Consider the following 144,179-nt stretch of genomic DNA (forward strand, 5'->3'; position numbering starts at 1 on the left):
GAACTACCTGTCTTTCAAGCTGAGAATGATTAAGATATGGGTACATATAAAGTGTTGGTTGGATAATTAAAGTCTAGAAATGAATTTATATTGTTAGTCTACTCATACCAGCAAATTCCATTTTGCTGACCCATGTTTGCTTTGTTTTGGCAACGTGGGTGTGTTCGTGGGAACATAGGTGGAAGGCAGTGGAACCGCGGCGGGTGATTTGGATTCTTGCCTAGAGCAGTCAGTTAGTTCTTTTATTAGGTCCGATTTTTCTTGGAAGGATGTAATAACGTAGTTTATATTTTCAGCATGACATGAGAATAAGATATTGAAGACTTTTATTCTTAGAGTTTGTTTGATGTTTTGTTTGGACGGAAGATAGCTTAATAAAGTGATGGTGGAAATTCTTGGGTTTATTCTTTTATGATTTGGGTTTTAGGTTTTGGCATGTGTTGTACCCCCGTTATAGCCTGGGTTTTAGACAATTGAATATAGTAATGTTTGAGATATTTATGTTTTAAATATTGACTTTGTAATTGTTTAGAAATTAGGCCGTGACAATCGGCCGTAGTGGACCGAGTATACCAAGCATTGTCGTATGCCGCATCTAAAGGCCAGGTGTATATGACCGAGTGTGTGGAGAATATGCAGTACTGGAGGAGACGTACTTGCAGCTGAAAAAGGAGTGTGATTGTGGGGCTCTGGGTAGACGTGTTCTTGTCGTACCAGAAGATGCGAGTAACGCTCCTTCAACCAGTGCCGCTCCTACTGATGATAAACACGTTATTGCTGATGCTTGACTATGGTTGTCGGATATCTTCGTCTTTGTTGTAAGTTATGAAGTATTTTGAGTACTATGTTTGTTTTCTGTTTCAATAGAACTGGTGTCCTAGGCTTGCATGGGCAGTTCGCCTTTCATTATTGTTACCAAGATACAGAACGAACTGGTTTCCACGTGAGTGGCAGTTCGATAGCTCCAAAAAACTTGTAATCAGACCGATCTGGATTTCTGGGTAGACCCAGCAGATCGGTGGATTTATGAACTGGTTTCCTAATTTTGTTCAGGCAGTCCGAATTGTGGATGTTATGGAATGCACTTACTTTGTTTATGTCCAAGTGTTTGTACATATTGTTTTGTCATTTCGTTGCTGCAGCCTAAGGTTATAGTTTTACAACAAATGGCTAAGAAGCCTTGGAGCTCGAGTGAGCGTGTTGCTCACGGAGAGCATTCTCTCTAAGTTGAGCCTAGAGTTGTAGATCATCAACTAGTAAGAACTATAGAGGCTAAGGAGCATATGAGCTCGAGTGAGCGTGTTAGCTTAAGAAAGCATGTTGCTCACAGAGAGTGTTCTCGCTGAATTGATCCTAGACTTGTAGGTTATCAACTAGTAAGAATTGTGGAGGCTAAGAAGCCTATGAGCTCGAGTGAGCGTGTTAGCTTAAGGAAACATGTTGCTCGCAGAGAGCATTCTAGCTGAATTGATTCTAGAGTTTTAGGTTATAAACTAGTAAGAACTGTGGAGGCTAAGAAGCCTATGAGCTCGAGTGAGTGTGTTAGCTTAAAAAAGCATGTTGCTCGCGGAGAGCGTTCTCGCTGAGTTGAGCTTAAAGTTGTAGGTTATAAACTAGTAAGAACTGTGGAGGCTAAGAAGCATATGAGCTCAAGTGAGCGTGTTAGCTTAAGAAAGTGTGTTGCGGAACGTTTGAACTCATGAGAGTCTTTGTGGTTCGCATATGCTGGTGGCTCTTTTAGAGCGAGTTCCGCGTCCGTTGGTGAACTTGAACGGAGTAGGTTGTAATAATAATCCTAAGTAAAGTATACATAGATTTGTAGGAAACAAAAATATGGGTTCTAATACATTACACTTTTATTGATAAAATCTCTTTAACAAATAAGTGTTCCAAGGACGTGGTAATGCTTTCCCATCTTGGGTCTTGATCTAGTACGCTCCATTGCCGACGACTCATTCCACTATATACGGACCCTCCCATATTGGTGCTAGTTTAGAGTCATCTTGAGTCTTTTTCAAAACTAGGTCGCCAGGTTGAAAAAATCGAGGATTGACTCGCTTATTGTATGACTTCTTTAGAGTCTGATGATAAGCTGTCACTCTGATGGCTGCTATATCGCGGCGTTCTTCTAGTAAGTCGACCTCTCGAGCTAGAATGGAGTCATTCTGCCTAGATTCGACGAGCTCTGACTGGGTCGTGGTAACTGTCAGCTCTGTAGGAATGACGACCTCTGTGCTATAGTGAGAACGGTGACTCGCCTGTGCTAGAACAAGTTGTAGTTCTGTGAGCCCACAGAATGTTCTCTAACTGATTTGGCCATTGGCTCTTGTTCTTTTCAATCTTTTTCTTCAAATTTTCCAAGATTGCTTTGTTGCTGGCCTCTGCTTGGCCATTGCTTTGGGCGTACTGGGGAGTGGAGAATGCATGAACGATCTTCCATTTAGCTAGAAACTCCTTGACTGTTTTTCCCTTGAACTGGTGTTTCGACCAAATATGATCAAAACAGTAAGTGTTGATGAAAGAGACGAAGAACGTAGAAAAGTAATTAGAAAAATGATGGTGATCGGGAGTACGTAGGCAACCGCAAGGTACAGTCTCATCATTCTCCCGATCACCATCATTTTTCTAATTACTTTTCTACGTTCTTCGCCTCTTTCATCAACACTTAGTGTTTTGATCATATTTGGAAAACATAATTGGCGCCGTCGTGGTTCTTATACTACACCCTCGGTCCGTTCTCGCGAAAAGTTATGGACGATACCGAAGAGCTCAAGGTCCCGATGTGATTACCGGCGATCATCACGAACATGATGGTCAAGGACAACTTTAGGACGAAGATAATACCTTCTAATCTTGTCGTTCCACCAAAGCCAAATTATTCGGCGTGAGGTTATTGCCTCGACGATTCTCCAAGATCGATCGCGGATAATGTAAGTCATATGTCTCGAGAAGCACTTCTTCAAAAGTTAAAGACGTCCGCAAAACGAGAATAATTACTACAGCGTCATCTTAAACGACGCTCCACTCGTAGATGATGTTGTATCTGTCACACCACAACGTCCACACACGCCAACGACATAATAGTGTGTGGGATCGTTTAAGTGGTGATGATAAGATTCGCGATATTCGCAACAGCCATCAACGAAGTTAAGAGTAATGGGCGACGAATTCCACGACCTCGCGAGAAATCTCCACCCACTTGGTCACGTTCTCGGTAGGCAAGGTAATCGCTAATAATCGTCCGATCGCACCCCACGATCCTACAAATTTTCGGCAAGTCCCGAGGAATTCGAATGGCTTAACGTAATAATGATCGCGACTCATGATCGAAACCAACAATATGGTGAAACACTTCAACAGAACGCGTTCTTATCATTCGAACATTATCGCATCTTGAAAGCCCAACGTACCATCCACAATCATCTCGACACGGAAACGATGAATCTTCGCCGTTTTCTTGTCGCTCGCTTCGCTCCCCATAGGCGTCATCGTGACTATGATCACGATCCAACAGATAATGGATCGATGACTCCTCAACGTGTCGAGAAATGATTAAAAGCTCTTCTTACGGGCCGTGATCCTTTTGAATCGACACTAGAAAATTTGGCGGTTGAATATGGTATTTTGGACAAATTTTTCTCGCCCGTCAAAGGGCTACTCATAACAAAGACTTCAAACAAACCGAGTTTGATCAATATGATGATGTCGAGGGTTGCCCTATGCTTCATGTGATTAATTTCACAAACAAACTGGTTTTATCGGGAGGTGATGATGCTTTAAAATGCAAACTTTTCCCTTCTACATTAAAAGGGGAAGCGTTGGTATGGTTTAGCGAATTACCTCCAGCTTCTATTCGTCGATTCAAGGACTTAACCGAAAAAGTTTTCAAGGCGTTTTCATCATAATCTCAAACGCCCAAATGGAGTCCGAAGTTCTTTTCAACATCAAGCAACAACGTGAGGAAACTCTCCGTAAGTTTTAGCGCTTCCGCTAAAGTTGCGCTGAGATTTCTGAGCAATCCGATCTAATGGTGGTTTACGCTTTTAAAGAAGCTATCTTGTTTGATAAAGATGGGTTATACAACTCTCTTGTTCGAGATATTCCATCTTCCCGACGCGCGTTATACCGGCGAAGTTCAACAATTTATCAATGTTGAAAGGCGACGGTACGGCTGCTTTCGAACTTCGTGACAAAGATAATAAAGGAAAGGATTTCAATGATCAGCGAAATAAACAGAAGAATCCGACTTTTGATCAACAGCAACCCAGTCAGAAGCCTCCGTATAAGAAAGAAGACTCCACGAGCAGGACTGGAAAGCCTTTTACTGATTTTGAATTAACTCCGCTTAATACCAAATATGCGGTAGTTTACGACAAAATCAAGGATAAGAGTCTGCTCACTCCGTCATTTCCCTTGCGCGACGACACTAAAACAACTCGCGATAAATCGTTATGGTGCAAATTTCATAATGATTATGGTCATGAGACGGAGAATTGTCGGTCTTTGCGGGGAAGAATTGAAAAGCTTGTGCAGAATGGGAAACTTGATCAATATGTGCAGAAGAAAGTAACAACTCAAGCTTTAACTATCACTGATCACAATGTCATTAAGGTTGGACATGCCATCATTGATTCATTGTCCAATACTACCGAAAACTGCTTTCGTCGTTCTAAAGTCAAATATCCGTCTAATTTGTAATGGTTAACGGGATCAATTTTCGTGGAAGGTTTTCGCGCGGAGACTATTGAAGATGAACCATTATGTTTCATCGACCAAGATCTAATGGGCGTGCATGTTCCTCATTTATGATCTTTGTCGTGATAAGCTGCAGATATCACCGTATCGCGTGTACAACGTATAATGATCGACACTGGTAGTTCAGCTAGCGTCATGTTTTCTGGGTGTTATCGCAGTATTCCTTTTATTGATAACTTGGTCACCCCTGAAAATGCGCCTATCGTTGGTTTTGATGGTACCGCTACTCATTGCGTTGGAAAGGTGTCTCTCCCGGTCACTCTTATGCAGAAGGAAGTCAATATTGATTTCTTATTGATGGATTGTAAATCCCCTTACAATGTCATCCTTGGTCGAGATTGGATTCATTATATGGAAGCTGTCGTCTCAACATATCATCAAGCCATCAAGTTCCTATTCAATAAAAAAGTCTGTAAGGTGCGCAGCGATCAACTAGCATCTCTAATTTGCCACGACAATGTTCTCGATGATTACAAGAAGTCCGAAGTTGTTGGACGAACTATTCTGAGTTCTAACGCCGTCAAATAGCAATTACAGCATCCGGGACCTTCATTTTACTCTGCCAATAGAAATGTTGAAGGACCCCCGACAGTCGATCCACTTTTAGAAGTTCAAATTGGCCAACTCCCTAAAGAGACTACTTTTATTTCAGCCGAACTTCCAGAAGAGGAGAGACAAGAGCTTATTTTGTTATTGCGGAAGAATAATCATGTGTTTGCTTGGCGAATAGAGCAAATGCCTGGTATAGATCCTTCGGTGGCTTGTCATAAACTCGACATTGATCCTAATGCAAAACCAGTTCGACAAAAGCCCCTGAAGGATGGCCCCGATAGAAAGATGAAAGTGAAAGAGCGAAATCAACCGTCTCTTTGTCCGTTAACTTTATAAGGCGTGACTTATCCAACATGGATGTCAAATGTTGTCGCGAGTGCCTAAAAAGAACGACAAATTACGTGTTTGTATCGATTTCACAAATCTCAATAAGGCTTGTCCGGTTCATCCGTATCCATTACCTCGTATATCCTGAAATGGTCGATGCAACATCCGGGTTTCGGCGTTTGTCTTTTTGGATGCTTATTCGGTTATCATCGATTCCGTTATTCATTGAGGACCAAGAGTTCACTGCATTCATTACGCACCAAGGCATTTATCGTTACCGGTAATGCCTTTCGATCCGAAAAAATGCCGGAGCCACATATCAAAAGCTAGTCAACACTATTTTTTGACCTACTTGGAAAACAATTCGGAAGCATACATCGGCGACATGGTTGTCAAATCTACGAAGCACGATCATCTTACTTGATTTGCAAGCTATTTTCGGACGAGACTATCCAATGTCAACATCGCGTTTGAATCCGGCTAAGTGTTCTTTCGGTTTATCATCCGGTAAATTCTTAGGATACATGATGACTAGACGCTGAATGAAGCAAATCGGATCGATTCGAGTCTGTCCTTGAAATGCCTTCTCCGACGCGTCAAAGAAAGAAATTCAACGACTTACGGGACTTTGGCTGCCCTAAATCGCTTTATCTCTCGGTATTACGATCGATGCCGCCCTTTTTCCAAACATTGAAAGACGCACAATTTGGACGGAGGATTTGTGAACTTGCATTTCGTCATTTGAAAGCATACTTAGTCCAACCTCCAGTTCTTGCTAGTCCAAAGAACGGGCAGCCTATAGGTTCAGTATTTAGCCGCCAATCGATCATGCCGTAAGTGCCGTCTTATTTGTCAACGGTGGCGATGGGCGCCTATATTCTTTGTTAGCAAGACTTTACAACTGCTGAAACAAGATATTCTCGAGTGGAGAAAATTGCATTGGCTTTGGTTCATGCTGCCCGACGTCTTAAACCTTATTTCCAGGGACGAGTCGTCAAAGTTTATACGGAATATCCACTGCGAAAGCTTTTTCGCAATGCTCAGGAATCAAGTCGCCTCGCAGAATGGGAAAGTTACCTTAGCGCTTATAGCATTGTGTTTGAAACTCGCACAGCTGAGAAAGGACAAGCTTTGGCTTCGCTAATGGCTGATTTTCCAATTGAGGATATTCTTATGTCTGACGCATTACTAGACGAAGAGAATGTCGTCGACAACACGCCATTACCTCTCAGGGACGATGATTTGCCAAACTTATCAGATGTATCTGCTGATTGTTGGATTGTTTACACTGATGGTTCACATAATAATAAGGCTCCGGTATTGGGTGTGTAATCTTGCAACCGAATGGAGAAAAATTGAGAAGTCGGTCGTTTGGGTTTTGACGCTTCAAATAATGAGGCCGAGTCGAGAGTCATCATTCGGGCTTGCAGATCGCTCTTCTTTGGGGCGACTAAGCTACAATTATTCACAGATTCTAAGTTAGTCGCTAGCCGGTTCGGTGGATCGTATATGCGCTTCGTGACGATAGAATGGCGGCTTATGTGGACTTAATTCATCGGATTGCTTTCGAAATTTTGGTTCTATCAAGATTAATGCGGCCAGCGTCATGGCGTCGCGACATCGCGGATTCTCTCGCGATATTTATCCGCGGCAGTTAAGTCGGATAAGCCTCGCCAGATTACCATTGAATTTCAAAAGGAACCGAGCATCTATCTATCCATCAAGGATGTGCGCGATATGTACATCACTCAAAGTTGTTTTTCATCAAGACATTTTCGAGGAATCACGTCATGCCAATTTGATATCTCCGGGACTTCGGGCGCAAAGCGTGATCTTGATAAGCAAGCTATCATTGCAGAAAACGCTTGATCCATAACTTATGCTATCGGATGACCACAATGATCCTCATTAATGATATTGTCTCGGTCCATACCGGCGGCGATCATGAAGCGACAATGCTCGAGGTTCCCGATATAGAGCTAAGTTTTTCCACTTACATCTTGTGACGAAGATGATTGGCGTTTTCCTTATATCACATATTTACATGATCACATCTTGCCTCCCCATCATAAAGTGGGTGATCGTAAAACGCGATGCTTGGAAATATTGTCTCATATCGACTTCAAAACGGTGCATTTGCAACTTTATCGCAAAGGCACAAGTCTTAACCCTATGCTTTGTTGTTGTCTCAGAGTGAAGGTTTGCTCGATCTGGCGGAAATTCATTCAGCCTATGTGGGAACCACTCCGGCTTAAGTCTCGCTCATAGAACAATGACACAAGGATACTGGTGGCCGTACATGCAAAAGGATGCTAAGCGTTTGTCTGAGAAGTGTGTTCCTTGTCAGAAATATGCTAATATGGGAAATCTTCCAGCAACGGAACTTCATCCAATCTTGAGCCCTTGGCCGTTTGCAAAGTGGGGTCTTGACATCGTCGGTCCTCTTTCAAAAGCTCCTGGCAGTGTTCGTTTCTTACTCGTCGCAACTGATTATTTTACCAAGTGGGCTGAAGCTATGCCCTTAGCCCAGATCCATGCTTCAGATGTTAAAAAATTCTTATGGCGAGACATTGTTTGTCGTTTCGGTATTCCAACATCATTGACTTCCGACAATGGCAAACAATTTGATGCTGAAGAAATTCGACAATTTTGTTCTGACTTGAAGATTAATCACAATTTCTCGGCACCATACCATCCTCAAGCTAATGGACAATTTGAAGCTACTAACAAATCCATTCTTGCAATGCCTGCGGCGACTTCCAACAGGCCAAAGGAAATTGGGTTAAGGAACTTCCCGCAGCGGTTATGTGGGCTTATCGAACCACACCTAAGCATTCAATTTGGATTTTCTCCGTTTAATCTTGCTTACGATGCGAAGCGGTCTTGCCTACAGAGTTGATGACACCAACCACAATTTAACTTCTAATGTGGAATTTGAGTCGAATGATCACACTTGCTCAAGCCAAAGCCTTGATAGATGAGACAAGAGATGTTGGTCTTCAACGGTTAATTCGATTATCAAAGGCGATATGAAACGAAAATATGATAAGAAAGTTCGACTTAAAGTATTTGAGAAAGATGATCGGGTACTCTGTCGAAGAAGCGAGATTGATAGATTCCGTAAATTTGAGAAAAATCGACAGTCCATACATCATAGAGCCTCGCCACCAAAAGGATCTTATTTTCTCCGAGATTTAGATGGGAATGTTCTCGATAAGCCGTGGAATGCGTTTCATCTGCGCAAGTTCTATAAGTAGATTTTAGTTGTGTTTTTTTGTTATCCTGGAGAAATAAAATAATACAATATTTAGTTTGTTTCCAGTTCAGGCATGTATTTTCTGTTGTTATCTTTGCATTTTTTAAAACTCGGTAATCAATAAAGAAGCAGTTATTTCACTTTAGTTCCAATGGTATGATTTTGGTTTTAGCGAACCTTATAATCGCTACAACAAAATCTGGTGAAATTACCGCGTTTAATTTCGTCAGTCTAAGTTGAACGCTTTTACGCTCACTTAGTCGTTACTATCGCTACGACAAAATCTGACGAAGTTACCGCGTTTAGCTTCGTCAATCTAAGTTTGAACGCTTTTACGCTTGCTTAGTTCGTTACTATCGCTACAACAAAATCTGGCGAAATTACCACGTTTAATTTCGTCAGTCTAAGTTGAACGCTTTTACGCTCGCTTAGTCGTTACTATCGCTACAACAAAATCTGACGAAGTTACCGCGTTTAGCTTCGTCAGTCTAAGTTTGAACGCTTTTACGCTCGCTTAGTCGTTACTATCGCTACAACAAAATCTGACGAAGTTACCGCGTTTAGCCGTCGATCTAAGTTTGAACGCTTTTATTTCGCTTAGTCGTTACTATGTTCACGATAAAATCGGACGAAATTACCCGCGTTTAATTTCGTCGGTCTAAGATGAACGCTTTTACGCCGCTTAGTCGTTACTATCGCTACAACAAAATCGGCGACGGTTACCGCGTTTAACCGTCGATCCTAAGTTTGAACGTTTTTACGCTCGCTTAGTCGTATTATCGCTACAACAAAATCTGACGAAGTTACCGCGTTTAGCTTCGTCAATCTAAGTTTGAACGCTTTTACGCTCGCTTAGTTCGTTACTATCGCTACAACAAAATCTGACGAAGTTACCGCGTTTAATTAAGTTTGAACGCTTTTACGCTCGCTTAGTCGTTACTATCGCTACAACAAAATCTGACGAATTTACCGCGTTTAGCTTCGTCAGTCTAAGTTTGAACGCTTTTACGCTCGCTTAGTCGTTACTATCGCTACGATAAAATCTGACGAAGTTACCACGTTTAGCTTCGTCAGTCTAAGTTGAACGCTTTTACGCTCGCTTAGTCGTTACTATCGCTACCACAAAATCGGCGAAATTACCACGTTTAATTTTCGTCGGTCCTAAGATGAACGCTTTTTTTATTAGTTATTATCGCTACGACAAAATCGACAAAATTACCACGTTTAATTTCGTCGGTCCTAAGTTGAACGCTTTACGCCGGCTTTAGTCGTTATTATCGCTATACGACAAAATCCGGATTTGAAATTACCACGTTTAATTTTTCGGTCTAAGATGAACGCTTTTACGCATTTCGCTTAGTCAGTATTATCGCTCGACAAAATCGACGAACTTACCACATTTAATTTCGTCCGCCTAAATTGAACGATTTTACGCCGCTTTAGTCGGTTACTTTCGCTTATGTCAACATCGATGAAGTGCCCGTTTCGTTTAAATCGATTAAGACGGAGACATTTTTAAGCTCAATCTAATTTTGCAAGCTTAAAGTTAGCATTGGGGCGTTTCATTCTATTTCGTGGTCATCTATATAATTCAACAACATTGTCGGTTTTCCATGGGTATGTTATCTAACATCATAATGATATTCAATAGCCAACACATACTTTGTTTTATTAAAAGAATTTTTAGCTCTATGGTATTACATTCACGCAATCACATAATCATTGGTTTGGGAAAATCTAATGGTTCCTTATCGATTTTCACTTATACAACTCGTACAATTTTCTTACGGTCGCTTGATTCAATCTTCGTTTTCTTCTTGAAATCTGCATTCGGCTTAGCTTTTCGGTTAAATTTTTCCGAACTTCATTATTTTTCTAAGGCATTGAGCTGATCTTTCTCGACGAAACTTCTGTCAGCTTCTTTAATTCTTCAACGGCATTAACTGACACCTTTCTGCACGAAACTTTTCTACGTTGACTATTTGTAAATATATTTGACTTGTAAAACCACCGTTTTTACGTGTGGCGAAAACCGCAGATTCGTCAAATGTCAAATTTTCTGAGCGAAAATTTTCTCCAGCTTCTTTCTTTTTTATAAGGCATTGAGATCTTTCCGCTCGAAATCTTTTCTTTGTCGACTTTTTCCTCGATATTTTTTGCCCGTAATGCCGTCGTTTCTACCTGCGACGACAAGAATAAACTTTTCGTCAGTTTTTTAGACTTAACCAAAATTTTACGATAACTGATAAAAAATACTAACATATCTGTTTCTCACACTGCTTTGTCATATTCTCCGGACTTTTCTCCGTTTCTTCGTCTTCTTCGACAGGCCAAATTTAAGTTTTATCGAAACTCAATAATTTAAGTTTAATATCCTAGCCGATCCAATTTGAAGCTGCTCGATCCTGAGCTAGATTATGTCGTGGCCTCGTGTATTCGTTATATCTGTCACCTTCTTTCCACCTTACCAAGTCTACGATTGTCAACGCATTTTCTTCTTCTCGATTATATTTCGCCCGTATAGTACGATCGTTTCTACCTGGAAAAAAAAAAAATAATAAATTAAAAAATTAAAAAATAAATAAAAAATCGGGTCAGAAAGCTAAAAAACCGGGTTCACTGGGCCATATCGGTGCAACACAGGTACGGTGCCCTTACTTTATAGGCGTTACATCATATCATGTTTGATATTTGCATTCCGGTTGCACAGGGCCAAACTAAATAAGTGTGGGTACGGTGCCTTTCTTTTCCTTGCACTTCACCATATCATGTTCTTTAATTTCACTTTCGAATTTGAGCGCCATCATCAGTATCGCCTTCACAGAACAATCATGGGATCCGAAACAAGCTATTCAGCAGCGACATGAGATTTTTGATCTTTTACAAATCTGATATCATTATCACGTGAGTACCTCATACACACAACGTTTCATGGAGACAGCACATACATCGCATGCACACAGCTTCATGCAACAGCACGTACAGCGCATGAACACGACGCTTCATGGCGAGAGCACGTACCGATGGCCTGTCACAAGTTTATATATAAACAAAGGTTAATGAAGAGAGACGTACCTGTTGGTCGACGCGACGAAGAATCAAAGCGTTATACAGCAGCAGTGTTGGTGATACTGCAGCAGACGAATCACTTGTTTTTAAAACCACGACTCCTTTCTCTGTCTCACTTAAACTTGGCGAGGGGGATTTTGGGTCGGTGTACACGGCTAAGGGTTGGAGTAAGGTCGTGTTGGTTGCTGAGCTTCCACGCAGAACTCTCGTCAGGTTGTGACCACGTTTTGTTTGATGAGAATGACTGTTATTTCCTGGATTGGGATATGCGGGCACACCGCTTATATAAGGTCGAGCTGTTTTTCAGTTCCGATAGGATTCTTTTCTAAATCCAACTCCATCTCTAATCTCAATTCTTATCTCCTCCACATTCTTATCTCATCCGCACACTTTGAGTCCAATTAGTATTTAACTTCTTTTTATTACTATTATTATTAAACTGCCCCTACATTTAATTTTTAACGATATAATCCAAGTATCGCTATTCCGCTGGCACGCGTCGTCGAATTCAAATTTCGTATTTTTACGTGATGCGTTCGGTACAGTTTTCGGCAATCAATTTCTTTTGCAATTTTATTTCTGTGGATATTTTATTTTTTTCTATGCATTTTCGACCATCTTTTATTTAATTACATTGCGTTTCGTATACGTTAGTTTGACATTTTTTCGTTCCCGATAATTCACGATTTTTTTTTCTTCTCGACAGTTAATTTTCCTATCATTTCCTTTCGCACGACACTTTATTATACATTCCGTTCATTTTTCTTTTTTCTTTGCCATATGAACTTTGTTCGCATGCCAAAAAGGGCGTGTTCAACCCCACCTACATTAAAACGTCCATTGGTAGGAGTCTCCACTTTATTCGTTTAACCGGCGGGGCTAAAGCCCAATTCGCAATACCATGGATCAATATCTGCCCATTAACTCATGTGTCTAAGGTCAACCTTAGCCATATGGCTTGCCACTAATGTACATTGATTTATGTCAGATTTATTTCTTATCAAAGAGATAATTATCAGTTGAAAGTTATAGTCTATCACAATTACTTAAGCTACAAGGACTCTCTACTCTACCTATATAAATATCAAACTATTTTTCATTCAGAACTACGTTCTTGAGACTTGATCCCATTGATAATTTGGGTACGTAGGCAACCGCAAAGTCTGATCTCATCATTCTCCCGATCACCATCATTTTTCTAATTACTTTTCTACGTTCTTCGTCTCTTTCATCAACACTTAGTGTTTTGATCATATTTGGTCGAAACAACTGGGAACTATTGTCCATCACCAGTGTGTGTGGCAAGCCAAATCTGGTGATGATGTGTGTCCAGATGAAGTTTCTGACATGTGACTCTTTGACTTGAGCTAGGGGGACCGCTTCTACCCACTTAGTGAAGTAATCAGTGTCAGCAAAGACGAATCAAAATCCGGTGCTTTTATGTGGGATGAATGGTCTCACGATATCCATGCCCCACATGTGAAATGGCCAAGGGCTGGTGATGTTGATTAACTCGCAAGCTAGCTGCTGGATGATATTGTGGCCGAATATTTGGCATTTGATGCATTTTAGTACGTACTTCTTGGCATTGATCTGCATTCGTGGCCAAAAGTAACCTTGGGAGATCGCTTTGTGAGCCAAAGAGCGACCTCCAGCATGGTTCCCGCATTCTCCCTCATGGATTTCTGCAAAACTCAACTGACCTTGTTCTGGGATAATGCACCTCAAGTGAGGTCCACCCGCAGACTTTCTGAATAGTTTGTTGTTTACTAGGCAGTAGCGACGTGCCTGGTATTGAACTTGTCTGGCTTTGGTATGGTCTTCTGGGGTTGTGCCGTGTTGGATGTATTATATGATGGGTTGCATCCAGGTTTGACTCATCTGACTATCAAAGAGTGGGCATAAGTTGTTGATTGCCAAGACATGCTCATCTTGATAAGCAGGCATAAGTCGTTGATTGCCAGGACATGCTCATCTTGATAAGCAGGTCGGTCTGTTACTTCTATGAGTAATTGTCTAATTCAGTGTTTAAGTAGCCAGATAGGCTAAACTGTCCACGTGGCGATTCTCGTCACGCAAGAAGTGGTGTATGGTGGCTTTCTTAAAAGAATGAAGTAACTGATTAACAACTTGAAGGTATTTAGAAAGGTTACCTTCATGGGTAGTGTACTCTTTAACAATCTGGCGAACAACCAGTTGCGAGTCACTAAAGACTTGTAGCTCCTGGACACCGAGCTGTGGTGCCATTCTAAGTTCTATAATTAGAGCTTCGTACTTCGCCTTATTGTTAGAGGTCGCGAAATTGATGCGAACTGATTTCTCAACCATAGTGTCATCTGGTGACACTAGGACGACTCTGATCCCGCTCCCTCCAGGATTGCTAGAACCATCTACAAAGAGTGACCAGGCTGACTTGTCTGGCTGTTTGGTGGATGTGATCTCTATTTCTGGCTCCCAGTTCATGTCGTCGATAGGAAAGTCTACTAGGAAGTCGGCAACGACCTGTCCTTTCTGAGAAGTTCGTGTGACGAACTCGTTGTAATGTTCCCCGAGTTCCTCTGCCCAGACCGCCATGCAAGTTGTCTTGTTGTCTTTAAAAAGGATCTTCTTCAGTGGGAGGTCAGTAAGTACTTTGAGTGGATGTGCTTAAAAATAAGGCCTGAACTTCCTGGCAGAGTATAGTAATGCGAGTATTGCTTTTTCAATATAAGAGTAGTTCTTTTCAGCTGGTGTTAGCGTCTTGCTTCTGAAGTAGATCGGCTTTTCTGATCCTTGGTCCTCTTTGAAGAGGACCGAACTGATAGCAAAGTCAGAGACCGCGAGGTAGAGTCCCAATGTTTCACCATTTGTTGGTTTTGCCAAGACAGGTGGTGTTTTCAGGTACTCTTTTAGCGTAGAGAATGCTTGTTGGAATTGCTCGCTCCATGAGAATTGTTCCCTTTTTTTAGAAGCTGTAGGAAAGGTCAGCATTTGTCTGACGCCCTTGATATGAATCGGTTGAGAGCTGCCACCATTCCTGACAGTTTCTGTATTTGTTTTTTTGTCTTTGGATCGGGCATTTCCAAGAACGCTCGGATATGGTATGGATTGGCTTCAATTCCTCGTTGTGATACTTGATACCCAAGAAATTTCTCGGAGGATGCTCCAAAAAGGCATTTTTCGGGATTCAGCTTCATCTGAGTTCGGCGTAACCTAGAGAACGCTTGCTTGAGGTGAGTGAGGTGATCAACCGCTTTCTTGCTCTTAACCACCATGTTGTCTATATAGACTTCCATGGTGTCCCCTAACATATCCTGAAACATGTCAGTAACGAGCCGTTGGTAGGTCGTTCCAGCGTTCTTGAGGCCGAACGGGAGGACGTTGTAGCAGTAGATCCCTTGCTCTGTGATGAATGAGGTTTTCTCTTGGTCTTCTTATACGAGTGGGATCTGGTTGTAGCCGCTATATGCATCCATAAATGACAGGAGTTCTTGGCCACAGGTCTGGTCCACGAGTCAGTCGATTCTTGGCAAGGGGAAACTATCCTTAGGAGTTTCTTGGTTGAGATTGGTGAAGTCTACGCAAAGGCGAACTGTACCATTTTTTTTGGGGCTGCTACTATGTTAGCTATCCATTCTGGGTAGTTTACCTTTCTGATGAAGCCTACTTTTTTGAGTTTATCGACCTCATCATTAATTGCTTTTTGAAATCTTAGGGATAGTTTCCTAGTTCGCTGACGGACTGGCCTTGCATTGGGGTTGACATTTAAATTATGACGTGCAATACTAGGATCTGTACTAGGTACATCGATGTACGACCAAGCGAAGACATCTTTATTCAATGACAAAAAGTTTACAAGTTGTGCCTTGAGAGTAGGGTCAAGGTTAGCCCCCACATAGACAAACTTGGGATCGTCTTTGGTTCCTAGGTTCACTTGCTCCTTTTCTTCAGTCTGAACTACTGCTTTTGAAGCTGAGGCGACCTCTATGGAGTTGGTCGCGGGTGATGCTTTGTCGATCTGAGGAATGGAGGTCTTGGCCACAGGAGCTGGGGCGACCTCTGTGGTTACGACAATAGGGGCTGATGCGACCTCTGTGGTCATGACAACAGGGGCTGGTGCGACCTATAAGATCCTGACCGGTGGATTAACAGGGACTGGGGAGACCTCTGGGGTCTTGACTGGTGGATTAACAGGGGCTGGGGCGACCTCTGGGGTCCTGACAGGTGGATTGACTTTTTTGATAAAGCCCCCAACGTTCTCCTTTGGCGTTTTGGATTTGACCTCAGCAATTAAATCTTTGGCCATCGTGTAGCTGGTGGGCTCGCTCTTGGTTCGGATAGAAGGCCCAGCGGATTTGTTCGCTGAGAGGATCTGATTGCAGTGGTAAGCCTCTAGCTGGTTGCTACGAAGCTCCATCATACCTCTGGGACCGGGAAAGCGAAGTACCTGATGGAGTTTTTATGGTATAGCTTGCATTTGATGGATCCAGCGACGTCCTATGATGGCATTGTAAGACGAGTGGATGTCTCATGTTGATGCTGACTTTGTCCTCCCTAGATCCAACATAGATAGGGAGTATGATGTCACCAATTGGGTCGGCTCCAGAGCCATTGAATCCATAGAGAGGGGCTATTGTATCTATGAAGACCGATCTGGGCAGGTTTATCTCTTTGATGGTATGATAAAACAAGATGTCACATAAACTACCTGGGTCTACCAGGATACGTTTGACTGTCCAGTCGCTGATTTTGACGTGGACAACTAGGGCATCATTATGGGGGAGGCAAACCTTGTTGAGGTCGACCTCCGTAAAAGTTATGTTGCCTGAACTGCGACCTGAACTGCGTGGAGTAGGTGCTGCCTGAGAAGAGAAGTGATATACTTCCTAAAGAGCGCCTATGCGTCTCCTCTTTCCTCTAGTGGATGTAACAGAATCATCCTGGAACATGATCATGTTGATCATCCTGTCATTATCTCTGTCAGATGAGTGTTGACGACGGTCATGACGGGAACGGTCGCTGGGACGTCCTCTGCTACGGGAGTGAGCTTGACTATTGTGGCAAGCTGAAGATCTGATGCGCTCTTTGCGAGCCATGAGCTTATGGCGCAGGTCGCCATCAGCGATATTGGTATAATGCTTGATATGACCCGACTCGACGAGACGTCTTGGAAGTAGTGCTTGAGCCCCCAGTACTCATTAGTATCATGACATTTTGCTTGATGGAAGGCACAATAGGGCTTGCCTAGTCGATCCTCTGGCTGCCGCACCTCAAGTCGGTAGTATGCAGCTTTCTTGATCTTCTCAAGTATGTAACTGGGAGATCGGGTGAGTACAGCGAACTCGCAGCTGTTGGGTTTTCTATTTCCAGACTTCTGTCCTTGTTGTCTGGGTCGTTTTTTTGTAGGTGGGGCATCATCAGAGATCGCTGGCACTTCTTGATCTTATATTAAGCCTTGACGTTTCAGGCTTTCTTGCAATTTGATGTACTTGTCTACTCGAGCATACAACTCAGATAAAGTTTCTAGATGTTCTTTCAAGAGCGATCTGGAGAGCACTATGTTATGTACACACGGCGTTGGTGAATGCTAATGTGGCAAATGACTCCTTGAGGCCGCTCTCCATGCAAAGTAGTTCGGTTTTGAACCGACCTAAGAAGGCGCGGATGGTTTCATCTTTGTCTAGTGAGAGCTGGAAAAGTGAATCTAGATCTGCTTTTTTACGCCTGTTGTGGATGTACTGGCTAGCGAATAGATCGGTGAGATTCTCGAAGTTCTTTATCGAGTCTGGCTCGAGTGAAAAGAACTAATCGAGAGCGCCATCTTTCAGGCTGGCAGGAAACAGATGGCAATGGAGATTATCAAACTCCTGGGCACTATAGAGTGCGAGGCTCTGAATGTAACGAGCCACGTGTTGACCGGGACATGTGCTTCCATCTTACATTGCAAAGTTTGGTTGGACGAAATCCAGAGGGGAAGGTTTACTGAGCACCTCAGCAGTGAAAGGGGACGCCCGATACGTCTTTAGCATCTTCTGAATGATTTGAGTGGCATCCTTCTTGACTGCATTTTGATCAATTCTTTGTGACAACTCGTTGATCTGCTGATTAACTTCGTTGATACCATCCTCTGCTATGGCACCAGGTGGATTTTGCGCGTCCACTTGTGCTCGTAGTGTAACATTCTCCTGCCTGAGCAAGGTGATGTGCTCGTTCATTGTACCTAGTTGACTTGCTAAACCCTGGATTTAAGCTTCGAGGCTTGCCATGCTTCATGGGCTTGAGGATTTTTGTTTATTGTAAAATGGTTTCTCAAGAAATAGAGACCACATGCGGTGCCAATGTAAAGGTGTGGTTTAGTTCTACCTTACAAATGTGACAGAGAGGAGAATAGGTTTGGAGATGGGAAAGACCGAGTTCATTTATGAGCGAACTGCCTACGTATCAAGCTCTCACTTATGGGGGGGGGGGGAGAGTTGAATCAGGTCTGACGTAGTTCATGTAGGGGGTATTTATAGTTGTTGAACATGAGGATCCACATAACACGTGTACTGACAAGCTAGATGTATGGTTGAGATTAAGAAGGAGTGTATCAATGGTGTTGGTAGGACTTCTGTAATGATGAGGAGCGGTTACAGTGGTTCATATTTTGCGGTAATGGAATGTGTAAGTATGGCTTTAGCAATGATTGCTTCTAGAAGATAGGTGATGTCATGAGATAGAACATTCTGCGTGAGTTCGTCCGTGCGATCTGCATCCTTCTGGAGTGAGTTAGTAGGACGAACATCTTAGATCGGATGATGATGTCGTTGCTTGTAGCATGAGCTGAAGTGGACTACCTACATAAGGCGAGTTGCTTATGAAGCGAACTCGGAGGACGAGGACATGAGGTCGGTAGGATATTTCTGCTTATGCTGGACGCGCGCCTGATCTTAATTAGATATGAATATTACTCCCTCACACTTGTGTTTGTGTTTTTTTTTTTCTTTTACCTTGTTGGGTTTCTACTGTTTTTTAGCTATATAGGGGTGTTGGAAGATTTCACTAGGAAGTCACACCTCAACCTAGTTACTTTCAATCCCAAATGACTTCAACTTGGAGATCACACCAAGGAAGTCACTCACCCAAGACTTTGGTAGTTATCACAACCAACTCAACAAAACAAAATCACTAATTGATCATCACAATTCATAGCAAACAATAAATATAAAAGTAAATGCAAAGAGACACAAAGATTTAAGGTGGTTCGGTAAATGTTACCTATATCCACACAAGAGTCGAATTTCTTTTATAGTAAAGATTGGAGAGTTTACAAGAGGTAACTAGAATCAAGAACAAGAGGCCTCACTCAAACCCTAGATCAATAGAGCTCCCACAATTCCCATTAAATGAATCTTTCAAAAGTTGTCTCAAAGCCCTAATCTATTTCCTTTATATAGGTACACATAGAAAAAGGTGAGAAAATGGGCTTTGTGCCGAAATATCAACAAACTGTCAAAATTCCAGAAAGGTGGAGCGCAAGCGCGCCTTTGACAAGGCAAAGGAAAGCGCGTGCGTGCCTTCTTCGTGTCCAACTTCTAGTAACATGAGCGCGTGCGCCCCTTGGGTCTGGCTGTAGTAAAGCGCGGGCGCGCCCTCTTCTCAGAATGAAAACATGCTGAAGATCGACAACATGGTTGGACACCGGAGCAAAGCTCGATGGTTCCATAACCTAACAATCTCCCACTTGGAACCTTCGAGATTCTACATGCCCATCACATCTCAATTGTAACAACTCAATCCAAATCCAATTTACTAATGAAACACTCGGCTCATCCAACATGGTCTTTAAGCAAGAAGACCCGACGAAGTTGAACACTTCAACTTCATCTTCACAACACCCCTACCATGACATAGACATGTCTCTGTGGTACTCCATGAATAACACAATTAATATCCATTTCACCGCTTCCCAATGATGTTTGCCAAGGTTAGCTATAAACCTCCAAGCAACTCCCACTGCATGGGATATATCCGGGTGCGTGCAAACCATATACCATTGCCTAGGGGCTTGTTGGAAACCATGCAAGCTTTTTCTCAGCTTGTGCACCATATTCTCTCTATCCTTCCGTAGGGAACCTAACAGTTGTCATGTGTAAATCTTCTCAATATGGTCACAATGGAGGTGAGCAGTTTTCACATCTAACTGCTTAAGATTTAAACCTTCCGCTACAACAATACTAAACACTAATTGAAAAGTATTTGGGGAGAATATCATTGCCATATGTCTTTTGGAACCATCATGTTCCTTTTTGACTCGATACACCCATTTGCTATGTAGAGTCATGTCCTTGGGTACTTTGGCCAACTCCCAAGTGACACTAAAGACAAGGGACTTCATCTCATCATACATAACAAGCTCCCACTTGCTAGCATCACCAACCTCCAATGCCGCATCATAGCAATGAGGTTCACCATCATCAGTAAATAAATAGGTGGAAGGAGGATACTTCATGTTCGGTACAATTTTCCGGATAACTTCCTTAGTGCATGAGGTAGAGATGGACTTGGTGGCATAGTCTCTTCACCCGAGTCACTACTATCATCATTTGACTGTGGAACTTCTACAACACCATGACTCATATCAGAGCTTTCCAACTCAACATACTCAGTGCCACTATCTGTAATCGGCTCCACAGGCTGTGCTTCTTTTCTGTCCCTGTACAAAACTGTCTCACTGAACAAGGCATCTCTGCTTCGAATAATTTTTCGGTTTTGGTCATCCCAAAAACGATAACTAAGATCATCATCGCCATATCCAATGAAGGTACACTTGACATCAAGCTTACTCCTAGCTTGGTCACTAGTGTGCACATAGGACTCACACCCAAACACTCTCAAATGGGAAAGGTTCACATCCTTCCTGCTCCACACTTTCTCTGGAATCCTAAAATCCAAAGGTACTGACGGTCCTCGGTCAAAGGTACCTCTTGTAATTCTAGAATCAAGAACAAGAGGCCTCACTCAAACCCTAGCTCAATAGAGCTCCCACAATTCACATGAAATGAATCTTTCAAAAGTTGTCTCAAAACCCTAATCTATTTCCTTTATATAGATACACATAGAAAAAGGTCAGAAAATGGGCTTTGGGCCGAAATATCGACAAACTGTCAAAATTCCAGAAAGGTGGAGTGCGTGCGCGCCTTTGACAAGGCAAAGGAAAGCGTGTGCGCACCTTCTTCGTGTCCAACTTCCAAGAACATGATTTTATGCCTTGGAATGGTCCGGGTTGTAGTAAAAGCTGGCGGGCCCTCTTCTCAAAATGAAAACATGCTGAAGATCGACAATATGGTCGGACACCAGAGCAAAGCTTGACGGTTCCATAACCTAACAAGGGGTTTTCCTTATTGAGGAATTACTGGGTGATTTCTTAATGGGTTCTTTACCTTGTTGGATTTTTTTCAAGAGACAATCACACTTTTTGTGCAAAACTTGGAAATCGAGCTAAAGAGCGAGTTTCCTATATGGTTTAGACTTAAGAAAATATATAGCTTTATTGTTACCCGTACACTGACGCCATTGTGGGTAGTAGGAACATATGAGGGGTTGGAACATACTTTTTTTGTAGATGATGCCAATGTCCTTGAAGCCACTGTGGGTAGTAGGATCGGAGGTGAGGTATTGAGTTTCGATTTTTTTCATAATTGAAGTGATCCATAGTTGGGTACGTGTTCATAGTATCAAATAGAAAATGCTACATGCAAAAGAACAAGACAGAAATTCTATCTTGCTCTGGCGTGCTAGGAGGTTATGACGTTTTGTTGGTACTTGGTAGTAACTAGTAAAACATATGGAATCTCAAAATGGGTCCAAACTGTAAAGATGGGGTCAAAGAAGCCCAAGGACTAGTCTGGAATCTCAAATAACTCTACTGATCTACTCATTCTACATATTATAGTTCAGTTGAGTTCAAGTGTGAAAAAACACACAGAAAATGGACCCAAAGACGCAAAAGCTGGTCAGAATAACAACAATTGTGTCAACTCTAACTGTTTCATATTTTCTGCTTACTGCTGATTATGGCCCCGAACCCAATATCCTTGACCCTGTAAGTCTTCTTTTTTGTTTTTGTTTCCGATGATGAAAGTTAATTAGTTGTAAAATTGGGAAGTGTGTTCTTCACAACCCTGAACTGACGTTTACTTTGAAAATTGAAAGAGACTAGAGAAACAGTAACACTTTCTATTGTGCAAAACTTGTAAATCGAGGTTAAGAGTTTCCTATGTGCCGTGTGGTTTAATGTCCCCCCGTACACTCAAGGCATTGTGGGTAGTAGGAACATACGAGGGTTGCCAATGTCCTTGAAGCCATTGTGGGTAGTAGGAGGTAAGGTGTTTAGTTTCAATTTTTTTCTTAATTGAGGTGATTCATAGTTGGGTGTTCATAGTGTGGGAGATATCAAATAGAAAATGCTACTAGCAAAAGAACAGGAAGGAAGTTTTGTCTTGTCTAGGCGTGCTAGGAGGTATTGTTGTTAATAGCAGATACGTTGGAATTTCAACAAGGGGAAAACTCGAACTAGATTTTGTATTTCCACAAGCGAAACTTTAATTACTTCAAGACTAGTATTGGAAATTGTGTTTGAGTTTGTAGAAACTCTTCTGTTGTTTTATATTAGAGTTGCCTTGTGCAATCCAATTGCTGGGATGGATAATATTGTCTTGTCTAGTGTTAGTTCTTGTAGTCTTTTGGAGAATTAATAAGACAACTATGATGTTACTCAACATCATTTTTCCATACATCTGAAGAATGTAGTCACTTTAGTGGCACTCCAATATGTAATAGCTGAAGTGTGATTTGAAGTTAGCTGTTGTTGAATCACCGCTTATTCCACATGAACTTATAGAGAGAAGCACCAGCAAAGGATTTTAAGGGGATCTGGGCCACAAGCCCAAAACCCTCCCTCTCAGCGTGATTGCAGGTCATAGACCCGAGTAGTGACACACCTATAGCCAGTAGCAGTATACATAGGGGCAGGCACACAACCAATGATACTCCCTCAACAGTACTGTTATTAGATGAACCTTTTCTTGTATGTTGGTCAGCAAACTTGATCTTGGACCTCCTAGGAGCTGAACACTCAAATACCATGTTACGACACAACTGCTCTAAAAGCTCGAATTTCTGGAGAGGTGCACCAATGTTGTAAATTGAAGGGACCACGAGTCGCCACTTGTTGAATCGTCGGACAGTCTAAAAGCTCGAACTTGTAGAAAGCCAGTGCACCAACATTGTATATGAAAGGGATTATGGGTCACAGCAACCTCTTTAGGTGCTTCACAAATTATACACAAGTAGTCACACACCTGATCACGTAGGGGGCGCACAAACCTAACAACATACCCTCTCCTTTTTTTGATAACCCTAACAACATACCTTCTTTCTCTATTGATTTTGTTATATTTCTCTCTCTTCCCTGTGTCTGTTTATTTTGTTTTTTGGAACTCTATTTTTGTTGTGATCTATTACTTGTCCGACCTTGTATGCTGTTTGAAGTTCTGACACTGAAGTTGCAATTGCAGATCAAGAAGAAAATAGAATCTGCTGAAAGCTCAGTGAAGAAGTTTGTCTTTGGTTATGACAAAGAATCTCAAGAAAGTGAAAGTGGGAAAACCAAGTAAAATACTACAAACATCTTAGCTAATCCTGTTTGCATTTCTCATAACAGATGCAAGAAAGTGTATTGGTAACTGGTAAGGACCTTGTTTTGGCTGGCTTTGTTTGCTTTGTGAGTCATAACTCAAAACCATGTTTGTTTCTAAATAAGAGATCCATACGAAATTTACAGTTTACTCGTGTTTTCTGTAGAGAGGAATTGAACTTTGTGAAATTAGAATAACACGTAAATTGTGCATCTCGGTCTGGTATGAGTTCGTTAGTCAGCGAACTTTATCTTCTCTATATTACATGGGTTGTGGTTTTGTTTTTTTTTGGTAATTAACATATATAAATATATATATATAGATTGGAAATATGTACATGTCCAGGTTACAGACTTCTTTGATCCAATCCTTTTCAAGGATATCCATTAGCCAAGGTGGAGGAATTTCTAACCATTCCACATCCCTAGCTATAGATTTTCCAAAACTTGCGATCTGGTGTGCTACTACATTACCACTTCTATGCACCCAATTGCATGACACTATCCCAACAGTAGACAATAAAGTTATTACATCATCTAATATTAACATTGAGTTCCAAGATAAACTGGTTTTATGCTGCTTTAGATAGTCAACAACAGCTTTACAATCCACTTCTACTTCTAGTTCTCGGCATTCGAACTTCCTGCTCCATTCCAAGGTCTTGAGCAGTCCTTTGCATTTCGCTTCTTCTGTACTTTTGGAATTCCCTCCAACTATTCCTGCACCCAGAAAAAACCCCTTTGAGTCTCTTAAAATATATTCAAAAAATGCTTTCGAGTCGGTTGTGTTATAGCTTGCATCCACATTTAGTTTAAGGCAGTTTTGTTTAGATGGTTTCCATGCAATCTTTGTGGCAGATTTAATGCTTTGAACCTGCAAGTCAGTGTTGCTCAGGCCTGCAAAGTAATCACTAACCACTTTTGTTAGTCTGAAAATATTTTTTTTTTTGTATGGTATACTTCACATCTTTCTAACCAAATTTCCCAATTAATCAATAGGCAGAAGTGTTTCCAAGCATTTTTTTCAATCAACCAATCTTTTGGTGGTTGAAACCACCTATCATTCTAATGTTCTACCTTCATATTAGCAAAATGGGTTAGTCTGAAGTGTCAAGGTGTGGCATACCGTAAAACCTGTGTAAAAGGACATACTAGCATAAGATGGTGTATGGATTCAGTGTTCATGTTATATAGAAGACACTTTTTATCAGGAACAAATAGAATATTAGCAAGTTGATCTCTAGTGGGTATCATATTATTATAACACTTCCAAACAAAAAGTCCAGCTCTTGGATTGTTATCATTGTGCCAGAAAGCAAGATTAGTTCTTTTAGGATTCACTTGAAAACGAGTACTTAAAGCATTATACATAGATTTCACAGAGTGTGTGCCATTATCAGTGTGCATCCACATGATTTTATCATCCAAGTGCTTCCTAGACAAAAAGATATTTTCTATGTGTATACAAGTGTCAGGATCAAAGAGTTGTGATATAAGATTTGTTTTTCAAGTTCTAGTATTATGATCAATGAGGTTAGAGACAGTAGTGAAGGCAGTATTTACAATGTTATTGTCCGGAACTTTCCCATTATTGAGGCCTGGTATCCATTGATCCTTCGATATGCTAATATGAAGCCCTAGACCTACTTTTCAAATAGAGTTGTCAATAATAGATTTCAAGCAATTTTGAAAGTTATACTAGAACCAAGAGGAACCATGTTTATATATGAAATGCATGACAGAGGTTTTGTGGAAGTACTTACCTTTGAGTTGTTCAGCCAACAAGGAAGAAGGATTAGTTATAACTTGCCAGATAATCCTACTCAAGTGAGCCTGATTGTTAATAGACATATCTCTTATACCTATCCCACCTGATTTTTTTGACTGACAGATGAACTTCCAACTTTTAAGATAAAGAGGGTGGGCTTTCCCTTTGGAGGTTCCCCACCAGAAATCTCTTTGCAAACCATTGATGATGGAGGTGGTATGAGTTGGTAACATGAAAGTGCTCATGTGAAAAGTAGGGATAGCTGATGAAATGGATTTAATGAGGACAATTCTTGTTGTTGTGAAAGTAATTTACTCTTCCAGTTAGCTAATTTGTTGTTAACCTTAGTGATGATACCACTAAAAATCTCAGATTTTGGTTGTCCGAGAAACAGGGGGAAACCAAGATATTTTTCACCAATTTTTATAGATATCATGTTAAGGGTTTTCATGATGCATGATGCAATCTCAGGATGAATGTTATTACTAAAATGGATGCCAGACTTCTCAAAGTTTATCTCTTGACCAGTTATGTCACAGAAGGACCTAAGAACTTCTAAAAGCTCCTCAGCCTCAGTCATATTAGCTCTACAAAAAATAAAAGCATCATCTGCAAACAATAAGTGGGAAATGGGTTTGCTATATCTGGATATACTGATACCATGAATACTCTTATCATCAGTTTTCTTTTTGAGAATTCTAGAAAGAACTTCCATGATAAGGATGAAAAGAATAGGAGACAAGGGGTCTCCTTGTCTCAATCCTCTAGTGGATTTGAAATGACCAAAAGGAAAACCATTAACCAAAACAGAGAAGTTGGGGGAGGATATGCATTGATGTACAAGATTAACAGAATGAGAATCTAACCCTATAGAACTAAGAATGGACAGAAGGGATTGCCAATTCACTTTATCAAAAGTTTTGGACATATCAAGCTTGATGGCCATGACCCCAGATTTACCTTGTTTATGCTTCATGTTATGCATAATCTCATGTGCCAAAATAATATTGTCAGTTATCTGCCTATTGGGGACAAGAGCACTTTGAAAAGGTGAAATACAAGGTGCAATGTATTCCTTTAGTATGTTAGCTAAGAGTTTTGAAATTATTTTAATTATAAGATATATTACATAGACTGAAAGGTCTATAATCAGAACAAGAAGTGGGATATATACATTTTGGAATAAGAACAATATTAGTGTGACCTATATTATCCAGAGAATGTGCATCAGTGAAGAACTTATTGACCATATTTACAATATCATGACCAACAATGTCCCAAGAGGAGTGGTAAAAGATGGCTGGGAAGCCATCAGGCCCAGGGGATTTCAGACCCCCAATGCTGAAGGTAGTATTTTTAACATCTTCAGTGGACACAATTCTTGAAATATCTAGATTATTTTCAAAAGAGATGGATTTATGGAAGAGATTATGAATATGTGTCAAAGTAGCAGAGAAGGGATTGCAATTATCCTTATTTAACAGAGAGTCAAAATGAGAAACAAAGGATTGGCCAATGGCTTTATAAGAAGATATCCACTTATCATTGTCAGTTTTTAGCCATTCAATTTTGTTGAACTTCCTATGCCTCAAAGTTTTGATGTGAAAATATTTTGTGCTCCTGTCTCCTACAATAAGATCCTTATCTCTAGATTTTTGCTGCCATAGTTTTTCTTCTTGAAGAAGAACACTGTCAAGCTCAATAAGAATATTTTTTTCTAAGGCAACATTATTGCTAGTGGGTTGTAGATTATGAATATATAACAAATCCTTTTCCAAAAGATTAATCTTTTGAAAAACATTTCCAAACACATTTTTGTTCCAAAATTTTAGAGCTTTTTTTGTGGAAATGAGATGCTTTGGAATAAGGGTAGGCATCTTATGGGAATTATATATGTAAATTTTGATTGGTGTTTGATCTGTTCCAAGCCTTATGAATGATGTTGTGATAGTCTTGGTGTTTGATCTGTTCCAAGCCTTATGAATGATGTTGTGATAGTCTTGGTGTTCTATCCACATATGTTGGAACTTGAAAGGTTTAGGAAAATCATGGGATTATGGCTGGGTATTTAAGGGAATGGGTGAGTGATCAGATACAGTGGCTGGTAAGTGATAGATCATAGTTTATGGGAAAAGAAGGCTCCATTCAGAATTATTGAGTGCTCTGTCTAGTCTTTTTTGGATATTGTCAGGGGTAGTTCTCTTGTTGGACCAAGTAAAGGGGTATCCTTTAAAACCCGAGTCTAGCAGAGCCAAGTCTCTAATGATATCTATAGTAGGTTGGCAGTCACTATGTACAAAAGGTCTCCCACCACTTTTTTCATCAGAAGAGAGGATGATATTTAGATCTCCAATAATAAGAATAGGTGTATTATTGGTTTGATTTGCAAGATCTCTGATAGGATTCCAACTCAAGTTTCTACAATTTTTGTATGGACTGCCATAAAAGAAATAGGCAATCCATGTAAGAAAAAGAGGTCCTAAGATGATATTAGTTGTGATGTGATTTATGGAAGAATTTTGGATTGAGAGATTGACACCATCTTTCCAAAAGATGCATAGTCCCCCTGCAGTGTTTTTGGGTTCTACTGTAAAGAAATGAGAATATGACAGATGATGTGAGATATATGACATGTGATTAGAATTCGATTTTGTTTCAGAGAGAAACAAAATATCAGGATTATGGGAGAGAAGGAGATTTTTCAGATGCCTAATGGTTGCAGGATTCCCACAACCTCTACAATTCCAGCTTAGGATCTTCATCTATTCACTACTGGTGTCTGTTCTGGTACAGACACAAACCAAACTAACACCCTGTGTGCCTTCATAATAGGTTAAGAACTTTTGACTGTCTGATTATACCTTTGTATGAAATTTTGGGGTTCCTCCCACCCAGATAGAGCTTCTCCGGTGGTATACTCTGAATTTTTTTGATAGATCCATTGTACCATATGAGTGAACCACAAACTATTTTTATTTGGTAAAATAATAATGATGTCATTATTTATATATGAAAAGGTTATATATTTATATAGTAATATATAAGACTTAACCAAAATAAAATCAGCATGATGTACATACATATGTTCAGGAGAATTGCAAAGATATGGAATAATCAAACTAGCTTTGTATCTTGCAGAACAAGCCAGAGAAAATGTATATATGAATTCAAGCAACGAATTATAGATATGTATGAAGAAAAGGTAAGAGCTTTAAATTAAAAAGGGGTTGATATGGTACCTTTGTTGCTTGAATAGAAAGAACATCCCTATGCGAGGCATAAGATGCAATTAAAGCTTGATCCATATCAGCATTAAGTTCAGCATCTAGTTCGTCATTCAACTGAAAAGGGACATTGGTTTGTGATGATTCAACAATGATATCTCCAAATGTATCACTTAGGATCTGGGATTGCTCTGTTATCTCCATCTGTAAGTCCTGGTTTTCATCTTCAAAGTTTGGGAGTTTAACCACCGAAGGAAGTGTTCTTAAGTTCAAGTTGATATCTCCCCAAAGGGAGTGCAAGACTACACCTTGGGAAAGTAAAATCTGATTTACAACCGGATTGGTGATCATATCCCAAGACAAACTCCACATTAATATCAGCCACACGTATTTTTGAGGTAAAAGGTGCATTTTGTCCCAGATCTAATTTTCCTGGTAGATTGATTGATGGATTTTGAAGTGGAGGAGTTGGGATGTATGGATCTTCATTAGTATTGTATGAAAGAGCTGGTTCATTGATTGAAAGTTGTATCTTTCTTTTCTTGGGTGGTTTTTGATCTTGCTCAGTACACTTTCCTTTCCCCTTACTCTTGCGACGTATAGCTTTTTTATTGACATTTCCAGTTTGGGTTTTATTTTCTTCCATCACATTCCGGTGATGAGATTTGGATGTAGGATGGTGTTTCTTCAGTGATTTGTTTGGTTTGGATGGAGATGTCGGTGATCTGGTTTGGTGGTGAGTGATTCTTGGTAGGTGAGCTTATGGTTGGAATTATGATGTTGGGGTTTGGATTTGGGCCTGAAGGGAAAAAGGCTAGTGGTTGGATAAGATGACCCATAACAATAGCAGTTTCCATTGGTGTGGGTTCTTCAAAATGGATCAACCCTTGTTCTATTTTTGATAAACCCCCTTTTTTTTTAGATACTTTTAGATGATGAGGCCCCCACATTGAGAGTTGGGTTATGTGGTTCATCGTTTGGAGTATAAATGACACATGCCTCAGCTCCTCCGAAAAAGAGTTTGTGATGATTTATAGCTTCCACGGTCATGTTAGTAGGTGTTGGGTTTTCAACCACTACAATTTGGGCATTTTGTGGTTGAGTATAATGTTCTAAGAGGAAAGGAGTGGGTTCATTATGAGTTTCATGACCTGGTTCAGGAAAGCTACAATAGTAGGTATCATGGCCGATTTTGAAGCATCTTCTACAAGAGTGATATGGCATACCTATGAACACAAAGGAGATCCAAACTGGTCCTTGGCTGATTGTTTTAACCATAACTCCTTGGGTGATCGGGGCTTCGATATTAACTTCGACCCTAGCATAGTATCCATCAGCATCTCTAGGTGCGTTGCCAGCGGGAGCGATTCGTTCGATTACTATGGGGAGCTGATGTTCCAGTTTTAGACTCGTGAAGCTGATCCATATTGGGTTGTGCAAACCGTATTGTGGATGGTACAGTGTATGGTGAAAATGCTTTCAAGACCATAAGATAACCTAATATTTGCCAAGGTTGATCCTTTATAATCTTTGCCTTATCAGCTTCCTTTTCAAATAGAAAAACGAAGAGATTTCCTTCAAGAACAACGATGTCCAGTTTCTTTTTCAAGTTCTATTTCGATCTCACAACATGTAAAATCTCATTTGGGTGATGTTCAACATCAGATATGAGTTTCCCAATGAGTGAGGTTGTCCAACGTGCTTGGGATTGCATTAACAAGTCTCTTGGAATGTCCATTATTTCATAAGGAAGTTTTTCTTCTTCAGTGTAACAAAGAATCAGTGAGTGGGATAAAGAGTGTGTTATGTGATCCATAATATATATACCCAGATCTGGATGTCAGAGATTTTGTTTAAATAACCAATCAAAGGTTAAAATGATAGGTTGTAGATTGTACCCAAATATTTTTAGGTTGGTTTGTTCAGCGGGTTGATGGCTTGAATTAACAACTTAGTTTTTGGTGTGCTGAAAGACAAAAAAAGTGGGTCCAAGATTTGATGTTTCAAGGGGTTTAGAAAGTTTGGTATTGGCTGTATCTTTGTTGAAACCGATTGGAAGAACGCTGAAATTTGAGAAAATGCTGTACTTAATGCTGATAGTGGGCTTGTGGATCTTATGCCTCGTAAAGGAATGTTCTTGCAAGAGTGAAACAAAAAGAACAAGGAAGATATGTACATAACTAGTTAGGAAGTAAAGACTTTTAGTAATTAGCTTTAAATAGAAAAAGATGATAAGATCATGATAATGATTGGACTTAAAAGGATGAAGATGGAAACATTTAAAGAATAAAAAACAAGTTTTTGATAGGGGGGAGTATTTTTCATAGATAATATGATGCTTATGAGAGAGATTTAAGACTTGGAACAGGTTTTGAAATGATTGTGCATCACTATTTGGTACAATGGATGTGGCTGAACTCAGATGATGCATTTTCTTTTCCCATACAACCTGATTCAGTTAAACCTTCTTCATAACATGAATTGCAATGAAAAACTCTGCTACCTTGACAAGGTTATCTTCTAAACAAATTTCATACTTCGACCAGATTCAGACACTCTAGACCAGATTCAGACCCTCTTTCACCTCTTTAACATCATATCCTTCTGGAAATAGTTAATATCCTCTTTCTCTTTTATTTAAGTTACTAAGTTACATGGGTTGTGCTAGTTTGCTTCATAGGAGTTTCATAGAAACTTAAAAAGAGTAATTTTAAACTAGGAAAGAACGTGTTCTAGGTGTTGCCAACATTACCATACTAACAAAAAGGTAGCTAATTAAGCGAGAGCTTTATTGTCATTTTTAAATTCTAAAGCATTTACCTAAATATATTTGCATATTTTGGGAAGGGAACCTATGGAAACGAAGAAACTTCCCTACGCAGCAGTCAACATCAAAACAATTTCCATTCTAGCTCAAATTCACACTGAAACTTTTTACACAAACACAGCCGTAACTGAAGCTCATTCAATCATTTGCTTCCAAGCATATCAGAAAATTCTATATATTCCTGTAAATGTAACTATTTGGTTGAACTCTCCATTCATTCATCGACTTTCGAGATGGAGTTGGGAATTATGGACTACATACAGGGGCGGCTTTGACCCATAGTCAACATAGGCGGTGGGTAAGGGCCCCACTTGTTGCCAAAAAATAAGGGCCCCGAATTGGACCATGCCCACTACCAATTATATCACTAGCCCAAGTTTTATTTTTATTTTTGGCTTAAAACACTAAAAGTTTGGCCCAGTTAGTGAATGGCCACTGTCCACTAAGTCTCTAGCCCACGTTTTTATGTTTTTTTTGCTTAAAACATTAAATATTCGGCCCAGTCAGTAAAGCCCAACTAACTAAGCCCGAAACGGAAACAAAAACCACTTGTCTTCTTCAATTCTTTTTCTTAGTATTTTTGGTGTTTCTCCAAAAAAAACAAAACAAAACGTACACTAGTTTGAGCCAAGCCCTATTTTTGGAGCTTGCCTAGGACCACCCAAAACCCTGACCCAGCCCTGACCCAGCCCTGACTACATATGACCAAGCCCAACACCTCAAAGCCCCAATAGATCGTAGTCAACTTACATAGTTGCTGTGGAATCTTTTGATTTCCACAGGACACGGCCATGCATTTGACTCAAGATTCAAACTCTCCTCTTTAATTTTTATTTATTTTTATTATTTTTTTTATATTTGAAAAAGTTACAGGGTTAAATGGATAATACAAGACCCTACCCAAACTTCAAAAAGCTACCTACCTCTCACTAATTGTATGATCATTAGAAGGAGAATCCTAATAAAACAACACTAGACTATAAACCTTACAATCATGAACACTTGGTGAACATAACCCACCGGGTAGGCGGGTGCACACAAACATACCAACATATAAACATCGATCGTATGCCACCAAACAAGAGTTTATCTCTTAATACCGGATGGCCATCACGTTTCTGTGCATTCTCAAAACTATCCTCTTTAAAAGTTAATATAGCTCAGGTCCTCAGGTTTTGGCATAGAATTAAATAAGTAATTAAACAAACAACTTAAAAAAGGCCTCAATATCCAGGTATGTTAAATTAAGATGCCAACCAAGTAATCTCAATGGCATAAAAACAGGAAGTAGAGAAAAACTTATTACCTTGTCCTTTTTCTCATGGCCTCGACTCATTGCTATTCAAGCGAAAGATTCCTCTCCTGTGAACTCCATGGACGGCATTTCAATCGTGGAAATTACCGCATTAGAATGGTACAATGTACACAAAAAATGGGCATATTATCTTTTATTGTATCGTTTTCCTTGAGTTGAGGCGTTGAGTACAATATAAATTTTATATCAACTCTAAATTCACTAAACACGCTTCCTTGCTTGGCCAACATTCACCGTCGATTTACTCAGCTCGATTCTCTAAAAACAGTGAAAAAGTAAATGACCATGGCATAGCCCTTGAAGGCTTGAAGCATTAGTATTTTCATTGGCATAATGGTTAGAAATTTGTTTTGTGCCTAGCCAAACCAATTAATCAGATTACTACAACTATTATTATTATTGAACTTGGCATCAAGATTTACAAGGCTGCTGAATCTCAATAGTTATGAACTCCACGTCTCCACCACCTGGGTACAATTTTTATTATGCTCTGAACATTGTTGAGCATAATTTATGTGTTATTAACTTGGATAAGAACGTGGTCAAGCATAAATAGTGATCTCCCCTACTTTATTATTTACGAAATATATTTTAATTTGTATCCGACTATCTGCACAGTATATTTTTCTAGTCACGAATGACTTTGTCGTTAGTTGTGACTCTTATGTTCTTCTTCAAACATGAGAGAACATGTTTTTGGCTATTTTAATGTAAGTAAGCAACAAGGCATTTTTATGTCTTCTTCCAGTGGACTAAGTTTATAAGGGGGTGTTTATTAGTTTGTAAGTAAGAAAAATAGTCCCTCCGTATACTTGAGCATCAATAATGGGAAGCAGTGCCGTTTTTTCTGCAGTATCCAGAAGGTAAGCATGTTTATTCATTTTAACTACCATGTTATGGTTCATAGTACAAAATATCAGAATATGGATATTTATCGATATTCAATTTCTGGATATGTATTGTGGATATATTTCTCTTTTTAAGGATATTTGACGTTGTATCACATGCAAATATCGTGGACATATCCAAAATATCTCCAAATATCATAGATATTATGGATATTTTTTGATATATTATTTATATTTATTTGAAATATAATGATAAATAATATTAAATAAAATTGTTATATACACAAAATATTGCCAAATATCTCTAAATATCTATAAATATCACAAATATCGTTAATATCACCGATATTTACAGTCGTATATATTTATGAACATATCGTAATATTTATATATCTTTCTCTGAAATCCAGATAGATATCCCCAAATATCATGATTATTGGGTAATACTAGTTAACTCAAGAAAATAGAAAGAAAAGAAAAACACATAAGGGCATCTCCAATGGGGGGTGTAAAATTACACCTCCACTTAGGCTCCACGTAGGTGCCATTAGGATTTTACACCTTTAATTGTATAGTATTGTATAGCTCATAAATATCCACACTCTATACTTTCCAATGGAAGAGTGTAAAAAAAATAGATTTTAAACTCGGACGTCACTCCAAGTGACGCCCTCTTTAATTTAAACCTGGGGCGTCGGAGGTGACGAGAAGATGTCCGTCGCTTGGAGTTCCGAAGTTAAAAAATAAAGCTTCAAAACGTGTGTTGAAGTGGCGTGTCCGAAGTTTTAAGTTAAAGCGAGATATTATTTTAAGTGACGTCCGGGTTTTTTATTAACTAATAGCGAGAGGGGGAATTCCCCACCCTCTCTATTAGCTAATACACTATTACCTACGGTTTAGCACCCCCATTGGAGAGAATTTTTTTATATTTGGGGTGTAAAATTTTCACTCTATACGGTTTATACTCCCCATTGGAGATGCCCTAACAATGACATATGGGTGCTAGGTGATTTGGTTAATTTTATGGATCAAAGCAAATACATGTGAAAATAAAATGTAACGGATTGACCAATTACAATGCTCAATCCTTTTCTGGCTAACAATGAAATATGGAATCACACATTGTAAGGTACCTTTCCTCAATAAGACAATAACAGATATTCTTAGGACTAAATAATTAGGCACACAAGTATTTTAGCAAGGGCGCCCTTTTAGCAATGCATATTGGTTCCATGTGATTTGGTGATTCTTTATTTTAATGAGATCGGATCAAATTAAAGCAAATACATGTGAAAATAAAATGTAACGGATTGAACAATTATCACGCTCGATACTTTTCTGGTTAACAATGAAATCTGGAATCACACATTGTAAGGTACATTTCCTCAACAAGACAATAACAGATATCCTTAGCACACAATGGTTAAGCCCACAAGCATTTATACCCAGTAAGATTTTCATTTTTTTTTGGATGGTTAATAAGATTTTCATTGTGTTCGCCAATAGTTTGTGGTTTTCTTTTGAAGATTAGGACATGTATTTTAAACTGTCACATAGAAACACACGAGATACTAGCTTAAGCTGTAAGCCTGTAACTATGGTCCTCAGCATCAACAATGGCAAATAGTGCAGTTTTTTCTGCAATTACACAAGAAAGTATATCTAATACATTCTAACTGACATATTCGTAATAATATCCCATTCAATTGCCTCTCTTGTTATATTTTGAATGAATTCCAAATTTACTTGCATTGTTGAATTCTTGAAGGGTCTCCAAAAAAATATATATTACAAGTTTGACATCAAATTCCAGACCCAACAACCAATCCCACCGGTCTTGTCATAACGAAATTCTCGGGTCGTATGAGTGTACATTCAAATGGTCCCGGGTTGTTTGAGTGTACACTCAAACGGTCTTGCCATGTTGTTTGAGTATATACTCAAACGGTTTATCCATGTCGTTTGAGTGTACGCGATTTATCCATGTCATTTGAGTGTACACTCAAACGATCTCGCAATGTAGTTTGAATGTACACTCAAACGACCTCACTATGTAGTTTTAGCTATACGATATGGCGTGGTCGTTTGGGTAGTCTCCAGGACAACATGGCGGGGTCGTTTGGGAACTATCTTGGGCGACATGGCTGGATCGTTTGGACTTAAAAAATTCGATTTGTTTGTCACAATGTTCATTTTAAAAATCAACTTCCACTTAATCAACCCAAACTCGAAATGACTTCATCAAGCTTGGGCAAACTCGAACTCAAGTTTAATCAACTCAATCTTCCACCCAAACTCCAAAAAAAAACATCAAGTTTGAAATCATCAAGTTTAATCAACCCAATCTTCCACCCCAATCAAGTTTAATCAATCCAATCAAATTTAATCAACCTAATCAAATTTAATCAACCCAACCAAATTTAATTAACCTAATCAAGTTTAATCAACCCAACAAAGTTTGAGTATATACTCAAACGGGACACGACTCGAATTGGGTGAAGTCGCCAACCTTCAATTCCCATTGTTGATTCACAACTCAACACTCGAAGTATGAACACGACAGAAAACTCAAAGTTTTTTTTTGTTGTTTTTTTTTTGTTTGGGGTTCAGTCTCGCGAGAGAGATGATATCGACTAAAAAGTTTTGAAAAAAATAGTAGCCCGTATGCGTTGAGGTGGAGGGTGTATTGGGCTATTGTTGTTGGACTTAGTTGTCGGGCTTGGGCCGGAGTCTGCCGAATGCAATTTGATGAGTGTCCGATTAAATCACCTTCTTGAATTGTATCCGGTCCAACTTTATGCATAACGTGCCATGCCCTTGTAGTTTTTATCGAATCAACATGAATCCTCACAAAATTAATATTTCACTAATATTAAACATTTATTAAGCTTTATCACTTGCTGGTTTCTTCAGACTTCACGGTATCAAAATTTCCTCAACAACCATATGATCCATAGCACATAACTAAGTCGTATATTGTACAGGTTAGAGGGAAAGGTAGCATTGATCACTGGTGGTGCGAGTGGTATCGGTGAGTGTACAGCGAAGTTATTCAGCCAGCATGGTGCAAAAGTTGTCATTGCTGATATCCAAGATGATTTAGGACATTCAGTCTGTAAGGACATTGGTCCTGCTTCGGCCTCTTATGTCCACTGCGATGTCACTGATGAAACTCAAGTTGAATATGCAGTCAATAAAGCTGTTACTAACTATGGGAAACTCGACATAATATTCAATAATGCGGGTATTTGTGATCAATTCAAACCACGAATTGTTGACAATGAGAAAACCGACTTTGAAAGGGTCTTAAGTATAAATGTGACTGGGGTGTTCCTCTGCACTAAGCACGCTGCACGAGTCATGGTTCCTGCTCGAAGTGGTAGCATAATTTCTACTGCAAGTGTCAGCTCAGTTGTAGGAGCTGCTGCATCCCATGCTTATTGTTGTTCAAAGCATGCTGTGGTTGGACTAACAAAGAATGCAGCACTTGAGCTTGGGCAGTTCGGTATTAGAGTTAATTGCTTGTCTCCCTATGCACTTGCAACACCTTTAGCTAAGAGGTTTATGAAGTTGGATGATGAAGGAGTTGAGGCAGTAAGCGAGTCTTTTGCCAATCTAAAAGGGCTGGCACTTAGAGCAGAAGATGTTGCACATGCTGCTCTTTATTTTGGCAGTGAGGAGTCTAAATATGTGAGTGGGCATAATCTCATTGTTGATGGGGGTTTCACAGCTGGTAATCCATCGTTCGGTATATTTAAGTACGGAGATTCATGAAATTGTTTTGAGTCCTGCCTCAAGATGTGTAGTAAGGAGTAACAGGTGTGGCTCTGTTTTCCATTAATCCAAGATATGAAATCCTCTAGAATACATGATTTACGAATTACGACAATAGATTCCTTTTAATAAGAGTATGTTATATATGTGGTGAGAAGAAGCCTTGCATGCTAATGCAATAGTTAAGCGCACAAGTCGTTCCAAGGTTTTAAAACACAATTTGTGGAGTAGCAATCCACCTTTAAGAGAATCCATGAATTTTTTGAGGGGCGCGCGTCTTCAATCAAAATTCTGATTGATTCTGTACGGTAAGTGCACCGATGATCTCATCCACCTGGGCTATCACTCTTTTTTCTATGCGAGTTTCATTATATAGAAATTGTATGTCTGATTCACTTGTATAACCTTATCGTCCACGTACTATTCAAGAAAGACGCAAATTTCTAATGAAATTCAATTTCATAGCATAATAATTCATGCCAAAGAATATATAGTCTGTCTGTAATAATATATCTTTTCTAGTTTTCTTTAAACTTGTTGTCGTTGTTTTTCTGCATATATAAGAACATTTAGCTGCTAGCTGGCTAGCTAGCTAAGTGATAAGTGATAACTATGTCAACGAGGTCTCTTCCTTCTCACTGATAGAGTTAGTGTAAAAAGTTGAGTTGTTCAGTTTGTAACATGATTTGTTAATTAAATGCAATTAATCGCCAAAGTTCAATTCCTATACCGCATAAACTGTAGACATGAAATATGTTGAGGATTAATTATATGGCCAATCCAACATCCAGGAAAATAAACTAAATGATAACAAACAATTTCAGTACATCTGTACATACCACTGTTGGGGGATTTTGCACTACGTTGCAGATCTAGTATTTGTGCAGTAAAAAGGGACGCGATGATTTCGAAACATAATCTGCAGAGTCAAAAAAGTTCTCTGTTAACATGCAACCAGCTAGGTGTAGATGACTAGATGAGAACAATGTATTCACCAAGTTAAAATCATTTCCTATTTCGCTTCTTGAGCTCACAATGAGATTACACTATCCGCGGAAAAAGAGGCAAGGCTATTAGTATGAGTGACGAGGGAGCTTACAATAGTAAATTTGCTTTTAACTTTCCTGAAGGTATTCCACTTGAGATGGTAAACGAACAAATTCCATATTCCAAACTTCAGTAACAACTCGTCATTACTGAGCGACAAAGCTTGTACCCATGGCTGTGGATGAGAACATAAACCAAAGAGAGAGAAACGCTTTGCTACCATTGGCTCAATGCTGATTATGTGTATTTTATCCCAAACCTGCTTTGTGCAGTCCTCTAAACCCATAGATATACTTCCCAGCTGGAGAATTAGGTATCACATAAACACAAACGCTCACCCATCTCTAGGAGTTGCATTGTTTTATATGTCTATTTTCTGAGCCACATTGGCCTCCAGGATGTGGCATCGTATAGAATTTCTCGCTCTCCATTTTGAACACAAAGATGGACTTTGAACAACTAGGAGAAATACGCGATGAGCAATAACAGGAAACACCGATAGAAGCCACCCAAGGCAGAGCGTTATTTATAATAACAGGGGCTTCTGTACAAGGAGCCTCAATGTTACTGGTTATCTCTCTGAAGAATTTGGACCTCATGTTGGGTGTTATCCCTCACATAAGGAAGATTGGCAAAATAAGAAGCTAGGTTGGCACCTTAAAATAAGAGAGAAAGAAGAAGAAAATGGGCAGTGTTTTTTTGGGCAGATTGAGACAAAGTACTTCACAGATTATGCAAAGATGCAGGAAAAATGTGAAAATGGATTCAAATGTACCATCAGGATGGGAGGTTCCAGAACATGTTTATTATAGGTTTTGTTAAGTTTTTATAGTGCTACTGTGTGCGTAGACTGTAAGTAACTCTTCATGTACTCCCCCCCAACCACCTTTCATCAATACAAATTTTTGGTTATTGAGAAAAAAAAAATGTACCACCAGGATGATTTTGTCCTGTGCAGATGCAGGATAAGTTGTCTAAAAGTTTTGGATCCTATGGGCCAAAACTATTAAAGACACCGCGCATGGTATGAATTAGTTTGAACTTTGAAGGTTTGCCAATCACCGATCAAATACTGTTCTTATGACTAGTAACAGAAAACAACAGTACTAGTGTCCACAATAAGCACTGAAGCACATAGTTTTTTTTTTAACTTTGAAGTTCACCGATGAAAAACTATTCTTATCACTAATCACAAATCAGAAAACATGACCTAAACTTTTGTCTACTAGCCAAATGACCAAATCCCATGTCCCTACTTACTTATCTTAAATCTAAAACAATTTTTTCCCCACAAGTCCATAAAGACAAAAACAAAACGTTTTGCATTTCCAGTTCTATCTAGGATGAAGGGTGCTTCTTTAGTAACCCCCGTCTTCAAAAGGTAATTAATGCATAAATTTGATCACCCAACTTTCTCATTATTGGAAAACAATTTTCAAGTATATGACTATGTTTCTTTGTTTTTCAGGTTAGAAGGTAAGGTGGCACTCATAACTGGTGGTGCAAGTGAAATTGGTGAGAGCACAGCAAGATTGTACACTCAGTATGGTGCTAAGGTAGTCATTGCCGACAATCAAGATGTTCTTGGCCAATTACTTTGCAAAGAACTAGGTCGAGATGAAACCATTTCCTACATCCATTGCGACGTAACTAAAGAAAATGAAGTTAAGGATGCCGTTAATTTTACCAAGTCCAAGTATGGTACAGTTGATATCATGTTTAGTAATGCCGGTATCATTGCCAAAAGTGATTCACATCGACTAAGTTCTGATAATACAGATTTCAAAAATATTTTTGATGTGAATGTGTATGGTGCCTTCTTGGGTGCCAAGTATGCGACGAATGTGATGATTCCTGCAAAGAAAGGGAGTATCATGTTTACGTCGAGTGTCTCTCCAGTAATTGCTACCGAGGCTTCTTGTGCTTACGCTGCTTCAAAGCACGCTGTGGTAGGATTGATGAAGAATTTGTGTGCTGAACTGGGACAGTATGGGATTAGAGTTAATTGTATCTCTCCTTTTGGAATTGCAAGTCCCTTGCTTACTAGTGTGGCAGGGATGGATGCGTGGAAGGCAGAGGAGGTGGTGTATAGGTCAGCAAACTTGAAAGGGACTTTAGTAAAGCCTGAAGATGTGGCCGAGGCAGCTGTGTATTTGGGTAGTGACGAGTCCAGGTATGTGAGTGGACTTGACCTTGTGGTCGATGGGGGTTATAGCACGACAAATCCTTCATTAGGCGAGGCTATAAAAGAATGTAATTCTTAGTGTATCACATGGACAATCCATGGAAGGTCTTAGACATCACTGAAGCTGGAGTTTATTTGGTTCGGTGGTTCCATGCCGTAAATGTTTACAGTTTGTATTGTAAATCGTACTATACTTTTCAAAAAATTTACATCCCCAGTTGAGTTTATTTTTTAAAAACAATACGACTATGTTGTGAGTGTCTCAATATGTTTTTGTAAGTACATACATTAATCCACCGATACCTTGGGGTGTTCATTTGGACCCAAAACCGATTCAAAACCCGACATGAAAAACCGACAAAAAACTAACTAACCCACACCCGATAAACCCGAACCCAAAACCTACCCTATATATATAATACTAGGTCTGGGAATAGAAAGGGTGTCTCAAATGAAAGTGGAGTGCAAACAGTCTTAACTTAGACGAAAAAATTAGGATGTTTACTCTGGGAATACTTCCAACTTATCGAAAAAAAACTTCCTAGCTTTTGTGTTACTGGGACCCGTGGGAAGTACTTTTACAGTTTACTTTAGTAGCACATTTAGGAGAAAATGGCGCGCAAAGTGCAAACAGTCTTAACTTCCACTTAAAGGTCAGTAATGGTGGAGGGAGAGTTTGAAATGATGGAGTAAAGAAAAGTTTGAGGGAAACTAAACAAGTTTGGAGTGAATATTTAATCCTAAAAAGAATCAAAGAAGACTCGGACAAGGCTAAAAAAAACGACTCTGGTAAACTCCATCCATCTCTTCTTATTGCCTAGTGCAAAGTGCACACAATGTTGTTTGATTTTGTTTTATAGTTTTAATTTTTTATTGAAACCATCGTTCTAACTTCTAACGCTACCTTTGAAAATGTTTAAATTAGCATATATTAAAAAACGGGCTGGTTACGTCGACATACAGAAATGACATATGTAATTGACATACGCAATCCAAAAGAGGATTTGTATATTGCTCTAATGGCTTATTTTTGGTAGATATTATCTCCCTATCATGGATAGTATTTCCACAAAAAATCAGCTCAATCAGATGTGTCTAGTCTTGTCAAAAGAGTGTCAAAATTCTGGACCGTCAGATAAATTTATAATTTGAACTCAATTTTTGGTAGGATTAGACATGTTAAAAGGAGCTGATTTTTTGTGGAGATAATCTCCATGTTGTAGAGATAACATCCCCATAAAATCAATTTTTAGTTCATTATATAAGCAGATAGGATTTCCGTATGTCATTTCTGTATGTCTACGTAGCCAGCCCGGTTAAAAAATCCATACAAATCTCGCATTATGCTCAAACTTTAAGAAAAAGAAGAGCGAGGGGAAACAAAGAGACAACTTGTGACTAGATGGGCCGCATAATGGCAAAATCCACTATTGACCATCTCCTTGACTCCCTAGTCCCTACAAAGAGTCTACGAGTATGTGAACCGTGCTACGCATCGGCGTTTTTTCAAATTTTTAAACCTGTCAGTTATAATTTAAAAAATAATATAAAACATTAAGAGGGGTTGAATATAATTTGAGTGACGTGAATGAGGTATTCTAAATTATTTTAAATAATATGAAGTTAATTCTAATTTCAATAAAATAAGAGAGTTTTTGGTAAATTGTTTAAAAAGGAGGGAGCTGATTAGAATAATTAAGGGAGGTGGTTCTAAAATCATAAAATAGAGAGATTACAAATACACAGTTCGGTTGAAAAATTTTTGAATATAATTTGAGTGACGTGAATGAGGTTTTCTAAATTATTTTAAATAATATAAAGTTAATTCTAATTTTAATAAAATAAGAGAGTTTTTGGTAAATTGTTTAAAAAAAAGGGAGCTGATTAGAATAATTAAGGGAGGTGGTTCTAAAATCATAAAATAGAGAGATTACAAATACACAGTTCGGTTGAAAATTTTTCCTCCTAAAGATCCGGCTATCATATAGTGTAGAGAGGTTAAGGTTCGGAAGGGTTTTTGGTGCCCGAACCCGACTCTTACTTTTAACCCGAAATTAAACTGATAACCCGACCCCAAAAGCGAACCGACAACCTGACCTTTAAATAGTTACTAGTCTTACCTATACATTACCTGGCTCAACTGCTCAAGCATCATGTTGGGTTTACAGACCTATTTGGGCTCTGACATTTTGGTTGCTAACAAATAGCCTAACCTGTCCACCCAGCTAAAAGATAAAAGGAACACATTTTTAATAAAATAAAAACAAAAAACAGGACACCTCAAAAGTCAAAAGTTTAAACATATATCACTCCAAATCTCAATCTCAATTTCAATCTCAATCCCTAATTCTCAATCTCAATCCAATTTTAAATCCCTAATTCAAATCAATTTTAATCTCTAATCCAGTTTTTAATCCAATTAAAATCTCAATACTATCCCTAATCCAATCTCTAATCCAATTTCAACCTAATTTAACTTTAATCCAATTTTAAGCTTAATATCTAATTCACGATCAGTTTCAATTCAATCCATTCTACTCCTAATTTTAAACCAACTTTTTTAATTATTCATCACAGGCCCATTTTCAATAATAGCCCAATATTGCATCAAGCCTTTATTTTATGGTAAAATCCTACAATATAAACATTGTTAGTTCAAAAAATAAAGCATCTAGGTGGCTGTTCGAACATCTTCTTTATATTTGCTTGCTGGGGCTATGGATTAAGTCTCGTGGTCTCTTCATCAAAATATCAGTTTTTGCATGTGGGATCAGAACTCTAATTGGGGGTTTACTTCTTTTTAGATACTGTGCTTCTTTTCTAACTTCAGCTGATACTTGACGTGTAATACACGGTTATTATGTGGAGATAGTTTTCCTGGGTATCGTGCTTTCTGCTGAGATTGGTATCAAATCTTGATAATGTCTAAACAAGATTTAGCAAAAATTACATGTTATGATGGGTGCCTTAATCTAGACACTTTTCAGTCTTAGTGTGGGTTGAGAGATCAATGGGCAATGATGGTCTAAGTGAAGAGGTAGCCATTTGGCGGATTAGTTCTATAACAAAGAGATTATGGATAGATTATTGGGTTTTCTTCACACAGATGGACTTGTATGAATGGGTAAGAAATGAGGTTGAATTGAGACTACTTGAATGTGGTTGGAATGCTAGAGAGTTTGGGCTATATAAGGGGTTACTGGCAGCTCAGTGGTTCTTCACAGTTCTTCAAACCAAGTTATTTCAATTCCTTATTTACATGAGCCCTAACACAGACAAGTTTCTGTCTCCCTCCAAAAAACCCAATTCTATTGAACTTCTAGCTATGGATTTTGAGGCCAAGATGAAGATGCCTTATACAGATCCTCTTATGATCACCAGCTCTGAGAAAATGAAGAGTAAAATATGTGGGCTACAATAAGATGACTTTGTTTGGTCGTGTTCTGGATGGAAGGCTGAATCAGAGCACAATCAAATCAGCTCTTGAAAAAGCATGGTACCCTTTTAAGATTGAAGACATGGTTTTGTACAAATATGAAATATTTCAAATTAGGATGGAGTCTTAGGAACAGGTGGCTGCATTTCTGCTGGGGCAGCCTTGGATTGTAGCTCAACACATTTTTCAGATTATTCCATGGATGAAATTTTATGAAACCAAGGAGTTAAATTTCTCAAAGTTTTATGTTTGGATGCATTTAAATAACTATCCTGATGTTTATTTGGATAAGGAGATTATTGAGGGCAACCTGGTTGAATCTGGTTATTTTGATATGTCTAATCTAAAATTTTTAGAGATTTATCCTAAGACTGAAACACAACCTAGTTGTGTTCGAGTTAAAGTGTTGCTTGATGTTCACGACCCAATTCCTCCAGGCTTTCTTCTACCGGAATCCATTGATGGGGTCGACTGGATATCTTTTGTTTTTGAGTATCTTCCAGTTTTCTACTTTAAGTGTGGCTTTATAGGGCATCATTTCACAGCTTGTAATGTAACAGAAGAAGGTCATGGGAATGAAGTTAGAGTTTCACCAGGAGGACAAAGGTTTCAGTTTTACTTGTCTAAAACTCGTGCTGTTCCAAAACCCATTGGGGACTGATTTGTATTTGGGTTCTCGCTGTTGTTTGGTACTGATCTTAACCAACCACTTCTTCCGCTGCTAACAAATGTAGGTGATTCTTCAGTGAGTTTGAAGCGAATGAATACAACTGCTGAACCATTAAAAGGACCCATGATCATTGATATCTCATCACCTCAACTGAATGCGACTGTTGGTCTAAGCAATGACCATGAATGGCAAACTGCACAAGATTAGTTACCTCTAACTGTGGAGGCGCACAACCCTGGACAGATGGGGTTTTCAACTCAAATGGATTTCCAGAATTTTCATCCCTTGCATGAACTGGAATGCCCTCCAGGATTTGCCCATATTTCTAATGATCCTAAGAAGCTCCATTTTATAGATTTGTCGCAGTTACAAGATCATGATGTCCAGCAAGAGGGTTACTCTTATAAAAGGTAGGAAATATTGCAAGGGGTAGCAGCCAAAGAATCGATGAAACAAGACAAGGAGAATTTCAATGAAATGGTTGAAAGTTTTTTGAGGAAGATCGAGAAGTAAGAAGAAAAACTCCTGTTCATAATGACCGTGAGGTGGCTGCTGTGCATCCTAACATACTATAGAAGAATTCAGCTGGAAAAGGAAAAAAAATCAGTCGGTTAAGGGTTCTGGCCGTAAGCAGACCCCAAGGATTCCATGAGTCTACTATCCTAGAACAGTCGAGGGAGTGGCTGACCTTCGATGATGGAGGAGCTGAAAAAAAAAATCAAGGATGTCAGGCCTATATTTATGTTTGTTATGGAAACTAAGTGTTCTGTAAATAAAGGAGTCAGTTTAATTAAAAGATTAGGGGATTTTGAGTCTTTTGTAGTACCAAGCCAAGGTTTGTCTGGTGGCTTGTGGATCTTTTGGGAAAGAAGTGTGGTTGTCGAAGTGATTATGTCCGACTCATGGTTCATTCACTGTAAAATCTCTATAAAAGTGAATGGAGTAAACGAATGTTTCATTTTGTCGTGTGTGTATGACAACTCTAAGTCTTGCATTCGGTGATTACAGTGATCTGTTCTTAATATGTTTAAACCCACAAATGATGAATCATGGTTGCTCATGGGAGATTTTAATGAAATAACATGTCCAGAAGAAAAGTGTGAGGGAAAACTATTTAATTATTCCAAAGTCAGGACTTTCTTGGATATGATTGATGATTGTAAGTTGTTTGATTTGGGGTTTGTGGGTAGTGTTTACACCTGGACGAATAGACAGAATGATCGTCACAGAATATGGGAACATATTGATAGAATGATGGCAAATGAAGTTTGGCGTTCAAGATTCTCTAACTGTAGAGTTCAGCATGGGTTGGCCACCAGTTCTGATCATAAGTTTCTGTTTTTAAAGTTGATTCAAGACAGGGTAACGGTCCGACGACCTTTTAGGTTTGAAATAATGTGGGCGCAACATGGAGGATGTCAGGACCAGATAAAAGATGCTTTTTAGAATGAGTTGCGGGGTTCTCCTTCTTTTGTTTTATGTAAGAAGCTTCAAACCTTCCATAAAAATTTAAGATGGTGGAACAAGCATGTGTTTGGCGAGGTTGAACATAAGTTGGAGGTTGTTATACAGAGACTAAGTGAGATTCAAAGTTTAATAGAGAATGACAATGAGACGGAGGAGTTATTTATAGTAGAGAATGATTTGATACTGGAACATAATGATATCCTTGTGTAGCAAGCAAATCATTGGGGGCAGAAAGTTTGTCTAGATTGGTTCCAATTTGGAGAGCAGAATACAAGGTTCTACCATAACATGGTAAACTATCGAAGACAGAGAAATTACATACACTCAATCAGAGATAGAAATGGTGGAATTTTAACTGAAAGGAGACAAATAGGTGATAGGCTCAATGAATTTTTTGAGGAGACAATGACTACTTTGGAACCTGATCTTATGTCGCAGATTTTCAATGTTCAAGCTCCATGTCTTGATAAAGGTGAAAAATTAAAATTGTTAAGTGGAGTTGATAATGACGAGATTGTGGCTGCTCTGAAGCATATGAAACCCTTTAAATCTCCAGGACCGGATGGTTATTAGGCCTTTTTTTTTCAGTAGTTCTGGAATTTGGTGGGTGATCAAGTAAGTGCGACAGTCAAGTCTTTTTTCCTTTCTGGCTCTTTCTCCCTACAGCTAAATCATTCCTTCATTAATTTGACAAATCATGAATCCATCACTCCCGGAATATTTTCGCCCAATTAGTTTGACAAATGTTGTTTACAAAATTATCTCCAAGATTATTGTAAATAGATTGAGGCCTATCATTCAGAGACTTATTGGTTTGTTTCAGACTGCCTTTTTACCCAATAGAAGTATTCATGACAATGTTTTGCTTGCAAATGAGTTTTATCACAAGATAAGATGACATGGGAATAGGAAAGCTAAATATTTTGCTTTAAAGATTGATATGCAAAAAGCCTATGATAAAATTGAATGGAGTTTTCTAAGAGTGATGTTGACCAAGTTTGAGTTTCCGGTGGACTTGATTAACAAGATAATGTTTTGTGTTCAGAATGTTTCTTACTTTGTGCTTCTAAATGGTGTTGCACATGGTTTTTTTAAACCTTCGAGAGGGTTAAGACAGGGCGATCCCCTTTCTCCCCATCTTTCTATATTGTGTTCAGAGCTTCTATCGTTGAATTTCTTGAAACTGAACAAAGAGGGGCTCATTCATGGTTGCAAATTGGGGAGATATTGTCAGCCAGTGTCTAATTTAATGTATGCTGATGATCTTTTAGTGCCGGGTAAGTGTGGATTCGATGAGCAGCATCAATTGAACAATCTGCTAAAGGAGTATTGCAGAGTGTCAGGCCAGACTATCAACAAAACCAAGTCTCAAATTATTCATCACCCCAAACTGCATCGGAGGTTAGTTTACTTTTTGTGAAGATGTTTCAAGATGCCTTCTACTTCTGTCATGCCAATGTACTTGGGAGTACCTAATTTAATTGGGAAGGGTAGAGTTCAGAAGTTTAGTCCTCTACTGGAAAGATTTCAAAGAAAACTTGCAGGATAGAAAGCAAATTGTTTATCTAAGGCAGGCCGACTCACTTTGGTTAATTTAGTTTTATCTTCACTGCCAACTCATGCTATGTCCTGTTCAATTTTACCTGCACAGATACTGGATCGAATGGAGATTATCAGAAGATCTTTTTTATGGGGCCATACACCATCAACAAGGAAGCTTCATTATTTCCCTTGGAAATTAACATGTATGTCAAAGAATAATGGTGGGCTGGGTATAAAGGAACTGCAGTTACAAAATTATGTTTTACTGGCAAAGAAAGGATGGGATTTACTGAATCCAACATCATTATGGGCTCTTCAAATGAAACAGAGGTACTTTCACAACTCAAGTTTTTTGAAGGCGGAAGTTAAATCTACTTCTTCAGTAATGTGGAAAAGGATTTGTGAAACACGAAGCATTATTAATGCTAGATCGGTTTGGAAGCTTGGGACTGGTACTTCTATTAACGCATGAGAAGAAAAATGGATTCCACATTCTGAGGATTTACAAGAACTTAATGGGAAACCACCTGACTGTCCTTTTCACTTTGTTTTTTATTTCATTGACATGGATACCAATACTTGGGATTGGGATAGGTTAAATGAATTTTGGCCTGTAGAATATGTGGAGAGAATTGTTTCTATGCCTATTACACCCCTCGGATACTTTGATATGGAAATGGGAGGAAAATGGAGAATGTTTGGAGAAGTCTACATACAATGGCTGCATTCAGTTGATTACTGGTACAAATACATCGGTTCAGGATAACAATGTATACAAACATGTTTGGAAGATGAAAGTCTCGTTCAAGCAAAGATTTTTCGTATGGCAATGCTTGCAAGGTGTCGTCCCAACAACAGATATTTTGGCATCTCATCATTTTCATGTTTATCCTGAATGCACCCTGCGTGAGAGATTTCCTGAAACACAAATTCATGTTTTCTTTGACTGTTCTTTTTCTAGAGCTATTTGGTGTGGAACAAACTTGAGCGGACTTGTTGATCGGAGGAATATGATTAATGGTAGCTTTAAGGACCACTTATCGGGCTTAATAAAAGATATAAGGACAATGCAAAATGGCGATGTGCAGTGCTGCTAGTTTGTTGGGGTCTTGTGGAATATTTGGATGGCCAGAAATGACACAAGGTTTCAAGGAAAAAGTCCTCATCCAGTTCGATACATCAAAAGAGCTTTGAAACATATACAGCTGGTCAAGGAAGTCATGTCCCGTCAGATGCATAGAGAAAAAATGCTGGTTTATGTTAAATGGTTCCCACCCAAAGACGGCTTTGTTAAACTGAATACTGATGGGGCTTCTATTGGAAATCCAGGATATGCAGGTGGAGGATGTATTCTAAGGGATTCAGCAGGTAATTTTATAATGGGAGCAGCTATTCCGATTTTTTTCGCAACCAACAATGAATTGGAATTCTTAGCTCTTTTATATGGACTTCAAATTGTGGTAGAAACATGATATATGAAGGTCGAGGTAGAGACAAATTCACAATTGCTGTTTAAGGTTTTAACTGATGAAAACTTAAACTGCCATTGGTTATTAGCTAGAATTGTTACTCAGATTAAGCTATTGCTGAATAAATTTCAAGCAGTACACTTCAGTTGGTGTTATCAAGAAGCAAATGGTGTTGCAGACGCTCTAGCTTCACATGTTCTGCTTAAGTCAAGAACTTCCGATTGTTGGGGCAATCAAATGTTCACTTATCAACTGGCCCTGTTAGAGACTTGTCTTTCCTTCCACCTTTTTCGTCTATATGGTGGCATCAGGCTCCAATGGTTGTAAATATGCATGTTCTCTATGATGTCCTGGGCGTATGTAAATATCATTTGGTTTAATAAATGTTTTAGTTTTAAATAAAAAAACATCACTCCACCGTCTACATCAACTTTAATTTCCAAACACACCTCATGGTGCCCTTTTCGGCTTATCTCTTCTTTGCTTCCAAATAAAGAAGTGAAGAAACTAAATATCCAATCGTACATAGAATAGAACCATTGATCATCTCTTTGGGAAATATCTTCGCTAGCAGCTCATTATTTCATAGGGAAATGAACCATTTAGGTTTTCTTTGTTGCTGGGTGTAGGGCTATCAATGGATCGGATTGGGTCGGGTTTTGGAAAATCCGAATCCGAACCGATAAAAAAGTTTAGAACCCGAAACCAAACCGAACCAATAAGAAAATTGAGAATCCAAAACCGAACCCGAACCGACCCGAATCAAAAACTATAAAATCAATTAAATCTTAAATTAAATCAATTAATTTCAATCACATAATTGATAAACATATACAAAATTAAGCATAAATATTACTAAAATGTCATTTTATCGGTTCGGGTTTATATCAGTTCGGTGGAGGACAAACCCAAAATCAAACCAATATCTTATCGGTTCGGTTCGGTTTGGTTTCAGGTCGGTAGAAAATAAATCAAATTATCCCAACCCAAACCATTTTTTATCGGTTTGGTTCGGATCGGTTATCGGGTTATCGAAACCCATTGACAACCCTAGCTGGGTACAGTGCCGGCTCAACCCTTTGGCGAGTCAGGCGGCTGCCTAAGGCCTCAAATTTGGAAGGCCTCATATTTCCTAATTTATCCACATATTTATTTATTATTACCTAATTTTATAAAGAAAAAAAATACTAAAAAAGGATATGATAGTCAATTTGTTTACAAATGGGTTTTCTATCCACGCACTAAATTTCGGGGTGAATTAATGTGGAGTGTATACAATCCAATAGTCCACCGCACAAATGACATCTCGATGTATTAATATTAATCCAATGGCTACAAGCGCGTAGTAATTTCAGTTTTTATAGGAGTGTGCTCATTTAATCAAATTGTTTAATTGGAAGAATAAAAACAAATCGGAAAATCCCACATTTAGTGAAACAATCTCCACATTCTATGCATTTTCTTCTTCTCTCTCTTAATTAAACTGTCTTAATTAAAGAAATTGTCATTAAATTTTTCTCTTTCACTTGTTCTATTTCACTAATTTCAAGTTTAACCATTTGTCAATTTCACTTTTGAGTTCTAAATGGTTAATCATCAATTCATCATTTAATACTCACAGTTTTTGTGAAATTTGATTTATTATTATTATTATTATTATTTGATTTTATTTATTTATTTCAATATGAATCTATTTTTATTTTATTTTTTTATAGTTTTGATGTTTATTTGGTTATGTTTTCGTTGTTTTTTCATTCGATTTGAGTCATAATACTAGATTTTCGTTCTTAATTTATAATAAAATTGTGAATATATAGTGATTTTTTTTTGTGATTATAGATGGTCTAGGAAATAAAGGCCTCGTAAATAAAGCTCTAGCCTAAGGCCACATTTTGGCTTGAGCCGGCCCTGGCTGGGTATGCTACTTTTTATTCTTTTTTTGTATGGGTACTTTTGTGCTGCCTCTATCTTTCTCCTCTTTCTTACACTCAGATTTATTTATTTATTAATTTTATTTTCTGGTGGTTTGAAGAACCGGGTTTTAGTTGGGTTATTGAATCCGAAACCGACGGAGTACCCGATCCAATCAGATATCAAGTAGGGTTTGGTAGGTGTTTTGCTCTTTCTAACCGAACCCAAGACTCATCCAAAACTATCGGTTCGGTTATTGGGTAATCTGAAACCGAATTTTCACATACGAGTAGCCCGACCTAACCTGAATGAGCACCCCTATGTGGCGATACCACTATACTGGGACAACACGTGGCGGTGAGAGTTATAGTATTGAACTATTAATCATGTCACGTGCCCAATTCATCAATGCTCATTAAGGTGTTGGTCACAAAGTTAGAGCTACTTACACATGAAAAAAAAAAAAAAAAAAAACTTGGGTTAACTAGTATTACCCCCACTAGGTGAGCCAATTAGGATTCTCCCTCCAAAAAACACACGGGTCGTCAACACAACTCAATTTGAGATATATATATTGGTTTGGCTAGGTAGACAGTCAAAATGGAAATAGCCATTAGACAAGAAAAATCTAACCGTTGGATTTTATCAAATTAAAATAAGGAACCCTTAAGCACGAAAAATCACGAAATTTCGAAATCAACCCATTTTCGGCTTCAAACATAAAACACTTACGAAGAGTTTTCTCTCCTATTTCGCTCTCCAATTTTCTCCAAATCCAAACCCAACCCCTCCAAATTCAACACCGAAACACCTCCAAATTCAAACCGAATAGCTAGATTTGCCCTTCTCCCTTCTCCAAATTGAGAAAATCAAGCACAAATTGGAAGAAGGTATGTATTTTGTTGATTTTCAATTTTTTATTTTCGATTTTAATGAAATGGGTTCGGTAATAGTAGAAGAAGAGGGAGAAGAACAAGTACAACAAACAAAAAAATTTAGTTCTCAATGCCGCCACTGTTTCTCTCCACCTCAACTCCACACCAAAGGCCACCACTATATCTCAACTCCACACCCAGGCTAGATTTACCACGTTTCTCAGGTACTCCCTCTATTTCCTCACCTCATCGTATTTATCTATTCAGGGAGTTCGAGGGTATTGATCGATTATTCGTGTTTTTGTGTAAAATTTTCCTTTTGTTTGATCAATTTGAGTTTACAAAGTTCAACTTTACTAAACTTTGAGTTAAATTCAATTTCACGCTGTTTTTTTGTCAACTAATAGAGGTATGAATTATGATATGACAAATTAGTAAGACAATCTCGTTTCTTTTTCGCTTTTATTATTGTAGTTGAGGATTTAAAGGTCAAATTCAATGTTTGTACTGTTTTGGTTCTCAGAATTTTGGTTCAAGATTAGAATTCAGGAGACAAGTTCCAATATCTCCCATCTTCAATCTTCAAGGTTTGATTTGTTTTTTCCTGAATTTTCTCTGGTAAATTTAGCTTCAAAAGTCCAGTTTTGAAATTTCAGTTTACTTGTTTGGTTAATTGATGGAAAAATTACACCCTCTGTATTCTCTCAACTGTAGCCAACACTTTGTTTATTCGATATTGCAAATTAAACTCAAAGTTAGATTGTTTAAATTTGAAAGTTTTGCTTGTTGTTCGTATCTATGTAATAGAAGGTATTCAATGTTTTGCTTTCTTGTAATTGTGCATGTTTTTTGTATGGATATGCCAGTTTCCAATTTAAACTATTAGCTATTATTTCTTTTTTTGATTTTGGTTGAAATTTGAAAGTTCTAATCCGAATGTGATTAAAGTTATTGTTTCTTTTATATATTTGATTAAAAGTTATTCAATTAGTATATTCATTAGTAGTTAGAGAAGTTCTTTCATTTTTACATTAAGGCTAGTAGCTTATATCCTTATGTTTTTTGAGAATATTACTTGGAACTTGAGTTTTTCGTAGAATTCATGAAGGTTCCATGTATTGAGCGGCATAAGTATTAGTGCAATTTCTCATATTGAATAACTATTATTATCTAACTATATATTCATTTGAACATAATCTGATGAGGACTTAGTAACTTTGCTTTGAATAAAAGGGGAGTTTGACTGCATAGCTAGCTGCTGAAACAATTAACAAATGAGTTGGTGTCTTCAAGACCACTCTTATGGTTGCAGCTCATATTGGGTTTGTACGTGGAGAAATGATTTGGATAGGTATAGTTAAGTAGTTGAAATGTATGTGTGTCACACCCCAAATTTCTAGAAAATTAAAATAGGGAATTTTTTTCAAGATAGAAATATCTTAATTGCCACCCTATTCAATCATCTGAAAATCCAAGGCACAATGAAACCCAAATAACATATTATCAACAACGATATAAAAAAAACTGAGATAAAATTTAAAACCAAATGGGACAATCTTTCAATCACATTATTAAACTACAAAGAAACTAACCAAATCTATTACATCTGTCTCAAAACAAAATTGTACACTTCAGAAAAACTTAAACCAGAAGACTTCAAAAGCAAATCCAAATCGCGTGTCCTCATCCACTGCACTCCACCATCTATGTTTCCAAGAACACACCCACATTGTAAAACAAAGCAAACATGGGTCGGCAAATTGAATTTGTTGGTATGACTAAGACTAAAAATATAAAATAGTATAGCAATATGTTCAATCTTTCAAATCAAGAAATATATTAATACAATTATTTCAACTTGGAAGACAATTTAGTTCTGTATTCTTAAAACGGCATGCAGTTTCTTCCCAAGTAAGATTTCAACCCCCAATATACAATTCCAAGAATCTCATATAACAGTATTCATTATTTCCACTTTCCAAAATAACTCACAACATAAATACCACTTACATTCCACTTAGTAAATGCACATATGATAACCTAATTAAATATGAGTTTAATACACCTTACCTTTGAGCCAGCACGTCTTCTTAGGGTAGGACAACGTCTTTGTATAAAAAGTTAAGAAGTCCTACCCTCCTGCAAAACAAAGTTAGATTTCCTAAACGTAATCATTTATAATATACATCTATTTCACTCTCACTGTAACCATCATGGGTATATATAATTTGGCATAATATATCACCAATATTAATATTCATGTCACACCACCATATCCATTATATCATAATATATCACCAATATTAACTAACATTTATATCACACCACCATATCCATCATATCATAATATATCACCAATATTAACTAACATTTATATCATACTACCATATCCATCATATCACGCTAACCATATTCATATTCTTTCGTAAGAAATTATATGCATCATATCATAATATATCACCAATCATGTCCAACAACTCGCTCATACTTAAAGCCAATATTTTTCTTAAAAACCACTCGTCTATTTATGAGAACGAGGAAAATATATCACAACTAGGGAGTACATTTATCCCTCGTGAGTATTAACTCACGCAAACCACGTATACATTTCTCATAAGATATCATGTACATCATAATACATAAATATTCATATACAATAACTCAGTCACATGTAAAATCAATGTTTTACTTTAATATCACTCGTCTACTTATGAAAACGAGAAAAAAGTCACAACCAGGGAGTACATTCATCCCTCGTGAGTATCAACTCACACAAACCACATAAACATTTCTCATAAGAAATCATATACATCATATGCAATAGCTCCATCACACGTAAAATTAATATTTTACTTTGCTTATTAATTATCTCGTTGACTAATTTATTAAAAGTCATAGCCTAACTTTTAGTTCCTACTTCACGATCTGCACTACACACATTTGCCAAATCACACATATCTGTGTGCCTCACTCACATCGAGTACCACTACAAGACATATGTCCCTGATAAGAGCCCAAAATTATAGTTTTAACCCCTTTAACAATATTTCTTTAGATCAATTATGTGATTAATAAGTAAGAGTTAATACTGTTATCGTGCTTTTGTGTATTTTAGGCATTGGAGTCGAATATGTGCATAAATGTATCCCTTTTGCGAGATAAAGGAGCAAGGGTTGGTTGCTGAGAAGTTCTATGATAAAAGTCCAAGATTCAAGGAGAAAAAGCCTTTTTAAAGCCCGGTCAAAGTTGAAAAGTCAAAGTCAATCTTTGTAAACAGTGAAGATAAAAAGTCAGTGAGAACTTTTCAAGGCGTCAGATCTTTGGACTCAGACCTCGGAATTAGGTCTACATTATGTCAAAACGACCGGCTCAGAAAGAGATTTCCAATGGTCCAAGTCTTGACCCAATCAGAGGAGCAGAAGTAGGTGAAAAGTCCGTGGAAGTCAAATCCAACTGAAAAGACCTCTATGGACTGAAGAAATTGGGTTTTGGGCTCGATTTTCCGGCCCAAAACATGGCTCCTCAGCCCATGCACGAAAAAGTGGATCTGGTCTCCTCCATTTGTATGGAGAAGACTTAACTCTTAAGATTACTTAGATCTAGATTAGAAAATTAGGTTAGAGTCCATTAATTAGTTAGAATAACTTATTTTAGATCTAGTTTTTACTTTTAATTAATTAGTGTTAGAACAAAGTAGATTATTATTTAGAATCACTATTAGTTTTATAATAAAGTATTAGTTTTCATTTCAATTTAGTTATTGATTAAATTCTTATTTAGTTTTAGTTGTTTTAAATTCATAAATTAGGTTATCTTCATTTTGATTCTTAGACTATTGTTAAAATTAGATTTATATATAAAGTTTAAATTAGTTATTAAATTATGACTTGTTATTATTGTTCTTGTGTTGGGAATGATAGTATAATGATTTTAGGCTAATCCCCCATAGAGGGAGTGATTATGAAGCCTAATGAGGAATAGATTGCTTAGTAGAATTGTTTAATTGTGTATGTATTTCAACGAGTTTAGTTTATTGTATGACTTCCAAAATAAGTATATAGTAAATTAAACTAGAGATTATTATAATTAAGTCGAGAGACTTGATTGTAATAATCCTACATGCTAGTAATAATGACGATAGAGATGTAGGTTGTTGCTAGGGATGATAAAGGTTGAGGCTTTAGGTTGAATCATTACGTGAAAACCTAAATATGATCTCTTTTCAATGAATAATTCGATTCTTGCATGAAACTAGTTATTAGGTGGATTGATTACTCTTCTCTATACTTTCTCTGTTATCAAAAACCTTATTTCTATTAGTTTAGTTAATTTAGATTTATTTGAATCCATCGTATAATCGTAGAATAGAAATTTCACATCACACATTACTCTCACCATTGTTCTTTGTGTTTGATTAGTTGAATTCGTTTAAGTCTAGAGAGTTAAGAGTGGAACGATTCCGTACTCTATATATTGAATGAATATATATGTGAGAGTAGGAAATAAATATTGATAAACCGTAAGAATAAGGTTAGAGTAATATAGTTGAGTTTTTACGGGTTATCAGTCCCAAGCAGGGATATCGCCTCCAGGAAACATATTTTCATCTTGTAAACTCGTAACTTGTGAGTCACAACCATCTCTAGGCTTTCCATACACACAATCACAAAGCCTCTTTTGGGCATAACAAAATATCAAGTCATTCATGGCACATTCAATGAATACCTTGGGTCATTCCCGCCAGATTCAAGGAATACCCATCATAACACTAACAGGTCATTCATGGCACATTCAATGAATACCTTGGGTCATTCCCGCCACATTCAAGGAATACCCATCATAACACTAACAGGTCATTCATGGCACATTCAATGAATACCTTGGGTCATTCCCGCCACATTCAAGGAATACCCATCATAACACTAATAGGTTATTCATGGCACATTCAATGAATACCTTGGGTCATTCCCGCCACATTCAAGGAATACCCACCTACATTCCCGTACATTCAAGGAATACAATTAACCCGCAAGGCAAATGTCTTAGTTCCTCTCTAAGGCGGCTTTTCACATGACATCATTAGTCATAAGCATTTTATTTCATTTCTTTTCATCAAATAGGCGTGGAAGATCTAAAGATGTGGGCGACACATTACATTTTTACCGGACACTTTTACACCAAATTTTAACACTCGATCAAGAGTTCTCAATTATTATAATATTTTCATTACAAAACAAACATCGTCTCAAACAATAATTCATTACTAAAGATTCCAAACATAATAACTAATCCACTCACCTCATTATCAATTATATAAATCTTAGATATCAAAAAGTTCAATCAGGAATAACGCATTAGTTAAATGTCTCGTGAATACATTTTAAACAACCATAATCACGTATACAATTAAGTACTAACATTGTACACATATAGTTATCACAAAAACTAATATATAATATCTAATATAGTGACTGCACCTGTACATAAGGCTACCTACGTATCCAATCTTTTAAGATTAGAATCAAGCCTTACGTAGCTCTTAACCAATAACTATTAACATCCGTGTATGTACCTTTAAAGAAAACAACAATTTATACTATATAGAATCATATACAATAAGTTTCAAATACTCCTAAAATCATATACGTAAAGTTTCATACCCAGAGGTACACTATGAACATTTAAATCCAAAAACTCACAAATAGATATTTCTCTTTTTTTTATTCTAAAAAAAAATGATCTTATGAACCATGTCGGTTCCAAATAAAACCACAGTCTAAAAGTTTGCTACAAACACTATATAAAACACCCAAAAAGAGTTTAAGAGACTCTTAGTTCATTACTAGACATATTTCCCAAAATAGGTTCATACACATAAAGGATAACACGGTAGGTTTTCTAGCCATCTTGTCAATGCTATAGTTTTTCCTACATTCATCCAAATGACATGTAACTTAATTATTTAGAAACTAGGGTATGTAGACATACTTTTTTATGTATAACTCGAAGTCCCAATCTCAGCCCATCTAAAAAAAAACTTAGGTTGAAAACGGTAAAAATCTTAATTTTAGCAAATTGGATTTCTGACGGACTATCTTCCAAATGGAACAACTCTTTCCACAAGTATCCAAATACATCGAAGCTTTATGTGTTGAAAATTTAACACACCTAACTTACTTTTTTATGTTTCACAAAAATACTCAATCTCATTCTAAGTATACGAAAACTAGGTTAGAACACAGTGCACAGAAACTGATTTCTGACGCACTATTTTCTGCCAGTCAAACTTCCAGACATCACATCTACCTCCACAGACCTCAGAATATGACGAGGCCAATTGAGTTAGAAGGAAGACTTATAAAACTCAACTTTTCATGTTTTACAAAAACTCAAACTCTCCCCCTAGCTTTATGCAATTTGTGATTAAACCCTATACAGAAAACTGTTTTACGACGAATAGAATTTCTGACGCATAGAATTGTCGAGGTCATATCTTTTCCGTCACTCATCCAAATTAAGTGAGGCTTACTACGTCGGATAAACGAATCTCTAAGGTTTCATTAAGTTTTGGTTTTGCACAAATCTACAAAGTATAGTGTTCTATACACTTCCTACAATGCAACATATCCAGAATATGTGCACAAACAGTTATCATATATTGAAGTTAGTTTTCATAATCTTAAACACGAGTATGAACTAGCGTCAAAGTATGAGGTTGTACCTCTGTAAGTCTAGATTCTAATGGTTTTGGAATCAACACAAAAGAGTAAATATTTTATTTTATATGATTTTATTATTTCAGACTGCTCAGTTTCAGTCCCAGTTTCTGCGTCAGACTTCAACTTAAATTTCAGTATGCAAAACGACTAGATATGAAATTTTACAAAACACGAAAGTTGTAGATATGTGTGTCTACAGAAAACAGGCATTGGATTCATATGAAAAAGATAAAAAACGAATTTTCTATGCTTAAATTATTAAGAACAGTTCTGAAATTTTGAAAATCAAAACCCTATACATGAATCCAATGACTTCACATCATTCAAAACAGTTACAGGCCTATATAATACTACCAATCAATCAATAAACATATGGTTTGCTCACTATCTTATACAAGTACTCTTGAACACAACAACACCTATATATCAAAGCTAAACTTTTTGTGTCAGTAACTCAATATACCGAAAGTCTCTAATTAAATAAATAATTTTGATCTCAAAGTTCTATATCATTATAGAGAATTAAATATGCAACTAATCTAAATCATAGTAATAAATCAATTATATGAAAATAAAGTTAAGACTGCTCACCCGAAATTGAATTTGCAAAAGAATACCCATATAAGATTCCTTTTCTCCAATCCCTTTTCTTCTTCTTTCCCTTCTTTTTATTTCTTTCAATCAAAAATATTCTTTTTAATAGAGGCTAGGGTTTTGTTTTTGGATAATGAGATTTTTATAGAGGAAATTCGTAGGTATTGTTTATTCAATGTTTTAAATCTATTTAAGTTAATCTATGGGCCTCAAATGGGTCTAAAAACACCCAAGGTCCATACCTATATGAATGTGTATATTTTAACAATATTTTCAAGCCCAAAAATGATTCTAAAATACCCACACAAATTCTAACAAACAATTCAAGTAAAAACAATTTTGAAAAATCAACAACAACCAAACAAATTTTAGAACAAGCTAGACTTCATAATATAATAGTTATTTTCAATTCAAATAATGTAATTTATGTTGTTTAAAAATTGGGGTTATAATGTGTGAAAGATTTGGATGGGTTTTAAATGGTGGAATTGTGATGCAGATAGTGAAGGAAGACGATAGTAACTGATCAATAATTCTTTATCATATTGGGAGGCAGTAGCTTGACATTGTGATATGGAATGAGCACATCTCATTTACTACTTGAAAGGTTGGGTCACTTGTTGATTGCAGAGTAGCGAAGATCTATATAGGCTTTGTATTTTCTATTATCTCTTTCAGGTCGGTGAAACACATAACTAACAGTTTAATACTAGTTTTGGTTTTTTTGGCTTGACATGGCATTATTGTTGTACAAGAACACAAGGTGTGAGTAAGGGCCGTGTACATCTGCGTAGAAGTCAGAAGGATTTTGGCCATGACATTACAGGAAATTAAGAAGCACTTTCTTATCTTTGCACATCTAACACCTTGTGATTTGTATTTATCGATTCCTTACTCCTTGCTTTGTCAAATTTGAATAATGTTAAGCTTTAGTATTCTAAAGACAGTTGTAGTTGCACACTTTGCTTGTACTATACACTGGAGCACTATTTCACTAATAATTAGTTTTTCATTTATGGTGTTTATCTCTAATCCTTTGTTTGCGATTATTTTTAGCTCATGTACACTTGTACAAATTCAGGACCTTGACAGGTAAACATAACCAGCTGATGGGTCCCAATCAATGTAAATCATTAGTTTTATACTATTTTTTTTTATTGAAAAATTAACAAAAGTCAGCCAAAGAGAGAGATGGGCGTCCTTTTTTTTTTTTTTTTTTTAATTATGTAGATTCTCATGGAGATCAGATCACTTGTTGTTAGATTTGAACCTCTAAGATCAGATGGCTCCCTTTATTTGGTAATAATATGGTGGACATTTGAACCTCTGATTTTGTTCTTTCAATGTTTGTACATTCATTTATAAAAGTCTGAGAGCACTTTGTACACTCTTCTATTCAATCTTTTGGCAGATGTATGCAGAGTCGCAGTATCTCTCACCTTTGGTACCTACACATGAAGCACACTTTCTTTGCTATCATAGGCCAAGAAACTCAGCCAAGAACTTGGACTTAAACCTCGTCAAGGTAAGTTCTGGTTCCAAAATCGACAAACTCGGATGAAAGCGGGTGTTCTTAGCTTTCATTTCTACTTTCTTTATTATGCACATTTTCCAAGCAACAATGGTATCCATGCACCTAAAAATAAACTTGTGGATGAATTGAGAAAAAGCTAAGCTCATTACTTTGGTTCAATTGTTTGGTTGATTTTCATTAATGACCAATTCTTGTGCCTCGTCCTGTTTAACGATTACTTAATGTGATAACATAATATAAACTTTGCTACTATTTTAAATTTCACAACATTTTATCTTATTATGTTTGATGTTTATTTAGGCACAACAAGATAGAAGCGAGAATGTGATACTCAAAGCCAAAAATGGGAACCTAAAAAAAGAGGATTACAGACTACAAGCCACGTTGAGGAGCATATCCTGTCCTAACTGTGGAGGTCCGACAATTCTAGGAGCAATGTCATTCGATGAACAACATCTTTGGTTTGAAAATGTCTGACTCAAAGAAGAGGTATTATTTATTCCTTTGCTCAATATTTCTGTTGATAAATATATTGCTAGCTAGGCGATTCAAGTGACAATGAATGGTAAGTGCATGTTAGTCTTATTGCGTGCACCACACTTTGGCTTTGTTCTTGGCTCAAAATTGTTAATTACAGAAAGAATTTGGAAGGTGAAACGCTTTAGTATGGAAAGGTTTAGTTTAGTTACTCTTGCTGATGCATTCTTAGATGTTGTAAGTTCTCAATCTCAAAGAAATCTACATTTAAAGTTGTATAATATGTGATGCTTTCTCGATAGATTGTTAAGCTCGTAGTCTTTAGTGTTGAACAAATTTCACACTAAAAGTAATTTTTTTTTTTTTTTTTTTTAATCTTTTTGTTTTATGTCATATTCTTTCTTGTTCGATTTTGTTGGATGAAATATGTCTACTATATATGAAGAGCAACATGATGTTATATCCAAAGTAGGATCCTAGTTACTGACTCCAATGGTTGAAATTCAGTCTACCTATGTCTTGCATGGCCTATGATTAGACATGTACTTCTATTTTCAGAACAAATGGATGGACCTTTTCCCTTCCATTATCTCATCAGCAAAGACTGTTCAGACTATAACATCTAGCATATCATGTCATCCAGGTGGTGGTGTGTTCATTGTTGATCCAAGGAAACCAGCAAGGGGGCAGGTCATAACTCATGCTGCCACAGTTAGATTAATGCTTAGAAAGGGCAAGGGTGAACAACATATTTGCAAGGTGTTCGACTCTCCAAATCTACCCGAGTCGAAGCTATATCCTTAAACCTGCATCGTCATATGCTTACCATCATGACCAGACCAACAAGAACACTAGGTGAAACTATTAATTGAAATCATAGTACTCGGTGGCGGTGGCTGTGGTGATCCCCTCTCCTTGTTATTTGAGTATTTGAAGGCTTATATTAAATGTTAATTTGCTGAAATTGGAGTTAGATAGTTTGTTATATATCAGACGGGAGTTCTCTTGTTGGGTTCTCTTGAGTCCATCTCTATATCACGTGAGTTGCAAAATGTTTGTTGTAAAGTTCTTGCGTTTTGGAAGACTTCACTACTAAAAAAAGGGCTTTTTATGACAGTTTTTAGCTGTCATGAAATACATATCATGACATTTTCTGATTGGAAAACTAGCCATCATTACTGAGGGTGTCGTAAAAAGTCAACCAAAACCGTCATTAAATTTATGACACTTCCAGTTGAAGTGTCAAGAAAAATCCTTTTTCAATGTCAAAAATTAATTCAAAAACGTCATAAATAGACTTTGTTTATGACAGTTTCTTGTAAACCTGTCAAGATTTAATGACAAAAACATCATGATATAGCTCCCCTTATGACATTTATACTACAAACGTCATAACAAATTTATGATTTTTCAAAAAAATAAAAATAAAAGTGCAATTCCCATACACCTCTATAGCTACAGCTGTCCTGGATATTCAACCTTTATATTAATTACAAAAAACTTAAACCATACCATAACATTGTCAACAATTGTGTTATATATATCCTAATAAAAAGTACATTAACTTCTACATCTAATTACATATATATCGAGCTTATTTCCTTGGTCCGATTTCCCATAATCGATCAAATTTGAAAGTTATCCAACATCAACCCAAGCTACAAGAAACAAAGTGACAAAAACTTTTGTAAGTAACGAAAAATCCTACTGGCCACTTAAATAAAAATGAGAACACATACCAATTAATGTAACGGCAAGTACAATAATAATTGTTTTTCTAAAAGAAAAGTATACACTCAAAGAGCATATAAAGATCTGTTTACATCTAATAAACGCTCACCTAGGAATCAACACCTCTCACAATGCAATCACCATAAGAACATTCTGAAACAGCCCACAATAATAATTTATCAACCCTTCAAACACATCAACGCCAACAATTTGAACATTGTCAAGCTATTTTCAATTCATTTCAGAGGCAACCTTCATGATTCAACATCAAATTCAAGAAATAGATCTATAGGAGCAGCATACATCCTCATAATATGATGATATTCAAAATGATGAACCTGTCTTGCTCAAAGACCGACCATACCACTGGCAAGACCTTCACATACTGTATTGTAATTTTTCTAAAGTACAACCATTTCTCATTATGAAAAACAAATAATAAAAAAAACATCAAACAAACTTTTATTAGTGGAAGAACATAATGGGCGTAATACTCAATAATAAAATATCTACCTTTAAAGGCACCTAGTTACATCCAGTATCATTGTGATTTCTTTTGACTCGATGAAGCCTGCCAATTCAAAAACAAATTAACCAATTGTCAGTCCACATAGTATAAGTTATATTAGCGTGAATGGATTAAGATCATCTTATATGAAATTATAAGTCATTGATCTTTTGTCTCTTGATTCTTCAAAGACAACTTAACCAGTTCCTACTAGTAATGATATGCACTTCACTAAATAACCAATCACATAACAACCTTTTTTAGAATGGTACTTACAGCAAGAAAGCCACAATGAATTCTTGAGCCTTCCATCAGCTCCAGCAGTTATGTACTCGAAGTAGAAAAGCAACCCATCAAAGTTGAGATGGAATTTGGAACAACTCTCTTTCAATATAAGTACATACCTAAATGTTTGACCCAAAAATAATAGGGGGGGGGGGGGGTGACAAACGTAAATAAGCTTATTGGAAATGACCATGGTTACACAAAAAATCAACATTGCTTAGATAGAGAGAGAGGAAAAAAAAAGACACCTGTGGAAGTAGCAAAACATTGAACTAACAACCTGGGTTCAAGAGAATTTTATAAGGAATAAGAATTGAATGTCTTACAGAAAATCTTTCCAGCAAGGAAATGATATTATATAAAGTATTGAGTGGCTTAGGAACTATATCTTTATATTCTCAAACCTGCAAACTCTTTGTGGTTTCTCCTGCCGGAGACCTACTCCCATTTCGGAGGAGATCCCTTGTCAATACCTTTTCCCACACCCTTAACTCCAATATGAGGCTCATCTGACACTGGTAGCTATGTTCTATTCAGAGCTAAACTAGTAATCGCTCTCAAAACAACAGAATTCAACAACCAGAAAGTTAATCAACATGTAGAATGCAGCAAATAACTTACCTATTGAGAACATACGTCAGTCTATATGATGCAAGAGGTAAAGTCCAATAAAGAAAGAAAAACGATGACCGGATAACTTTACTACTAACTTTTAACAACTAAGGTTTTAGGTAGCATACATATATGAATGCAAAGCCACACATAAGGCAATTGGCACACTAAAAACAAAATTATTATTTCGGGAAGCATACATAAATGATCTGTTTGTACCTGTAAAATATCCCAAGCATATTGGCAACCATATTATACCTTGAATGACCCGAGAACTAATTGCTAGAAACCAAAGTACATATCATTAAGACTTGTTCTGAAATATAGGTGAAGTGACTGAGTGAGTCTGTCACAAGTCACAACAGATACATCTATTACCATAAAACTGAATTAGTCCTTTATAGACCGAAGTCAAACACTTTATATTCCCAAACATGCAAACTCTTTGTGGTTTCTCCTGCCGGAGACCTACTCCCATTTCGGAGGAGATCCCTTGTCATTATCTTTTCCCACACCCTTAACTCCAATATGAGGCTCATCTGACACTGGTAGCTATGTTCTGTTCACAGCTAAACTAGTAATCGCTATCAAAACAACGGAATTCAACAACCAAAAAGTTAATCAACATGTAGAATGCAGCAAATAACTTACCTATTGAGAACATACGTCAATCTATATGATGCAAGAGGTAAAGTCCAATAAAGAAAGAAAAACGATGACCGGGTAACTTTATTACTAACTTTTAACAGCTAAGGTTTTAGGAAGCATACATATATGAATGCAAAGCCACACATAAGGCAATTGGCACACTAGAAACAAAATTATTATTTCGGGAAGCATACATAAATGATCTGTTTGTACCTGTAAAATATCCCAAGCATATTGGCAACCATATTATACCTTGAATGACCCGAGAACTAATTGCTAGAAACCAAAGTACATATCATTAAGACTTGTTCTGAAATATAGGTGAAGTGACTGAGTGAGTTTGTCACAAGTCACAACATATACATCTATTACCATAAAGAATTGATTCAATTTTAAGTAATGCCCAATAAACTAATATGATGATCTCTACCAATATGATCAAACAGTAAGCCATTGCCATATTACTGCTAATGTCTGATTGATTTACAACACTACAACAGTACTTAAAAAGTTGTCAGGAGCTCTATTGTGCACTAAAACAACTCAATAATTGGACAAAAAATATTCTGAACAAAGTCGTCAGTAGTCTCTGACATAGAGAAGATGTATGTAGTGGTTACACTGAAGACTGCTCTACACTTAGCAACACTGCATGCAATCCATTATCAAAGAATGAGGAAGCACCTTGGTACACCTTATTATCATTTTACAAGAGAATTTTAATAAAACTAAATGAACATGTGCATCTTGAATACAAATTTCAAAGTCTCCCTCCCACTCATGAAGCCCTTCCTGGATACAGACTAGATGTAATTGCAAACAGATATTGTATTCACATGAACTAAAAACAAAACATTATAACCCCCACCCCCCCTTCGCGCATACACACTTTGATATAACCAGATTGCGATGCACACTGTAAACCCGGCCCATCTGAGCATTTTATCAAACATCTGCCGCCCACAAAGAATAACTCTTACAAAACTACCACATAGAATATAAAATTAACAACTTAACATCAACATAAGCATTTTACTTGTGTAATAATGCAACAACTCACTTTTTTTAAACCAAAATTTTCAACTTTACCGAGCAAAAAAAAAAAAAAACCATAAAAATTCCAACTTTTCAATCAAAATGTAAGTTAGGATAACAAGATTCAAAATACAAACTTTCTTTTTTATCAAAACATTAATATGGATGACTTAAAATAAGATTGAAAAAAAAAACTAACTTGTTTGCAATAAGTCAGGCAAAACCAGAGCCCTTCGTCTCAAGACGTGCTGTGAAAATCGTCTCTTTCGTTCAAGTTACATGTCAAGTTCAAGTGAAAATCTTTAGTGGTTTTAATAATGGGACAGGAGAGAGAGAGGCATCAAGGGTAGGAAGAGGCGGAAAAGTTCATCTAAACGGTTTTACTGTGGGAACTTTTAAGTTTTTCACTAAAGTTTTTTAATTGTCCGTTATATTTGTTCTAAAAACTGCTTTGACACTTTAAAGTTTCAGATTTTTAAATGAATGCAAATGACGGTTTAGAACTAAATAGCTGATGGTTTTGCCAAGCACGTCATAAATTTTTATGAAACCTGTCTTAATTGCATAAAAAATTGGTCAAAACCGTCAAGAAAATTTTAAGAACTTTGGTTTATTATTTTTGCTAACCTGACTGTTTTTAGATACCCGTCATCAAATCATCAAATTTTCTTGAAGCCTGTGTCATACACGATACAATATTGCAACATCCATCATAAAATTATCACTAAGACACTTATCATGACGGTTTTCAACAAAACCGTCAAGATAGAAAAAAAACAGCCGTCATAATATGTCATTTTTTTAGTAGTGCTGCTTAGTGATCACAAGGGTTATTGCAAAATGCATACTACAACATGGTGGATGAGATTCAAGACCTTGGTGATGTTGGAGTGGGTGGTATCATTCGATGGTTAAAAGTTTGTACTCATGTAATTTAAATTTATTTGTTGTATGAAAGACACTTGTATATACAAATGTTTTACTTGAGTTTGACTTTGGTGGAAGTCGAAGTATTAAATGTTTTTTTTTTTTTTTTTTTTTTTTTGTTCAGTACTTGTGTTCCATTTTAATTTTATACATTTACAATGCACAATTCATATTATGGTTAAAATGAGTATCAGGTGGGTACGAGGTACTAAAATGAGCACCAAAAAAACCTACATATATGATTATTAATAAACGACGGCCATAGGATGTCGTTAAGGTACATTTTAAGATGGGATGAACTTATAGAAAACAAGTGTCAATAGCCGTTGTTAAAAAAACAAGTATTAAAAGCCGTCATTGTATTATTGGATAAACAAATGCCCCGGACCGTCATTTTTCAAAAACCACAGCCATTTTTATGATGGCCCTAACAACGGATTAAAGCACACGTTTTTGTCCTAAAACGACAGATAAGGGCCGTCACTTATTGACTATTTTTTTGTAGTGATTAAGGCTCTGTTTGGCCGCAACAAAATATGCAAATCATAGTTTAGGAGATCTATTTTCGTGGTTGTACTTCTTAAAAATAATTAAGCTGGAATTTGTTTGGCTGTCATCTATGGTATCACAAGTATTGTTTGACCAATAATTGGCTGACAATGTAATCAATCATATTATGCAAACAAATTCCCAATATATTTCTTAAACAATAACAAAGAACATAAACAATTTCTAAAATTAAGTTATTACAAGCACAATTCATTGTTGAATACCAACCAAATTACACAAAATAGCTTTTATGCCCACAAATTTCTCAACTTTGATGAAAAGTTTCAAGCTTTAAAAATCAGCAGCCCCATGTGTGCTTGAAACAAACAAAAATATCAATTTCATACTTCTAACAGCAACAATATAATGGCTTCAATACTGCAACTCGTTTTTGTTCCCAAACTAAAACTCATTTAATTAAAACCCATATCATTTAGAGTTTCAATTTTCAGTCCATCTTAAAATCTTTGCAAAGTTGAGAGAGATAGGGGTGATAAACACCTCATATAAAAGAAGATATAAAAGGACAGGAGAGATAAAATTCCCAACTTGCTATGGATAAAAAGCATGGATCATGAGATTGAATGAGGACTTAGAGTTGAAGACTATGAGAGAGAAGAACTTTTTGTTTTTTCTTATTTTTTAGATTCTTTCTCCTACTTACGGAAACAAAGTAGGCTATGTTTAGCAGTGTGAATAGAGAGTCCATATTCAGGAATTGGTGATGTGGCAGTCATGTTTACTTTGTATAGGTGTTTGGTCTGTCTAAAACGTGGATATTCTAGTAAGCCCCTTGAATTGCAGGAACACAAAAGTGTGGATAAGCAAATCCAAAGGAAAAGTCCAGATTCGCTAAAACGTGTTTTCTATGCATGAGAAAGAAAAGTAATAATAAGAAGAAAAACACATAAAGAATGCTATCTCTCTCTCTCTCCTCCCCCTCCCTCTATATTTCTCTCTCTTTTCTCTCTCTCTCCTTTATGAGAATCCTAATAATAGAACCATAAACCTTATGTATTTTTCTCTCTCCGCCTTATTTATTTTCTCACATTAAAACTTTTTTTTTTCTCTCCAAAAAGTGGTGTTTAAAACTTCAAATTATTCATCAAATTGGGATTTTCCTTTTTTTTTGGGATGTTTTTGTATAAATCAATTGGGTGCTTATGTATTCAATATTTAATTAGAGTTTTTTTTTTTTTTTTTATTTGTTTATGAGTTTTATTTGTTTTTATTTGCAAATTTTGTTTATTTATTTATTTTTAGTTTTTCTTTTGTATGATATAAAAAGGAGATATAGGTGTGAATGTCAACCAAACAGGAGCTCTGTTGTATCTCTTCCCCACTTATCTGTAGCCAAACAGTATGCTTTCTCTACACTCTGTTGTATCTCTTCCCCGCTTTTCATGGAACATGTCTTCCATATGTCATTCTCTATCATTTGTACACATAATTGCCATCTCAATAAGCTTTCTCTACACATGGCTTCTTCTAGGATATCCAAACGGGTACCCAACCCGGTTTGAACCTAACTTTTCGGATTTTGAACGGGTATCGGGTTATCCAAACCTAGACCGGTTTTCAACAGGTCGAATTCGGAGTAGGGTATTTTGTTGAGAAGTGTGACCAAACCCTACCCTAACCCTATATTTTGGGTACCCATTAGGCTTGGGTTTCGAGTAGGATAAAACCTGGTATAAATGAAGAAAGAAGACTATAAGAAATCTTATTTGAATATATATCTACATTTTATTCCTTATTCGGCTATCCACCAATCCTTCAAACAAAATAAAACCTCTAATAAACTTGGAATTAATTATCACCTATACTCGGACATAATTCTTTCATATGATTTAAAAATAGATGGACTCGGAAGGAACTATAGACACATGAACACGTACAATTACTGAAAAAATTGGAAATTCTGACATAAATTTTTTCATAATCCAATATATTAAATAACTCATCATTGTAAACACGAATGAGATCATAATCTAAATATTTATCTAACTCATTCTTTTATATGAGATTAGTAGTATGTAATTGAAACCGGATTTGGGTTCGATTTCAGTCTGGGTTCGGTTTCAGATTTTTAGCCCTTTTAACGGGTTTAGAGCTAAATTATCGGGACGGGCTCGGATCGGTTCGGGTTTAGAAAGTGTGACCAAACCCTACCCTATTATCGGGACGGACTCGAGTCGGTTTGGGTTTAGAAAGTGTGACCAAACCTTACCCTATGTATTTCGGCGGTCTGGGTTCGGGTTTTGTCGGATTCGGTGCGGGTTGGTTTAGGGCTAAATTATCGGGACGGACGAGTCGGTTTGGGTTTAGAAAGTGTGACCAAACCTTACCCTATGTATTTCGGCGGTCTGGGTTCGGGTTTTGTCGGATTCGGTGCGGGTTGGTTTAGGGCTAAATTATCGGGACGGACTTGAGTCGGTTTGGGTTTAGAAAGTGTGACCAAACCTTACCCTATGTATTTCGGCGGTCTGGGTTCTGGTTTTGTCGGATTCGGTGCGGGTTTTGGACAAGTTGGACATCCCTAGCTTCTTCCATATGTCATTCTCTATCATTTGTTGCCATGTTAATAAACTTTCTCTACACATGGCTTCTTCCATATGTATTTGTACACTGAATTGCCATGTCAATAAACCCATGGGTAAACTCACTTGGAAAATCAGCTTCCATCGTGAGGGTGTCCAAGTACCAACTGTGAAGGGCCTAAATGCTTATCCAGTAGCTCATGCACAATTATCCAAACAATGTGGGACTACTATTCCCAACAGTTACTATGAGTAAAATGAGTTCTTAAACAATTCCTAGATCTAGATCACGTCACAAACCCTTCTTAAGTCAACTGGTCTTACGTAATTTGTGAAAGGTACTTCTTTTCGTATATATCTATTTCCGCAGTGGTTATATTTGGATAGGACTGAGCGATGGATGGCGGTTCATTTCCAGATTCAGTACCCAAAAGGTATGTCAACAAAGATTCTGTAACTTTCAGTGTTCTTTTGCCAGTTGCGCTAAAAAAACTTGTTATGGATGAGTAACTAATCCAATTTATTTTGTAGGTTAGAAGGTAAGGTGGCACTCATAACTGGTGGCGCAAGCGGTATTGGTGCAAGCACGGCAAAACTGTTTGCTAAGTATGGCGCAAAAGTTGTCATTGCTGATATCCAAGACGAACTTGGAGATTCCATTTGTAAGGAAAACCAAGACATATTTTTCATTCATTGCAATGTTACTCAAGATAATGAAGTGAAAAATGCTGTGGACACCACCGTAGGTAAGTACGGAAAGCTTGATATTATGTTCAACAATGCTGGTACTATTGGCACCAGTAATTTAGAGATTTTAACTACCGATAATGAAGACTTCAAGAAAGTGTTTGAGGTAAATGTATATGGTGCATTCTTAGGAGCGAAACATGCAGCAAAAGTAATGATACCTGCGAAAAAAGGAAGCATAATTTTTACGGCAAGCGTTGCTTCAGTTATTAATGGTGAGACACAACATGCTTATGCGGCATCTAAGCACGCTGTGGTAGGGTTGGCTAAGAATTTGTGTGTGGAATTAGGACAGCATGGGATAAGAGTCAATTGTATATCGCCTTATGGAGTTGCATCGCCAATGATGACTGGTGCAATAGGGCTCGATCAAAGTAAGGCTGAAGAGATTGTGTATGAGTCAGCTAACTTGAAAGGGACAATTGTAAAGGCAGAGGATGTGGCTGAAGCAGCCGTTTATCTAGCTAGCGATGAGTCTAGGTACATAAGTGGGCTTAACCTTCTTGTTGATGGTGGATACAGCACAACCACTCCTGCTTTTAAAATGGCTCTAGTATCCCATCTCAGTGGTCAAGGTATCTAGTGAAGAACCAGACAGGGGATACGATTATGATGCTGTGTGGAGTGTGGAGAGCTTGTGAACTGTGCAAGTATTATTGTCATTGTGATTTTAAATACTTAAGTCAACTAAAATTGCCATTTGCTCAAGAGCGTGCAAAGCATGGATATTTTCTATTGGAACACTACGTATTTCGATAATCTCGCATTTCTGCAAAATAATGGATATGACCTAACATGAACAATAAACAATATGACAATCTCACACGATATAGTGATATCCTACCGACTTGTTTTTTGGAAGATATTTATCTACGAAGTTGGCGCAATTTTCACACCAAATGCCTATTTGGTGACTTCTATATTCTTGTAAATTTAATATCTTTTCTTCTCCCTTTCTTCCATTATATATGTGCTACCGCCTAAACCAACAAGCAATATGTTCCTTCTGCATTGATCAGATATACAGAAAACAAACTAAAATGAGCACTACATCATCTCCAGCTCCTATAGAAGGTATGTATAACACCCCTATTTTTTTATTCTCCTTTTTAATTAAATATATGATGTTAAGTAATAATAATAAAGGCATCTCCAATGGGGTAAACCGTAGTATAGAGTGGAAATTTTACACCCCAAATGTCAAAAAAACTCTTTCCAATGGGGGGTGTAAAATTACACCTCCACATAGGCGCCACCTAGGTGCCATTAGTATTTTACTACTCCAATTGTAAATTATTATAAAGTCCATAAATATCCACTCTCTATTGTTCCAAATGGAAAAGTGTAAAAAAGTTCAATTTTAAACTCGGACGTGACGTCCCACTTTAAATTAAAGAGGGACGTCACTTGAAGTGACGTCCGAGTTTAAAATTTCTAAATCGTGACTTTAGAATTAGATAGGGACGACACTCCAAATGACGTCCGAATTTGTTTTTACTCAGACGTCTATTCAAGTGTCGCCCGGGCTTTTTATTAGCTGATAGCGAGAGGGGGAATTCTCCACCCTCTCTATTAACTAATACTCTATTACCTACGGTATAACACTCCCATTGGAAAGAGTTTTTTGACATTTGGAGTAAAAAATTTCCACTCTATACGGTTTACACCCCCCATTGGAGATGCCAATAGAGTATTAGTTGATAGAGAGGGTAAGGAATTCCCCCTATCGCTATCAGCTAATAAAAAGCCCGGGCAACACTTGAACAGACGTCTGAGTAAAAAAAATTCGGACGTCACTTTAAGTAACGTCCCTTTCTAATTCTAAAGTAATTTTTTAACTCGGACGTCACTTTAAGTGATGTCTCAGTTTAAATTAAAGAGAGACGTCACTTTACGTACTTTAAATGACGTCCGAGTTTAAAATCTAATTTTTTTTACACTTCTCCATTGGGGAGTATAGAGTGTGGATATTTATAGGTTATACAATAGTATACAATTAGAGGTGTAAAATCCTAATGGCACCTACATAGAGCCTAGGTGGAGGTGTAATTTTACACCCCCCATTGGAGATCCCCTAAGAAAAGAAGATAAAGATAAAAGAAGAGAGAGAAAACGTGGGGAGAGAGAGAAAAGGGGTTTAGTTACAAACCGAACCCTCTTTTGCTCCCTCTTGGATATTTGCAGGGGTTTCAAAAAAAAAAAGTTAAGAAAACAAAAAGAGACGCTAAGAGTGAAAAGAGAGGGATAGAGTGCTACTGCCTTAAGAGTGGTAAAGAGATGGTTTCGAAGAAGAAAGACTATCTTAACGCCGGTTTTCAAGTTCGCCTGATTTCGAGTTTGTTATGTCAACTAACGTTTTCGCTTTTCGATTAATTTCGGTGAGTAGTCTAAACTTACTTAACTCTTTTATAATTTTATTGTTTGATTATCACATAATTTGTAGTAGTTATGCATTTTATTTAATGAATTTGGAGATTTAAAAAGGTATTAATTAATTTTATCAAATTCATATATTGTATATTATATGTTACTTAGCAAGGTTGACAATTTGACATACTGTCCTTCTGTCGCAAGGTTCACAGTTGTTTGATAAAGATTTTTCATAGATTGTTAAGTGGTTTTTGGTTCTGTCGCAAGGTTCACAGTTGTTTGATAAAGATTTTTCATAGATTGTTAAGTGGTTTTTGGTAGTCTGCAAGATGTTGATTGCTTTGAATGATTTATTAGAACATTTGGATTGTTTAAAAGGTTGTCTAAAGCTACGTTAAAAACCTTATAGATTACTATTTTAACTAAAGGGTATTGTTTGATTTTGATGCATGAGATAAGTACAGACGCCAAGATTCCCTTGTTGATATACGTGTTTTGATGGGTATTTTCCATGTTAGTTTCTTGTTAGCAAATTTCACATGCTAGCTTATGGTGCTGGGTTCTCTAACTTCCTTTTTGTTATATATATATTTATATATATTGTCTAATTTGTGGCTAAGAATTGTTAACTTCAATTAAAGAAGAATGTGTGGATTTAGTTATTACATTAAAATAAGTCATGATATATGATTTCCATGCATAGGAGAAATGGGTTTTGAATACCAGGAGGTATAACACCCTTTGTATTTCTCCTCACCTAATAATTTTGCAAGGTTATAAGTCTGACTTTAATGTGCCGCGTGAGCATAGCCTATCTATTAGTTTTGAACCATTTTCTTGGTGTATAAGGATACTACATGAACACGAACCCTTCTATTAAATTTGATAAGTACTCAAACAGGCATACATTTTGTTTCAATATTAGTGCGTGTTGTTTGGTCCTGTTCAAGTCATGAATTTTGTCTGATTTGGAGACGAATTTCAGTGTGTTTAGAGATTGATTTTGGTTTTCTTTAAAGCACGTTAAGTAAGTGTTATCCGCCCTCTTTCAAACTCAAAAATCCCCATAGCATTTCGGTTTATGTAGAAAGAGTTACACCTTTTGGAAGTTGGCATGTCAGAATTTTCTAACTGTAGAAATCCGGTCTGTGCCTGGTTTGGAATCGAGTTTTCATATAGTTAGGGTCAGATTTGAATTCTCGCCAAAACATGAAAAAGTGATTTTTCCGAGTCTTCTTTCCAACCCAATTGGCCTCATCGCATTCCGAGGTCTGTGGAGATAGATATAATGTCTGGAAGTTTGGTTGATAGAAAACAGTGCGTCAGAAATCAGTTTCTGCGTACTGTGTTCAAGTCCAGTTTTAAAATAGTTAGGATGAGAGTTAGAATTTTTATAAAACATAAAAGAGTAAGATCTGGAAGTCTGCTTTCTATTCCAATTGTCCTCATTGCATTCGAAGTCCCGTGGAATTAATTATGATGCCTCGAAGTTTGACTGGCAGAAAATAGTGCGTCAGAATCAGTTTCTGTGCACTGTGTTAGAGCCTAGTTTTGGCACATTTAGAACGAGATTGAGTATTTTTGTAACATAAGAAAGTAAGTTTTGTGTGTTATCGTTTCAACAAAAAAAGCATTGATGCATTTGGATACCTGTATAAAGAGTTATGTCATTCGGAAGATAGTACATCAAAAATCTAATTTGCTGAAAATTAGGATTTTTACCGTTTTTGACATAAGTTTTCTTCTAGATGGGCTGAGGTTGGGACTTCGAGCTCTACATGAAGAAATATATCTATCTTAGTTTTCAAATAATCAAGTGGTGTATCATTTAAATGACTGTAGAAAACGTTATTGCTTTGACAAGTTAGCTAGAAAACCTACCGTGTTAATTATCCTTTATGTGCATGAAACTGTTTTGGAAAATATGTCTAGTAATAAACTAAGATTCTCTTAAACTCTTCTTGGGTGTTTTATATAGTGTTTGTAGCCTATTTTTAGACTGTGGTTTTATTTGGAACCGACATGGTTCATAAGATCATTTTTTTTAGAATCAAAAGTAGAGAAATATTCATTTGTGAGTTTTTAGATTTAAAGGCTTAATATATCTCTGGGTATGAAACTTTACGTATATGATTGTGGGGGTAATTGAAACTTATTGCATGTGATTATATATAGTATAAATTGTTGTTTTCCTTAAAGTTACATACAAGGATGTTGATATTTATTGGTTAAGAGCTACGTAAGGCTTGATTCCAATTTTGAAAGATTTTGATACGTAGACAGCTTTGAACAAAAGTGCTGTCACTATATTATATATATTATATATTAGTTTTTGTGATAACTATATGTGTATAATGTTAATATTTAATTGTGTACGTGATTGTGGATGTTTGAATTGTATTTGATTGATGACCATTCATGTTGCATTCAATGATATTTAAATACATGATTGATTTGCATTGATGCGTGCAAATAACTTTCTGCATGTGTGATCAATTGTTATGCATGATTAATGCTAGTACAATGATAAGTGAGCTGAGAATAATATTTTTAACGAGTCGACCACACCTTTAGAACTCTCCACGCCTTAGGATTTGGTAATGATATATTATAACTTGAGATATCATGTGATAGGAAGGTATTCATTGAATGTGTCATGAATGACATGTTAGTGTTATGATGGGTATTCTTTGAATGTAGCGGGAAGACTCAAGGTATTCATTGAATGTGCCATGAATGACCTATTAGTGTTATGATGGGTATTCTTTGAATGTGGCGGGAATGACCCAAGATATTCATTAAATGTGCCATGAATGACATGCTAGTGTATGATGGGTATTCATTAAATGTGGCGGGAATGACCCAAGGTATTCAGTGAATGTGTCATGAATGACCTGAGATATTGAATGCCCATAAAAGGTAGTGATTATGCGAATGGAAAGCCCAGAGATGGCTGTGACTCACAAGTTACGAGTTTGCAAGATGTAAATATGTTCTTGGAGGCGATATCCCCGCTTGGGACATATGTCTTGTAGTGGTACTCGGTGTGAGAGAGGCACACAGGTATCTGTGATTTGGTAAATGTGTAAAGTGCAAATCGTGGAGTAGGAACTAAAGGTGAGGTAAGTAAATAAGTTATTAATAAACAAAATACATTGTGGAATTGAATGAACAAAAAGTATGTGAATTTGTGTGATGTTATGGATGTGAAGTGTGACTGTGAATAATATTAGTGAATGTTTGTGAACTTTTATGTGATTGTGAAATGACTATAATTTGATATGTTATTACGAAAATATTAATGACTTTTGATAGTCTAAGATCTATGGTTATGCATGCAGAAATTTTATGACGTAATGATGTCATGTGAATGACTACCCTTGATATAAGTATTATGATAATTGGTATTCTCCGAATATGTGGGACGAACCAAGTTATATAAATTAGACTTAAATGTTTTAAATAATGAGGTTTGATTATAAATGAAAATTTGACTAGCTGAGATAAATCATTTTATTGTGATGTCTAACTCTATTTTGTATGAGGGTAGGATCTATTAATCTTTTATGCAGGGACATAAATATTCTACCCTAAGATGACGTATTGGTTTAAAGGTAAGGTGTATCAAACCCATATTTAATTAGGCTATCAAATGTGTATTTACTAAGTATAATGTAAGTGATATTTATATTGTGAGTTATTTTGGAAAGTGGAAATGATGAGTATTGTTATATGAGATTCTTGAAATTGTATATTGGGGGTGAAATCTTACTTGGGAAGAAACTACATGCCGTTTTGAGAAAACAGAACTAATTTGTCTTCAAAGTTGAAATGATTGTAATAGTATATTCATTTATTTGAAATATTGAACATATTATTTTTATATTTAGTCTTACTCATACTAGCAAATTCAATTTACTGACTCATGTTTGCTTTGTTTTGCAACATGGGTGTGTTCTTGGAAACATAGATGGTGGAAAACAGTGGATGAAGACACGTGATTTGGATTTGCTCTTAGAGTCTTCTAGTTTAAGTTTTCTGAAATGGAAAGTTTTGATTCAGAACAGATGTAATAGAGTTGGTTAGTTTTTTTTTTTTTTTGTTTATTCGTGAATGAAGAGTTGTTATTTTGATCTAGTTTGATCTCAGATATTTAATATTGTGTTTGATAATATGTTATTAGGGTTTCGTTTCATCCTGGGTTTTCAGATGATTGAATAAGGTGACAATTGAGATAATTATATCTTGAATAATTCTCTATTTTAAATATTCTGGAAATTAGGGGTGTGACAATATATCATGAAAGATATGTTAAAACTTCACGTTTTGACAGAAATATTTATTTGCACAAAATTTTGAAAGAAAACCAATTTAATCTATGCAGGTTAGAGGGTAAGGTAGCTATCATAACTGGAGGCGCAAGCGGTATTGGAGCAAGCACATCAAAGTTATTCGCAAAATATGGCGGAAAGGTCATCATTGCCGATGTCCAAGATGACCTTGGGCATGCGCTGTGTAATGAAAACCAAGACATCTTTTACATCCATTTCGACGTCACTGAAGATAATGATGTTAAAAATGTTGTAGACACTGCTGTAGCAATGTATGGTAAACTCGATATTATGTTAAATAATGCTGGGATAGGCGGAAAATCTCTTATTGATGTCTTAAATACGGATAATGATGATTTCAAGAGAGTGCTTGATGTGAATGTGTATGGTGTGTTCTTGGGTGCTAAACATGCCGCAATGGTAATGATCCCAGAGAAAAAAGGTAGTATAATTTGTACGTCGAGTATTGCTTCGGTAGTCAATGGTGAGACACCACATGCTTATACCGCGTCGAAGCATGCTGTGGTGGGATTGACTAAGAATTTGTGTGTTGAATTAGGACACTATAGGATTAGAGTGAATTGTATCTCTCCATATGGAATTGTATCACCAATGTTGAGTGGTGCAATAGGGCTGGATCTGAGTACAACTGAAGAGATTGTGTACAAATCAGCCAATTTGAAAGGGATACGTGTGAAGGCAGAGGATGTGGCTGAAGCAGCTGTTTATTTGGGTAGTGATGAGTCCAGGTACATAAGTGGGCTAAACCTTATAGTTGATGGTGGTTACAGCACACAACTACTCCTACTTTTAGCATGGCATTGAAAGCCCATTTAAGTACTCTATAAAGAACTCTGAGAAAAAGAAATCGAGAGCTTGTATGTTGTTCAATAAATTTGTAGTTATGTTGTTTTTTGTGTCAATATTTTCTTGAGAAGTTTCATTTGTTTTGGTGTAAGATCGAATAGTCTAGTAATCTAGTTATGGTAGATGTAAAAAGAGGTGCTGTGCAGACAATGCTAGACATACACAGACCTAATGAAATTGGAGATCGGAGTAGTATCTTCAGGGTTGTGATGTAATGCTCAGGCTAAGTCCAATGGTGCGGCAAAACACTAAATATGACGGGAATTGTAATTCAATGGTGCGTCAAAACGCTAACCTGCCAACACTATTGGTATAACTTTACCTATCTATACCGCCAGTTTTAATGATATAACGTATGGTCCACACGCCAGTACGAGTGGCAAGCAAAAGAAATTGAAGAAATCTAATCTACACGCCATATTTGTGTGGCGGCTGGAATTTTGGTTCGGTGGCAAAAGAGGGAGATAGAGTTGGGAGAAAGGGTAAAATGGAGAGGGGGTTTAAAACAGAAAAATCTACATGCCCATTACCAATGGCGGATACAAAACAAAATTTTCTAATTTTCCACTTTCCACCCGCCATTACCGATGGCGGATGGCGGCTAGATGAGCTGACTTGTTTGGGCTTTCCTCTACACTCCTATGCCACTGGCGGGTAAAAAAACAAACTATTGGGTTCGTTGGGTCCGATTAAGCTATCCCGCTAACCCTATTCATTGTTGTATTGTGGTTTGGTATTTTAGCACTCTAAACCATCGGACTCAGCCTCAAACACCCCACAGCTTGACTTAATGGTCAAAAAGGTCAAGGCCAAAGTTTTACTTTAGCAGGGTGGCATAGATGCAACTAAGGACCAAAATATCACCGATATATCCGATATATATTGTTTTTTTGGTACACCGATATCGATATTTTCGACATATATCCACCGAATATTGAATCTGTTTTTTTTCCAATATATAGATATAAAACTTTATATCGCTGATATAATCGATATATATGATATTTACGATATATATCGTTTGACTTTTTGACCATTTTTTAATATAAATCCGATATTTCCAATATATTTTCGATATTTCTGATATTATATATCTAATATTTTCGATATTTTAAATAGTTTGGACTGGTCACAAAAAAATAGATATATCTGATATATATCGGTTTTTGGGTACACCGATATATTCACCGATATTGATATTTTGGTCTTTGTATGCATGGCCCAAAATATCGCCGAGATATCCGATATCTCGCCGATATATCTTGGTAAATTGGTACACCGATATTGATATTTTCGACATATATCCACCGAATATTGAACCCCTTTTTTTTTGAAATATATCGGAATTTTCGATATGAAACTTTATATCGCCGATATAATTGATATTTTCGATATAATCGATATATATCGGTTGACTTTTTGACCATTTTTAAATATAAATCCGATATTTCCAATATATTTCGATATTATATGTCTGATATATTTGATATTTTTGATATTTTAAATAGTTTGGACTGGTCACAAAAAAAAAACGATATATCTGATATATCTCGGTTTTTGATACACCGATATATTAACCGATATCGATATTTTGGGCCTTGCTTGTATGCAACTATTTCAGCTGATTGCCTACTACCATTCCTCTTCGATACAAAACAAAGTTTAATATTCAAACAAAGACCACCGTAAGCGGCGGGCAATGCAACTGAAAGGGTGAAGTGAGATTTGATGCCGGCAATTTGAGGGTCAGAGACAGTCATATTACAACTACTGCAGTTCAGATTTGTGTAAATAATTGTTCTTGTCATTTTTAGTTTTATAAATGTTTCGTTTTGTATGTGAAAGAGTGTGTAGTACTGGTAGTACATCAAAGGAGTTTTTGTTTACTCAAGGTTCAAGAACAGCTTTGCTCATTAGACCTATTTCTAGTAAACCCACACATGATAACTCCTTCACAGTTTCTTACCTCATTGATTCATGTGGAATATCTCATGAGAAAGCTATATCTGTTTCCAAAAAAGTCCGACTTAAGACACCCACAAAACCAGATTTAGTCCTCACCTTGTTTAGAGATCATGAATTCACCAACACCCACATCTCCAAAATCATTCAAAAGATCCAAAACTACTATTATATAATGCTGATAAAACCCTTAAACCCAAACTCAAGTTTTTCAACTCTATAGGTTTTTCTGGCCTCGATCTTGCACATTTAATTTCGAAAGACCCAAGCATACTGATGCCAAGCTTAGAGAATATAATTATACCTGCCAGGTATCCTTCCTACAGAAAGTGATGTCGTAGCTGCGGTTAAACGCACGACATGGATTCTTACGCACGATCCGCAACAAAGGCTTGCACCCAACATTGCTCTCTTGCGAACTCATGGTGTACCCGATTCCAATATTATAAAGCTATTACTTCAGAGTTCTGGAGCACTTTTGAGGGCCGATCGGCTCAGAGAGATTGTGGAGGAAACTAAGAAAATGAAGTTCGACCCTTCACAATGTTCATTTGTTAAGGCAATTCATGTATTGGCGTGCCTGAGCAAATCATCATGGGAAGCAAAATGTGACGTTTATAAGAGGTGGGTCTGGTCTCAGAAGGCGATACTCATGGCATTCAGACGGCAACCTCTATGTATGTCGTTATCTGAGAAGAATATAATGAGCACTATGGAGTTTCTAGTGAACAAGATGGGTCTTGATCCTTTACTATTTTCTGAAAGGCCAGCGGTATTGGCACCCCTAATACTAGTATCCCTTTGACCAATTCAACGGTACTAACGCCCCTCCATTAAATACACAAAAGACACTAATGGCAAGCAAAGACACTAATGGCAAGCACCTGTTGCAGGATCGCACAATCCACGGTATCGGGTTGCCGCGAGATCCCATATCCCACAAAAGGTGGCTGCCGTGAGTTTTAAAATTTTTTTTTTTTTTTAATAGCCACCAGAAAAAAAAGTTAGTTGCTACGAGATGATTTTGTTTACTAAAATGGAGTCTTTGCTTGTGTTAATTATCAAAACTCTTCTTCATTAATTTGATCACAAAATTTTCTTATAGCATATGAAAATATTTGCCGCGAGATAGCAAAATTATGACTCAATTGTATATTTTTTTTGTCATGGTTTTGGTGTTGTTCTTGGAGTGTATAAAGAAACTTTAAAGAAGAAAATGAGGTATATATATGTCGTGTGTGTTCAATAAGCAAAATTTGAAGTGAAAAAAAACAAAAAACATAAAAAAAATATGCCGCGGCGACTGCCTGTCGTGGGATATGCAATCTTGCGGCAACCCGATACCGTGGATTATGCAATCTCGTGGCTGTTGCCTGCCATGGGATATGAGATCTCGCAGCAACTGCCTGCCGTAGAACTATGGACATGTGGGGTGTAAAATGACATATAAGGAATAACTATTATTGTTTTACTTTTTGTGAAAGGGGTGCTAGTCCCATTTATCGGGGTACCAATACCACGCCCCTTTCTGAAAACCCAATGCCTTTAAAGTACAGTTTGGAGAAGAGGACTATTCCGAGGTTATCAGTCATCCAATTTTTAGTCTCCAATGGTCTTGTTCGGAAAGATTACAAAGTGTCTACATTGTTATTGATGTCTGATAAGGACTTCTTGAGGAGGTATGTGACCAAGTTTGAAGATAAAGTTCCTGAAATTTGGAGTGTGTGCTTACAGAAGACAAATGGTTTATGACCTTGTTGCAGCGTGAGATGACCTTGCTAAAATGTTAATCTGGCAATATTTTATGACCTGTTTGTGTCAGTGTCCTCTCATTTTAAGTGACAGATAAGCTCTCACAAATCACGTTATTGTACTTGAGAATAAAGATAATTTGGCTAACAGATGCAACAACTAAATCACTATCTTGGAGAATTCTTCAGTGGTAAGTTTGCAGCTGCTTGTATACATCGTCGATATAAGAACTGGTAGTTGGGGTTTAGGCTCTCCAATGAAAGAAGGTAGAGCATCACATTCTGTTGTAGACTTTTAGTTATTGGAAGAAAGGTTTACGTCCTTGGGAGTGTTTCACGGTGACCTGTGCATGACCACTTATTTGTGGAAAATTTTATCTTCATATGCAGTTGTATCGCCAGTATTGAGTGGATCACCACTGAAGAGACTGTACAAATCAGTTAATTTGAAAGTAACATTTCTGAACGCAGAGGATGTGGCTGAAGTAGCATTTTACTTTGGTAGTGATGTGTCTCGGTACGTAAGTGGGCTAAACCTTATTTTTTATTGTGGTAACAGCCCCATGCACTCCTGCTTTTAGCGATCAAAGCCTTTATGTTTATGTACTCTATGAAAATTCAGAAAAAAAAAATTCTTGTCTGAAGCTTGGTTGAACAGTTAGGTTTATATGCTGTTCTAAAATCTGTACTTTTATAGGTTTATTTATGTTTGTTTTATTGGGCTACATCAAAAAGTGCATTCCCTTTTGATGTGGATGTAAATGAGGTGCCGTGTGTTGTTTTTTGGTTGCTGGTTCCCTCTGGTTGAAATTTTACAAAGATGAACACCCCTATGATTCCTGCTACAGGTTCTGAAGGTCACCACATTCTTCCAGGGTGCGAGTGTGTTGTTTTGAGTATTGGTCCCGACGTATTCAGTACGTGTTTTCATGTCCTGAGCGAGTTATCATTCAAATCGCAATCTTCAGTTTTTTTAAGCCAGCTAACAGATGGCTCTGATTGTTCCAGGCGTGTCTAGAAAATAGTGCTTAGGAAGTAGACAAACACTGAATGGCAATCTTTTTTCCAATAGACATGAGATGGTTTAGGGAGGCATGAAGGACATATTTGAAGTACAGAAAACGGAATATTACCTGTGCAATCAAAAATCAAGGCTGTCCATCCCAACTCCGTGCAACGAGACTAGTATTAATGGTCTCTCCAACTGAATCTTAATGCGGACCTTTGATTGCCAAGTTGATAGGTTCCTTATAGAGATTGGAGAATAACTAAACATAGGCAAAGACGATTTAATTTTGTTTTCCCACGATGGGTGTGTAAAATCTCACAGCACAACTTGAGACAGCAAAACAGGAATGTAGCTCTTTACAGGAATACACGGTCGCTTTGTGCGATATCTCAATCGGAAGAACTTGGCTAAATGGGCAAAACTGGTCTTTTCGTATGTTGCACTGAAAAGGAAAAGAACTGTGACCTGATGCAACTCTTCCAATTGAGACTTTGCTTTTATAAACATTCCTGTATATAAGAAACCAAGAATTGGATGTTGTGGACTTTGAGGCCTTGAGGGTCTCGGCGACGTAGTGTGGAACTACAACTAGTGCAGACCAAAACGTGACTGCGTTTCATGATTTCTTGCTTTCTACTTTCATTTGAAACAAGTGAGTGGCTATTGTTTTCTATTAGCAATGTTTCGTTTTGTTTGCAAAAGAGTATGTAGTGGTAATTCTAGTAGATCAAAGGGGTTTTTATTCACTCAAGATTCAACAACAACATTTCTCATTAGACCCATTTCTAGCAAGCCCACACATTGAAACTCCTTCAAAGTCTCTTAATGTGGATTGTCTCATGAGAAAGCTGTTTGTGCATCCAATAAAGTCAATTTTGAAACCTCCACCAAACCAGATAAAGTCCTCACGTTGTTTAGAAACCATGATTTCCCAGACACCCACATCTCCAAAATAATTCAAAACTACCTAAGACTACTATTATCTGGTGCTGATAAAACCCTTAAACCCAAACTCGAGTTTTTCAACTCTATTGGTCTTTCTGGCCCTGACCTTGCCAAGGTCATTTCAACGGACCCAAACATCTTGACGCTAGGCTTAGAGAATAGAATTAGACCCGCCATTTCTTTCCTCAAAGGTATTCTTCCTACAGACAGTGATGTCTTAACCGTGATTAAACGCTCAACATGGGTTCTTAATCAAGATCCTCAAAAAAGGCTTGCACCCAGCATTGCCATCTTGAGAGCTAATGGTGTACCCAATTCCAAACTTTTGAAGCTCTTACTGTCAAGTGCTCGCACTTTTTTGAGGGCTGATCGCTTCTGTGAGATTGTCGAGGAAACTAAGAAAACGAAATTCCACCTTCACAATATACATTTGTTAGCGCAATTCATGTATTGTCAGCTTTGAGCAAATCATCTTGGGTAGCAAAGCGTGACATCTATAAGAGGTGGGGTTGGTCTGAGAAGGAGGTAAGCACTGCATTCAGATTACAGCCTATGTGTATGGGGTTATCTGAGAAAAATATAATGAGCACTATGGAGTTTCTAGTAAACAAGATGGGTTACAACCCGTTACTAATTTCTGAAATGCCAATGCTTCTATTGCACAGTTTGGAGAAGAGGACTATTCCAAGGTTTTCTGTCTTACAAGTTTTAATCTCAAATGGTCTTGTCGAGGAGGAAGCTCACAAAATGACTACTTTGTTAAACATGCCTGAGAAGGACTTCTTGAGGAGGTATGTGACCAAATTTGAAGATAAAGTTCCTGAACTTTTTAGTGTATACCAAGGGAAGACAAATGGTTTATGACTTTGTTGCAGCGTCTGTACTGAGTCGATCTTTCTAAAATGTGGTTCGGGAAGTAAAGTGTCAGTATGTAAGCCTACAGTTATTAAACAAATATCTAATCTCCTTTTTCTGCCTGTGTTTTTTTTTTTTTGCATATATTGTAGTGTTTTTTGTCTGTGCTGATGTTCTCTGGTTTAAGTGATGGATAAGTTCTCACAGATACTGTTTTTCTCCTGTGAAAAGAATGATAGTTTGCTTAACTGATGACAACAACTAAACCAATATATGTTCATTGACCATATATTTAGTGGTTTGTTAGAGATACCCACCCAACCCACCCACCCACAAGTTGCAAGATCCAACGGCTACGAGATGAAGTTCTTTTTTCATGTGAAGAAGCACCGTTGGATCTTTAGGGGGGGAGGGGGGGGGGGGGGGTGTCCCTAACTGACCCTAAAAGGAGTACGTGCCTACGTGGTATCTTCCACATGGCTTAGAGGTTCTTTAGTGTGTTTAGTTAGATTGGATAGGTGATATAGAATAAGATGGCTGCTTCTAAGAGCTGAAAACATATTAAAAAAAAAATTACTTGGCCAAATCTGGCACAACAACAACGAAGTTGAGGAGGAGAGGGAAAATGTTGTGCATTTCTGTCTTCCAAAGGAAATGTACCTTCTTTTGTGTGCGCAGTTCACCAGTTCTCTGTGTTGGTGGTCTCATGTTTTAAGTGACGAATGGCTTCTCACTAGATAATGATGTTCTGTGAAAATAAAAGATAGTTTAATTAACAGATGACAACTACTAAAGCACTATTATATGTGACTTCTTGTCTTGGTTTTGACAGCGCTTTAGCATAGTTAGTTATATTAAAAGCCTAAACTACTGCAGCCTGCCCCTACGAGTAGTGCTACACGGACCTACTTTTTAGACCTATTATTGCGACTCACTATTTGGATAACATTGGTTTGCATTACAATACACACGGACACATATCTCTATGTAAATCAATGATTATGACTTTTGACACATCAATAGGTCCAAATAGTAGGTCAAATAAGTGGGTCGGTCTAGCATTACTGCTGCCACTACTAAGTAAAATTTAGAAGTCTTTTGGTAGGATAAGTGCTTGAACTGATTGGTAACGTTCGGACTAGTCTAACATTCGATCAATAACAAACGTTGTCCTTTCCCCTTGAATCTCTGTACTCATTGGAAATTTGTCTTCTATGAGAAAAACAATGTAGTGTGGGATAATTTGTTAATCATCTCATCACATAATTAGAATCAACCATGTGATCATACGGTAAATCCATAACTGTGTCAATGTTGCAGTCAACCCGCCCCCCACCCCCCTTCTGCCTTTCTTCACGGAATATATTCTACCAGGACCCAACCACGGGAGCGAAGCAATGTGTTGCTTCTGCATCTGGGCGGGGAAATTTAGACAACAGAAATGAAGGCTAGCTTATGGGAAGTTCTTTTAACCAAAAGGTATGTTCCCCAAGCTTTGTAAAATTTATATTGGTCTTATTGCATTCAAGTAACTGTACATACACATTTTAGAAGTAAAATCAATTTCATTTTACTGATTTGAGGTTAAGATAATAACACTAATAACCGGGTAGTGGCAACAGTGTTGGAGCAAGCACAGCGAAAGTGCTCACCAAATATGGCGCAATGGTCACCATTGCTGATGTCCAAGATGGCTTTGGTGGTTGAATGTTTGCCTTTTAAACATCAGCAAGGGTAATGATCCCAAAGAAAAATGGTAGTGTAGTTTTTTCTTTTAGTGTGCATCACTTGTTACTGAAGAAACACCTATTTTCTACGGCACATCAAAGCTTACTGTGTAGTTTGCTAAGCATTTGTGTGTAGAATTAGGCACAATATCCGATTAGAGTCAATTGTACATCTCCCTGATTCCTCATGGAGTTGCAACTGCAGCGGTTATTAATTGACTGGAGATGGATCAAAGCAAGGTTGAAGACATTTTCTATGAGTCTGCCAACTTGAAAGGGATAGTTTTGAAGGCAGAGGACAGGGCTGTAGTGTGTTTCGGTCATGATGAATCTAGGTACAAAAGTGTATATAGTTGAAAGCGCAATTATATCAGTATTGAAAGCGCAATTAACACTAAGTAAGCACTCGCAAGTGCCTGTTGATCGTATTCCTATTTTAGCTTAGTCATTTGCTAATATGCTTTCAACCGAATTGTTTGTGTGTGAAATGATTTCTCTTGGAGTCTTGGATGTAAGTTTATATGATTCCGAAGAATTGGCAAGTGAATATGACTTTCTCAATTGGTTTTATGATTGAAAAGTCATCATGAAAATTTCATAAATTTGTATGTGTCGTTGTTCTTGTGGTCTTTTACTGATTATATGAAGGCAATCAAGGCATCTGCATTTTCGTCTCTGTACCGTCCGAGAGGGCCTGCAATGCTACATGTTGATATTTATTTATTTTATTTTTTTTGGGTGACTAATACATGTTGATTCAAAAAGCTTATACTCAAATAATCTATTGACTGTAAGCTTTTAACCATCGTCATATGGCGTAAAATGCAATTTTGTATGCTCACCTACGATAACGAAGTCGTTGGGCCAACGCAACTTAATTGAACATCAGCCCCATATTAAACATAGACATTGTAAGGACTAAGGAGAAGACATTAGACATTCTGTCAACACGGGGGGTGGGGGGTTGGGGAGAGTTGCTTTGAGTATTGTTTCAGACGGTATTCAGTACGTGTTTTCATGTCCTGGGCGAGTATGTACTTATCATTCAAATCATAGTCTTCAGTTGTTTTATGCCGGCTAATAGATAGCTCTGATCGTTCAAGGCATCTCTAGTATGTTATGTATGGCTTTAGAAGATACAGCTTTGGAAGCAGACGAACACTGAGTAACAATCCTTTTCTCCGTACTGCATGGTTCATGAGATGGTTTAAGCCCTTTAAGGATGCATGAAGCCTATGAAGGAACATATTGAAGTACAGGAAACTAACTACTACGTTTGCAACAACAACACAGCAAATCTGCCTTTGGTTTTGTAAAACTGAGACAAAACATGCATGGTTATGTATGTTTGACGGTGGCCAGCAGCATTGGTGACAAACTTGCCAAGGCATGAAAGTAGTCACTGTAGACACCCAACACAATCTTGTCATCCAGTTTGTAGGCATAGCTAAGCTTACTAGGACAAGGCATTTACAGTTTATTGCGACATCATACGTGCTTTAGACACTGGCGTCCACTCCTCAGAATGGAAAGTTGGTGGCATGTTCGACAATGGCGGTAATAGTAGCAACTCTGTTGTACAGACCTTGAACGACACAAGCAAAAACCCTTAGTTTCATTTAAAATGATGCTGGATGTCCACAGAAAATAAGTTCTTTATCAGATGATGTTGTCATAGTATTCAAGTGCTTGGAATCAAGCTGTTGTGATAGACACACAGTGGAAACGAGTGTTCAATAACAAGATCAACCACAAAGGTGTGACTTTTAATCAAGACAAGTGTTCTAACAATACCTAAGCACAAACCCAATATCTCTTTCAACTTGCAAAACATAAACAAGTAAAGAGATGGAATAAAGAACATGTTGGAATCTCTGTTGTATTTCAAAGTACTTGTGTGTGTGCAAAGTGGAGGAGAAGAACATAGAGTATTCTCTTCACTTTTGTGCATAGAAGATAGTCCCACATTGGTTATCCACCACTAGCTAAGTAAGTATATGAGGATTTCCTCTACCATAAGGGCGTGCACTTAGGATATAAAGGTCGGGCTTACTGTGTGCATTTAGTTAGTGGTTTTAATATAGATTACTTCTAGAGAAACAGAACTTGCACATTACTGTCCTTGTCTCTTTATTCGTTTTCTTTATTCGCATCCAACATAATACACACCACAAGACAATGATTTAAGGTGGTTCGACAATATGCCTACATCTACACGACGAGATCGATGATTTCACTAGATTACAAGAAGAGCTCTCAATCACTCACTTAACAAGTGCTCTCACTAATCTCTCTTTTCTTTTCTCTTAAAGTTGTTATTTAGTTAGTGGTTTTAATATAGATTACTTCTAGAGAAACAGAACTTGCACATTACAAACCTTAGCCTCTTCTTCTTCTCTTTTTACTGTTAACCGCCAGAGAGAGTTATATCGTCATTCTAGAGAGCAACCTGTTCGAGTGCAAGTCAGTCTGTTAAATCATTGTATCCTATGAGGAGAAGACGCCATTCTAGAGAGCAGCCTGTTCGAGTGCAAGTCAGTCTGTTAAATCATTGTATCCTATGAGGAGAATACGCCATTGTTGCCTTTCTGCACCACTTGAAGGACGAAATCTTTTCTTAAGGACAGTCTAATCCACGCCTTGGTTGTTCCCTGTTAATACTGTCCTTGTCTCTTTATTGTTTTCTTTATTCGCATCCAACATAATACACACCACAAGACAATGATTTAAGGTAGTTTGACAATATGCCTACATCTACACGACGAGATCGATGATTTCACTAGATTACAAGAAGAGCTCTCAATCACTCACAAAGAATAAATCACTCAATCACTCACTTAACAAGTGCTCTCACTAATCTCTCTTTTCTTTTCTCTTAAAGTTGTTATTTAGTTGTATCTACTAAAAAGACCATATATGCTACCCTTTAATTTTAGGGCGGCGGTATTGACATCCATAAAATGGGACTACCACCCCTTTGAATGATATATGTTACCAAATAAGTTGTTCAAGACACTAAATAAGATGCGTCAAGACACAATATAATATCCAAAAAGAGGTGCTATTGAATGATATATGTTACCAAATAAGTTGTTCAAGACACTAAATAAGATGCGTCAAGACACAATATAATATCCAAAAAGAGGTGCTAGTCCTATTTTATGGGGTGCCAATACCCCAGCTCTAATTTTAACCGGCAGTGACTCACGCTCACGAAAGAGTGGGTCGCTCCTTGAAAGTTCGTGGTTCTCTTTTTCAACACAAGCAGAACAACTTTTTGGACTATAATTTTTTTCCTTTGATTTGAGCATTCAGCCAGGACTTCCCCCTTCCCCCTTCCCCCTCCTTCCTTTCTATCATATTATATTATATAACCTTACCCGGGAAGCAAAGCGATGAGTTGCTTTTACATCTGGTGAAATATAGGCAACAGAAATGAAGGCTAGCTCATTAACAGCTATCTTAGCCAAAAGGTATGTTACGTTACCCAAGCTTTGTCAATTTTATCGTGTTCTTATTCCAATCAAGTAACATAGACATTTTAGAAGCAAATGCTGTTGGGAGATTTCACTAGAAGGTCACACCTCAATCTAGCTACTTTCTATCCCAAATGATTTCAACTTGGAGATCACACCAAGGAAATCACCCACCCAAGACTTTGGTAGTTATCACAACAACCTCAACAAAGCAAAACCACTACAATATCATCACAATCCATAGCAACAATAATAATGGAAGTAACAATGCAAAGAGACACAAAGATTTAGGTGGTTCGGTAAATGTTACCTACATCCACACACAAGAGCCGAGTTTCCTTTATAACAAAGATTGGAGAGTTTACAAGAGATCAAGAATCAATAAGAAGAGACCTCACTCAAACCCTAGCTCAATAGAGCTCCCACAATACCCTAGAAATGAATCTCTCAAAGTTGTACTTCAAAACCCTAATCTATTTCCTTTTTATATAGGTGTACATAGACAAAGGGAAGTAAAATGGGCTTGGGCGCAATTGCTGAGCTTGAGCTTATTCATAGGAGCCTTGGCCCTTCTCTTCATTAGATCATGAGCTGAGATCTTTTGGGCGAAGCGAAAGAGCTTCTTCTTCGACATCATCATTTACAGACGAGCGCTGAAGCCATGGACACGTCAGCGCCTCTTCTTCATCAGTGCAAAGGTCGATGTGGTATACGGACAACCGGAGCAAAGCTCGGCGGTTCCAACAACCCAACAATCTCCCACTGGAAAGATTCTTCATGCACATCACATCTCAATTGTAACAACTCAATCCAAAACCAATATACTAAAGAAACACTCGGCTCATCCATCATGGTCTTCAAGCAAGAAGACCCACCGGTTGAACACTTCAACTTCGCCTCCACAACACCCTACCATGACATAGACATGTCTCCGTGATACTCCATGAATAATACAATATCCATTTCACCGCTTCCCAATGATGTTTGCCAAGGTTAGCCATAAACCTCCAAGCAACTCCCATCGCATGGGATATATCCTGTGCAAACTATGTACCACCGCCTAGGGGTTTGTCGGGAACCATGCAAGCTCTTGCTTTTTGCACACCATATTCTCTCTATCCTTCCGTAGGAAACCCAACATTGTCTTGTCGCGTGTAAATCTCCTCAACATGGTCACAATGGAGGTGAGCAGTTTTTACATTTAACTGCTTAAGATTTAAACCTTCCGCTACAACAATACTAAACACTGACTGAAAAGTATTTGGGGAGAATATCATTGCCAAATATTTCTTGGAACCATCATGTTCCTCCTTGACTCGATACACCCATTTGCTCTGTAGAGTCATGTCCTTGGGTACTTTGGCCAACTCCCAAGTGACACTAAAGACGAGGGACTCCGTCTCATCATGCATAACAAGCTCCCACTTGCTAGCATCACCAACCTCCAATGCCGCATCATAGCAATGAGGTTCACCATCATCAGTAAATAAATAGGTGGAGGGAGGATACTTCATGCTCTCTGATGCTTTGCTGGATAACCTCCTCCTTAGTGCACGAGGTGGAGATGGACTTGGTGGCGTAGTCTCTTCACCCGAGTCACTACTATCATCATCTGACTGTGGAACTTCCACAACACCACGACTCATATAAGAGCCTTCCAACTCAACATACTTTCGGTGTCACTAGAATCGGCTCCGCGAGGTTGCTTTTTCTCGTCCTTGTACAAAACCATCTCAGTGAACAAGGCATTTTCTTCGAATAATTTTCCGTTTTGGTCATCCCAAAAACGATAACCAAGATCATCATCGCCATATCCAATGAAGGTACACTTGACATCAAGCTTACTCTAGCTTGGTCACTAGTGTGCACATAGGACTCACACCCAAACACTCTCAAATGGGAAAGGTTCACATCCTTCCCACTCCACACTTCCTCCGAATTGAAATCCAAAGGTACCGATGGTCCCGGTTGATCGAGGGTAAGTCATTGCGGCTAACACTTTTCGCCTTAATTGCTCAGTAAGTCCGCTTGATACACCTAGCCCTATATGTCAAGTGTTCTAATCATCCGCTTTGCGACCCCATTCTCCGAGGTGTCCCTCATGAAAGTCTTTTCCATCTTGATGCCCATGTTAGCACAATACTTCTCAAAACCTGAATCAACATACTCTCCATAATTATCGGATCTCGAACTTCTTCACCTTGAAGCATGTCTCATTCTCAACCATGGCCTTCCACGTCTTGAACACTTCCAATACCTCGGACTTGTGTCTCAAGAAATAGACCCACACCTTCCTAGTATGGTCATCAATGAACGCCACAAAATATAACTTTCCGCCAAGTGAAGAGACATTAGTCGCCCCCGGAAGATGAATCAACTCAAGCTTCCTAGCTTTGAAGTTGACCCATCTCCCGAAAACTCATTTCGCTTTTCAAACATGCACCAAAGTCAAAGTTCGACTCTGCGGGGAGTTTTTAATTGGAGTGAAGGACTTGCATTCCTTTCTCACTCATGTGACCAAGTCTGTGCCAAACATTTGGATCCTCTTTGCCATTTGCCACGGCATTCGACCCACGCCCGTAATGCGGTCATGTGAGAGTACCATCCTTGTCGCCTTTAGCTTAACTATTAGAGAACCCTTAGAGATTTTCCAAGTATCCTTCATGAAGATTGTAACAAATCCTTCACTAGCCAATTGACCCACCGAAATCAAATTCTTCCTCAATGAATATGTCGAACATCCCCTTAATAACCATGTCCTATCTTTCAACATAACACGGACATCACCTTTGCCAACAATGGCACAAGATTGGTCATCACCAAGAAAGACCTTTCCAAGGTCACCTTTGGTGTAGTTCACAAAGAAATCTCGATTTGAGGTCACATGGAATGATGGAATCTAAAACCCAAGACTCCTTATTGTTCTCCATCGAACATATCAAAGCATCATCTTCCACTTCAACTACATTAGCTTCTTGATTCTTCTTGTAGTTGTCATTCCTTGGTGTTTGGCATCGGTTACTATATAGTGGCCGTGCAAACCACAATTGTAACATATAATGATACTATCATCTCTAGGCTCATCACTAGGGGCATGAGAGTTCATTCTCCCCCTTCTATTTCTCGGTCTACCACGACCCTTGTGCATGTGCATCCCATTTAACCCGATGTCGAGGCTCCATCCGAACTCCTTGAATTTCCTCCGCTAAGTATCATACTAACCACATCGTCAAATTTCAACTTATTCATTGGGAGCCACCGATAGCCGCGAATCAGTAGCCTTCCAACTTGGGGCATTTGTCCTATTATCGCCAACGCCTCACTTCATCACTAAATGTAATCTCAACCGACTCCAATTAATTTTCGTTTGGTTGAATTCAACATTCTCATGGGAAGAGCTTGGTAATCAAATGACTTTCACAAAGAAGGTTTTCATACATGCACGTTAGTGCCTTCATGAGAACCGTCTTCTCATTTTAATGTTGAAGACCCGACTTCGGAGACTCAATCGGATTGTGGCGAAGGCCTTTCTATCTAGCAAATCCCATTTATCTTGGCGGAATCTCATCGGCTTTCACATATCAATGTTTCCATCAAATCCTTTTGATAGAGAACATCCTCAATTTGCATCTTCCAATAGCGAAGTTTGTTCACAAACTTCTCTATGAGTGTTTTCCTTTTTATTCATCATGACTTAATGAACCAAAACAACGATTGGAGAACTTCTCGGAGGAATTTCTTCAAACACCAGGCTAAAGGTGGAGTCTTTCCTCACACACCTTGTTCCAATGATTCAAAACCGTGCTCGATACCACTTGTTGGGGAGATTTTTTAGAAGGTCACACCTCAATCTAGCTACTTTCTATCCCAAATGATTTCAACTTGGAGATCACACCAAGGAAATCACCCACCCAAGACTTTGGTAGTTATCACAACAACCTCAACAAAGCAAAACCACTACAATATCATCACAATCCATAGCAACAATAATAATGGAAGTAACAATGCAAAGAGACACAAAGATTTAGGTGGTTCGGTAAATGTTACCTACATCCACACACTGGAAGAGCCGAAGTTTCCTTTATAACAAAGATTGGAGAGTTTACAAGAGATCAAGAATCAATAAGAAGAGACCTCACTTTCAATAGAGCTCCCACAATACCCTGAAATGAATCTCTCAAAGTTGTACTTCAAAACCCTAATCTATTTCTTTATATAGGTGTACATAGACAAAGGGGAAGTAAAATGGGCTTGGGCGCACTTCGGAGCTTCCAATCAAGGTCATATTGGCCTTGGCGCCCTCTTCATTAGATCATGAGCGAAAAGGCAAGACATCGGGGCCATTGCACGAAGCTGAAGCCATTTAGCGGTCCTTCTTCATCAGGTGCAAAGGTCGAGTGTGGTATACGGACAACCGGAGCAAAGCTCGACGGTTCCAACAACCCAACAAATGCATTCTTTGCAGGCTAGAAGGTAAGGTAGCACTCATAACCGGTGGTGCCAGCGGAATTGGAGCGAGCACAGCAAAAGTCTTCACCAGGTATGGCGCAAAGGTCATCATCGCTGATGTCCAAGATGACCTTGGCGCTACAATTTGTAGTGAAAATCAAGACATCCACTTCATCCATTGCGATGTCACCCAAGAAAATGACGTAAAAAATGCTGTTGACACTGCTGTAGATAAGTTTGGGAAACTTGATATTATGTTCAATAATGCTGCGATAAGTGAAAGACCAACCACCTCTTTCCTAACAATCGACAAGGATGATTTTAAGAAAGTGTTTGATGTGAATGTTTATGGAGGCTTCTTTGGCGCTAAACACGCGGCAAGGGTAATGATCCCAAAGAAAAAAAGGTAGTATAATTTTTACATCTAGTGTTGTTTCAGTTCTTAGTGGAGATGCACCTATTGTGTACGGCACATCAAAACATGCTGTGGTGGGATTGGCTAAGAATTTGTGTGTGGAATTGGGACAGTATGGGATTAGAGTCAATTGTATATCTCCTCATGGAGTTGCGACTCCACCAGTGAAAAGTGTGGTCGGGATAGATCTGAGTAAGTTTGAAGAGATTGTGAGTGAGTCTGCCAACTTGAAAGGGGTAGTTTTGAAGGCAGAGGATGTGGCTGAAGCAGCAGTGTATTTGGGCAGTGATGAGTCTAGGTACATAAGTGGGCTAAACCTCATTGTTGATGGCGGATATAGCACAACCTCTACTGCTTTTAGGATGGCAGTGAAGGCGCATTTTAGCAATTAATTAATAGCAGAATTCTACTTTGCTGAGAGCTTGTATGTAATTCAATAGATTCTCATGTGCATTTTATGTTTTTACTTTTACTTGTATGGTTTTTGTCTGAAATGAATTCTCTTACCCTAAGTTTTATATCCCGAAAAAATAGCAGGAAAACTGCCTCTACCTTTGTTGTAAGATTGAATAGCATCTTAAATATGTTAGTAATATTGTTTGAGCGGTTCCAAGCTGTCAAATTTTCTGTGGTCGTTACGTCTGTATGAACATTTGGTTGAAATATGCCTAATATAGTAATATATGTTGGCTTGAAGTGATCGCTAAGTGTGAGAAACTTGATAGCATGTAAGTCTGTTGGTGTGGTGGCAACTCTCTGCAGTAGTGCTGTAGATTGAACTACTAACCAAAAATTTCAAGAAATGAGGGAAATAAATCTAAATGATTATTTGAGCGGAATACAATCCCAATTCCAATACAAAATTTGTTTCCCAGTTTTTTCAGTAGTTATTTACTTCTTTTTGTGAAGTAATTATCTTGTAGAGATATAGTGCTAATATCATAAATAAACGGGTTTTTTACATTTTTGTCCTAGTGGTAATAGTGATATTATAGTTTAATTTGGTCCACAATTAATTGTTTATTGTAATTTGGTCTAAAATTGTCGTTAAAGTGTATTGACTGTGAGTTGACCGAACGACCCACGTTTATTCCGCCTATATATTTTTTGAAATGCCCATAATACCCTGCACATATCATACACGCGACCTACTTGAAGACCAAACTGCAAATATTGCTATTAAAAGTAGGACCAATTACTAAAAACTACATATGACATCATCTCATTCAGTCAATCCAATAGTAGAGTTTAGATAGTTAAATTTTTTTTTCTTGAACACCACTCCACCACCACCTCCACCCTCCATAACAATCTGAATTGCCACCACCACTACCATCCAAAAACAATGTCCACCATTAACACAATCAACTACCAATCAAAAAACACAAGAGCTTCTAGCTCAATTGGTTGTGTACCCCTCTCCTCATGGGAGAGGTTGCAAGTTCGAATCCTACCAAGTGTTGGTTGGAATTTCTTTATTGTGTAATTATGTGATGGGTCTTTGGGCCAAGTGAGCCTTCGGGCTAGAAACAAGATGCTGCTACGATGGGTGGACCAAGGAGCAAAAGCAAGTCTTCATAGACAAGGTGGAGGCAGTTGGGTCTACTAAAAACTGGCGCATCGGTGAGAGCCTTCGGGCTAGGTTCCCTTAGGGGTGATGAGCCTTCGGGCAATGTAAGCCTTCGGGCTAGGGTTTTTTAATGTAACCGGTTTGGGGGTGCATCGGTGAGAGCCTTCGGGTTAGGTTCCCTTCGGGCAATGTAAACCTTCGGGCTAGGGTCTTTCAATGTAACCAGTGTGGGTTTGCCTTAACCCTCTAAATATTTCAAAAAAAAAAAAAAAAACTACCAATCAAAAACCCAGTTCTCACATTTTCACTTTACGATCATATTTTCAAGTTTGTCGGCGATCTTTGAACATTCAAGTTTGTTGCTGATCTTTGATACTCAATTTTTTTTTAGATTTCGAGTTAAGATAAGAGTTGTTAAGATTTTTGTCTCATTTATTAAGGAGTTTAAGTTGACATTTCAAATACCCAATTTTTTTTTTTTTTTTTTTTTTTTTTTAATTCAAAGTTAATTTTTGTAGTCTTATAGTGTTTTAAGTTCAAAAGGACAAATGATTTTGATCTTTGTATAAAGTTGAGAGAGCTAGATGACGGTGATTGTTGAATGATGATGAATGAGGTGATAATTGAGTGGTGGAGGAGAAGGGGGTGGTGGTAAGATATAAAGAAGATGAAATGTAAGCTTGGGACTCGATTAGTGGCCTGGGATACACATAGGGTGCGTTTGTTTACCAGGAATCGGACTTGAGGAGTGGAATTAACTGGAATCCTTGGTAGACCACTCACTTTTGGCCTATTTGGAGACATAGGATAATTGGATTCTAAACGGACTCCAATTCCTTTTATTAAGTCTTTGATAGATCCCTGTTAATCTAAAAGGAATCCTAGACTATGGGAATCGGTTTTTTATTTCTAATCCGAAAATAGGGAAATAAACTAAAAATTGGAATTTGTTAGAGGACAGCAACCAAACACATTAATTGAAGTAGGAATTGAATTCCGATGATTTCTGAACGTTTGCCAAATACACATTTTATAAGTTTGAATTAAATTATATTATAATAGATTCCATTCCAATGGTTTCCTACTCCATTCTATTCCTAATTAGTTTTCAGTCTCAGTTGCCAAACACACTCATGGTGTAAAACGAGCTGTTGATTAAAAACAAATGATTAAATGATGGCCAATTCAATAATTTTAAGGGTAAATATGGTATTATGAAATTTTATATGGCTTTGACGAGGTCAAAGTGCAATAAATGATTAATTGTGGACCAAACCCTAATATCACTATTATAACTATGACCAAACTGTAAAATACCCAGTTAAATGATGGCTGATGATTTTAAGGGTAAAAATGGTATTATGAATTTTTTGACGGGCTAACAACAATTTTGGACCAAAGTGCAATAAACAATTAATTATGGACCAAACTCTAATATCACTAGGACCAAAATGAATTTAATAAACTATGGATGAATGACTATCAAATATGACTGATTGGAGTGATTGCAACTAAGGGGTGTAAAATGTTCGACCCGCCCTTCTTATGTAGTGAGGGGCAGGCCAATGAGGGTCAATGCTAAAATTGTGAAGCCCTAACTCTCACTTCATCCCTCCTTTTAGAGAATTGAGGGCTGGGCCAGAGGGTCACGTTTGATTTCTCTCTTAAACTCTTTATTTACAGTATAGTCTTGCTAAATTGATACGTGATAAATTAATTATCACATTTAAATAATAATTTTTCTCAACTCGACTTTAGTTAATGTACATAATTAATAATTTAGTTAAAATTTGTAAGATAATAAAATTTAAAAGTTTTGTTCTTAGGTTCTATGTGTCGATACATTCTATGAATCAATATGAAGTGTATATGAGACCAAAAATATGATGTGGTGTTATAAGTTGTAAAATAATTTGTGTTTGATTAGTTAAAGTTAATTAAAAACTTCATTACCATATACCAATGATCATATCACATAATTGATTCTGATTTATATTTTATTCTAGCTTATACATAGAGAAGTGACCCGGGTTCATATCCCGACAGTGGAACAGTTTGTTCTTTTGAACTAGAATTTTCATGTAACGTTGGATGAGCCTACACAAGGCACTAATTTATGTAAAACATATTTTTTTATTTAACTATTTATACAATTATTTTTTAACAAAATATAATAAAATTACATAGAGAAGTTGTAAGGGCCTTAATGCGAGCCTTTGAGGGTCGGGCTGAGAGCCATCCTCATGCTTCTATACCTAGGCCCTTACTCTTCCTGCAAAACATTAAGGCTTGCCGCCCTCAAATTTCACGAGAGCTTGTTCCGCCCATGGGCCGGGCATGCAGAGTGTTTGGGGCCTTTTTACACCCCTAATTTATTGCAACTGAATGCCAAAGATAAAAGCCAGCATTTTCACTATAGAACGATGAGGTGTGATGATAATTCGTACATACAACCAAGGACCAAAATATCGATATCGATGAATATATCGGTGTACCCAAAAACCGATATATATCGGATATAACTATTTTTTTTGTGACCAGTCCAAACTATTTAAAATATCAGAAATATCGGATATATCAGAAATATAATATCAAAAATATCGGAAATATATCGGAAATATATTGGAAATATCGGATTTATATAAAAAAATGGTCAAAAAGTCAAACAATATATATCGTAAATATCGTATATATATTATATCGGCGATATAAAGTTTTATATCGGAAATTCCGATATATATCGGAAAAAGAGTTTAATATTCGGTAGATATATATCGGAAAAATATCGAAATGTCGATTTGTATAAAAAACGATATATATGGGCAATATATCGGATATTTTGGTCCATACATACAAAAGGGCCATCTGCCCATTTTAAAATATTTTGAAATTTGACGGAGATAGTACAGCAGCTGAAGTGACTAACCGACCAAAAAAAAGAAATATATGCAAAACAAAAAGCAGCAGTCCAAAAACAACGGTAGCCATCAATTATTTTGAATATTTTTAGTCCATATGTTTTTGTTTTTCTTTTAATTTATCTACTAGATTTTTGTAAACCCGTTCAACAAAAAAACGGACCATTTTTATTGATAAATTTTTTTATTCCATTATTATTTTTGTTTTTCTTTAAAACTCATCCAATAAATTAATTTGTTCAACGAAAGGAGACCATTTTTATTTAATTTTTTTTATTTTATTATTATGTATCAAAATTCTTTAAAACTCATCCAATAAATTAATTGATCAAAGTTTTCAGCGCCAATTATTTGTCATATTTCGTTCTAGACTTCAAACAATAAAAAAAATTATAAACAATAAAAAATTATGCAAGACATTTATGTTTTAAGAGAGGAAGCTCTTGAGTCCACACTACAACAAATGCTAATGATAAACAATATAGTAATTAACTACTAAATAACTAAGCTCAGTGTAAACCAAGAAAGTGCTCTCGCTGATCTATCCATATTCTTCTCGTCTTGAACTTAGCCAAATGCTAGGGTGTACAAAACTCCATGTCAATAGAAGAAAATGCTGGAGAAGAAGTAAGAAAAGAAAATTCAAATCCGGGGTTTATTCTATATCTACAACTGCAAGTTATGCAACAAATTGAAGCAATCAAGTTCTAATCAAATCTAAGTCTCAAATTAAATACTAACTACAATGAAATGAAAATTGCACCCACATTACATGGGAGAAATCTATAAGTCAAAAAAAAATAAAATACAACGATCATACACTCTACACAACTACTTGAAACGAAGAAAAAAAAATCCAAAATCCATATTTATGTTAAATTTATTAATGAATTATAACAATAATAATAATAAAATTGATTTATTGAACAACTCGTAAGTCGATAGCAAATAGTTGATAATATCCTTAAATGATGTGATGGTCAACAGTGTTTAATATAAGTCCACGTACCAAGTTTCTGTCCATCACCTAACCATTTGCTCAGCAAATTAGATACCCTCACATTAATAAATATAACTCCAGATTCTTTTACAATGGCCTTGGCAAGCATTGTCTTGCCAGTTCCAGGTGGTCCATAATAAAAAACATAAATATTTGTACCCTATTTTCATAAAAAAATGCTTTCATCAAAAAAATTGTTGCACTATCCTTAACATGAAATGAGTATGGTTAAGCGGGACTTAGTTTACTATCCGAAGATCAACCTTTATAAAACAAATCAAGGTCTTTCCTGCAACATTCCACTGGCTTAATGAGAGAAATAAAGAGACAATATCCATTGAACATAACTGGATACTGTTCAATCATCAAAATGGCAGTCCTAGAATATAATTTCCAACTTGTAATATCTTCACAAAGTTCATCGCTCACTACCCCAGAGAATGGTAAACTAACTAATAAAATATTAAGAGCAAAGAACTTGAGCTCAATCTTAGCTTCTTTTTCAGAGCTGCATAGCTAACATTTATGCACTAAGAAAATGGTAAGTAAATAGCTTATCTCAAGTCTCAATTTAAGGGTTTTTTAATTTTGTTTTTACTGGTTAGAAAAAATATGTCTATCGAAATATATGACTAGAAAAGGTCTTGGGCAATATGTTGTGGGTTGAGAGATTCCTCAGTTCTAACATGCAAAAACAAACATTTAATGACCATGCTAGGATACTCGGATGTTTGTTTTTCTTCTTTGTTTTTTCTCCCCACTAATCTTCAAGTAAGCTTCTCCTTGTTAGGGTGATATTAATGACTGGTGATGTCATATCCTCTCACTTTTGTGGGTTTAAGTCTCTCATTTTCTTATCACCATATCAAAGAAGTTGTGTGGATAGTTTTCTCGCGGAATAAAAGGTAGCCTTCTTTGTTAGTTATTTATACTAGCAAAATGCACGTGCTCTGCACATGAATAACAAATGAAAGAAGCATATAAACCATATCATCAATTTATGAGATTCTTTTATGAACTTATGTAAGTGTACTTCTGTTCACACAGTAGCCTCTGAAATTGGCCCTATAAGCAAAATAGAAAATAATAAAAATAAGATTTTGTGACAAATGCAACAATGAAATTTCTTTCGGTAGTATTTAGATCCCATTGTATATCATTATAAATGTGTTCAACTTTCAATGCAAAACCAAAGAAATAGCTACATATGCTATTTCATCCATGTGACATCCATATCATTGATGCAATATCTGACATTCGAACACCCACTAAGTCAATCACATATATAAAGCACTCCTTCTACATTTATTTTTGCATAAAAGTAGCACACCAGCAAGTTGAACGCCAATCATGCATAACATAAATATCATAAACTGCAGTTCATTAATTATATACACTCGTCTTCCTTTACATAAAACATTGTAAATATGTAAAACATCGATAAGCTAATTAAATGGTGAGTCGTCTTAAACATTCTAACTCACTGGATGTAACATTGGACATAAAACAGAACCGAGTGATCCCTCTCCATTTTTCTCCAAGAAGGTGATACTCACTGAAACTGCTTGTAGTTGATTGCAGCTCTGCGACGATGTAAGTTTTAGTAGACACTGGGTTTCTGGCTCTCCTTGTAGAACTTATTCTTTTTTTAATAGAGTTTACAATTGTGCAATGGTGAACAGAGGGTGGACTCCTTAGAGCAAGCATGGGAGGAGACATATTAGGCAAGCTTTTCGGAATATTGTCTGTAATGTGAAAGCATAATCTGTCATAAACCGAAGAAGTTTACAGTATAAAAGAACATCTGTAATGTTTTGTAATAGGTATATACTATTGGGAAAAGAATGTCAAATGGCCCCTCGCCGAGAACAAAACTATTATTTACAAAAAGACAAACACATTATATAGAATTTTCTTTTCAAACAAATTGGGGTTATAACATAAGGAAGTCCGCTCATAATTCTATTTTAAGTAGAAAAGATGGCATAGAACAATATGAAGAGTATCAATCGTCAATTGCTTCCCCACTTATGAAATCGGGGAAAGAAATGATTCCTTTACAATTTCACTTGCGCATTGACAAACACAAAAAGAAATATTAGTATGTAATAACATGAACAATTGATTTAGGTGTGCAGAAAAACGGCTTAGTGTCGCAAAAGAAACTTGTCGAAATCATTCCCAAGAGCTATATAAAATTTAGAAAAATCCAAAGTAGTAGATATGAATGGCCTTGTCGTAAGTGGCCATTGTAGCTTCCTTCAAGGCTTCACTCATTATTGGATGTGCATGGCATGTCCTAGCAATATCCTCGCTTGAAGCTCCATATTGCATGGCGGACAAGATCCTCATGAATGAGTTCCCCAAAGATTAGGAGACATGATGTGAACCCCCAATATCTTGTCGGACTCTTTCTCGATCGCAATTATTTTCACCAACCCTTCTGCATCATCAATAGCTTTGGCCCCCGCTATTTGCCGGAAAGGGAACTTGCCCACACGGTATTCAATGCCAAAAGTCTTCACTGTTCCTCGGTCTTTCCAACAGATGCCACCTCGGGGTGAGTGTATACAACCCTGTGTACCATGTCATAATCAACATGACCCTCCTTTCCTGCTATAAACTCCACACAAGCAACACCATCCTCTTACGCCTTGTAAGCTAGCATGGGACCCGGGAATGACATCACCAATAAGCGTAGACACGGGAACATTTGTGGCAAAGCTCATTCACCGGGATACGACCAACATTATCGGTGTTTACACCAATCTTGTCAAGATCAAGCCCGGCTGTGAATGGATTCCTTCCGGTGAGATAAGATCGAACAACATCGGCTTCTAGTGTAGTCCGCTCACCACCGGTGATGGTTCCAAAGTCAGCTTGACACCTTCACCAGAGGAGTCTACTCCAACTAATTGTCTTGAACTGTCTGTTACGGACAACTTATTCATTCACCATTTTTCAATCCTTTTCGAATTGCGTTTGATTGTGTTTAGTTTATGATTTCAGTCACCAATTAGTTTGTATATAAGCAATCCAGTGTTATATTGTACATCGTCATTTTAGAGGATGGAAAAACACAGTCTAGCTTAGAAACATATGTTAGGGTTTAGGGACCTATTTCCAGACTCAAACATAAAAAATCACACACTATTCAAGGAGAAACAGATGAGGCAAAGCCACAAAGGAGACAGTTTCAGAAGTTGTTTGCTAATTATGTGATCCAGATCATCCCGATTTGACTAAATTTCTTGACGATCAGCCAAATGATGAACCTAAGTATCTCACTTTCACCTCATGAGTTTGGGAGAATTTTTGCTTCTCTATTTATTCATTCTAATGAATAGTAGCGCCATAAGGACCGAATTTGCTCTCCAGTTATTTATCTCCATTTTCCTGTTGTAATTCTAGCATCATGAACTCAGAAATAAAGTGGTTCAAATTGTAAATGAGCTGCGGGTTACCTGGTGAACAATCCCAAGGATCCATCTCAAGTATATCATTTTTCATCTTGAACTCCAATTGAGAATGAGGAATAACATTTCCATTTTAAGAGTCGTTTCTTTTCCTTTTTATCCTAAAAGCGTAAAGGTTTATTTATAATAAATGGACAATTACCGATATACTCACTCCATCAAACACTTCTCCCATTCCAATTCAAATCAAACACACTATACAACAAAAATATAAAATGTGGGGAAATAGCAAGAGAAAAGAAATTGAGTACTGGCCCGGCCAGGTTTTATTCAAAGTCTTGCGTTGAAAGCGGGTTGGTCGTTAGACTTGGCTTTTCTGGACCATGGCTGACCCTGGAGTTCTTCCATCCACTTCTTCATTACTTGCTTCGCTCCATTGGTGGGACGCAGGAAAATCGTACAGCTGCAAATATAAGTACGACCTTTTGTTTCCTGGAGGTGGCAAATCTGAATAGTGCTTCAGAGGTTTCACTTAACCATATGAAGAAGGATAGGAGTAAGTACTGTGACAATAAAAAGAAGAGGCGTATGTATCCAAGTAATTATGTTGCATAAAGAAACATTTAAACAGTACAAAAAAAAATAAGACAATGGTCAGGAAGGCTAGTCAGTATGGTTTATTTTATGCTAAAGGTTATCTAATAGCCCACAAGTACGTTCGTCCTACAGGCTCCTTCAATGTGTAAGGTGAAGTACTACAGCCTTGTCATCAGCAAGGTAAAGGGCTTCCCATCTTCATCACTGAAGAATTTCTTAATTGTGCTCCATAGGAAATGTGTAAAATTACATTTGGTCAATCTTCTATTGGTATCTGAATGTACACAAGAATACACATTTTGACTTGTCAACATGTGCATGCGCTTAAATCAACCAGAAAACAAACAGTCAAATAATACTATTAACATTTAAGTGCATATACAAATTCATATATCAATGTCGGATTAACAAAAAGTGTTGTGTCAACCTGCAAAACTGTTAGTGAAGAAGTTAATCAAGGAAAACTTTCTGCATAAGCATAGTATCTCCCTCACAAATATGAACAGGGGCATTTCATGTCAGTTCCTGATTTTAATTACTACAACATATATATACAATAGACACGTAGAAAGTTTATAGATGGAAAGAATATCAGAACTTCACAACATTCAGATAAAATGTATCCCATAAGATTTGACACCCCTAATTAGTCCTGGCCTGTTTGAAACAAAAACAGTTTCTAATACAAATCAATTAGCAAGTAGGAAGAGAAGTAAATACAAAGTGAATATTTGGGTATGTCATTTCTAACAGTGTCATGTACTCATGCTACCATACAAAAAGAAATTTATAAATTTCAATGCACAAGGTTAGCCGTAGAAGCACTACTTGTGAGATGAGACAACCAAATTCTCATCTCATATAGTAGCTTTTGTAGATCATTTTTGAACCTTGTCAATATTTAATTAGAGGCCTTCATATTATAATTATTTAATTATGACACTAATATTAACAAAAATACTTAATTAAGTTGCAGTATTGATTCGATGAGTGGACAAACGCCCTCCTAAAGACTGGACTATTGTCGCCAGGACCTCCTAAACAATCTCATTTTTTATAATAGCTTTGGTGAACAACATACTTGCCTCGACATCCAGTCCAATTCACGTTCACCAAGTTGGCATCTAATTAGAAATCCCTACAATTTAAAACTAAATATCAAATGACAAACACAGTAATATACTTGTAAACATTTGATTGTGAATTACTATGCATAAAGAATTTTTTTTTTTTCAAAATGCAATAGTTTGTAACCTGATAAAGTTCTCTGACTTTACACTTCCATCTCTGCCATATTTATCGTAGTTCTGGTGCGCGAGCATATCAACTTTCTTGCCAATTTGATTTCCTTCCATGTAGACCTTGACAAAGAAAGTAGGTTGAGATATTATTGGGGGGCAGTAATCTACTTCTTCATCCCTACAGTGAAAAATAAAGACCAATTAGTACATGAATCCTATCCTTTTGGCGAATTCAAAAACTAAAGAATCAATTAGCATCAACCATAAACCTAACAATAGTTGAATTCATAAAACTTAAAATGGGAACTGTCCACACTCTCGGTTCTATTGCACATATGCACCATAATAAGAAACCCATTTCGAGGGAGAATCCAAACAGGGAATTGTCCTACGTGCCACTATGAACTATACAATTTTGTCCTTATACAAATATCTGTGTGTCTTACTACTGTAAGTAGCATGGGTTGTAACTCCCCATGTGCGCTTTAGTAGGTAACCACACAACCTAACAAAATCACTTCTCATCTAGATACTTGTAAGACAGTAGCAACCAACACACAACTTGTTTAGCAAGTTCTTGGAAACTTCATGTTTAGTAGGCTCTTTAGAAACCTAACATTCATTTAAGCGAAAAAAGAAAGGAAAATATAGAAAAAGAAAAATCATGACAACATAGACGACCCCAAGAGAGAAACAGTGTACCTTTTCCCTTCACTCTTATAATTTACCAGGTTGTTCTTGATATATCAAATAAAATTTGAAATAGGTAGAGAAATTCAATCTGAACAAAACAATGCAGAGTCGTCCAAGTCAGTAAGATTCTCGCCAAGCACTTCCTGTTGGAATTGTCATTGTCAGATCGAAAAGCAAAAAAGTTGATATAGATATGATACCCTTTTCTCACCAAAAGACATCATTGATCTCAACCGCCTAAACTAAAGTGGGTAATGCGATTTTTTTTTTTTTGGGTGGAAAGGTACTGAAAATAGATGACACACAAGCTCTATTCCCCGAAAAGATAAATAGTTATCTGTTCCAATCTGCTAAAAACCTCATGTTTAATAGTAAATTAGAGGTTCTAAACTAAAGAGAAACTTGAATTTGAAAGTCCGCAAGGAGTAATGTGGTAATGTAAATGGCTTAATTTAATAGAAAAGCAATCCCTTTTTCTCTTTTCATGCATTTCGCCTGACCGGTTGCAATGAGCAATGCTAATGCTAATGCTTTTGTTTACTTCAACAGAGATGTTGAATAGCAAACATTGTACGAGAAAATTCAGTATCTTCTAGTGGATGTTAACAGAATGATGTAACTAATAATGTATGCCAAAAGACCTTATTTACTTCATTCCTTTAACATCCACCAATCTCATCGAGAAATCAATCCACTTTGAGTATTTTGTACCATCAGTTCTACGCTAATGAAAAGAAACAATGAAAATGATATCATTGCGTTGATGAGTAGCTTGCATGCACTTTGAAATTGAAGAGTTGGCTGCATGTTGAGATGAAGCTGAAAGGCTTACCCCAAGACTTATATCTATGCCAGAATTCGTTATTGATTGAGATTATATTATCTCAAAGCAATATCACTCTGTCCGACCTTGCCCAATCGCTCTGCCCTCAGTAGGAGTTCAAAAGGTAATAGAAGGAATCAACCCTTGCTACCTATTCCTCAAACAGGAAAAAAATAATTCATAATAGTGACTTTAGTATAAAGGGAGGCCATAAAGTTTATTTTTGACTTCTTTAATTCAGTAAAGCACCAAATATGTAGAAGCGGTATCTCAGCACCAGTTTCTCATCTTTAAATGCTACTGCTAACTATGCTAAACAATCTAGATCGGTTCTGATAGAGCAAATATTTAAATATTATTCTGTTTTATTAAGCTATTTTTAACTTTCAAAAATATTAGACAAATAGGGTGAATTTATTTAGATCAAGACTTCAAGTTCTAGGCATAATTTTATCAAGTTATGATTATATAGCCCCATTGTGGTGGGATGACTACATGTAGAGATGGGACACCAATTCTAGACATACTAAGAAACTTTAGAATTATTTTTTAGTTTAAACTTATGAAAATGCCTTTGAATAAAATCAATACATAAACCACGGAACTCTATGCAACTAAAATGAAGTAACTTATTATTCAAAATTAGGCTTTTTTCATAAATTAGGTCTCAAGTATAAAGCATGGTAGGAAACCGAACTTAATTGAAAATTACTTAATTGAATCAAATTCGGTACTCACGGGAACAACTCCACAAGTTTAGGGCAAAACTCCGCTTCAATAACAGCTTGGATTTTATCGTTTGTACCATCGAAAGGTAAGATAATGCACATCACGATCAGTTAAGACTTCTTCATCATTTGAATGAATCGGGCGCTCAATATTTGGAAGTGAGGTTTTGTCTGCCATCTTGTTTTTCGAAAGGAACATAACATCGTTAGTAATCCCAACCTCTTAATAACCCCACAAATAAATAAAATGCAACTCATCACTAACGGTTCAAATGGAGGTTGTGGTTTGCCTCTGCAGAAATTGGATAGAGTCCATGTTGCATTTCTCAACAGAGAATTTGGCATGCTCATTCAATTTGTGCCAACAGAGGAATTAATGCCCCATGTCCAAGGATAAGGTCGACATTTGGGAGAATCACCAACAACATTACCAAATGCCCAAACAGCCTACATTTTCCAAAACAAAATAGTCTCACAAGATGCTAAGTTTCTACAAAAATGCACAACCTGTTTTTCGGTTATCAAACACACAACCTGAATAGGAAACCTGCTCTCTCACATCATCACTCGGAGAACCAAGAAGCTGCACAAAGATAGGAACAGCCCCATGATCAATTACAACCCTGGTGTTCTCAGACATTCCAGAAGCAATATTGGTAAGTGCCTAAGCTGCCTCAAACTGCTCAAACCCAAAAATAACCAAAACAACATTATAATCAACACAAATACTACTCACTACTCAAACACTGTAAAAACAGCATTTAACAAACCTGAAGTTGTGTAAAGTCCTCACTCCTAAGAAACTCCACAAAACGCAGAACCACCCCGATTGAATCACTTCCTCAATTGGCGGGCTTCGCTCTATACATAAACAATTCACAACACAACACAGTCACAAATTGCACCAAAATAAATAAAAACTAATAACATAACACTTACCAATGGAAAGCAACTTCCGAAACTGCGTAGTCGATTCAAGCTGCAAAAAAACCAACCCACCCTCACCTTCACTGCTCCTCAACAACCTCTTCGTCGAGCTTTGTTGAGCAATCAGTTGGTTCATTTTTTCTTGTTCGGGTACTCTTACAATATCCGCCTTTTAGTCGCCCATCCTTTTCTCTATTTCTATGCTCGATTAGCCGTGTTGTTGACCCCTGTATTTTTTTTGAGATGGGAGAGGTCTTCTAAGAGATTTTATGTGAGACAAAGAAGGGGTAAGCATAGTTACAGATGTGGGAGAGAATGGAAAAGAAACGGTTCTTATTCTCTAATTAGACTTTTCCATTTCTTAACCTATTATTAAATAACACAATTATTACTAATTAAATGACATTAATAGTAATGCGTACAAATGAGAATGGCGTGGATTTGGTTTTCTAATATACTCCTACATGAAAAGACTGATTGGCCCTATTTAAAAGTGTTAAGCAATTGTTTTATTTAAGGACAATATCGGTACTAAAAATTTATAAATACATAAAAAGACAAAGTAGTCCTTATTAATAAATAGCTAGGCATCTTATTTTATTATTCATCAAGGGTATTATGCGTCAGAAAAAGTCCCGGATGAATTTAAGAGGCCACAATCATTATAGATATACTAGTAGTAGAGATTATAGACATTATATTTAATGTCCGATAACCAAAGGATGGAGCATGCAATATTTGTAAGATATGATATAATAGTCCAAAGACCACTATATCATATCTTCCATAAAGTGGTCAATAAGTCAAAACATTATTGACTTTTGGTTTCTAAATTGATGTGTGGGTTACTTCTAAGTAAATATCATATTTACTCATGCCTTAATTACATTGGCTAATTAAGAGAAGAAGGTTACATTTTATGTTTCACCTTTTATGGGAAAGGGAGATAAAAAGACTTGGAATATTAAGAGTGTAACCTTAATATTAAGAGTGTAACCATCGTCCTCTCTCCATCCTTTATATAATAGTGTAGAAACCCCATTTTTCACACTACAACAATTAACACAATAAAGAATATAAATGTTTGAAAGAGAAACGGTGTTTGGCTATCGGATTCAACGCATCACTCTTACAATGGATCAAGGTACAATTTTATTGTTTTATTATTTACATTCTTTATATAATGTGAAATAATCTATGATTTATGATCCTCTAAATACTATTAAATTAGTATTACATATAGTATCGGAGCAAAGGATTGAATCATATTTATTTCCTATAAAATTGTGATTTCAATAATATTAAAAGTGTTGTTTTTGCCGATATTTATTTAATGTGATTCCATAAATTTTTTGGAATATAATCTAAACTATGTTAGAATACTCTTGTTGTCTTGCTTAACTGATTGTGAGCACATGACTAGATAGCCTTTCATATTTTATAATATTTCTTTTGGCTACTTTATGGTAATTTATGGATTTTATTGGTTCAAACTAGATCCTGTTATTTGTTAATTTGAGAATGAAGTTTGAGGATTAAAACAAACATGATGATGTCAGGATATATATAAACTTGGTATGTTATGTTATAAGGTAAATACGTGCCTTTGCATATATATATATTTTTTTTGGTATTTGATATCCTCTCTGGACTCTAGTGGGAGCTAGACCCAAATTTTAACTAAATAATATTAGTCAAATCATGCAACAGATCCGTTTGTTTGCACTTCACAATTCACATGCATGTGTACCTTTAAGGCATATTATTTCTGTGTTACTGACAAAAGTTAAGTTTGGGGATGCCATGTTTCTAATGAACAGTACACATGCTATGATACTGTTTTTGGATTAAAGCTAACCAAGAAATGGGGCTCAGCCCCTTGGTTTGAATCCAGATGAGTGTAAACCCCTTCCTATCAGCCCATATCACATAACCTCTCTATTTATCGGCCCATATTACATAAACTCTCTGTTTTCTAATATCAGTGAAATTCCAGTCCGATTTCTATTTCCTATTTTATTTTATTATCCGTTTTACCCTTTTTCCATATTCATCGTAATTTCGACCAAGAAGAATCTATCAATGAAGAAATTGATAGATTCTTTCAACCCATCGATCAGCACAAAGAAACTGACTCTAATAAGTTGTAATAGAAGAAGCATTTGCGTTTCAATCAAGATTGATTAAACACATGATTATTTACCTCGATCAAGTTACTTTGTCTGAGATCATGTTGGTATGCGTGATTCATCTCTATTTTTTCCCTTCTCTGTTTTGCTTTCTAGGGTTTATGTGAATCTTATTGTTTATCTTAATATATATATATTTGAAATTAGGGGGTTTTCTTAGAATATTGTTATTGATTGTGCCAATGATCCCCATAATCAATACCACGACCACAGTGTGCTTATTAGTGTGCTAGGCCATTTTTTGCGACACGAATAAAACGATGATTTAATAGTAAATCTCATGCGGATATTCGCTGCCTGTAGTACTTTGCCTGGTCGGTACTCGCTGCATGTAGTGATCCGCCTCTCATTTTTATCTAGTTGTAATTCATCTTCGAATTTATTTTTTTCAGAGCTAATTTGAACCATGATACCATATTACATTATTACCATAATTGATGCCTGAGAGTCATGTATAGAAACATCATCTTTGGGCACTGAGTGTCTTTAATATCTTCTTCATATTCTGCAAACTCGACTTTTCCTTTGGAAATTAAATTAGATCGGTGTTTATGGCTCAATGTTGGTAAATTTTTGTATAGACTAATCTGAATCTTGCATAAATACCAGGATAGGTTCTGTGATTCTTTGTATGTGCAATAATGTGTGTGATTGAGGGGCTCTTGTTTCTTGTCCAATGTTCTCTTTCGATTTACTCGATGGTAGCTCGAGTTGATTGGAATTGTTTGCTCTCTTTTTCTACAGGCAGCAAACTATCTGAACATTAAAAGCTTGGTTGATCTAGTAGTCCAGACTTTCTCTGACATGATGAAAGGAAAGACACCAGCTGAGATCTACTCGACATTCAACATTAATGATGTTTTTCCCATTCAAGTGAAGGAAAATAGGAGCACCTAGACGGTGTTATTCAAATGATGGATGTTCTCTCTTGGAATTTGGGAGAGTGCTTGATAGAGTTTGATGGTTGGAAAGATTTTAAAACCATATCACATAGCTAGTTTTACGGTTAGTAGTTAGTGAATATATAGTTGGTTTCTGGTAGGAAGATTTTGAATGGTGGGATTCTTACCTCCTTTTTATCATGTATTCATGTGTGGTTGACCTCATTTAACTCCAATGGTAGTTCCTCTGCTATGTATATAGATACTTTTGTTTGGTTCCTTTGGACATATTTATAAATGAATATATTTTCTATGTTTGTTCCATTTATATGCTATTTGAGGCGGTTACATTGTGGGTTTGTTCCTGGGCTGCATAATAATACTTAGAACAGGTGAGTTAGAACTTAAATGTCACTCTCAATTGGGGAATTGCGCGATTCTGGTTTAAATAGGAACCTTGAAATTCTACCTGCTGTAGAACCTGTTCAAGCTCCTCTTTCTCGTCGTCCGGCTGGCCTTAGTGGCGCTGCTCCATTGATTGTTCATTTTGATGTTATATAGACACATTTTGTAAAACTATATTTACAGTCACTGAATTTTTATAGACATTTTTTTGACATTTGAGTTCTAACCAGGTGACGCGAGTTATGGAAATATGAATTTACATATGCAAATATGAAGTTACATATGTACATACAAATTTACATATACAAATATGAAATTTCATAGACGTTTTTTCTGACAACTGACAGGTGACACAGGTTATGTAAATATGAATTTTCATATGTAAATATAAATTTAAATTTTCTTATGAAAAAAAAATTCATATGAAAATTTAAATTTAAATAGGTTAAGAAGACTGTGTAATTTTATATTGTTATATGTAAATACAAATTTATATAGGATTACATAGGATGACGTCAGCCCGGTTTGTGCTTAAGCCGAAATTATAAGTAAAGATTGATGACGTTAAGGGTGGAATTTGAGCTGAGGGCTCGGAGCGCGGCTTGGGTTTTGCTCGTTTAAGCTCGGCTCAAGCTCGCTTGTTTACTATATGAGCCGAGCTCGAGCTCAAATTAAAACTCGTGTAACAAATGAGCTTGATGAAGCTCGGCTCGTTTAGCTCAAATATCATATTTATAGTGCAAAATGACCGAGCGGCTCAGGCTCGGCTCGGGCTTGGCTCGTTTAAGCTCAGCTCGAGCTCGCTCGTTTAACTATATGAGCCGAGCTCGAGCTCAATTTAAAGCTCGTGTAATTAGCGAGAGGAGCTTGAGCATGGTAAAGCTCGGCTTGTTTAGCTCGAATTCCACCCTTAGATGACGTCAGCCCGATTTTTACAGGGGTATTTTGGTTTGTTTGGGTATTTTAAAAAAATAGGGGATTTTTATGGGTTAGTACGTAATGAGGGGGTTTTTATGCTAGTTATGTATCAACCAGGGAGATTAAACCCAAAACCTGTAAAGCTAAGTGTGGTCACAGGACCGTATTTTTTGTTTGTATTTTTTCGGTCACAATGTTACACATTATGTGCCGGACATGTTAACAACTATATTTTATTGTGTGGTGTATAGTGTATTGTACCATACCTTTTCGGACATGTTTATGTGTATAACGATATTGACCAGGCTCACTCTAATGTTTTAAGACGGTCAGATTTTGTGTTGGACTATTACAACCCTTACCATGGTATATATCACTGGATCATAGAACAAAATATCCTGATATATCGCGATATTTGGGGATATCTATCCAGATTTCAAAGAAAGATATATAAATATCACGATATGTTTAGAGATATATACGATTGTAAATATCGGTGATATTTTGACGATATTTACGATATTTTGCGATATTTTGAGATATCTGGCGATATTTTGTGTATATAACAATTTTATTTAATATTTACCATTATATTTCAAATAAATATAAATAATGTATCATAATATATTAATAAATATCCACAATATCCACGATATTTGTTGATATTTTGGATATATCTACGATATTTGCATGTGAAACAATGTCAAATATCCCCAAAGAGGAGGATATATCTACGATACATATCCAGAAATTGAATATCGATAAATACCTATATCCTGATATTTTGTACTATGCACTGGATTAGCGTACCAGACTCATTAAATATTGAGGTTTTGACGCATGAACAGTTAATATATTTGTACAGATTTTGAATATTTTTCTGGAATAATTTTTTCGGACTAATCTCATGCTTCTTAACTGTTCGTTTTATGTTTATTTATTTATTTATGACATGATATTTATTTCCGCTGCATGATTTATGCTAAATGCCATTTACCGTTTCTTGGTATTTATAATTTTTTGAATATTGCATGTCGCCAAAATGGCCGAAATATTTGGAAAACTATACATACCAACACATGAATTAAAAATGACATTACCATTGCAATTTCTTTATCAAGTATATGATAGTTAGCCCAAAAGTTAATTATTACTAAAATTTAAGAAATTGAAATAGGATAATTAATGTGTATTATGAATTAGAATAGGAGTTGGATACCCAAAGGTTACATACCTATCTAATTTGACGTACTTGATTAATTAGTCCTATTACTTACGGCTTTTATAACATGAATGAATATTTTTGTGTATTGTGATATAGACCCAAAGGTCATATCATAATACTACCTTGTTCATCATAAATTTTAGTTGAGACAAATGTTGTTTTATATTTTCAGTTGTAATTATAATTAAAGAGGGTTGAAAGGAGATTTGTAAGTTAATCAGATTTGTGAATTTTTGTAATGAAGAGAACTTTTGTTTATTTGAAATTTTTATTGGTTTTTAATTATCCGCGTATTTAAACTGATTATGGGTTTTTGGGAGTTGAGAATGCATCACACCTCGAAAATCGAAGAGTCGGGAACAAATATATATTGTTTTTCCGAATTCTGTCGAAATTCGGGGTGTGACACTCATAATCCTTGTCATCAGCTTCGTCAGTTTCATAAGAATCCTTATCACCAGATTCCAAGTCTCTCCTATTAGCAGGTGATTTAAACACGATATCATTTTCCACTAAAACATATGATTTAAACACCCTATCAAACCAATCATCACAAACATAAATTTATATCCTTTTAATCTAAACATGCCTCAAACTCATTCTCCAAACAATTGAATTACAATTCAACCGATAAAGCGGGGACGAAATATATCGGATTGAATTATCCTCCAGGCTTAGTTTCACCAGATTTAGCATTAGATTCCACTTTATTATCTTCTTCTTCAAGAATCTCACCTTCCTCTTTATCATAATTATCATTAATAACAACTGGTACAATTTTTTCTTCTTCTTTCTCATGTTCACATGAACATCTTAACAAAAAAGCTACCACTATTCCAGCGAGATTCGAAAACGAGTCTCTTATTACAGGTGACTTAACTTATATTAACATAAGTAAGTTTAAATAGTTAATATTTTTTGGAGTTTTGTTCAACAGTGATGTGAAGTCAATTTGAAATCTTGCTAACTCTACTTTGAATTTGAAAGAATTAGGGCATTATGTTTGTTTTGGTTGATCGGGAGTTGTAAACATGACTAGAGCAGTTGGTTCTAAATTTATTAAAGATGATAATGGTGGCTGGTGGAAAACTTGAGATTTCTGTGTCTCATGACAAGCACACTGAAGGGTAATGTTGTCATTTTGAAAATACAAACAGATTGAACAGGGTTAACTATATTGACTCACAATCAACAAATAGATGTAGGACCAAAGCCTAATAAATTTGAAAAATAGGACCAAAACCTAATTTCGCTATTAATAGTAGGACCAAAGTCTAAATAACCCTTCTAATAATTTGTGTTTATTCTAAAAGGAAGATACACCATTTTTTCTTATATGGATTCTGGAATGTATTAAATCTGTTCCTGAACAGATTTGGAACAAAACCTAAGCGTTCCTGTGAACTGCGTCCCTAAAATGATGGCACATATTTGGTGCGTTCCTGTTTAAAATTTTGGAACGAACTGCAGGTGTTAGTTGTTACAAAGCTCTCCTGGGACATACCTGTTTTAAAAGTTTAATATCTCAATCACAAAAACGGATAACACGAGCTAAATTCATCTAGAGTCACTCTATGTAAGAAATAATGTATATGTTTTTCTTTTTCATAGCACCTGTTACTCTTTGCCTTTTGTTATATATTCCAATATCTAATGTAACGCCCGTATTTTTAAATACGTATTTTTATATTTATTAATTAATTTAATTATTTATTTTCAAAATTCGTTGGACCGGACTCGGGATACGTGGGCCTGGTTTTTGGGCCCGAGTCTGTGTTGGGCTTGGGTTTCGGACCCAAGTATATAAACACTTTTTCTAGAAAATAGGGTTCGAAGATAAAAAAAAAAATATTAAAAATGGAAGCAGAGAGATGAAAATTTGAATTTCGGAGGGTGGAAGCGACGGCTCGGTTCGGAGGAATTAAGTAGGAATTTGTTGAGACAATGTGAGTAATTTATTTTGCTATTTCACCGGATTTGTAGTTTACATATATCGGCGTATACTATTTCGTTTTCATACTGCTCATTTTTCCTATTGTGTTGGACTTTGTGCCATTGGTTTTACTAAACTTTGTTAAATTCGGATTTGTATTAAACTGTCGAAAGCTCGACAGAGCGTTAATGGCGGCTTAAGTGAAATCAATAAATCGTTATGTTTATATTGTTTTTTTTGTGAACTGGACTAGTGGTTGTGAGTTGGAACTGTTTTTAGTCGATTGGTGGGGCAGTGAAGCCTTGAACAGGCGTCAATGGCGCCGAACGCCATTACTGGGCTACTGAAGGTTTTATATGTTTGTGGTTGTTGTTTGGGTTTTGGTTGGTGGCGGGTTGAACTCGTTGTTGTGGTGTATTGGTTGTGTGTGTGGGGCTGTTGAGTGGGGGCTTGACAGTGGGCGGAATGGAGCCTCGAATCCGGCGTTAATGGCGGTGGCCGAACCAGTGTTGGGCTGATTTTCGGTTGGTTTCTCTTGGTTGAGTGATGGTGGGTTGGTCTATTGTTAGTTGTGGGTGTTTGGGTGAGTGGGGGCTTGATAGTAGTGCTGTCGATTTAAGCTTGAACCAAGCTTTAATGGTGGCCGATTTTATCTCAGATCTAGTTTTGGTGAAATCGAAATTTAAACATTTGAAGTTTTTGTGTTTAGTAAAGTGGTTTGGTTTTTCCTTCTCTTCATTTTCGGTTTGATGGAAGAGGGGAATGGTGGCCGGCGGTTTTGGTGGCTGCTGGTGGTGGTGGTTAGGGAAGAAGATGATGAACAGTACCAAGCCGATTTGGGCTTGGGCCTGGGTTGGTTTATTCGGGCCTTAGCTGTTGGGTTGGGCCAAAAGCTCTAATTTTATGTGGGCCGGTTCTATTTATTTGGTTGGGCCCGATTTTAAGTATCTTTGGACCAGTTTAATTAAGTCTAGTTTGGGCCCAGTTTAAGTTAAGTTTTGGGACAGTTTTCTTTGTTTGTTTTCGGGCCGAACTCAGTTGTGTTTTGGGCCAGTTCAGTATACGTTTTTGGGCCCGTATCTAATATTGCATGAACCAGTCCATTGGACTTAAAATCTACATGGGTCTTTCAATTTTTTAGACTTAGGGTTTAAGGTTTGGGCTCACTTTGTTGGGTCCGAACCATTACCTTTGGTCATGAGCCCACGAGCCATTCTTGACCATAGCCATGAACCGTGGTATGAGACTGAACCTATCGAACCATTTAACCGGTTGGACTTTGACAATGATAACTTGGTTTGAAACGACGATGGCGTGTTGATTTTGGCGGACCATTGTGTTGACTTTGACCATGATGGGTTGACTTTGATTTTGACCATGATGTGTTGACTTTGACCATGATGGGTTGACTTTGATTTTGACCATGATGGGTTGACTTTGACCGTTGACATTGGACTTTGGCTTTGACCATGATGTGTTGACTTTGGCTTTGACCATGATGTGTTGACTTTGACCATGATGGGTTGACTTTGATTTTGACCATGATGTGTTGACTTTGACCATGATGTGTTGACTTTGACTTTGACCATGATGTGTTGACTTTGGCTTTGACCGTCGACCGTTGACTTTTCCAGTTTTTCACATATTTGACTATATTGATAAATGTAATAATAAAACGTTGTCGAATATTATATAATTTGGGTTTGTCATTATCTAATTTAGATTTGACGTGAGTAGTGGGTAAAGCATATATATATTGGGCTTTGATTGTGGGATTTAATGGACCGTTTATCCTCTTTATGTTTTATGTGTATATTATATGGACACATATAGTAATAAAATGTTGGGAAGTTTGGTATAATTTGGTGGTCATTATCTAAGAAAGATTTGACCTTGATGTTGTGTATTTTTGACACGTGGACGATATTGAGATGTTAGGAGATATTATATTCCTAATAACGTTATAATAAAATGTATATGCGATCACGTTGAAGCATTGTGACATAATATAATATGTTGAGATAGTTATATTACTCGCAATACTGTGGAAAAATGTATATACACTCCATTATTTTATATGTGAGATGCTAATATAGTATTGGTGAATATTTGCGGGAGTGTGGTGTAGAAATAATAATATATTGGCGTGAAAGAATGAAAATGGTTATGAGGTAACCGAGATATTTCTATGTATTGTGGCTTAGTGCAATAAGGTAATTGACCCCGCGACGCGTGGTATAGTAGAAATGCTTATGAGTCATAAACATTATTGACACTGAATAAATTACGAACGAAAATCCTAGAACCGACTACCACAACTCATGAGATTTGCCTTGTGTGGGCTTATGTGATATGATTGACCCATGTGTTGGGTGTATATATAAGATGTGATTGACCCATGTGTTGGGCAATCGAAATTGGCGAATAATTGGCTTGATATATTCCGTTCGCAAAATAGAGCGATGACGCATAATATTTTATCTTAGAATAGTGGCGGTGCTTACATAGATTTGGCTTCGTGTGAGGATTTACGGTGTCGCGGCATCCATTTCGGGGTGGTTACGCACCGAGTGGCTCATTATGTAAGGGGAGGCATGTGGATGTACATGTTCGTTGGGTTCGCGATTGTGGTAGCTGTGGGGAAACTAGGTAAGACATAGATCTGACGTGATTTTAGGGACACACAAAGAAAAAGCCCGAAATAATCTAATTATGGTAATATGTTGGTAAATGATATATATCTAGATAGATGATTTGTATATGGTTGGTGGGTTATAGTTTAGTTAGAACCTAAAAGCGCGCCGATGGAGGAACTACATGCCTTATTTATTATGAGTATAGTTTGTTGTGTGGTTAGTGGGAAGTTAAGGCGCCGATTGGAGGAACTACACCGCCTTTAGTTATTGAACTTAAGGATGTTGTATTAGTCGTTGAAAGTTAAAGGCGCTCGATGGAGGAACTAATTGTATGTATGGATTGTGTATGTATATGTATATTATATATATGTTGTATTAGGGCTACTCACACCAACATTTTTATAATCTTGACCCGATTTGCATGTTTGCTTATCGGGTGTGTTCATTCAATGAACATAGTTGATAAGTTTTGACGAGGTTTAGTGTTGAAGAAGGTTAGGCTTTGCTTGTGGTTTGCATTAAGCGTTACATCTCGGGATCACGCTTTTGTTTTCCCTTGAGGTGATATAGCTTTTCGGTCTAGAAAATATTTTTGTATTCTCATTTGTATATTTTAATTAAAGAGTTATTGAAAAGAGATTTGTAACCTAATCTTAATTGGGAATTTTTGTAATGAAGAGGACTTATGTATAATTGAAATTTTTATTGGTTTTTAATTATCCGCATATTTTAAAACTGTTTATGGGTTTTTGGGAGTGGAGAATGCGTCACACCTCGGAGATCGAAGAGTCGGGGACAAATAATGTTTTTCCGAATTCTGTCGAAATTCGGGGTGTGACATCTAATCTCGACAAATGCAAGACCATTTGAGCTGCGCGCTAGCTCCAAAGCCCAGACCCCTTTCATTTGCTAGATTGAGGTGAAGATGACATGTATTGTTGGGGAACGTGGAACCGTCGTTTAAGCTCGGTGTCTCACCAGCAAGCTTGGACGACGTCAAAGCGTCGATGTTACGAAGCCTCTACGACCTGCCGAGGTCATTTGAGAATGATGCTCTTGGAAATAGCTTGAGCGACATGTTGGCATCGTGGTGAGAGAGCCAAACGACTTGGCGAAGTCGTTTGGGAAAAGCACTGAGCGGTCTACATGCACCATTTGGAAGTAATGTTGCTGGCTTACCTCCCAACGACCTGATGGTGTCGTTTGAAACTAAAGTTCTGAAACTTTTCGGAATTTCGACAGTTTAACAAAATTTCGGCCCAAAGCCCATTTTCTCACCTTTTTTCTTTGTACACCTATATAAAGGAAATAGATTAGGGTTTTGAGACAACTTTTGAGAGATTCATTTCTTGGGTATTGTGGGAGCTCTATTGAGCTAGGGTTTAAGTGAGGCCTTTTGTTCTTGATTCTTGATATCTCTTGTAAACTCTCTAATTTTTGCTATAAAGGAAACTCGGCTCTTGTGTGGATGTAGGTAACATTTACTGAACCACCTAAATCTTTGTGTCTCTTTGCATTATTTACTTCCTTATTTATTGTTTGCTTATTATGGGTGATGATAAATTAGTGGTTTTGCTTGTTTGAGTTTGTTGTGATAACTACCAAAGTCTTGGGTGGGTGATTTATTTGGTGTGAGCTCCAAGTTGAAATCATTTGGGATAGAAAATAGCTAGATTGAGGTGTGACTTTCTAGTGAAATTTCCCAACATGTATTTCTAAGCAGGTACCCTTAGCGAAAAGGTGAGGTGTATAAATGTGTATATGGATTTTAACTTATAGCGCCTTTTAGTTTTTTCGCAAAATCAAGATTAAATTAAAAGAACTAATAAAGCCAAGAATTCTTGTTTTGCAGGTTAGAAGGTAAGGTAGCACTAATAACTGGTGGTTCTAGGGGAATTGGTGAGACGACAGGGCGATTGTTTGTTAGCCATGGTGCTGAAGTAGTCATTGCAGACATTTTAGACAACCTTGGCCACTCACTCTGCAAGGAGATAGGCTTGGGAGAAAATGTATCGTTCATTCATTGCGACGTTACTCAAGAAAATGATGTCAGAAATGCCATTGATACCACCGTTGCTAAACATGGGAAACTTGATATCATGTTCAATAATGCTGGCATCAGTGGCGAATTTGGTCAAAGTGTCGTGAACTGCACAAGCGAAGATTTCAAGAGAGTCTTCGATGTAAATGCCTATGGTTCATTCTTGGGTGCTAAACATGTCGCGAGAGTGATGATCCCAGCAAAGAAGGGAAGTATAATCATCATAGCAAGTGTTGCTTCGGTTATAGCTGGAGCCTAGTGGCGGAGCCAGGGGGGCCAGGGTACGCCCCGGCTCACCCTCAACTTTCCGGAAAAAAAAAACGCCATAAACCCAAACAAAAAAACCCCTCACGCACTCCACTTCTCTTTCCTAACTCCCTTCTCAATTATTCTACTAAAAGATTTATACTCTTCTTAACTTCTTGTGGAGTAACTAAGTAAGACTCACATTATTTAATTTATTGTCTTCTTTTTTATCTTTTTGTACTGATTCCTAGACCATATTATTTAATGGCAACTCTTACTTAATTTCTTGTCGTGAATTCACTAAATACTTAGGTTTACAACTCTAAGGGCAATTTGTCGGTTGTCTATTCTGGTTAATTAGGTCCATTTATGGTTGTATTTAAGAGTTTTTGAGGGGAGTCAATGTGTTCTAGTGTTAATTATGGCTGTCATTATTGCATCACGACTGCCGACTGAGACATGAGGTGTGTTTAATTAAATGGTGGAGTTTACTTTTTTTAGTCAATAGAGGTTGTGTTAGGGACTTAGGGATGAATTTTTATACCAGACGCAAGATCCCATATTGGTGTTGCTTATAAAGATTGAAGATGTTCCAACCCATGCTAGAGTGTTGGAAAATAATGACTGTAAATAGGTCCTTACGTGGATATGATGACTTTTGGTCTAAGGTTGTGGAAATGGACTTGTTACTCGTTAGTGAAGCTGGTAAACTCCGTATGTGATCTTGGTTAATGGGACGTTTGGTAGCTGCTTTTGTACGTGCTCAAGAAGGAATTTGCACCGTGATCTTGTTCTACTAGTGTTTTCATTATATATTTGTTCAGTGGTGGATTTTAAAATATTAAAATGCTCATATTGAGATCTTTTACTCTCGCAACAATGCTCTGCTTGCCAGTCTCTGCCTCAAGTTTTTGCAAAGGGTTGCATACCTTAGCGTTGACATTTACCCGTTCACTTCAATATTCCACATTGTCTAGTTGTCTACTGCTTTCTACCGGTTATTGCCCTCTTCTCTGGATATTACATTTTAGAGACTCTTGATCTAATGTTCCTATTGTATCCTTTTATAAGATATTTGATGTTCGAAATATACTTGTTTTGTAGTTGGGTTAAGTTTGAATTATTACTTAAAAGAAATTAGTTATTATTTTTTTTTTGTATGTTTGGTTGTCTGGGTGGCTCACCCTCACTCAAATTTCTGGCTCCGCCCTGGAGGAATACCGCACGCGTATACTATGTCAAAGCATGCTGTGGTAGGATTATCAAAGAGCTTGTGTGTCGAGTTGGGACAACATGGAATAAGAGTGAATTGTGTTTCTCCTTACGCAGTTGCAACAACAATGGCAAGGAGCATGATGAATGTTGAGGAAGACAGAGAGGTGGAGGAAATATTTGGTCAGGCTGCAAATCTAAAAGGAGTACAGCTGAAGGCGGATGATATTGCAGAAGCAGTGCTATATTTAGCTAGTGATGAGGCTAAATATGTGAGTGGCCTTAACCTTATTGTTGATGGGGGTTTCAGCACTACAAATCCTATTCTTCCCCAACCATGAGACCATGATAAAATGTAGAAGTTGGTTTTTCTAATTATGTTGTGTGAGTTTCTCTCTGAAACAACTAATTTGTATTTGTATTATGAATGCTTAATTATTATTAAGAGGTTCTTGCATTAAATCTACCATGATTAAGTCGCTTAGTGTATTAGGTTCAAAATCCAAATAAGTTTATCAGGGGGAAAATTTGGGAAAAGAAATTGGTAAAGAAATTTATCAAGTAACACTAAAAGGGTTGTAGACTTGTTGTAGGAACCAAAGACATGCAAATGAAACACACAGCGTTAGATGTGAAAGGATGCTCAATAGTTTTCAAAGGGAAAACCTACCAATTTAGATACCTTGCATTAGATTGGCCGAATGTAATTCATGCGTATGATCTGTACCGGTAGGTTTATTGAGTAAGGATTTATAGTTTGATTTTCAAGTGAGGATCTCACTCACCAGTTGTACTTTTTGTGTTGTATACACCCTCCAAGTGTATATTACTTATCCGAAAAAAAAAAACAAAGGAACCAGAAATTTGCAAGTCCCAAATTATCATAATGAACAATCTGGTAAACGATTTTTTTTTAACATAGTTCTAGCAGGAGCACCTTCTCCCATCTAGAAGAGATATTTGTTTATTGTGTTGGCCAAGCATCAAATCGAAAATACCAACAACCGGGTAGATTCTTCTTTTTACCAATTAAATATATGCGGATCCAATCACCATCTTATAATCTTCAAATAAGAATCAATCATTCAGTCCCTTGTCATTTGAATAATTGAGTTTGCATTTTTGAGAGCGAGAGAGAGAGAAGTATCCAACGTGGACCAGTTCGTGGGATATCTTTGAAACTTGAAGAAGAAGAGAGAGAAAGGAGATGGATTTTGTTCCTGAAGAATCTGCTATTAAAGTTGAGACTATTGAAGTGGATAAGGAGACTATGGATATGCATGCTGCTCTTGGTATGGGTGATTTAGAAGGTGTTAGTAGGCAAGCTGAACCTGAGAGGAATGCTCCTTTTGTTGGTGGGTATGGTGGTGGCCGTGGTTAGGGTGTTGGTGATCGTGGTGGCGGTGAAAGGAGGTACTGGTAAAGTTTTTTACTTTTTTTTTTTAATGAAATGGGGTTGTTTGTGTGTTTGGGTACGTTTTATTTTGTGATTGTTTAATGGTTTTGGACATGGAGGTTTATGTATCACTTGCTGTTGTGGGAAATGGGGGTAGATTAAATGTTATTTATCATTGATTGGGTTTAAGAATGATATATCATGAGTTATTATTATTTGTTTCAGTGTAGATATTTGAAAATTGAATGATTTTTATGCTGTTTTGGGGAATTTGATGAGTGATACTTTAATGGTTTTAGGGTAGTTTTGATTTGGTTTAGCAGTCTTGGGTATGATTTCAAATTGAAGATTGCTTGTAGGTTATTACTTCTCTTACTAGTTATGGCTTATGAGCTGCATTTTTGTGGTGGTTTTAATAGAGATAGTTGATTTAGATGATTCTCATGTTATTGTGGTAGAATTTGTGAGATACTTGAGAACTTTGAGCTTATATGAATAGACCTGTTTTAATATTTTGAATTTGGTTCATAAATGTGGTGCACAATTTGGTTCACTGTGAGGCGAGGCTAGGTGCTTGAGTCTTAAGCCTCGATAAAATTAAGTAAATAATAAAATGAGGAAAAACATGTTTGGAGTTTGGACGATGGAAGTTTGTAGTTTAAAACAAGGACCAAAATATCGATATCGGTGTATTCAAAAACCGATATATATCGGATATATCTATTTATTTTGTGACTAGTTCAAATTATTTAAAATATCGGAAATATTGGATATATCGGAAATATAATATCAAAAATATCAGAAATATATCGAAAATATATTGGAAATATCGGATTTATATTAAAAAATGGTCAAAAAGTCAAACGATATATATTGTAAATATCGTATATATCGATTATATCGGCGATATAAAGTTTTATATCGGAAATTCTTATATATATCGGGAAAAAAAGAATTCAATATTTGGTAGATATATATTGGAAATATCGATATCGGTGTACAAAAAATCGGTATATATCGGATATATCGGCGATATTTTGGTCCTTGGTTTAAAATAGAATTTAGTGTTTTAATGCTCAAAACATAACCTAATTAGGTAGTTTGTAGTATTTAAAAAAGTTACGAGGGGTCAAGTCATCAAAGAATGTGAAAGAAGCTGAAAATAATATGAAATTATGCAAAGCTTAAGCCTAGTGCATTTTTGAAAATCTTGGGCGTACTTTAATTTGATGTTTCGCTGGTAATTGTGTTGGTTTATGTGTTAGAAATGTTTGTTCTATAGTTGTATTGAAACTATAGTTGTAAGACTATAATTTCAATATGACTGCTATTATAGATTTTAATAGGGATATTTTCTTTTAGTGAAATTGATAACTATGTAAATGTTTTTTTTTTTATAATGTTCTGTGGTTTGTTTCAGTTCTGTTGGTGTTGCTGCGCTTAGCTGGGGATTCTGAGAGCTGAGGATTTTAATGACTTGGTTTAATTTTGGTTTTGTCCTATTGGAACTGTTTTAGTTTCGTGTTTTTCTGTTGTTATCGGTACTTTATTTCATTTTAAGGCAACTATGGCTTAAGACTTGAAATGTTCATGGTTACTATACTCTATTACTTGGTTCAATGGAGATATTTGATGACTGCAATACTTAATTTTTGTTAGGATGCAAGGAATTTTGCATTTATGGATTGGGGTTTGGTATTATGCTTAGTTTGTTGGCATGGATCTGAATCTGGTTGTGATTTTTTTTATTTGTGTTATGTTGTCAATCATGAATGGTTACTTCCATAGCCCTTTACCCCTCGTATACCGCCTTAATCTTTTCTGTGTGTGCTTGCCTGCTTGGGAGGGGCAATTCCAATGTTTGCAATGATCAAGTATATAAAAAAAATGAGGTAAATTGCGGATATAGATGGGTCTTCTCTTTAAAGCCTAGGTTTTCTTTCCTACCTACATGTTTTTTTTACATGCGCGAAATAAATTGGATATGCATGTGGTTTGGGATGGAGATGTGCTTTTGTGCTCTCTTGTTTGTTTCAGTTCATTAGTTTTTCTTGTGGAATGCTCATTAGATAGTAGGTTTTGTGCCCCATTCTCTGTCCTGAAGTGCATTTTCTTTTGTTACCATTTTTGAACCTCAGTCTCTTTCATAGGGTGGAGATTTTAATTTCTCTATCATCAAATTGATTCATGTACTTTCTTAGATTCAGGTTCTTCCTCCCATTCTTTTATTCTCTTTTCTTCGTAATTATGGCACATGACTGCGGCCTGTTTGGTGTTTCCTATTTGGCTTTTAACAGTTATGTCTTTCCTGCAATTGAGAGAACAAAGTTGATTGTGTTAATTTTCAAATTGTACGATAGCATTTTTGTGTGATGTTTCAACTGGATGGGTTTTGGTGTGTCATTCACGTGAAGTAGTTTGTTAGAGCATTTAGGGCTGGAAATGGTGCGGGTTTTGACCCGAATCCGATCCGATCCAAACCCATTTCAACGGGTTTGGACCTTAATAATGAGTGAATTTATTCGGATATGGATTATCCATTTTAATTCGGATTCAAATATGGTTTTAAACGGTTTGGATCCTCCAGATCGAATCCAAAATATAAAATTTTGTTAATATATCTTCCAAATAATAATTTGTTTGTAGACCGTGGGTGATTGAGAACTTGTGGTTCACAACGGTCGGTCGGGTCGAATCCGATTATCCCATTTACAAAAATGGTTCGGATATGGTATGTTATTTTGGATCCATTCGGTCATGGATCCGGATCCGGGTTTTGTATTGAAAAAATGGATCCGGGCATGGATATAGTCCGATCCGACCCAAACCCGCTCCATTTTTAAGAGCATTCCCAATGCAGTCGGGTGGTTGACTTTATTCACCTTTTTTGTTCAAAACCTTTGCCCAATGCAAAGGTGAATATGGTGGTGACTATTTTCCCAAGTCAAAACGAAGGTGAAATTTTCAACCGAAATAGTGGCTGAGTTGTGAACTTTGGACAGAATGTTGGATTCCGTTTCGTGTTTTTTTTTTAAAAAAAATGGGTTTTTTTTTCGGACGAAATGTTTCATTCCGTCACGTGTGATTTTTCGACTCTTTTTTTCGGTTATTTTTTTTTTAATTTCAGATGAGATGTTTCATTCCATCTGGAGTGTTTTTTCGATTTTTATGTCCAGACAGAATTTAACATCCTGTCCGAGATTAATATTTACCTTTGCAGTCAGTCTCATTTTGTTTTTCACCAAAACGGTGGAAAAGAGGAGAAATACTGCTTACGTGGAGGTGAATAATAATCGACTGCATGTATTGGGAATGCTCTTATAGGTTGAATTTGAATACTTCAGGTGATTGTAGGATTTGTAGCGGTGGGCATGACTTTAATGTTAAGAGAATATGTTTTGTAACCTTCATTCGTACTTACAGATAGGCATCAGATGTTGGAGTTGTGGTGTGCCTTTGTCGGGGTTGTGCATCTAAATGGGTTTAGAGTGCGGTCGGTTAATAACACCTGTTTCAGAATGTTTGTTTTGTTCGCAAGAAATAGTAAGCAAGAAATTGGGCCTAATACCCAATTTTGGAGAAAATGAAGTCTAGAAGACACAGTTTTTGGTGAGTAGCTCACAAGGACAAATTCTAGCAATTAGTAACTCACGGACCCACGATTTCAAATTTAGTAACTCTCAAGGACAAAATAAGTTGGCCCGGCCATTTTATTTTTTTAAAATGCCAGTTATACCCTTTCGTGAAAATAACCCTCAAGGACAAATGACCCGGATTTAAAATAAATATTTTCCAATTTTACCCTTTCTGTCATTTTATTATGAACAATGAGTGTTCATACCTTCTGCTGGTGTATGAACAATGATTGTTCATATCCAAATAGGTGAATGTACCTTATACAAAATGTTCATACCAAAAGGACTATGAACATTCAATATTCATACCCAATCAATATTCATACCTAAAGACTATGAATATTGAATGTTCATACCTAAAGGACCAAGGATTATGAACATCGAATGTTCATACCCAAAGGACTATGAATATTGAATGTTCATACTCAAGGACTATGAACATTGAATGTTCACTATGAATATTGAATGTTCATACCCAATCAATATTCATACCCAAGGACTGTGAATATTGAATATTCACTATGAACATTGAATATTCATACCCAAAAGAGTATGAACATTCCCAATCAATATTCATACCCAAGGACTGTGAACATTGAATGTTCATATCCAAACATTGAATGTTTATATCGGAAAAAAAGAGTTCAATATTCGGTAGATATATATCAGAAATATCGATGTCGGTGTAAAAAAAACGATATATATGGGCAATATATCGGATATTTTGGTCCATGCATACAACAGGGCCATCTGCCCATTTTTAAAATATTTTGGATTTGACGGAGAGAGTACAACAGCTGAAGTGACTAACCGACCAATCAAAAGAAAATATGTAAAAAAAAAAAGCAGCAGTCAAAAAACAACGGTAGCCCTCAATTATTGATGAATATTTTTAGTCCATATGTTTTTTGTTTTTCTTTTAATTTATCTACTAGATTTTTGGACCCGTTCAACGAACGGAGACCATTTTTATTTAATTTTTTTTATTTTATTATTATGTATCAAAATTCTTTAAAACTCATCCAATAAATTAATTGATCAAAGTTTTCAGCACCAATTATTTGTCATATTTCGTTCTAGACTTCAAACAATAAAAAAAATTATAAACAATAAAAAATTATGCAAGACATTTATGTTTTAAGAGAGGAAGCTCTTGAGTCCACACTACAACAAATGCTAATGATAAACAATATAGCAATTAACTACTAAATAACTAAGCTCAGTGTAAACCAAGAAAGTGTTCTCGCTGATCTATCCATATTCTTCTCGTCTTGAACTTAGCCAAATGCTAGGGTGTACAAAACTCCATGTCAATAGAAGAAAATGCTGGAGAAGAAGTAAGAAAAGAAAATTCAAATCCGGGGTTTATTCTATATCTACAACTGCAAGTTATGCAACAAATTGAAGCAATCAAGTTCTAATCAAATCTAAGTCTCAAATTAAATACTAACTACAATGAAATGAAAATTGCACCCACATTACAGGGGAGAAATCTATAAGTCAAAAAAATAAAATACAACGATCATACACTCTACACAACTACTTGAAACGAAGAAAAAAAAAATCCAAAATCCATATTTATGTTAAATTTATTAATGAATTATAACAATAATAATAATAAAATTGATTTATTGAACAACTCGTAAGTCGATAACAAATAGTTGATAATATCCTTAAATGATGTGATGGTCAACAGTGTTTAATATAAGTCCACGTACCAAGTTTCTGTGCATCACCTAACCATTTGCTCAGCAAATTAGATACCCTCACATTAATAAATATAACTCCAGATTCTTTTACAATGGCCTTGGCAAGCATTGTCTTGCCAGTTCAGGTGGTCCATAATAAAAACATAAATATTTGTACCCTATTTTCATAAAAAATGCTTTCATCAAAAAATTGTTGCACTATCCTTAACATGAAATGAGTATGGTTAAGCGGGACTTAGTTTACTATCCCAAGATCAACCTTTATAAAACAAATCAAGGTCTTTTCCCGCAACATTCCACTGGCTTAATGAGAGAAACAAAGAGACAATATCCATTGAACATAACTGGATCTTGTTCAATCATCAAAATGGCAGTCCTAGAATATAATTTCCAACTTGTAATATCTTCACAAAGTTCATCGCTCACTACCCCAGAGAATGGTAAAGTAACTAATAAAATATTAAGAGCAAAGAACTTGAGCTCAATCTTAGCTTCTTTTTCAGAGCTGCATAGCTAACATTTATGCACTAAGAAAATGGTAAGTAAATAGCTTATCTCAAGTCTCAATTTAAGGGTTTTTTAATTTTGTTTTTACTGGTTAGAAAAAATATGTCTATCGAAATATATGACTAGAAAAGGTCTTGGGCAATATGTTGTGGGTTGAGAGATTCCTCAGTTCTAACAGGCAAAAACAAACATTTAATGACCATGCTAGGATACTCGGATGTTTGTTTTTCTTCTTTGTTTTTTCTCCCCACTAATCTTCGAGTAAGCTTCTCCTTGTTAGCGTGATATTAATGACTGGTGATGTCATATCCTCTCACTTTTGTGGGTTTAAGTCTCTCATTTTCTTATCACCATATCAAAGAAGTTATGTGGATAGTTTTCTCGCGGAATAAAAGGTAGCCTTCTTTGTTAGTTATTTATATTATCGACATTATATTTAATGTCCGATAACCAAAGGATGGAGCATGCAATATTTGTAAGATATGATATAATAGTCCAAAGACCACTATATCATATCTTCCATAAAGTGGTCAATAAGTCAAAACATTATTGACTTTTGGTTTCTAAATTGATGTGTGGGTTACTTCTAAGTAAATATCATATTTACTCATGCCTTAATTACATTGGCTAATTAAGAGAAGAAGGTTACATTTTCTGTTTCACCTTTTATGGTAAAGGGAGATAAAAAGACTTGGAATATTAAGAGTGTAACCTTAATATTAAGAGTGTAACCATCGTCCTCTCTCCATCTTTTATACAATAGTATAGAAACCCCATTTTTCACACTACAACAATTAACACAATAAAGAATATAAAGGTTTGGAAGAGAAACGGTGTTTGGCTATCGGATTCAACGCATCACTCTTACAATGGATCAAGGTACAATTTTATTGTTTTATTATTTACATTCTTTATATAATGTGAAATAATCTATGATTTATGATCCTCTAAATACTATTAAATTAGTATTACATATAGTATCGGAGCAAAGGATTGAATCATATTTATTTCCTATAAAATTGTGATTTCAATAATATTAAAAGTGTTGTTTTTGCCGATATTTATTTAATGTGATTCCATAAATTTTTTGGAATATAATCTAAACTATGTTAGAATACTCTTGTTGTCTTGCTTAACTGATTGTGAGCACATGACTAGGCAGCCTTTCATATTTTATAATATTTCTTTTGGCTACTTTATGGTAATTTATGGATTTTATTGGTTCAAACTAGATCCTGTTATTTGTTAATTTGAGAATGAAGTTTGAGGATTAAAACAAACATGATGATGTCAGGATATATATAAACTTGGTATGTTATGTTATAAGGTAAATACGTGCCTCGTGCCTTTGCATATATATATTTTTTTTGGTATTTGATATCCTCTCTGGACTCTAGTGGGAGCTAGACCCAAATTTTAACTAAATAATATTAGTCAAATCATTTGTGTGCAACAGATCCGTTTGTTTGCACTTCACAATTCACATGCATGTGTACCTTTAAGGCATACTATTTCTGTGTTATTCTTGAAAAAGTTAAGTTTGGGGATGCCATGTTTCTAATGAAGCGATTACACATGCTATGCTCTTGTTTTTGGATTAAAGCTAACCAAGAAATGGGGCTCAGCCCCTTGGTTTGAATCCGGATGAGTGTAAACCCCTTCCTATCAGCCCATATCACATAACCTCTCTATTTATCGGCCCATATTACATAAACTCTCTGCTTTCTAATATCAGCGAAATTCCAGTCCGATTTCTATTTCCTATTTTATTTTATTATCCATTTTACCCTTTTTCCATATTCATCGTAATTTCGACCAAGAAGAATCTATCAATGAAGAAATTGATAGATTCTTTCAACCCATCGATCAGCACAAAGAAACTGACTCTAATAAGTTGTGATAGAAGAAGCATTTGCGTTTCAATCAAGATTGATTAAACACATGATTATTTACCTCGATCAAGTTACTTTGTCTGAGATCATGTTGGTATGCATGATTCATCTCTATTTTTTCCCTTCTCTGTTTTGCTTTCTAGGGTTTATGTGAATCTTATTGTTTATCTTAATATATATATATTTGAAATTAGGGGGTTTTCTTAGAATATTGTTATTGATTGTGCCAATGATCCCCATAATCAATACCACGACCACAGTGTGCTTATTAGTGTGCTAGGCCATTTTTTGCGACACGGATAAAACGATGATTTAATAGTAAATCTCATGCGGATATTCGCTGCCTGTAGTACTTTGCCTGGTCGGTACTCGCTGCATGTAGTGATCCGCCTCTCATTTTTATCTAGTTGTAATTCATCTTCGGATTTATTTTTTTCAAAGCTAATTTGAACCATGATACCATATTACATTATTAGCATAATTGATGCCTGAGAGTCATGTATAGAAACATCATCTTTGGGCACTGAGTGTCTTTAATATCTTCTTCATATTCTGCAACTCTGACTTTTCACTGGAAATTAAATTAGATCAGGTGTTTATGGCTCAATGTTGGTAAATTTTTGTATAGACTAATCTGAATCTTGCATAAATACCAGGATAGGCTCTGTGATTCTTTGTATGTGCAATAATGTGTGTGATTGAGGGGCTCTTGTTTCTTGTCCAATGTTCTCTTTCGATTTACTCGATGGTAGCTCGAGTTGATTGTTTGCTCTCTTTTTCTACAGGCAGCAAACTATCTGAACATTAAAAGCTTGGTTGATCTAGTAGTCCAGACTTTCTCTGACATGATGAAAGGAAAGACACCAGCTGAGATCTACTCGACATTCAACATTAATGATGTTTTTCCCGTTCAAGTGAAGGAAAATAGGAGCACCTAGACGGTGTTATTCAAATGATGGATGTTCTCTCTTGGAATTTGGGAGAGTGCTTGATAGAGTTTGATGGTTGGAAAGATTTTAAAACCATATCACATAGCTAGTTTTACGGTTAGTAGTTAGTGAATATATAGTTGGTTTCTGGTAGGAAGATTTTGAATGGTGGGATTCTTACCTCCTTTTTATCATGTATTCATGTGTGGTTGACCTCATTTAACTCCAATGGTAGTTCCTCTGCTATGTATATAGATACTTTTGTTTGGTTCCTTTGGACATATTTATAAATGAATATATTTTCTATGTTTGTTCCATTTATATGCTATTTGAGGCGGTTACACTGTGGGTTTGTTCCTGGGCTGCATAATAATACTTAGAACAGGTGAGTTAGAACTTAAATGTCACTCTCAATTGGGGAATTGCGCGATTCTGGTTTAAATAGGAACCTTGAAATTCTACCTACTGTAGAACCTGTTCAAGCTCCTCTTTCTCGTCGTCCGGCTGGCCTTAGTGGCGCTGCTCCATTGACTGTTCATTTTGATGTTATATAGACACATTTTGTAAAACTATATTTACAGTCACTGAATTTTTATAGACATTTTTTTGACATTTGAGTTCTAACCAGGTGACGCGAGTTATGGAAATATGAATTTACATATGCAAATATGAAATTTCATAGACGTTTTTTCTGACAACTGACAGGTGACACAGGTTATGTAAATATGAATTTTCATATGTAAATATAAATTTAAATTTTCTTATGAAAAAAAAAATCATATAAAAATTTAAATTTAAATAGGTTAAGAAGACTGTGTAATTTTATATTGTTATATGTAAATACAAATTTACATAGGATGACGTCAGCCCGGTTTGTGCTTAAGCCGAAATTATAAGTAAAGATTGATGACGTTAAGGGTGGAATTTGAGCCGAGGGCTCGGAGCGCGGCTTGGGCTTTGCTCGTTTAAGCTCGGCTCAAGCTCGCTTGTTTACTATATGAGCCGAGCTCGAGCTCAAATTAAAACTCGTGTAACAAATGAGCTTGATGAAGCTCGGCTCGTTTAGCTCAAATATCATATTTATAGTGCAAAATGACCGGCGGCTCAGCTCGCTTCGGCTTGGCTCGTTTAAGCTCGGCTTCGAGCCATTTCGTTTAACTATATGAGCCGAGCTCGAGCTCAATTTAAAGCTCGTGTAATTAGCGAGAGGAGCTTGAGCATGGTAAAGCTTCGGCTTGTTTAGCTCGAATTCCACCCTTAGATGGCGTCGGCCCGATTTTCTGGGGGTATTTTGGTTTGTTTGGGTATTTTAAAAAAATAGAGGATTTTTATGGGTTAGTACGTAATGAGGGGGTTTTTATGCTAGTTATGTATCAACCAGGGAGATTAAACCCAAAACCTGTAAAGCTAAGTGTGGTCACAGGACCGTATTTTTTGTTTGTATTTTTTCGGTCACAATGTTACACATTATGTGCCGGACATGTTAACAACTATATTTTACTGTGTGGTGTATAGTGTATTGTACCATACCTTTTCGGACATGTTTATGTGTATAACGATACTGACCAGGCTCACTCTAATGTTTTAAGACGGTCAGATTTTGTGTTGGACTATTACAACCCTTACCATGGTATATATCACTGGATCATAGAACAAAATATCCCGATATATCGCGATATTTGGGGATATCTATCCAGATTTCAGAGAAAGATATATAAATATCACGATATGTTTAGAGATATATACGATTATAAATATCGGTGATATTTTGATGATATTTACGATATTTGAGGATATTTTGCGATATTTTGAGATATCTGGCGATATTTTGTGTATATAACAATTTTATTTAATATTTACCATTATATTTCAAATAAATATAAATAATGTATCATAATATATCAATAAATATCCACAATATCCACGATATTTGTTGATATTTTGGATATATCTACGATATTTGCATGTGAAACAATGTCAAATATCCCCAAAGAGGATGATATATCTACGATACATATCCAGAAATTGAATATCGATAAATACATATATCCTGATATTTTGTACTATGCACTGGATTAGCGTACCAGACTCATTAAATATTGAGGTTTTGACGCATGAACAGTTAATATATTTGTACAGATTTTGAATATTTTTCTGGAATAATTTTTTCGGACTAATCTCATGCTTCTTAACTGTTCGTTTTATGTTTATTTATTTATTTATGATATGATATTTATTTCCGCTGCATGATTTATGCTAAATGCCATTTACCATTTCTTGGTATTTATAATTTTTTGAATATTGCATGTCGCCAAAATGGCCGAAATATTTGGAAAATTATACATACCAACACATGAATTAAAAATGACATTACCATTGCAATTTCTTTATCAAGTATATGATAGTTAGCCCAAAAGTTAATTATTACTAAAATTTAAGAAATTGAAATAGGATAATTAATGTGTATTATGAATTAGAATAGGAGTTGGATACCCAAAGGTTACATACCTATCTAATTTGACGTACTTGATTAATTAGTCCTATTACTTACGGCTTTTATAACATGAATGAATATTTTTGTGTATTGTGATATAGACCCAAAGGTCATATCATAATACTACCTTGTTCATCATAAATTATGGATTAATTGTGTTAAATTCAAAGCGTTAAGTTTAATTAATGTAGTGAGCATCTATTTTTTTGTTGCAGTATCTGTTGTTCCCAATGCATTACAACCCCATGCTTTCTTTGTGCCTATCCTTAACGGGTCAAACTTTTTAGACTGGTATGAACATATTCAATTCCAATTAGGTTTTATGGACATTGATTTGGCACTCCAGCATGAAGAGCCCGCTGAACCCACAAATGAAACTAATGAAGAGGATAGGGCCTTTTATTATGCTTGGAAAAGGGCAAACAGACTTAGTCTTGGATTTATGAAAACCATGATTGCTGGAAACATTAAATCTTCGCTTCCCAAGACTGAAAATGCGAAAGAATTCCTAAAATCTATGGAAGAGCGTTTCAAAACCGCTGACAAATCCCTTGCGGGGATTTTGTTGGCCCAGCTGACCACTATGAAGTATGATGGGGTTCGTGGGATGTATAATCACATCCCGAAATGATGAACTTAAGCGCAAAAAAAGAACCTTAGGGTTGAACGTTGAAGAGTCTTTCCTTGTTCAGTTTATTATGAATACCTTGCCTTCTCAGTATGAACCATTCCAGATCCATTATAACACCATTAAGGAGAAATGGAATGTGAATGAACTGACCAGTATGGTTGTTCAAGAGGAGACAAGGCTTACGCAACAAGGATTGCAAAGTGTTCATCTCATGACTCAAGCCTCAGGATCAGGACATAAAGGAAGAAAGCCTCAAAATGGCAAGAAAAAGGCACCTCACAAGGATAAACTTGCTCATGCTCCTCAGGTTCAAAAGAAGGAATATGACAATAAGTGCAAATTCTGTAAGAAGGAAGGACACATTCAAAAAGATTGTTAGAAAAGAAGGGAATGGTTCGAAAAAAGAGGTATGTCTTCTTTTGTATGTTTCGAATCAAACCTTATTGAAGTTCCTTCTAATACTTGGTGGGTTGACTCTGGTGCTACTGTCCATGTTTCTAATTATGATGGAGAATCCCTGCATCGAATCACAAACCCAAATGAGCAATTCATTATGATGGGGAATCGAGTCAAAGCTCCAGTTGAAGGTATTGGGACCTTTAAACTTATCTTAGATAGTGGTTTTCATTTGTACTTATTTCATACTTTATATGTTCCATCTATTTCTAGAAACCTTATTTCATTATCTAGACTTGATGATGATGGTTATTCTTGCTCATTTGGTAACAAATGCTTTAGTTTATTTAAGAATTCATGTCTAGTTGGTTCTGGAATATTATGTGATGGTTTATATAGGATGAAACTTAATAACCACTTTGTCGAGACCCTTATGGTTCTGCATCTTAAAGTTGGAACTAAACATAGTCGCATGACTGTCATGTCCTCCTTCTTGTGGCATAAAAGATTGGGGCATATCTCCAAAGAAACAATTCAGAGATTAGTAAGAGATGGGATTCCTGAGAACCTAGATTTTACTGATCTTGGAGTGTGTGTGGATTGTATTAAGGGTTAACAAACCAAACACACTAAGAAAGGCACCACAAGAAGCTCAAGTCTCTTTGAGATCATTCACACTGACATTTGTGGACCATTCACCACTCCATGCCTTAGTGGGGAAAAGTACTTTATCACTTTTATTGATGACTTTTCATGTTATGGATATATCTATTTGTTGCATGAAAAATCTCAGTCAGTGGATGCCCTTGAGGTGTACGTTACTGAGGTCGAAAGACAATTAGATAGAAAGGTGAAAATCGTAAGGTCTGATAGAGGTGGTGAGTACTATGGTCGCTATGATGAGTCAGGACAACACCCTGGTCCATTTGCTAAATTTCTAGAAAAGCGTGGCATATGTGCTCAATATACAATGCCAGAACGCCAGAATCTTTGTTCTTTGAAAGGCGTGTAATCGTACACTCATGGATATGGTTAAGAGTATGTTAAGTAACTCTAGCTTACCCGTTTCACTATGGCTTGAAGCTCTAAAGACCGCTATGTAAATTTTAAATAGGGTTCTCAGTAAGTCAGTTCCAAAAACTCCTTTTGAGTTATGGACTGGAAGGAAACCTAGCTTAAGGCACCTGCATGTTTGGGGATGTCCAGCGGAAGTTAGACTTTATAACCCACAAGAAAGGAAATTGGATTTCAAGACAGTAAGTGGTTACTTCATCGGTTACCCAGAGAAATCCAAAGGGTATAGATTTTACTTGCCTAACCAAAGTACGAGAATCATGGAAACCGGTAATGCCATATTCTTTGAGGATGGTGAAATTAGTGGGAGTGAATTACCACGTCATGTGACTATTGAAGAGAATAAGACACAATTAGGAAATGTGGTAAATGAGGAAGCTATGGTACGAGTAATTTTACCTTTAGCTTCTAGAAAAGTTGTTCCTAATGTTGTTGATCATAACAATGACAATGAACAACAAATAAACGACCAACCACTCCATAACAAAAATGTCGCTAATGAACCTGTTGTAAATGAACTACAAGGAGTTGCATTACGAAGATCTCATAGAGATCGGAGATCTGCAATTTCGGATGATTATGTGGTATATTTACAAGAACATGATTATGACATTGGGACTGATAATGAACCGGTTTCGTACGAACAAGCCATTAAATGCACTGATTCTTCTAAATGGATTGACGCCATGAAGGATGAGATGAAATCAATGGAATATAATGAAGTCTGGGAACTTGTTGAATTGCTTGAAGGATGCAAGAAAGTCGCGGGAAAGTGGATTTTTAAGATCAAGCGTGATAGTAAAGGCAATATCGATAAGCATAAAGCCAGATATGTTGCCAAAGGTTTCACTCAGAAAGCAGGTGTTGATTACACAGAGACTTTCTCACCTGTATCCAAGAAGGACTCATTTAGAATCATCATGGCATTGGTGGCCCATTTCGATTTGGAGTTACACCAAATGGATGTAAAGACCGCTTTTCTAAACGGAAATTTAGATGAAGAAATTTACATGGATCAACCTAAAGGTTTTGCAGAAAAAGGAAAAGAACATCTGGTTTGTAAGCTTAAGAAATCAATATATGGACTTAAACAAGCTTCTAGACAATGGTATATTAAATTTCATAATACCATTACCTCCTTTGGGTTTAAGGAAAACACTGTTGATAAGTGTATATACCTTAAGGTCAGTGGGAGTAAGTTTATTTCTCTGATTCTGTATGTTGATGATATCTTACTTGCCAGTAGTGATCTTGGTTTATTACATGAAACCAAGAAGTATCTCGCCAAGAACTTTGACATGAAAGATATGGGGGAGGCAGCCTATGTGATTGGCATCGAAATTTTTCGAGACCGTTCACAAGGATGGTTAGGATTGTCTCAGAAAGCATATATTAACAAAGTTCTGGAGAGATTCCGCATGGAAAATTGTTCAGCTGGGGAATCTCCAATTCAAAAGGGGATAAGTTTTGCCTTATGCAGTGTCCAAAGAATGAATTGGAACGTAAGCAAATGGAAGCAATTCCATATGCTTCAGCTGTAGGAAGCCTAATGTATGCACAAACCTGCACCAGACCAGACATTAGCTTTGCAGTTGGTGTTCTGGGCAGATACTAAAGTAATCCAGGGATGGAACACTGGAAACTCGCCAAGAAAGTTCTAAAGTACTTGAAGGGAACAAAAGATCACATACTCACATTTAGGAAAACTGATCATCTTGAGGTGATTGGTTACTCAGATTCAGATTTTGCTGGTTGTCCTGATAGCTGAAAGTCCACATTTGGATATGTGTTTATGTTGGCTGGAGGGGCTATTTCATGGACAAGTGCGAAGCAATCTATCATTGTTGCATCCACCATGGAAGCTGAGTTTGTGGCTTGCTTTGAGGCCACAGTTCATGGCTTATGGCTGCGGAATTTTATCTCAGGGCTTAGAGTTGTCGACTCTATCTCTAGGCCACTAAGACTTTACTGTGATAATGCCGCAGCAGTCTTCTTCTCCAAGAATGACAAATATTCTAAGGGTGCTAAACATATGGAGTTGAAGTTTCTTTCTGTAAAGGAAGAAGTACAGAAACAACGAGTGTCTATTGAACATATTCGCACCAAACTTATGATTGCTGATCCATTAACCAAAGGGCTCCCACCAAAGACATTTAAGGAACACGTTCTCACTATGGGTCTTGGTTGTCAAGCTTGACTATGTTTCGGTTATTTGGATTGAATGAATTAAGTTACCTCTCATACGATAGACATTTTGAGATCTCATGTAATTTGTTTATGTTATTTCCTATTTCCATTATATGTACGTACATTTATGAATGGATTTCAAGATGGACATAATTTAGGCATTATTATTTGCCTACACTTCTCACTTATGGTTCATGTCATTCAAGTTACTCATGTTGTGGTACATGGAAGGGACTGTGTCGTTTCAATGACACACTACCGCCATGACTCACATAAGTAAGTTGTTTTGATTATGACATTATAATAACCAAATTATGTACACACTACACTTCTCACTTATGGTTCATGTCATTCAAGTTACTCATGTTGTGGTACATGGAAGGGACTGTGCCGTTTCAATGACACACTACCGCCATGACTCACATAAGTAAGTTGTTTTGATTATGATATTATAATAACCAAATTATGTAAAGGCATGTATTAGATATATTTTAAAAAATGCGATCGCAATTATGTTGTTTTATTGTCAACCCACACGAGTAGTTTTACAAAATGTTTTGTAAATAAAATCACTATTTAGTTTTGTCATATAGACCAAGTGGCAGAATGTAAGATATGATATAATAGTCCAAAGACCACTATATCATATCCTCCATAAAGTGGTCAATAAGTCAAAACATTTTAGACTTTTGGTTTCTAAATTGATGTGTGGGTTACTTCTAAGTAAATATCCTATTTACTCATGCCTTAATTACATTGGCTAATTAAGAGAAGAAGGTTACATTTTCTATTTCACTTTTTATGGGAAAAGGAGATAAAAAGACTTGGAATATTAAGAGTGTAACCACCGTCCTCTCTCCATCCTTTATATAATAGTGTAGAAACCCATTTTTCACACTACAACAATTAACACAATAAAAAATATAAAAGTTTGGAAGAGAAACGGCGTTTAGCTATCGAATTCAACGCATCACTCTTACAATGGATCAAGGTACAATTTTATTGTTTTATTATTTACATTATTTATACAATGTGAAATAATCTATGATTCATGATCCTTTAAATACTATTAAATTAGTATTACAATATTGCCCACTTAATAAAATTCTCTCATTGGAACAACATAAGTAAATAAATAACGTAAAGTAAAGCGAATCAAAATTACATCAATTAATAAAAACCCCAAACAAAATAATAAGAAAAGTTGTGAGAATTTTTTTTCGATGCCTAATGAAAGAAAGATAAATTTTCATTTCGTATCGACTAAAAGCAACTCTCTAGATTGAGTGATTAGTAACACTGATTGATAGGATAATGATAATATCGCTGCTGTTCCTTTGTCGAGTTTGCTCACTTTTTTTTTCCCCTAAAAAATAAATAAATATAAAATAAAACAATGAATTCAAAACAGGGGATGCCGAATTTTTCATTTGCCCCATAAAATTAGAAGTGTTAATATATATTAGTTGGTCAGAATTGAAGATACTAAACAGGGGAAATTTAATACACAATAGAGACAAAAATAAGAGATTAGGAAAAAGCAATTATATCTTCTATTATTAAAAAGTTGCAGATGTAGTGCCAATTTCAATATTCGGAGAAACATAATTGGTAAAGTCCAACTTCTACAAATGATAAGCTTGATAACGTAAATTAAGATTGATACCTGTTGGTAATAGCCAAATTTTGACATTTTTATTAAACGGACCACAAAGTAGAATGAAATTAAAAGAAAGATAAGATATTGTGCTATTTATTTATTTTTTTAACAAAAAATATTTCCTATGAGGAAATGCAACAAACCAATTCAAAGCAGAGGATCATATTGTTTACATATCTGACAACTATTACAAACCCAAAATAAAATTATCCCACCAAACCTATATGCCAAATTCATTGATCGACCCTAATGGGATAAGTGCAAAAAACAACTTGGGTGTCCGCCACAAATATTTGTATGTCACACCTCCGGGCTTTACTCGTTCTCTCTTCTCTAACCTTGCAAAAAGTTAAAAGAAATCTCTCATCTTCCTCTCTTTCTTTCGTTCCCAATTTCGTATAACCAACTACCAAAATCCCCACATTTTTTTTTTTTTTAAATTCTTCATATTCTCTTATTATCGAAAAAAGAAAAAGAAAAAGAAAACGTCATCTTCTCTTCCTAATTTATTCGTCTTCCTTTTTTCTTTTCTTCCTAACATCGGTGCTTAAACTACAAATATATTACCAAAACCTTATTGAACTTTACAAAGTTATTAGTACCATGACAATGCTTAATTTATTAAATATGTAACAAAAAAACTAATTCAAATCCGTTAGAACCCTATCATTATTCAAATCTTGGAGAAATAAAAATAGGTAGGCGGAGTGCTTATCAAAACTCAATTTGTTAGGGAGAACTTTTAAAATGAATTCATCATAGGCTTAAGGGAAAAGTACTTGCTTACAATTCCTAAGTACTTGGTCTCCATGTATACATGCCCAACTTTAATTGAATTCTCATTTTCACCTTGTTCAAAACACCTATATGTATAATTGTGTATATCTTGAAAATAAGAACAGCTCTCATCTCTAAGCTCTCTCTCATTACCAATCTAATTCTGGAGCCATGAAGTGTATTAGTAACCATAGTAGGTCCTCTATAAGACAACTTTCTGACTCTTATTAATAAGAATATTTTTGACAACATATAGATGTATAGTATCCCATCCACAAATGTCTTGCCTTAGCTAATCAGAAATGTATAGTAAATATCCAATTCTCCTGGAACAGTTTAACTATATATATCTATAATGCCTCACAAATTTAACGCAAAACATTATTTCGAAAACAATAAACATGGATTATAAATGAACAAGAGACGCGTGCAGCTTCGTTTCTTGATGGTCAATGCGGGAGAAAGTGTGTCTTTATGTTTCTGATGAATTCTCACAATGGCTCATCAATCTTAACATATGCCATATAGAACCTTGATAGGATACAAGGAGAAAATGCTACCTTGCTACCTTGAACTAGAAAGAAGAGATCCGAGTCATTTTTATTTTCACATACAATAGAAAATTCACACTTATAATGTAAACTTATTTCGCTTGTCGTTGTTCGTTTAAATTACCCATTGAACAATGGTATGTAGGCCGGGTGTTAGTGTACATATTACAATATGCTTTTACAAATGAGTTTTTAGTTTTATTGAGAGCACTATTTATTGAAAGACTAAATACGTACCATTTCCAATTAATTCTCCTCAAGCAAAAAAAAAAAGAGAAAAAGAAAGAATTATTCACTACATAAAATCAAGTAGCATATTATATGAGTTAAATATACCTACAAACAACGATGAAAATGTGTTGCCGAGTAGAAACTTGTCTCCAAATATTTCAGCACATAAACCAAATTGAGGGCACAAACAAAATGGCTAAAAAGGAAGAAACACAGTAACTCATGCATAAATCTTAAAAACAAAACCATATAATAATCCAACCAATAAATAAAAACTGATAAAAAATATTACCAGTTGCAATTGCCTTGGTAAGCAGAAATACAGTACCAGCTTTCATGCTATTTGTTGCAGCTTTTGGATCTGTTGAGAAGAAAACAGCAACTAAGGACGAATTATTTTAAATATGGAACTTTGTTGATTCGTTGGGTTTTGGTTTTTGGATCGGTTGAGAAGATTGGTTGTTTATTGATCTATTTTTGTTGTTTGTTTCTGTGTAGCTTGTTGCTTCATGGGTTTTTGGTTTTTGGTTGAGAAGATTTGTTGTTTGTTGATTTGTTTTGGATATATAGGGTAAAAAAAAGGTGGAAGTTGCGGAGGTCGGCTCGGAGTTGAGCAGCTAGTAGCAAGTAGGTGTTGCATTGTGGTTGGAGGAAAAGCCCGAGCATACAGCTGATAGGCTTAGCATGCTAATAACGACATATGCGGAATTAGGTTAGGATAAAAAGCGCAGTGCACAACTAGCTCGCCCACGCCTCTATGTGCTGGCGGCTCAAGCTATGTTGGTCAACTCGGGTGCACCTCTTTAAAGGTGTTTAGATGTAAGTCTTCACCTCATTCATGGTATTGCAGAGTATAATCTGCCAAGTTAAGATTAGACTCTTAAATCTTCTATTTTTCATTCCATTCCATAACTCCATAAAGAGAACAAAACATCATTGTACCATGGACACTCGTGGCCTCGATGTCATGAACATATCTGTTAACAAAAGAAGGGGAAAAACAAAAGTGAGATTTAAAATAACAAAGTGTAGACCGATGAATAACCACAAACAGTTCTTGAGCCAAAATCTATTGAAGAGGCAGCTTATATATTTTGAGGGATTTCTTCGCCAATGCAATCTCCAATGCCAAACCGAAGAGAAGAGTGAGTTCATAAAAGTCCAACGCTCCCACTCCTAAGCAAGCCTTACAACTTTTGGATGTCAAGCACATAAGAAGCACAAATTGTTCTTAAATGGTTGAGTGCTCAAACTTTTCCACTCTGCAAACTATCTCAAGATGTACTAAACTTCTGAGCTTTTGGCGAGGTTGCATTTTTCAGCATTTAAATGTTTTGAATACAACCATTAACTAACAATTAGTAACCTCAGTAAAAAAATAATCATAATGAAGAACAAAAGAAAAAATAGATAATAGTAAAAATGCTAAATCAAAAGTTATCTTGGTAACAAAACATATCACACAACTCAATTCA

At 36.7% G+C, this 144,179-nt stretch overlaps 6 protein-coding genes, 3 long non-coding RNA genes and 3 pseudogenes across 20 annotated transcripts in view; 9 read left to right on the forward strand and 3 right to left on the reverse strand.

Moving 5' to 3' along the window:
• The first annotated feature begins 21,767 nt into the window (after positions 1-21,767).
• On the forward strand, positions 21,768-23,828 carry LOC147483065 (uncharacterized). Its single transcript, XM_086578129.1, has 2 exons — positions 21,768-22,022; positions 23,497-23,828. The coding sequence occupies exons 1-2, from the start codon at positions 21,909-21,911 to the stop codon at positions 23,593-23,595; spliced, it is 213 nt and encodes a 70-aa protein (XP_086434255.1). The 5' UTR covers positions 21,768-21,908; the 3' UTR covers positions 23,596-23,828.
• An 89-nt stretch (positions 23,829-23,917) lies between these two features.
• On the reverse strand, positions 23,918-26,489 carry LOC147483066 (uncharacterized). Its single transcript, XR_015205115.1, has 2 exons — positions 25,179-26,489; positions 23,918-24,335 (listed from the first exon to the last, which is right to left on the reverse strand). It is a non-coding gene; the product is annotated as an uncharacterized LOC147483066 (long non-coding RNA).
• A 6,966-nt stretch (positions 26,490-33,455) lies between these two features.
• Positions 33,456-37,844, forward strand: LOC147483067 (secoisolariciresinol dehydrogenase-like). Its single transcript, XM_086578128.1, has 2 exons — positions 33,456-33,612; positions 36,582-37,844. The coding sequence occupies exons 1-2, from the start codon at positions 33,575-33,577 to the stop codon at positions 37,369-37,371; spliced, it is 828 nt and encodes a 275-aa protein (XP_086434254.1). The 5' UTR covers positions 33,456-33,574; the 3' UTR covers positions 37,372-37,844.
• A 1,797-nt stretch (positions 37,845-39,641) lies between these two features.
• On the forward strand, positions 39,642-40,932 carry LOC147483068 (secoisolariciresinol dehydrogenase-like). The gene is made up of 2 exons (XM_086577658.1): positions 39,642-39,799; positions 39,887-40,932. Exons 1-2 carry the CDS (start codon positions 39,762-39,764, stop codon positions 40,680-40,682), a joined length of 834 nt encoding a protein of 277 aa, XP_086433784.1. The 5' UTR covers positions 39,642-39,761; the 3' UTR covers positions 40,683-40,932.
• Positions 40,933-70,264: 29,332 nt separating this feature from the next.
• LOC147483069 (secoisolariciresinol dehydrogenase-like) lies at positions 70,265-71,598 on the forward strand. 3 transcript variants are annotated; one of them, XM_086577286.1, is made up of 3 exons: positions 70,265-70,566; positions 70,664-70,878; positions 71,011-71,598. In XM_086577286.1, exons 1-3 carry the CDS (start codon positions 70,529-70,531, stop codon positions 71,460-71,462), a joined length of 705 nt encoding a protein of 234 aa, XP_086433412.1. In that variant the 5' UTR covers positions 70,265-70,528; the 3' UTR covers positions 71,463-71,598. The 3 variants fall into 3 exon arrangements, with proteins under 3 accessions (XP_086433412.1, XP_086433411.1, XP_086433410.1); XM_086577285.1 differs by having other exon boundaries at positions 70,316-70,566; positions 70,669-71,598; XM_086577284.1 differs by having other exon boundaries at positions 70,326-70,566; positions 70,664-71,598.
• A 5,246-nt stretch (positions 71,599-76,844) lies between these two features.
• Positions 76,845-78,490, forward strand: LOC147483070 (secoisolariciresinol dehydrogenase pseudogene; annotated as a pseudogene).
• Positions 78,491-83,533: 5,043 nt separating this feature from the next.
• Positions 83,534-85,091, forward strand: LOC147483071 (uncharacterized). The gene is made up of 2 exons (XR_015204474.1): positions 83,534-84,639; positions 84,780-85,091. It is a non-coding gene; the product is annotated as an uncharacterized LOC147483071 (long non-coding RNA).
• Positions 85,092-90,002: 4,911 nt separating this feature from the next.
• LOC147483072 (secoisolariciresinol dehydrogenase-like) lies at positions 90,003-95,658 on the forward strand (annotated as a pseudogene). The gene is made up of 2 exons (XR_015205466.1): positions 90,003-90,169; positions 94,638-95,658. The product of XR_015205466.1 is annotated as a secoisolariciresinol dehydrogenase-like (transcript).
• A 7,214-nt stretch (positions 95,659-102,872) lies between these two features.
• LOC147483073 (importin subunit alpha-1a-like) lies at positions 102,873-109,085 on the reverse strand (annotated as a pseudogene).
• Positions 109,086-115,638: 6,553 nt separating this feature from the next.
• LOC147483074 (secoisolariciresinol dehydrogenase-like) lies at positions 115,639-123,086 on the forward strand. The gene is made up of 4 exons (XM_086579480.1): positions 115,639-115,694; positions 120,968-121,418; positions 121,971-122,049; positions 122,528-123,086. The coding sequence occupies exons 1-4, from the start codon at positions 115,639-115,641 to the stop codon at positions 122,974-122,976; spliced, it is 1,035 nt and encodes a 344-aa protein (XP_086435606.1). The 3' UTR covers positions 122,977-123,086.
• Positions 123,087-123,320: 234 nt separating this feature from the next.
• LOC147483075 (uncharacterized) lies at positions 123,321-125,680 on the forward strand. The gene is made up of 2 exons (XR_015206025.1): positions 123,321-124,048; positions 125,452-125,680. It is a non-coding gene; the product is annotated as an uncharacterized LOC147483075 (long non-coding RNA).
• A 16,673-nt stretch (positions 125,681-142,353) lies between these two features.
• The window catches only part of LOC147483076 (callose synthase 5-like), a 6,170-nt gene continuing 4,344 nt past the window's right edge, over positions 142,354-144,179 (reverse strand). For 5 of the 9 annotated variants that reach the window (XM_086580184.1, XM_086580183.1, XM_086580181.1 and 2 more), the window contains one exon: positions 143,149-143,681. The gene's annotated coding sequence lies outside the window, so the exon portion shown is untranslated. Of the gene's footprint in view, positions 142,497-142,809; positions 142,901-142,996; positions 143,682-144,179 lie in introns of those variants that run through there. The other 4 variants (XM_086580182.1, XM_086580180.1, XM_086580178.1 and 1 more) reach the window with 2 other exon arrangements.

Source organism: Coptis chinensis, chromosome 8 (genome assembly GCF_015680905.1).
Source record: "Coptis chinensis isolate HL-2020 chromosome 8, ASM1568090v1, whole genome shotgun sequence".
NCBI classification, from domain to species: Eukaryota; Viridiplantae; Streptophyta; class Magnoliopsida; order Ranunculales; family Ranunculaceae; genus Coptis; species Coptis chinensis.

Coding starts and splice junctions, on each gene's coding strand:
- LOC147483065 (XM_086578129.1), top strand. CDS start 21,909: ATGGACCCAAAGACGCAAAAGCTGGTCAGAATAACAACAATTGTGTCA. Junction 22,023..23,496: donor AACCCAATATCCTTGACCCT/GTAAGTCTTCTT, acceptor TTGCAATTGCAG/ATCAAGAAGAAAATAGAATC.
- LOC147483067 (XM_086578128.1), top strand. CDS start 33,575: ATGGGAAGCAGTGCCGTTTTTTCTGCAGTATCCAGAAG. Junction 33,613..36,581: donor TTTTCTGCAGTATCCAGAAG/GTAAGCATGTTT, acceptor TATATTGTACAG/GTTAGAGGGAAAGGTAGCAT.
- LOC147483068 (XM_086577658.1), top strand. CDS start 39,762: ATGAAGGGTGCTTCTTTAGTAACCCCCGTCTTCAAAAG. Junction 39,800..39,886: donor GTAACCCCCGTCTTCAAAAG/GTAATTAATGCA, acceptor TTTGTTTTTCAG/GTTAGAAGGTAAGGTGGCAC.
- LOC147483069 (XM_086577284.1), top strand. CDS start 70,529: ATGGATGGCGGTTCATTTCCAGATTCAGTACCCAAAAG. Junction 70,567..70,663: donor CCAGATTCAGTACCCAAAAG/GTATGTCAACAA, acceptor TTTATTTTGTAG/GTTAGAAGGTAAGGTGGCAC.
- LOC147483074 (XM_086579480.1), top strand. CDS start 115,639: ATGGTGGCTGGTGGAAAACTTGAGATTTCTGTGTCTCATGACAAGCAC. Junction 115,695..120,967: donor CATGACAAGCACACTGAAGG/GTAATGTTGTCA, acceptor GAACTAATAAAG/CCAAGAATTCTTGTTTTGCA. Junction 122,050..122,527: donor AGTGTTGGAAAATAATGACT/GTAAATAGGTCC, acceptor CTTGTTTTGTAG/TTGGGTTAAGTTTGAATTAT.